Source organism: Armigeres subalbatus, chromosome 1, assembly GCF_024139115.2.
Source record: "Armigeres subalbatus isolate Guangzhou_Male chromosome 1, GZ_Asu_2, whole genome shotgun sequence".
NCBI lineage: Eukaryota > Metazoa > Arthropoda > Insecta > Diptera > Culicidae > Armigeres > Armigeres subalbatus.
Genome location: NC_085139.1, coordinates 63,687,347 through 63,829,939, shown reverse-complemented (window position 1 = coordinate 63,829,939; position 142,593 = coordinate 63,687,347). Strand labels below are relative to the sequence as shown.

The 142,593-nt window shown below is 41.8% G+C and overlaps 8 protein-coding genes and 1 long non-coding RNA gene across 13 annotated transcripts; 5 read left to right on the top strand and 4 right to left on the bottom strand.

Moving 5' to 3' along the window:
• Positions 1–84: 84 nt before the first annotated feature.
• LOC134207877 (uncharacterized) lies at positions 85–7,147 on the top strand. The gene is made up of 2 exons (XM_062683901.1): positions 85–358; positions 6,450–7,147. The coding sequence occupies exons 1-2, from the start codon at positions 142–144 to the stop codon at positions 6,911–6,913; spliced, it is 681 nt and encodes a 226-aa protein (XP_062539885.1). The 5' UTR covers positions 85–141; the 3' UTR covers positions 6,914–7,147.
• A 5,653-nt stretch (positions 7,148–12,800) lies between these two features.
• LOC134207802 (uncharacterized) lies at positions 12,801–14,210 on the top strand. The gene is made up of 3 exons (XM_062683770.1): positions 12,801–13,043; positions 13,166–13,283; positions 13,395–14,210. The coding sequence occupies exons 1-3, from the start codon at positions 12,948–12,950 to the stop codon at positions 14,027–14,029; spliced, it is 849 nt and encodes a 282-aa protein (XP_062539754.1). The 5' UTR covers positions 12,801–12,947; the 3' UTR covers positions 14,030–14,210.
• Positions 14,211–32,764: 18,554 nt separating this feature from the next.
• Positions 32,765–36,666, bottom strand: LOC134206209 (uncharacterized). Its single transcript, XM_062681898.1, has 2 exons — positions 34,948–36,666; positions 32,765–34,726 (listed from the first exon to the last, which is right to left on the bottom strand). The coding sequence occupies exons 1-2, from the start codon at positions 36,664–36,666 to the stop codon at positions 32,765–32,767; spliced, it is 3,681 nt and encodes a 1,226-aa protein (XP_062537882.1).
• Positions 36,667–37,612: 946 nt separating this feature from the next.
• LOC134207767 (uncharacterized) lies at positions 37,613–38,664 on the bottom strand. The gene is made up of 3 exons (XR_009978423.1): positions 38,612–38,664; positions 38,479–38,549; positions 37,613–38,413 (listed from the first exon to the last, which is right to left on the bottom strand). It is a non-coding gene; the product is annotated as an uncharacterized LOC134207767 (long non-coding RNA).
• A 10,158-nt stretch (positions 38,665–48,822) lies between these two features.
• On the top strand, positions 48,823–50,028 carry LOC134226372 (ADP-ribosylation factor-related protein 1). Its single transcript, XM_062707119.1, has 3 exons — positions 48,823–49,026; positions 49,095–49,519; positions 49,845–50,028. The coding sequence occupies exons 1-3, from the start codon at positions 48,934–48,936 to the stop codon at positions 49,930–49,932; spliced, it is 606 nt and encodes a 201-aa protein (XP_062563103.1). The 5' UTR covers positions 48,823–48,933; the 3' UTR covers positions 49,933–50,028.
• On the bottom strand, positions 49,963–100,602 carry LOC134226365 (translin-associated protein X). The gene is made up of 2 exons (XM_062707106.1): positions 100,186–100,602; positions 49,963–50,764 (listed from the first exon to the last, which is right to left on the bottom strand). Exons 1-2 carry the CDS (start codon positions 100,449–100,451, stop codon positions 50,053–50,055), a joined length of 978 nt encoding a protein of 325 aa, XP_062563090.1. The 5' UTR covers positions 100,452–100,602; the 3' UTR covers positions 49,963–50,052.
• LOC134226351 (calcium permeable stress-gated cation channel 1) lies at positions 70,250–85,861 on the top strand. Of its 3 annotated transcripts, none has more exons than XM_062707077.1 (3): positions 70,250–70,632; positions 82,735–83,730; positions 83,793–85,861. In XM_062707077.1, exons 2-3 carry the CDS (start codon positions 82,788–82,790, stop codon positions 85,079–85,081), a joined length of 2,232 nt encoding a protein of 743 aa, XP_062563061.1. In that variant the 5' UTR covers positions 70,250–70,632; positions 82,735–82,787; the 3' UTR covers positions 85,082–85,861. The 3 variants fall into 3 exon arrangements, with proteins under 3 accessions (XP_062563061.1, XP_062563079.1, XP_062563070.1); XM_062707095.1 differs by lacking the exon at positions 70,250–70,632 and adding an exon at positions 71,673–71,988; XM_062707086.1 differs by lacking the exon at positions 70,250–70,632 and adding an exon at positions 71,673–72,066.
• A 600-nt stretch (positions 100,603–101,202) lies between the features above and the next one.
• LOC134207659 (TBC1 domain family member 5 homolog A) lies at positions 101,203–104,299 on the bottom strand. Of its 2 annotated transcripts, none has more exons than XM_062683555.1 (7): positions 103,796–104,299; positions 103,198–103,728; positions 103,082–103,132; positions 102,614–103,020; positions 102,448–102,554; positions 102,082–102,384; positions 101,203–101,974 (listed from the first exon to the last, which is right to left on the bottom strand). In XM_062683555.1, the coding sequence occupies exons 1-7, from the start codon at positions 103,870–103,872 to the stop codon at positions 101,423–101,425; spliced, it is 2,028 nt and encodes a 675-aa protein (XP_062539539.1). In that variant the 5' UTR covers positions 103,873–104,299; the 3' UTR covers positions 101,203–101,422. The 2 variants fall into 2 exon arrangements, with proteins under 2 accessions (XP_062539539.1, XP_062539456.1); XM_062683472.1 differs by having other exon boundaries at positions 102,034–102,384; positions 103,796–104,298.
• An 8,922-nt stretch (positions 104,300–113,221) lies between these two features.
• LOC134207547 (protein tumorous imaginal discs, mitochondrial-like) lies at positions 113,222–114,682 on the top strand. 2 transcript variants are annotated; one of them, XM_062683278.1, is made up of 3 exons: positions 113,222–113,938; positions 114,130–114,399; positions 114,467–114,682. In XM_062683278.1, the coding sequence occupies exons 2-3, from the start codon at positions 114,163–114,165 to the stop codon at positions 114,536–114,538; spliced, it is 309 nt and encodes a 102-aa protein (XP_062539262.1). In that variant the 5' UTR covers positions 113,222–113,938; positions 114,130–114,162; the 3' UTR covers positions 114,539–114,682. The 2 variants fall into 2 exon arrangements, with proteins under 2 accessions (XP_062539262.1, XP_062539327.1); XM_062683343.1 differs by having other exon boundaries at positions 113,926–113,982.
• The last annotated feature ends 27,911 nt before the right edge of the window (positions 114,683–142,593 follow it).

Here is a 142,593-nt window from a genome sequence, read left to right as displayed (position 1 = left end):
TTGAAATAATGCCCAAGGAGACAGTGACGCCTTCGGACCTTGAAAAGTGCAACCACCAGGACGATCGTTTGCGTATAGTGAAAGAAAGAAAAAACACTATAAACGAAACACGATCATCTCGAAGGAATAACGAACGGTGCAATGAGCCTGAAAACGAGAGGAATTGTCTTTGCCACCTTTTTCGGTAGCTGTTTGATCGTGGGTTTGCTGGTGGCAGCACTAACGACCGACAACTGGGTGCAGGCTAATGCCAAACGGTACAATTCGAGTGAATCGCAAGGACGAATCAACTTTGGGTTGTTTAGCGGTCAGAAGCATTTGAACGTAGCGTATGGCTGGCGGAGACATGATGTAGATGGTATGTATTGTAAAATAGTATGTAATTAATTATCATGTTAGTTTCGCCGTTATTACACTTTAAAAGAGCTGTAAAAATATTAGGGACACACAATATACTGCCTAAAGAAGCAGCCCCTCTTCAAACACGAAAATAATCGCTTAGCCAGTGAAATTAAGAAATGGTATAGATATCTATAGCTCTACATTCCAACTGGAACTTGGCCTGCTTTTCAACTCAATATTGAAATTAACATTTCCACAGTTATTGATTGAAAACTTTCTATGTGGCGAGTACATGGATACATTATGCCTAGGGAGTGGAGTGGAGTTTCCACCCAAAAACATCCTAGACCGGATCGAGAATTGAATTCGCCATTTCCGGTCTGACAAACTTCCCAAGCAACCAGAAGTTCGGATAAGAAGGGCTATTTTGGCTTAATCAGCTCTCATTTTAAGTAATTTTTTGATGTAACGGAACTTTAAGGAACTTTAAAGTTCCGTTAAGGATGCTTGGAACTTGATGAACCATAGTGAACCAATTAGTTCGGTTAAGAGTAAATTTAAGTAAAATCTGAACTTCTGGTTGCTTGGGTTAAGTCTTTGCTCGCAAGGATAACTGGTTCCCATGCGCACTAAGGCTGACATTTAGAACCATTGTTGTGCTTTCTTTGAAATTCACTTTTTCTAGTGGAGTTCGTTTTTGACCGTGTACGCGTGTACCAGATGCATATGACAAAGAACTAACAATTTTAAGACGATTCTGTTATGTTACAAATATGCGATTATGGGTAGTATAGCAGATGTGTTTCTAGAATAAAGTGTTTGTATTGGGATCCACCTCCTGGATCTCAGGTTTTTAGAATTTGGATTAGCGTATTTCCTTACGCTTATGTTCACGTCAACAGTTCCCATCGGTGTTGGCCGCCCGGTCTGCTCTAAGGTTGCTCGTTTTCTGGGGAGGGCGCGATATAAGTTTCTGGACAAGAGACGAAATGAGTCGATTTTGTTTCCATAAGTAGGTATACGTGCGAAACACTCGCAGGGCCAGAGTTCTGGTAAAGATGGGGCACCAACATTTTTGGCGTAATTTGTTTATTTAAAATTTGGCGTCAGTAGTAACAATTATAATTGAAGGCGTTAATCAGTCAAGTCATAAATTAATTTAAAAAATGTCATGTAACGAAATTTTAATTGAAGAGGACACTAGGATTTTTTTGGAATATTTATCCAAAAACTTGCAATTTCTGTGTGATAATGTATAGGCTGTAATTACGATTTTCTAGCAAACAATTCTGCAGGAAATAGGGGAACGGTTCGGCACTTCATCCCATAGCTCATATTTCCATCCCATCAAAAACAAAGCAATGAAAAGGAATTTGGTTTGTTTCTTATTTTTGTGGTTTTTTTCACCAGTGAGCGTGTTAGCAAAAAGAAGCGACGAAATTGGTGCTGTATTTCTTTGTTTTGCGATGAGATGAATATATGTTCAGTGAGATGGAAAACGGAACAATTCCCCTACCAAGATTTCTCAAGAAAAAAAACAAGAGTACTTCAAGAAAATTTCTTCAGAAATTCCTGTAGGAATTCGTTTTTAATTAAAATTAAAATTCGGATATTCCTCCAGGAATTGTTAAAATGGTTTTAGGGATAGCTTCGAAAATTACTTTAGAAGAAATCATTCCGCAATTTCATTAGGAAATTCTTTGGAATTTCCTTTAGGAATTCTTTCAGAAGTTGATTTAGGAATTTATACGGGATATGTTTTAGGAAATCCTTTAGAAATTCCTTTCGAAGCGGAAATCATCTTAGTAAAAAAACGAATTATTCCAGAAATTTAGTTGGAAGATTTTTGCCGATGATTTATTGAAGAATGAAATAGGAAATACTAAATACGTTTCTAACGGAAATTTAAAAGGAACTTCCAGATGAAATTTCGGAAAGAATTCTTAAAGTAATTTCCAAATGATTCCTAAAAGAATTTTTGAAGTGATTTCCGATAAAAATCTTGACGGAAATCCGAAGGTTTCAGGGAATATCTAATTGAATTTACGGAGGAATGTCCGAAGAGATTCCTGGATGAATATTTGATTTCCAAGAATTGTGCCATCTTCCTAGAGGGACCTCTTAACGAATTACTGGAAGAATTTCTTTAAGAAATTCCTGAAATAATCGTTAAAACAGTTTCTTAAAAAAAGTTCGAAGGAACTCCTAAACTAATTTCCACAGGAAATTCTAAAGAAATTTCTAAAAAAAAACCGGAAGAATACTCCTAAGGGAATTTCGGGAGGTTTTCCTGATACAATTTCCGAAGGTAGAATTCCATAGGAATTCCGACCAAATTTCCAAAAGAGCCTCCGAAGAAATTCTTTAAGTAAAATCGTTAAGAAAATTTCGAAGGAATCTCTTTTTAAAGAAGATTTGCCTATAGAAATTTTTGGAGGAATTCTTTAGAGAAAATCTGAATGAATTCCTAGAATTCCTTCTTTGAAATTTGAATTTGAGAGAATATCTTGATGCTTTCCAAAAGAATTTCTGTATCTATCTCGGAAGGAATTTCCTGAGAATTTGCCGAAAGAATCCCTGGAAAAAAGGAATGGAATTCCTGGAGGAATCTACAGAGAAATTCAAGGAAATCAAGTTCCTTTGGAAATTTGTTTGGTAATTCCTGAAAGTAATACCGGCGGATTATTGAAGGAGTTCCTTGAGGAAATTCTGGAGGATTTTCCAAAAGAATTTTTAGACCCATATGGAAGATTTTTTTGGAAAAATTCCTAAAGGAATTCCAGACGGTGTTTCTAGATTTATTTGCTGCGGGTTTTTGAAGAAATTCTTGGAGGAATTTAGTAATGAACCACTGGAGGAATTACCTGAATCCATCGGTAATTAGATTACATAATTTAAGACAAAACAAATTTGATTCCTGGAGGAATTCTTGAAGGTATACATGAAATATCTTCTGGATGACTAATCAAATTAATTCCTAGGGGTATCTTTTTACGAAAAAATATCTGGCTTATATTCCGAACTGGCTTATATTGAGAATATCCGAAGAAGTATGATGATGGATTGACTGCAATCCCGAGATTTATGGGTTTATAGTAGTTTATTCAAAACAGGGTTTTGTTTTACTACTGTACGGATTTGCGCAAGAATTTCCAAAGGATATCCTTCAGATGTCCCTGGCGGAATTCATGTGAAATTTTGTGAAGCAATTTTCGAATGAATTCCTGTATTAATCTAGAAGTTTATATAAAAATTCTATGAAATCTCCATTGGATTTTTTTTTCGTGGATGCCTTTAATAGTTCTTTAATAAATTCTTTCAGAAATTCGGTAGGAAAATATTTTCGAAAATCTATTTGGGTAGGTTCTTCGTAAATTTATTCAAGAATGCATTCTGAAATTCCTCCTGAAATACATTTGGAAACTCCTGCCGGAATTTCATCCAAAATTTCTTCAGAAATTCTTCCGCGTTCTCCAACAGGAATAATTTATAAAATTCCCACAGTAGTTCATTTCAATATTCCTCCAGGGATTCTTCCGTAGAACCTCCCGAAAGGCCTTTATAAATTTCTCCAGAAATTCCTTTAGTAAAACAATGTAACTGTTATGTACGACCCCTGCACATTTGATATGAACGAAATGTCAGAAATCTCGCCTGCGATGTTTACTTTCGGGTACAAGCGAGGCATCGGACCATGTAACACGAATAAAGAATTATTAGTTCTGTAGACTCGTAATCGATCAGTCGTTTCTTGTCTGAACTCCCCGATATCACGATTAATAGCAAGATTCCAAGCCTAACTCTAAGTAATTCTCAAGGACATAAAAGTAACATTCTTTAAAAAAAAAAGTTTTTTCCGGAAAATAGAAAATTCTAAATGAGTTTTCGTAGGAGTTTCTAAAGGAAATTCGAAATAATTCTCTATATTATTCCCTAAAGAATTTGCGAATGAAATATCTCAAGCAGGCTTCGGAATTCTCACTCATATAAATAAAAACCTGCGATTAATCCATTAAGCGGAGTGTAATTTTTCATGGTCCCCCTGTGAGGAAGTATTCTCACACAACATTTTTATCCGGATAGAATGGCGGGTGATAAATTCGTGAGCGCCGGATCGCCGGATAATTTAATTTTAATCCACAAATTTTCCTTCTCGTCGCCTCACCAGATAAATTTTACAAGTATATTTACAAAAAATTAGGACCGCAACAGGATTCGAACCCAAAACAATTTTAAAACGTTCAGAGCGCCCACTAAAACCACACCTCCACATGAATTGATTGAAAGCGAGGGGAAAAACTGCTGTATTGAACCTTCTGCTTATCGGGGCGCATCGTCAGATTCAATCAGCTTGGAGAGGCAAAGTAAGCAGCATTTGATTTTCGCGAAACATGGGAAGAAGGATAACAATTTTTTGCACCATCGCTTGTGCCGTAATTTATCCGGATAAGATGCATGGTGGAGTGATCTGTTGTCGCGTGAGTGAGTGAGAAATCAGAACCCTGATCTCAAGGATTCCTAAAAGAATTTCTGAAGGATTCTATAAGAGATTCCCGAAAGAATTTCAACATGAATATCCGAGGATCTAAAGCAATCTTTAGAAGACTTGCTAGTTGAAGGAATGACCGAAGGAATTCATATAAAAAATTTCGAAAGAATTCCTGGAGATCTGGATAAATTCTGAAGGTATTCTAAAAATTTCTTCCTAGAGCTTCCAGAGGGATTTATTGAGAAAGTACTAGCGGAAATCCGAAAATATACTCCAAAGAAATTCCTAAATCAATTTTCGAAGAAATTCCTGAAGTAATTTCCCAAGGCATTTTCGAAGGTATTCCTAAAACAATTTGCGTAGGTCCTGAAGGAACTTCAGAAGGATTTTCCAAAATAATTTCTGATGAAATTCCTAGAAGAATTCGTAAGAGAATTTCCGAATAATTTTCGATATTTCTTTCAACTCCTTCTTTGAATGTTCTGAGAATTTTCAAAGGAATCTTCTAATTTATTTTCGGAAGTACAATTTATTGTTCAATGTATTTTGGGAAAAACCTTTCTATTTTTTTTTCGAAAATTCCGTCAGGAAATCCTTTGGAATTTCTTATAGGAATTCCTTCAAGAATTCCTTTACAAATTCTTCTAGGAATTTCTTCGGAAATTCATTTATATAGAAATTCCTTTGAAAAATCCTTTAGGAATACTTTTATGACATCGATTAGATTTTTATTTGGAATTCCTAGAGAAAACCCTTTAGAAATTTCTTTAAGGATATCTACGGAAATGAATCGCCTACTTTGAGCGGCACACTAGGAGTTAACTTTCGGAAATCAGTATAGCGAAAGGCATCTAAAGTTTAATTTCTCGAAAATAATTATTTAAATCGAAAAAATATTTGGTAGGCGTAGTAGCAGACAGTTTCCTACATAACTGGTGCCAAATAAATTTTCGTGAAAAGTTCCTGCTATTGAGAAAACCTGCGTTACATGTCTTTCGCCATACAAACTTCAGGTGGTTAACTCCATGCTGGCTATTTTTACATATACGTTAGCGCCTGGATACGGCAGTGGCGGGTAGGAAACCAACCACTGTATTTGATTCATTGTTTCAGGAAAACCTTCCTAATTTTTTGGAGGAGAATTCTTTTTATGAGTTTCTTTATGAATTCCTTTGTAAATTGCCTTAAGATTTCCTGCAAAAATTGAATTAGGAAATCCTTCAATTTTTTCCAAAGAAATTGCATCAACAATTATTGAAGGATGCTTTCAAATAAAAACATCCAGTAATTACTCAGAAAATCCCTGCCAAAACTTTAGTAATAAATTCTTGGAGTTCATTTGAAATTAAACTAAGCTTTCAGTGAATTTTTGGTAGGTCACGTGCCCCAGCTTAACTCCGCCAGTGGTGCCCAACAAACATTGAAAGCTGAAAAAGGGCTTATTTCGTTGAAAATAAGCTTCTTCGACTAAAAAACTTGCTTGTTCAGCTAAAATTGTTTGTAAGGAAAGGCCAACGGTGCGCATTACTCAGCAATTGATTACGATGAATCTGTATACACGTTGATTACTGTAGCTCGAATATTATAAACATAATCATTCTGTTTTGTCTTTTTTCAGTGCTTGCCGTGTTGCAGGAGGAACCGGATGTCATGAGCTACTGGTTGTGGCTTGGAACAGCCATCGGCACTGGACTAGGAGCGCTGGGTGGTGCGGTTGGTGCTGTAGCCTCCGTTCTCAAATCATCATCCGCATCGAAGAAAACCGGCACCATGGTGGTGCTATTCGCTGCCAATATCCTTTCCGGACTTTCGCAGGTTTTGTCGTTTGTTTGCTGGCTGCTCCAGTTCCTCCAATATCTCAAGCACAACGTTCTGGTAATGGAAGACCGCGACAACAACTGGTACAGCAACGGGCTAGCTTATCTGAGTACCAGCTTTTATTTCGTTGTGGCCGGCCTTGTTATTGTTGTGATCAACATTACTCTTCTGATTGTGGCCACTAGCATGGAGAAGCGGGAACGGACTCGGGTACTGGAAGTCCCAACAGACGAGAAAACTCAAGGAGCGATTATGCTTTATTGAACAAAAGGAATCTACCGTCCACAGGTCAGAACAATATACTCTGGTGAATAATTTTGGATTTGGAAACGAACTCAACGTAACTCAAGTTAGCCATATGTTGGAACTAAAGATGAAAATCATTTTTAATTTAGAATTTAGTGCGTAGTTAAGAAAAGTGCGTCAGAACTCGAACTTGTAATTTTATTTTTAAATAAAATCATCTTACAAACTGAAATAAAACATCTAAAACAATAATTATTGTTGTAAGTTTTCAAATAAGCGTTAGACGCTAGATAGACGAACGATTGCAGACTAGGCGTTGGCGATTGTGTTATCAGTGATATTATCGAAGGGCGTAAGTACGTTGTGAGTGGCCTCCGTTTTGAATGGGGTGCCCTTGAAAACACGAGTGCATTAATTTGGATTCCCGGAGGCTTGTGCTTAAGGGATATTTAAGGTTGTAACCTGTTGTAACGTTGGGAAATGTCACTTCCAACGTTACACTTTTGAAAAGATTAGTGTTATACTGAGATTCCCTGAATCAAATGGTCTCAGGATCGGCACGCTCGCCTCAAATAACTCGCGGAATGATAATCTTTGCACTTGAATAGTAGAAAAACTACAGTATTTCAACAGAACAGTACACTTTATTTGGCTTATTACTTCTTAATCTTTCCCTTCTATCACTTTCTAATCAGCGATTCCCCACTTCCTTATCTACTTATCTGTGCTGTTCCTTCGGGCCCCTTCTTTCTTCCACATCACGCTGCCTTCCGGGATGACTTGAATGTACGCCATAGCGTCAGAGAAACAGACGTCTCGCTTAGAATAAAATGCAATCAAAATCATCATCATGGATGCTTTATCGCCCAATGCTAAATACACTGTATGTGACCGGTGTGACCAAGCAGCAACCATATGGTGGTAGTGTGCAAACACAAGCAAATCCGATGGAAGCGCCGTCGGTGACCGATTAACTATCTACATAACATCGAATCTACCGTTTAAAAGGTAAACGACGAGTGAGACGTCTGTTTCTCTGTGTCGTAGCTTTCGGGATGAAAATGGTACACAACGGCTTTTGTAGGGACTCCAAATTCAAAACGGCTTTCTTCGGGACGGATTCAAAACGGCTTTCTAGCGGAACAGATTCATTCAATGGTTCCATTTTTCTAGCAGCATGTTTGGGATCGATTCTGAATGAGATGTAGATCCTATCCAGGGGGGAGTAAGCCTGTCATCAACGAACAAATCAAGCCTACCTAAGATGTATTATCTGGGCCACACCGCTCGGAAAAGGCGAACCACCTCGCTTTGCAAGTGTAACAGTGTTCGAATAGGAATCTTGTAGGATATTGGTTAAGCTACACTACTGCTGACTAACAAAAAATATGTGGGATTGTTTATTTACATTTGCTTCATACTACATGCAGAGGAGGCGCGATGCTCCGCATATTAACCCCCTGATCCTATCATCATTATTGATTGCAGAATCTATCTCCGTACAGACAAGTGACTCGAGTGTCGAGCCGGTAAATAAACATACATGTATTTACATAAAAACAGAAACCAGAAGGTAAAGATACGCATCGCTAATGAAGATGGTAGGTCATAGGTAGTAGAGTACGTAGATGTAAGCCACCATTCGCGCATTGCGCCGACTTCGTCTTCGGGTTGCAGAGGTGGTCCGACAGTTCCGGTGGTGGATAACGTCCGCACTGGCGGTGCCCTACATACCCGAAGCACTTCCTTCTTCTTTCTTCTTTCTTCAGCAGGTTGACGGTTCGAGTGCCAAGGTCGGTCCGACGATTCCGGTTGGCAGAAGACTTCCGGTTCGCTGGCGCCCCGACGACTCGAGACCCAACACTGCTCACTGTGCTGGATTTTGCTCCAAACCGACGCTTACTTGCTGGTCCCTTCTCCATCGACGCTGCAGCTCTGACATTATTTGTGTCACGACTCTGGTTACCGCATGCCACGTACCTTCATCGCGACACATTCGCTCTGCGATGTTGTCCGCCCTTATGGCAGGCATTCTCCTACGTGCCTCTGCAAACCTCGGGCAGTCGAATATCACGTGCTCTGGAGTCTCCTCTACGTCGATACACGCTGGGCAGAATGATGATGACGCATGGCCACACCGGTGCAAATATTGACGGAAACAATTGTGTCCGGACAGGAACTGTGTGAGGTAAAAGTTTACCTCACCATGCTCCCTGTTCACCCACGTCGACACATTGGGGATGAGCCGATGGGTCCACCTTCCATTATCCGCATTGTCCCACTCCTGCTGCCACTTCACCATAGAGTCCAGTTTCACCGCCTTCCTCACATTTCTGGTATCCCTCCGTTGGTAGCACTCGATGTCCTCTGCTAGGGTTATGCAGACTGGAATCATCCCTGCGATAACGCAAACTGCCTCCGACGAAATAGTTCGGTACGCACTCGCGACTCGAATGGCCATTAGACGAAACACGCTATTCAGCTTCCTCCGGTTACGTTTCGTCTTGAGCGCAGCTCCTCTGGAACTCCGTACCTTAGTATCGAGGATGATACTGACGCAAGAAGACGCCTACTGCTGCCTTTCGGACCGCCGACGTTCGGCATGATCCTTGCTAACGCACTGATCATTTGAGCCGCCTTTTCACAGGAATAGTCCACGTGGGTGTTGAAGTTCAACCGGTCATCAATCATCACACCTAGATGTCTCAGAGTCCGCACCGACGGGATGTCGTGCCCTCCGATGGTAAACTGCATCCGCTGGATTACTTTGCAGTTGCTGACCAGCATCACTTCCGTTTTGTGATGAGCCAGCTGCAGCTTGACTCCATTCATCCAGGTTTCTACTGCGTCGGTCGCTTCCGCCACCAGCATTTCCACCTCCTCCAGTGACTCACCGGTTATCGTTAGGACGACATCATCCGCGAATCCGTAAATCTTTACACCTTTGGGCAACTTCAGCATCAGCACCCCGTTGTACATTACATTCCATAACGTCGGGCCTAGTATGGACCCTTGTGGAACGCCCGCCGTAACCCTGATCGACTTCTGCCCCGAGTTCGTGTCGTAAACCAGAATCCGGTTCAGGAAGAAGCTCCTAAGGATCTTACACAGGAAGTCGGGGATTCGCATTCCATGCAGCGCTGCGGCGATGGCCTCCCAGCTGGCACTATTGAACGCGTTTTTGACGTCAATCGTCACTACCGCGCAGAACCGATTGCCGCTCCTCTTCTTCTTGGACGCCCTCTTTGCATCTTCAATGACTGTCCTGATTGCATCCACAGTCGATCTGCCTTTGCGGAATCCGAACTGTTTTTCCGATAAGCCAGTCTCACCCTCCGTGAACTGTGTAAGCCTATTAAGGATAACCCTTTCCAGAAGCTTCCCCAGTGTATCCAGCAGACATATGGGCCTATACGATGCTGGATTCCCCGGCGGTTTTCCTGGTTTCGGCAGCAGCACCAGTTTCTGGATCTTCCACGTGTCCGGAAAATTACCGTCTACTAAACACTTCTGCAGCACCATCCTGAACAGATCTGGGAACGCCAAAATCGCGGATTTGTGTGTGTGTGTGTGTGTGTGTGTGTGTGTGTGTGTGTGTGTGTGTGTGTGTGTGTGTGTGTGTGTGTGTGTGTGTGTGTGTGTGTGTGTGTGTGTGTGTGTGTGTGTGTGTGGGGCCCTAGTGTTGACCGAGCCGGTTTCTCAAATTCAGCATTGTTTATCTTCGTGCAAATATCCCGAAAAAAAAACAATCATCGCGTTATTAGCTAAAGGATGTTTTGCCTTTTTCAATGAGAGAAGAAGGAGAATGTGGGGTTTGAGTAAGTTACCTTCAGCGTGTGTTTATAGATTCACACCTCGGCGTGGTGTAGGTGAGCAGCAAGCCCTGACTCGGCCTCTTCTTGACAGAGTTCCGTGGCTTGTACACGCATCCGGGGAGAGCGGCTACCATCTTCTTCCGCTTCGGCCATTTTGGCGTCACACAAAGGAAGGAGTGGGTGCCAATTTTTTAGAGAATGACGAACGACAATCTTCGTGTTAGAACCACCAATAGTACGCATTAGATTAAATTAGAAGGTTTTGAAAGTAGTGTTATAAAAAAATGTGTATACGTCAATGTGTAGTGTCATCACATTTTATCTACTACAACGACTACTTCAGAAGCGAGCGAAAAATTTCGGTGCAAGAAAAGTTTTTGAGAGAGAAAGGAGGGAGATATGGAACCCTTCAGCTCCGAAATAAGCTTCCTCAACCACAGCCGTCGGAACAGCCAGGCCACGGGATCTGCTAAGCCTCGGGAATTGGCAAGCCGCGGGTACAGCCAAGCCACGTGTATCGGTAAGAAAGGCAAGCCTTGGGTGCATCCCACGCCATTGTAGTACAATCGCGCAATTTCCAGATTCACTAACACACCATTTCTGACCAACTATCCGTCGGCATTCCACTCATGCCTGAAGTCAAGATTATCCGTTCGGTACGATCATCCATCAAACATCGGTAATTAGCTACGACATCCGTGTCACGAGGACTTCCATGAAGATCCCGTTTATTGCCGTATAACGCAGCACGACGAACCAGGCGATCGCCAGATGGGCCATCCATCGTCAGTTCAGCCTTAGAAAACAGTTCGGCGATTCCGTCGATCACTCGAATTGGCCACCAGTCACCCAACAATATCATCTCGTCTGGTCCTGTTCTGGTATAGAAAATGACCCGAAATTTCACCGTAGGCAGCAGAAGCGGAGTCTGTCTACGAGCATTAGCGCAATCCGGGCGAGATTTGTATAGAAGTACGGCAATCAGCATTAGAGGGCCCTCCACAGCATGTCACCCAGCATCACCACTACCAGCGAGCTAACCAATGTGTTGTCGCAGCCTGAAAAAGCGCGTATACTTCTTCTCGTTTTGGTCGGATTTTGTACCCAAAAGGGGATATTAACACCTAGTGTTTCGTAGAAACCAAGAAGTATAAACGCTTCTGTGGTCTACTTGGACTGCAGTTTTCCACCGAGGAGAAGTGTGAAAAGCAATGATTGTTAGTTCTGTGTAGAGCTCGAGCCTTGTTTCGAGCTAATTTTGGTGTCCATTCAGCCACTTCAACCAACTTGAAGTAAGTTGTGTTGGTGTCCATTCAGCCGACTCCAACATATTTCGAGTCGCTTTAATCAGATTGGAAGCTGTAGTTCGAGCAACTCGAGGTAGCTCAGGATTTTGACTGTTGTCTAATGACGAACAAATATCAAAACAGAAGCCGTAACTCCGCGAAGGAAGTAAAGTTAGTTTTTTGCATTGATCCCAAGAAAGCTACTTCAAGTAAGTTCGAGTTAAGTCATGAGACAGTAGGGGAAACCGCCAAATGTTGAACGGCTAATTTTGTCGTCTATTGTTGAACTCCCATAATAAATGCACGTGCGTTCAACAATAGGCGAAGAAATTAGCCGTTCAACATTTGGCAAATTACCGTACTATTTATTTTCTTTTTCAATATATATTTTTCGTCAAGAACAAATGTGTGATTATTCCGTGAATAAAAGCAGTTCCGCCGATTTCATCCAAATTTCCATTCGCTGTATCGACTGGTTACTCTGCTATTCGGTTCCCCACCATAATCATTTTTGAATTATGTTCTTTCTTGTAGACTCGCGTACAAAATATCAAAGCTCTTGGCTTGTTGAACCACTATTCATCTTTTCAAAATCTCAGCTCTCCAAGAATATTAGAATTGGACGTTATATTTGAATCACTCGAACTCCCACACATTTCGGACCATACAATAATGATATCGAATTGATCACACCGATGTATGTATAAAGCCTAATCAATTAGTGATATCACAATTCTTATCGAACAGATAGGCAATGCGCCTCCCTTATTGACGACTTTATTGTTATCAAAACCACTTTTCAATTGCTGTCATGTTATCTATTTTCCACAGCGTATGACTCAACTAACAATAACGTTAGTCTGATCTCGAACTCCGTTAACTACGGAGCCCATTTGATATAGGACAGGTCCATTTATAATGTAACAAAGTATTCAAGTTTGAGTCTAAACTATGGCGAAAACCAAGTGGAATATCCTTTTCGCCGCATTTGTCCTGTCTTGTCTTTCGCTGGCAACTCTCATCGTGGCGTTCTGCACTCCATATTGGGTAACAATAAGAGAAATCTGTATTTCACCAGTGCTGATTTCGGTTTTCAATTATTGCCATGTAGTTAAATACTCTTGTCACGCAATGTGATAACTGCGGTTTATCTCATCCACTCTTGCTAGATTACCTCGGAAGCAAGCGAAAAGACTGCCTTCAAAAACAGTGAAATACAGTATGGCCTTTTTACTGGATCGCTCACTAGGAACGTACTGATCACCCCAGTACCATACGACCTCACAGGTACGTCAAAATGCAAACGTATGACATAAATATGATATCTTATCAATGCATCATCAAATAGCAAACGATCCGTCAATAGATAATTGTTCAAACATTTTGTCTTATCACCAGTTATCTGTTTGTACGAGCATAATGCTTGCATCTACAGCTGTCAAAATGAGGAGGAGAAACGTGAATCAGAATTATTGGCGCTCTTAGCGGGTGAGGAACCTGCAGAATGCCCCATATCGAACGTAAAGATTCAAGCCACAGCCGCGAGCACTGAGCAGAGGTATCACATTTCTGGAAGAGCTGTATCAAAGGACAGTTTCATCAATGCCGGTCTTTGGTTAACTGCGGTGATATTCCTTGGCGTTGCTACGGCATTCGCTGGTGCATCGGCCAGTTTTGCAATTATCAACGTTCTATTCAACCCTGTGGAACCCTTCTTCAGCGTGTTTGGGCTATACATTTGGAACGGAATCGTGATCGGGGCGACCGTGCTGACCATGATTATGTGGGGTGCCCTGTACGGATCGTACCTAAGCGAAAACATAGCTATTACGGATACATTGACACCAGAAGCCCCGTATAGTTCGACGAATCTGGCCTCGTTGGGAGCTAGCTATTGGGTATTATTTATTCCGATTTTGTTGCATAGTGCCAATATAGGACTTCTGTTGTGGAGGCAGTACGAAATTAATAAGGAACCCCCACCGACGACAATCGACGTTGATAGGTCGGATCTGACAATTATTATGTATTAGAGAGGAAAGCTTAGTAGAAGGGGCATCTCTAAATTAGTTATGAGTTCAGATTTGATACATATAAGGACTGTTTGAACCTTCGAAGAAACAATGTTACCTTGAAAGAATGGTGCAAAAATACTTTAAAGTACATAAGTTATGAACTTCGGAGTTCTGAATATTAAAAAAAACTAAAATTCAATCGAACGAACACATTGAAACTATGATAAAATTGTTATCCGAAACTAATTGAAGCAAGAACTCATCTAATATCTAGCAAACTTTCGACTTGGTGCGCAAATAAAAATCTACCCAAGAAAGCAGCATGAATTTAATGTTAAGGTGCCCCACCTCTGTTTCCATTAGTAGTGCTCCGATCTATCCAAATTTCCTGGGGGGAGTTAAAGTTGTACACGCTAACTTTCATCTACGCAGTGACTGAGTAAAATTGTATTGCTCTCTCTTTTCGTCCCACGGAAATTTAACACAATTTCCGTCAAAGCAGGACTACTCAATACTATGAGTGCGCTTAGTGGTGCCCCACCAAAAAACAATAGCTGGCTCCGCCAGTGGATCGGAGTAAAGTCTGACCGTCTATGGGCAAGTTGTACAACTGCTGGACAGTACTAAAGTCGCTTCAATTAAATATTACATTAAAATATAGTTCCATAACATCGTTCACTTTTGCTGTAACGTTACGTTAAGGCCTCTGACTCAAAAGATGGAAGGAATGCAACCTCCATAGTTCGGTCATCAGGCACCATGTACTGTACACGTACCAGCATTCTCTGTTCAACCAGCAGTCGCAGAGTGCAGTTGAGAAGTATTTTCAGGTGTTTCAAGTGCGCGTTCGTAGTAAGAAAAATATTGTTTAACATCAAGTTGGTGATTCTAAGGAACAGAGATTGGTTGTGTGTTTGAAATCGATGTTGTAAAACTTGTGAAGGCAGCACGGATCATTCATAGGTAAATTAAATATTCAAGATTCCGTTACAAGCCGCGGCCATCTTGGAGTTGATTTTTTCGGTTCGAATCACCTAACCACGAGGTGTTACCTCGCTGGATGTCTGTTGATGATGACGAGTACAGAAGGTCTTCAAGCCTTCTAATCGTTAATGATTGGGAACAAGATTCAGGAACAGGTTACGAATCGGCTAGTGAGGGGAATCATCCCCAGCGCAGGAAAATGAGCAGTGGAAGTGAAGATGAGGCGAAGAAGGATAAGAAGCGAAGAATAAAAAAAGACATAGAAAAACAAAATGGCGACAAAGACAGGACAAAGAGCAAGAAAGAAAAAACAAATGTTAGTGAAAAGTACAGGGAACGCGATGGTTTCATTGAAGATGATTAGAAGAAAAACAATACATACAAAACTTTTTCCATCGAACAGAAGATAGTAAACATATCCACGTAATGGAAATAGCCAGAACACTCCACAACACCAAGGTTACGAACTACACAGAACTCAGTATAGCATGAAGAAATATAAACAAAATTACATTTCCAAACCCAAAACATACCGAAAGTTTGATTAACTCCAAAATTGTCACAGAAACGTTTACGTTCCGAACATGTTCAAAGAATGCATCGGAGTTGTTGGGGACATCCCACCCAGCCCACGAGCGCGGGCAACAGGGACTATGTCCAAGGGCTTGACGACCTCTCCCCAGGCCATCTGCGAGTTGTGGCGCCTGCCTAGGTTGTGGTGGGGTTTGACAGTGGGCCCTCTATAAAAAGCTGCATGTATCCGCAAGTAGGCTTCGCCAAAGCGACCGTGTGCCGCTCAAAGTGAAAAAGCCCAAGTCCTGGTGTTAGGTGGGACGCTAAACAGCCCTGACACAACGGCCCTCCGACGAGACAGGAGGTTTGCACAGGCCCAATAATCCGCATTTAAAAACAACCATTACGAACGACATAGAAGATAATACGACTTGATACAATCAGCACCGACCTAGACGACGAACCACTCAGATTGCCTGCAGTTTGCAGAGAATCTGGCGTGTCGAGCAGCAACCGACAAGCAGTACTAACTTGTGATTGGTTAGTTATAGCGAAAAGTGACGGACGCGAAGAAGTGTGTGAATGGCCTGCCCATGCAGAGGTAATGGCGCAGCGGGTGGCAACCGGATCGTCACCTCGAAGCATGGCAGAAGTGTGAATGAATAGGTGTATGTATGGACTGCACACGCCGCGCTGGGAGTAGCGCAGGAATGTTGCTTCCTATGACTACTGATACCCCGCGGCGTGGCAGAGTATCCAAGTCAGTCTCACATGGTACGAAAGGAATGAGCATACAAATCAGTCTCACACGGTATGTTTGAGTTGAGCTAGTCTCATATGGTATGAGTGAGGTGAGCACCCAAGTCAGACTCACATGGCATGTCAGAAGCGGGAACCTAAGTAAAATGTCCCACAAGGGATGCCAGAGCGAGAGTTAGGTCGAATGACTAGAGTAGTATGTGTCAGCGCGAACTGAATGAAAGAGGTGAGCATCCAAGTCAGACTCACATGGCATGATAAAGGTGGGCATGCAAGTCAGACTCACATGGCATGAGAAGGGTGGGCACACAAGTCAGACCCACATGGCATGATAGAGGTGCAACAGAGCATGTAGGGTGTGTTAGAGGGTGCGATAGAGCGAGCACCCAAGTAAGACTCGCATGGGACGGGTGCCTGTGTGAGCGAGAATGAACGAGTACGTTAAGTACTGCCATCCCCCAGAAGTAGTATACTGGGAGGTAGTTCCTGGGGAAACGATGGCGGAGCCCAAGGGAGTTTAGTCGGTATTCCCGGTACGGTCGAGTCCGACACTCCAGCACACTTCCGTTTTGAAGTTTGGCAACTACAATGCACGTGTGCTGGGTTAGTGCGTAAATGCAACATGGAACTGCAAGTCGCTAGGCTTCACAGGTTGCGACAGGGTAATCTACGGTGAATTACATCCCCGGAATTTCGACATCGTAGCGCCGCAGGGAATCTGCTGGACAGGACAGAAGTTGTGGAAAAGCGGGCATTGAGCGGCTACCTTCTACCAAAGCTGTGGCACCACCAACGAGCTGGGAACCGGCTTCATAGTGCTGAGTAAGATGCGCCAACGTGTGATTGGGTGGCAGCCACCAAGCAGTATTGCCTGAAATGTTTAAGGTATGGTCACAAGGCGAGTAAGTCCAAACAAGATAGATGCTATCGCTATGTATGTGAACATGAGGGCAAAAGTTGTACATCAATGAGCATTCGATGTTTCCACTGTGCAGGTTAACACAAGGCGTTTGACATTAACTGTAGGGAAAGAATCAAAGAAAAGAAAAATATCAATAAGTCTACGGCAGCGTTGCCGTTAGAGGGTGAGCTCGATGGGGCCCCTCTTGAGGACTGCTGGAATACAGTCAAAGCAGCCATTAGATACGCAGCGGAGAACAACGGTGGGTATGTGGGAAGATGTCGACGGAACGATTGGTTCGACGAAGAGGGCAGACAGATTCTGGAGGAGAAGGACGCAGCCCGGGCGGTCGCACTGCAGCAAGGAACCCGGCAGAACGTGGAACGTTATAGACGGAAGCGGAGACAGCAGACACGCCTTTTTCAGGAGAAGAAACGCCGCATGGAAAAAGCGGAATGCGAGGAGATGGAACAGCTGTGCCATTCTCAAGAAAAACGCAAGTTGTATCAGAAGCTCAACGCATCCCACAAAGGCTTCGTGTCGCGAGTCGAAATGTGCAGGTTAAGGATGGGAGCATCTTGAAGGACGAACGTGTGGCGATCGAAAGGAGGAAGGAGCACTACGAGGAACCTTTGAATGGCGCTGAGAGTATAAGCAGTGAAAGTCAAGGCAGAGGAGGAAATGACTACGTCAGTTCACTGGACGATGGAAGCCCGCACCTTGATGGAAGTTAAGGATGCCATCCAACAGCTAAAGACCAATAAAGCAGCTGGTAAGGATGGTATCGGAGCTGAGCTCATCAAGATAGGCCCGGAAAAGCTAGCCACTTGCCTGCACAAACTTATAGTCAGAATCTGGGAAACTGAACAGCTACCGGAGGAGTGGAAGGAAGGGGTTAAATGCCCCATCTACAAGAAATGCGACAAGCTGGAGTTCTCCGTCGTCGACAACGGATCAAATCTTTACTGTACGGCAAATCCTTCAAAAGTGCCGTGAATACCAGGTCCCAACGCACCATCTGTTCATTGATTTCAAGGTGGCATACGACAGTATAGACCGCGTAGAGCTATGGAAAAATGTGGACGAGAACAGCTTCCCTGGGAAGCTTACCAGACTGATCAAAGCAATGGTGGATGGTGTGCAAAACTGTGTGAAGATTTCTGACGAACACTCCAGTTCGTTCGAATCGCGCCGCGGGGACTAAGACAAGATGAAGGACTTTCGTGCTTGTTGTTAAACATTGCGCTAGAAGGTGTCATGCGGAGAACCGGGTGTAACAGCCGGAGTACGATTTTCAACAGATCCCATTGTTGGCCGAACATTCGCAAAGGTGGCAGAGCTGTACACCCGCCTGAAACGTCAAGCGACAAAAGTTGGATGGTAAATGCGTCAAAGGCAAAGTACATGCTTGTGGGCGGAACCGAGCGCGACAGGGCCCGTCTGGGAAGCATTGTTACGATAGACGGGGATACCTTCGAGGTGATCGAGAAATTCGTCTACCTTGAATCTTTGCTAATGGCTAATAACAATCTTAGTCGTGAAATACGAAGGCGCGTCATCTGTGAAAGTCGGGCCTGCTACGGGCTCCAGAAGAGACTGCGGTTAAAAAAGATTCGCCACCGTACCAAATGTGTTCCAAGTATCCAAGTATCCAAGAGGTAGCTAAATCCGGAACGGTACGCTGGGCAGGACATGTTGCACTAAGTGTGTGTAGGTAATGTTTTTAGTCGACTGTTGTCTCATACGAATTACTAATTAGTGTTTTTTACCTTTCATATGCTTGACTTATTACATCTGTAACTTCCCTCGTGATAAACAACATATTTTCTGTTTTATTCATCTGGAGTACAACCGTTTTCGTGTCGAGAAGTTCATAAAATCAGCTGTATTTTTGCATCGTGAACCGCACTATACAACAAAAACAATGGCTACATCTGTTTGTTTCTCGTGCGCTGGTGAACTGGATACGGTGGATGAAATTGTTTGCAATGGTTTCTGCAAGTCGTCTTTCCACATCAACTGCGTGAATCAATCTGTAACCACCCGTGATGCTATCGCAAACTGCTCTCAACTCTTCTGGATGTGCTGTGCATGCACGAAAATGATGGCTAATGCCAATTTTCGCCAGGCAATATCATCCACTAACAATGCCTTTGAAGCCATTAGTGTTGAGCATAGCAAAGCACTAACCGAGCTAAGACTGGAGATGGAGCAAAACACAGCCAAAATAAACACCATTCTACAACAAATCCCAACCGCACTGCACGAACGACCTAGACGAAAAAGTAGCACTTCGACTTCGAACAATCGCAAACGTCCTCGAATTGAGGAAGAATCGACACTTGTTATGTCCAACCAAACCGTAGGTACAAAAGAACCAGAACCTGATGCTACAATACCACTGGCTAACAGGATTTTAAAGGAAGACATGCTTTGGTTGTACCTATCTGGCTTCGATCCCAACGCTTCGGAGGATGACATACGAGGCTTAGTGCAACGAAATCTGAACACCACCGAAACTATAGACGTTCGAAAGTTGGTTCCAAAAGGTAAAAATCTTGAAGACCTCTCTTTTGTATCGTTTAAAGTTGGAGTTGGTTTGCAGTTTAAGGACTTAGCCCTGCTGCCATCTACATGGCAAAAAGGAATCACTTTCCGCGAGTTCGAATTTCATCCCCGACCAACTTTTCAATTTCGACCGTTCCAATAATGAAGCACCGCGAAACACACTGTTCTTTCCGTCAAACTCTACTTCCTGTTTCCAATCGACACACAATTTAATTGAACCAACCGATCACAGCCTTTCTAATCGCGAATGTACGCACAACCGACCAAATCTTTCGATCACAGTGTACTACCAAAATGTAAGAGGGCTTCGAACCAAAACGAACGAACTGTTTACTGCCCTTTCTGCTTCCGATTACGATATAATCGCCCTCACAGAAACGTGGCTCAACGACACAGTGATGAATTCCGAACTAACCGATCAGTATGTGATCTATCGGTGCGATCGAAATCCTACTTCGAGTCAACATCTTCGTGGCGGAGGTGTTTTGATAGGAGTCAGAAAGCACATACAAAGCAGCATTCTTTTTGTTGGTGAGGCTGACTGTTTGGAACAGGTAGTCATCCGGGCAGCAATTGGAAACGCGTCTCTAGTTGTGTGTGCAATTTATTTGCCACCTAACACAGAGCTCGAACGGTATGAAAGACATGCAGCATGTATTAATGAAATCCAAAATAGACTCAACGAGCGGGATACGATATTAGTTGTTGGGGATTACAACTTGCCTCTTCTTCGATGGTGTTTCGATGACGACGTTGGATGCTTTATTCCAATAAATGCATCCTCCGAGCAAGAGCTATCATTACTCGAAAATATAGTTTCGTCTGGTTTGCAACAGAAAAACTACCTAACTAACGACAACGAAAGGCTACTGGACTTAGCATTTGTAAGCGGATCTGAAAGTTGCGAAATAATTCAACCCCCTCTGCCTCTTATGAATGTAGATCGTCATCACCAGCCGTTTGTGGCGGTCTTTGAAATTGTACACGCTACTTTCGATACTGACGATTCGAGTGTATCATATGATTTTACCCGATGCAATTATGAGGAATTGAATATTGAGATCTCGCAAGTGAATTGGCCCGAGATTTTGAGCTTAAATACTTTAGACGAAGCTGTAGATCGATTCTATAGTGAATTGAATTGTATTTTTCAACGACACGTGCCGATGAAGCGGCAAACGATGAGGCCGAAAAATAAACAACCTTGGTGGAACAGAGAGTTGCGAAATTTGCGGAATCGACTACGAAAGGCTCAATCGAAAGATGATGACCGTAGGGCATTGGTGCGAGATTGAGGATGTAAATTCAATTCATTGAGCGCATCACGCTTTCGCTCATGTATTTCTCGGCTGGAGAGTAACATGAAAGATGACCCGAAGCAGTTTTGGACATACTTGCGAAACCGGACATCAACTCGCGGGACTCCTCAAACAGTCAATTATCTTGGTGAAACATCTTCAACGCTGATCGAGTCAGCAAATCTATTCTCGTCATTCTTTCAAAGCGTGTTAAGTAATAACTCACCACCTTTGGTTGAAGCGTACCTGAACGGACTGCAGACCTACGATCTCAACCTAACTGCAACAACTTTCATGGAATTAGATGTCCGGAAGAAACTTCGTGATGTCGACGGCTCCAAAGGACCAGGTGAAGATGGCCTCCCACCATTATTCATCAAAGAGTGCTCCGATTCACTTGCTCTACCGGCTGCACTGCTTTTCAATCGCTCAATCGTAGAGAAAACCTTCCCTTCGACTTGGAAAAGATCTTCAATAACTCCCATTCATAAATCCGGAAATGTGCACGACGTTCAGAACTATAGGGGAATCTCTATTCTCAGCTGCCTCGCCAAAGTTTTCGAAAGTATGATGCTGGATTTTATCTACCCAGCAGTTCAACACATCATAGTTACCGAACAACATGGATTTATTAGGAAACGGTCGACTACTACGAATCTTATGAGTTATGTGTCTATGCTAATCGATAGTATAGAAAAGCGACAACAAATCGATTCTGTATATGTGGACTTTTCGAAGGCTTTCGATCGAGTTCCTCATCAACTTGCGGTGGAGAAACTCAGAAGAATCGGCTTCCCTGACTGGTTAGCCACTTGGATCGCTTCATACCTCGACAACCGTTATGCATCTGTGAAACTCGGGACAGTCAGATCGGTTCCTTTCCGTATTACGTCCGGAGTGCCGCAAGGAAGCCACCTTGGGCCCCTACTTTTTGTGAACGATTTATGCAGCGAATTAAAATCTTCAAAATTAATGTATGCCGACGACTTGAAAATGTTTCGAGCCGTAACGTCGCTGGTGGATTGTTGCGCGTTGCAAGCAGATGTTAATAGGCTTTTGGACTGGTGTAACAGTAATGGAATGGCAGCGAATGTGAACAAATATAACATCAACACGTTCACACGACAGCGCCCTCAAATAATTGTCGAATACACTATGCACGACCTAACTTTGAATCGAGTCTCGCTCGTCAAAGATCTAGGTGTTTCACTGGACAGTAAACTTCGTTTTAGTGAGCACATCTCAACCACAACAGCTAAAGCTTTTGCCATATTGGGACTTATGAAGCGCAACACCCGAGATTTCAGCGATATTTACTGCCTCAGGACGTTGTATACATCGCTGGTTCGCAGTATTCTGGAGTATGGCGTAGTCGTATGGGCACCGTATCACGCAACGCAAATAGCTAGAATCGAACATGTTCAGAAAGCTTTCATCAGATTTGCGCTACGAAGGCTTCCTTGGCGTAATAGACGTGAGCTGCCTCCATATGAGCACCGCTGTGAACTCGTGAGTCTTCCTACATTGAGGAGTAGGAGAATGCTTCTTCAGAGGCTCTTTGTATTCGACCTTCTGCAGAACAACATCGACTGTCCTTGGCGAAACTCCGTTTTAATGCCCCCGAAAGAACAGTAAGGAGAGCAGACTTTTTCCGACGCCCTGCACACCGTACATTGTATGGGCAAAAAAATCCGTTTGACGTTTGTTGTGAATGTTTTAATGTTATCAGTCATTTGTATGATTTTAATTTAAGTAAACGGATGTTCAAGTCGCGTATTAGTTCTTAAGTTTTTTAGTCTGTACGATGAACAACATAGTCGAAGACTGTAAATAAATAAATAAAATAAGAATGCCGGACAGCAATCCTGCAAATATGGTGTTCGCTTCCGATCCGGCAGGTACGAGACGGCGTAGAGCACAACGAGCAAGGTAGGCAGACCAGGTGCAAAACGACTTGGCGAAGGCATTCGAGGATGGAGAGATGCGGCCTCCAACCGTGTATTGTGGTGGCATCAAATTGTTGATTCAGTGTTATCAGCTTAGATGTAAACTAAATAAATGAAATGATGCATCATATCGTATGAATGTCAGTTAAGTTCTCCCGATGGAATTTTAGAGAAAAATATTTGTGTTAAGTAGCAACAATTTAATTATGTCTAGAGGGTCCATTATTGGTTAGGGGTCCACATTCAAAGTTGGAAGATTCAAGATTCAAAGTTGAAAGATTTATCTCAAAAATCGTTTTTTGAGATTTAAAAAAAAATAATCATGGTGGGGTAGAACGGACAAGCGTTCTGGTGTGGGTAATATGGACCATATGAAGTAGGGTAAAATGCCCAATAGTGGACCCCCTAGTAGCAGAATTGTGCTCTTCCTATCTTAAATAGTAGAAATTTTCAACATATTAATTCTGCTTGATATCTTATAACAAGTTCTGCATTCCCTCTTCACGATCCATACATAAAACACTTAAATACATGACGTTATTCGTTGAAATTAACATTTTGAAGTCTGACTGAATTCGCCATATAGTAGACCCCTGGGGGTCCATGGTTCCCTATAGTCGACACTTCATTTGATTTTCATGTTTCGTTTCGGGACGTTCTTCTTCCCTATTAAGGACCCCCCAAAATATTCCTATAATGGACACTCTCGTGTTTATTTTTTAAAGAATTTAAAAAAAGTCATCTAATTTTTCTTTCCACAGCATTTACAATGCATGTAATCAAATCATAGAACTGTAAGGTAGGTTCTCCTTATGGAATTTCATAGCAAAGTATTTACATTGTGCTGTAATAATGCAAAAAAGGCTGAAGGATCCACTATTGGTTGGGGGTCCACTATTGGGCACTTTACCCTACATACATTTTTTTCACCGAAATGTTATTTTGAAAAGTTTGTATTATTCTCCTCCGAAAACACCAAGCATTCAATACACTCAGAATAATCTGCACGTAATAAATATGTGTACACTAATAGATTGTGATCAGTTAACCACGCATAGGGACGTTCCGATACTTCAAAATATCGATATTTGATTCAATATGATAATCGAATCAAAGTATCGATATCTTCGATATATTGAAATGAAAATATCGATATATCGGAAAATCATATGATATTTCAGAAATGAGAATATTTAGAATATATTTGTTTTAGTTATTCAATTATTATCGTATTACCGTATAAACCCTTTGCAATAATGATTGGAAATGATGTTTTTTTTTCTATTACATAATCCAATCCGCTTCTACAGTGTGCCAGTTCAACAATCATCGGCGGCGGCGTTTGTCGTAAGTTTAACCGGTAATGGTGGCATCGACCGCACTATTTTCCGTTCGCTCGAAAAAATCAACTGGAGTTTTGAGAAAAATGGTGAAGTTCCACTGACAATTTTTCTGTATTTCTATTCGGGTTATTCTGACATTCTAACAGAGGATTCTCTCTTCAGTATTTCTACGTAAGATTTTTTTTTAAAAAAGAAAAGTCTCTCAAACTTTCAAGAGTAATTATATCTTTTTATTTCACATGAAATTCCCTGGAATTTCGGCAGGAAATTCTTTTCAATTTTTCCCGACATTCTTCAAAATTGACGCAAAAATTTTAATCAAATAAAATTCAAAATTTGCATCGTAGCTGTAATATTTTAAGAAAATTCTTTTTCTTTTGAATTTTTATTTGTTTTCCAATCCTTCTAAATTCTCAATTCCACAAATCTCTTCCTAATTTCTAAAGTTAATTTATCCAATTTATCACGTCAAATATTTAATTTAATTCTTGTAAGGATTCAAAGACCAGCGGCATGACAGATGTTGCACGAGGCACGTCAATCCTAAGTGTCGAGTTGCCAAAACTATTAGTGATGGCAGCGCACACCTCACACTACCCACGCTACCGAGAAAATTCATCTGAACCGTTAAAAATATGACATTTCAAATCCATTTTGGAAGTATTTAATTTCACAAAATACACAGCAATTGTTATTTTTGTGTTGCTTTCGTCTGATTCAATATATCGGTATCGAAATCAAAAATATCGATATGACCGATATATTAAAAGCAAAATATCGATACAAAAATATCGGATATCGAAACAAAAATATCGATATTCCGAAATATCGGAAGTATCGGAACGTCCCTAACCACGCATTTGTGATTCATTTGTACGGGTAATGAAAATTAGGGATGCCAGATACAATTTTTATAAGTCTGTATCAATCTCAGCAAAATATCTGTATTTGTCTGTATAGTTTAGAAGGTACAGGAATTAGAAAATTATTTTAAGAAACCCAGATTAATCCACCTAGCGGCCTAGCCTTTCTCGTGCATCGTAAAATGTACCGAAAAAATCACATACGAAAGGTCAAAAAAGCACTTTAGGGGAATAGATCGCATATTTTCTATCATTGTGCATGTTTTTGCATTAACCCGTTTCGGTCTGACCTAGAAATCAAAATTGAAATAACCCGTGTAAGCTCATTTTTCGTCCGATTGCCATGAAATTTTCAGGGAAGAAGCGTCATCATGTCTATTTTTTGGTACATGACTTGATTTGACCATGGTGCCAATCCGGCCGGATTTATTAAGGGGGGGTCCTGGGTCAGATGCAGTCAAAAACGGGTCATTTTTTTAAAACCATTGATAAATGAACGAAAGTGACCAGAATGCTGATGCAAACGTGGTCAATCATCATTGACCAGCATCAGAAGTTAGTTTTGATACATTTGAATCACCAGGACATGGTTCCGGATGTTCCGGGAACCTGGTTCCCTGGGGTATCCCTGGGGTGGTGGACACTTTTCAAGTGAACACAACCCAGTCTTGCGACATATCAAACTTCATGGTTTTGGAAGAAAATCCTAATACATGAGTTTTTGGGAGGTTTTGGACACATTGGCCACATCCGGAAGTGTTCCCGGGATCCTGGTTCCCTCAAGGAAGTGGACAAATTTCGATTAGCACCGAAACCCATCTTGCGACATATCAAACTCCATGATTTTGAAATACAAGCTCAATAGATGAGTTTTGAGAGGTTTTGGACACAGTGGCCACGTTCGGAAGTGTTCCCGGGAGCCTGGTTCCCTCAGAGAAGCGGACAAATTTCGATTAGCACCGAAACCCATCATGCGACATATCAAACTCCATGATTTTGAAATACAAGCCCAATAGATGAGTTTTTGACAGGTTTTGGACACATTGGCCACATCCGGAAGTGTTCCCGGGATCCTGGTTCCCACAAGGAAGTGGACAAATTTCGATTAGCACCGAAGCCCATCTTGCGACCCATCAAACTCCATGATTTTGAAAAACAAGCTCAATAGATGAAATTTTGAGAGGCTTTGAGCACATTGGCCACGTCTGGAAGTGTTCCCGGGATCCTGGTTCCCACAAGGAAGTGGACAAATTTCGATTAGCACCGAAACCCATCTTGCGACATATCAAACTCCATGATTTTGAAAGAAAAGCTCAATAGATGAGTTTTTGACAGGTTTTGGACACATTGGCCACATCCGGAAGTGTTCCCGGGATCCTGGTTCCCACAAGGAAGTGGACAAATTTCGATTAGCACCGAAACCCATCTTGCGACATATCAAACTCCATGATTTTGAAATACAAGCTCAATAGATGAGTTTTTGACAGGTTTTGGACACATTGGCCACATCCGGAAGTGTTCCCGGGATCCTGGTTCCCACAAGGAAGTGGACAAATTTCGATTAGCACCGAAACCCATCTTGCGACATATCAAACTCCATGATTTTGAAATACAAGCTCAATAGATGAGTTTTTGAGAGGTTTTGGACACAGTGGCCACGTTCGGAAGTGTTCCCGGGAGCCTGGTTCCCTCAGAGAAGCGGACAAATTTCGATTAGCACCGAAACCCATCATGCGACATATCAAACTCCATGATTTTGAAATACAAGCCCAATAGATGAGTTTTTGACAGGTTTTGGACACATTGGCCACATCCGGAAGTGTTCCCGGGATCCTGGTTCCCACAAGGAAGTGGACAAATTTCGATTAGCACCGAAACCCATCTTGCGACCCATCAAACTCCATGATTTTGAAAAACAAGCTCAATAGATGAAATTTTGAGAGGCTTTGAGCACATTGGCCACGTCCGGAAGTGTTCCCGGGATCCTGGTTCCCACAAGGAAGTGGACAAATTTCGATTAGCACCGAAACCCATCTTGCGACATATCAAACTCCATGATTTTGAAAGAAAAGCTCAATAGATGAGTTTTTGACAGGTTTTGGACACATTGGCCACATCCGGAAGTGTTCCCGGGATCCTGGTTCCCACAAGGAAGTGGACAAATTTCGATTAGCACCGAAACCCATCTTGCGACATATCAAACTCCATGATTTTGAAATACAAGCTCAATAAATGGGGTTTTGAGAGGTTTTGGACACAGTGGCCACGTTCGGAAGTGTTCCCGGGAGCCTGGTTCCCTCAGAGAAGCGGACAAATTTCGATTAGCACCGAAACCCATCTTGCGACATATCAAACTCCATGATTTTGAAATACAAGCCCAATAGATGAGTTTTTGACAGGTTTTGGACACATTGGCCACATCCGGAAGTGTTCCCGGGATCCTGGTTCCCACAAGGAAGTGGACAAATTTCGATTAGCACCGAAACCCATCTTGCGACCCATCAAACTCCATGATTTCGAAAAACAAGCTCAATAGATGAAATTTTGAGAGGCTTTGAGCACCTTGGCCACGTCCGGAAGTGTTCTTGGGCGTCTGATTCCTTCAGAGGACCGGACAAAGTGCGATTAGCACCGAAATCTTGCGGCATGTCAAACTCCATGATTTTAAAAGACAAGCAAAATATATGAATTTTTGAGAGATTTTGGACACATTGGCCTCGTCCGTTAGTGTTCCCGAGAGCCTGGTTCCCTCAAGGAAGCGGACAAATTTCGATTAGCACCGAAACCCATCTTGCGACATATCAAACTCCATGATTTTGAAAGACAAGCTCAATAGATAAGTTTTTGAGAGGTTTTGGACACATTGGACACGTTCGGAAGTGTTCCCGGGAACTTAGGAAGTGGACAAATCTCGATTAGCACCGAAACCCATCTTGCGACATATCAAACTCCATGATTTTAAAAGAAACGCACAACACATGATTTTTTGAGAGGTTTTGGACACATTGGCCTCGTCCGTAAGTGTTCCCGAGAACCTGGTTCCCTCAGGGAAGCGGAATATTTTCGATTAGCTCCTAAACCCATCTTGCGACATATCAAACTCCATGATTTTGAAAGAAACGCACAACACATGATTTTTTGAGAGGTTTTGGACACATTGGCCTCGTCCGTAAGTGTTTCCGGGACTTAGTTCCCTCAAGAAAGTGGACAAATCTCGATTAGCACCGAACCCCATCTCGCGACATATCAAACTCCATGATTTTGAAATACAAGCTCAATAGATGAGTTTTTGAGAGGTTTTGGACACAGTGGCCACGTTCGGAAGTGTTCCCGGGAGCCTGGTTACCTCAAGGAAGCGGACAAATTTCGATTAGCACCGAAACCCATCTTGCGACATATCAAACTCCATGATTTTGAAAGACACGCACAACACATGATTTTTTGAGTCGTCCGTAAGCGTTCCCGGGAGCCTGGTTCCCTCAAGGAAGCGGACAAATTTCGATTAGCACCGAAACCCATCTCGCGACATATCAAACTCCATGATTTTGAAAGACAAGCTCAATAGATGAGTTTTTGAGAGGTTTTGGACACATTGGCCACGTTCGGAAGTGTTCCCGGGAACTTAGAAAGTGGACAAATCTTGATTAGCACCGAAACCCATCTTGCGACATATCAAACTCCATGATTTTGGAAGAAACGCACAACACATGATTTTTTGAGAGGTTTTGGACACATTGGCCTTGTCCGTAAGTGTTCCCGAGAGCCTGGTTCCCTCAGGGAAGCGGAAAAATTTCGATTAGCACCTAAACCCATCTTGCGACATATCAAACTCCATGATTTTGAAAGAAACGCACAACACATGATTTTTTGAGAGGTTTTGGACACATTGGCCTCGTCCGTAAGTTATAACCCGCCAGACTGTCGAGCTTCCCGTTTTAAATGGGTGATTTAAGCGCCACTCCTGTAAGGAGACCACCCAGCAGTTTTCAGGTTTGCCCGGCCTGAGACCCTTCAGAAGGAGGGGTTGAGTTTCCCGAACTCGGGAGGGAAGCTGACTGACTACCAAGAAGTGTGGTTTGGGGTCAGGTACCGTCTATACCATCTAAACTTCGTAAGCTAATCCAGGGAAACGTTAGAACTTAGATCGCTAGGGAATTTATCATCATCGGTCCCAGTTGCTCCTCCCCATAAGCCCCTTGCTACAAATTAGAGAATGGTTGGAGATGGATATCGGGTCCAATTGCCCAGTAAAAAAACAATCTACATACGATCACGAACTACATGAAGAATTCCTCATAAGAATTAATAACAATCATCGTCGCATTGGTTTTTGCTTGGGAACCACTGTTCTGCTTATTTATTCGCCATAATACCGGTAGCCTACCCTTAGGCACTCCAAAGTAAAAGCTCCTCTAGCTCGACATAAAAAGTTTCTTTATTCGGCAATTACCTCCTTCTTCGCATGCTTTCCTAGGCCTACTTCCTTCCCAATTTCATAGACGCTCACGGCGTGTAACTTTATTTGCGTCTAGCGTACACTTTCTTTATCTCCCTACCTTTATGCTCTCCGGATACCCGCTCTTCGGCTACGACGAATTAGTTCTCTCTCCTGCGGTGACGGTTCATTGATGATTGCGTGTGTGTGGATGTGTGGGTGTGTAGTAACTAGGACGGTCTCATTGATGACGATCGAGACGGGTTTCTGTTGTGCCATTCAGGTCACATGCGCATGGACGACACAAACAGAAATACATGCATGTTCTCCTAGTACTTACGCGCTACCATGGGTTTACGGCGACTCGACGAGTGTGGGTGTATCGGCGGCGGTATCGAAGCGGTGGTCTTGCTTCGATCCAGGACCGATGGAATCTCCAATGCGATCGGTTTTCGATGATACCTCCCCACGGGAAACGCGGGCTTACGCGGGAACGCGGCACGTGCGTTCGATTGCCCTCGAACAAGATGGCTGTTACTCGATGGAACGAGATTGCGATGGTCTGCCTGTCTAGGGTGCGGGAAAAACTGAATGCAACCCTCTTCCGGCCACGTGTGCCCCGGGAACTCTCCGAAATCGCAATGTGGGGTCAAGAGCGGTTTATAACAATGGGTGCTGTGTCGGCGTTGACCCTTGCTGCCACGGATCCCTGTAGAAATAGGCCCAACACATCTTTTACACCAAGGACACACTCACTTTGGAAAACATTCTTACCCTGTTTCCTAGCAAATCACACAAATTACACTTAGGCCGCCGGCTAACTCGTATTTGACTAACGATAAGCACTAAGGGAAGGACACTTAGATTAGTTATATCTACTTATTTAGAATCCTCATGTACTAGTTTCATTAGAACATAACACGACACGAGACAAGTTTCCAACCACTCTTGCCTCTTCGACAATTCGATTCGAAATGGACGAGACTAGGAATTTTCCTCAGAAAAACCGCCAGTTCGTGATAATAAGTTCTGGGTTCGCGAAATTGGACGAAGTTCAATTTCGCGAGCGGTACAATCTCAGAATTGCGCATCCGAAAGTTTAGAAGGCATGCTGACCTCTCTTTCCAGCGGCTGTTTTAAAGCGTACAGTCAAATCTCTCCCAAGTTCGGTTGGAGTGGGCTAAGCCGAAAAGGAAAGGTCAACGGTTCCTGAATGGAAACCTGGCCAGGTCGATGCCCGCTAATAGCATCGCAAATTTGCATTTGACCGTGATCGAGCGATTTTTAATTTTCGGCGCTTGTAACTGAGTTGGGGACTCATTTAAGTTGGCGTATGCCAGTTGCAACATTAGGAAGCACGTGATTCCTGTGCGGTGTATACATTTGGGGTTTAAATGGGAAAAACGAATAAACATGCAGATACGTAAAATAACGAAAACCAATGAATATTTACAGTGAACGAAAACATTAAAAAAGCGTACTTGTTACATCATTCCCCACTAAAATTACGAAAATTTGATTGGCATTGAAATGGAGATTACAATAACCAATCAAATTTTCGTAGGCCAAACAAGTCGTCTCCGTATCAAAACTTTCAATTTTCGGGGTCATATATGATCATCGTTGACCTGAGTCAACTCCATATCTATTTACAGATCAGGTTCCATTACAGATCCTGTCTGCTACTGACCATCAACGACGTGAGTCTCCGGTCTCCAGCGAAAATTTACCCATAATTATACTTAAACGACTGTTTATTGAAGAACAAAAAATGTGGGAAGGCCAAAACTACTTAATGTCCAAAGCGAATAAAGGTTTTTGATTGAGAAAGTTTTTCCATTCAAATATCCGGAAGCTTGTTGACGACCTCATTCATTCACAAGAAATTGTCAAAACACAAACAGATAAACGGCTTAAACTCCAGAGTTGTCGACAATACTCTGAGCAAGCGCACACTAATAACGAAACATTGTCTTCATACACCAGGACATTGCCGATAATTGAAGACGATATTCACGAAAGTTTCCACCTAAGTGGACGAAACCGACAAGTTTGTTGGTTATCTCAAACCCAGCACGTAGCGAGCAACGCGAGAAACCACTCCCTTGTCTTACATAACTGCATCGTGTTCTAGTTCGCTGCCACGGAAGTCTATCCGCGATATATGCTTACTGAGAACGCGACACGAAAAGCTTCTTAAAAGAACTTTCTTACGCCTGGTCAAGCCGACTGCGAAAGCTCTTCAAGCAAAACACATACTCACAAAAAAACCATCCAATCATTCAAATCTTTCATACAACCTTTCACTACAGAATCCAGCTACAGCCGAACTCTGGCACGCTCACATACAAGTACTTTACCGGTCTACCATACATACAATGTCAACAACAAGAAACTATAGGTGTAAAGTGAAGTGAACGAGGATCGCGTGCGCGTGCGACGACGATACTGTGCAAAAAGCGTAATAAATCACGAAAATTAGTGCGAAAAACGACGTAGAGTGCAACAACGGACGTCCTGAAGGACGTCCCTATGAGTCTCAGGATAGTAGAACACTATGTTGTTCCAATTTCATCGGTGTAAGTTGTTTTTTTTTTGTTTATTTCGCAGGTGCATCGGCGATGGACAGATCCACGGAACAATAGGTCTGACGAAGGAACAACCCAAAAGGGAAATGCAAATAAGCTGGACACTAAATCGAACAAACTGAATGTGGATATGATGATGGATGTTTACGAAGGATGGGAATGGATAACGACGATAACGCAGGATCTATAACTAAACGGGATGGATTTGCACGAAATGGGGATGTAAACAACGACATAAAAATCTTATTGGAATTGGATGACTACGGATGGGAAACGATGAAAATACTGAGAAAGCGACGTATAATACGCAAAAACGAAATTGACAACAACGAACGATATATAAGGTAATTACTAATCCATGCTAATCGAAATTTACTAACAATTGAATAAATTATTAATCTATGAATTCCCTTTTTAGGATAATAAATATGTACAACTCCGACTGGTCGACGACTATGTACAAATGCTCCGTAAAGCAAGAAACTAAACTAGAAAACAAATAACGCAACAACAAACTGAAATAATTTAGTGAGTGATAAATAGTTTACTAATATTCTATACTAATACTAAATTAAGGGCTAGTGAGATCGTCAGTACGTCCACTTCTATCGACCGTGACAAGCAATCCGCTGTAATATTGCTTTTACCCTTACGGTACTCCAGATCGAAGTCGTAGGCTTGGATTCTCAAAGCCCACCGCATCAACTTCGCGTTTCCCGACTCCGTACCGATGTTGAATAACCACAACAGGCTCCGCGCGTCAGTTACGACTCGGAACTTGGTGCCCTCGATGTAGTGCCGAAAGTGTTGGATTGCTGACAAAACCCCCAGACACTCCTTTTCTACTGCCGAATATCGTCTTTGCGTTCGATTTAGCTTCTTACTGAAGTAGCTTATGACTTTTGTCACTCCCTCTTGCTCCTGCACTAGAGCCGCTCCTACTGCCCTATCTGAAGCATCGGACTCTATGGTAAAGACCTTGTTGAAGTCCGGGTTCCCCAAGATAGGTGCCGACGTCAGGATAGATTTGAGCTCACGGAATGCTTCTTCCGCTTCCTTGCTCCATGTGAACTTCCTATTTTCCTTAGTAAGGAGATCAGTTATTGGAGCCACCACTCTGCTGTATTCCTTGATAAAGCGTTGGTAAAAACCTGCCAAGCCTAGTAATCGACGGATGTCCTCTTGTGTCTTCGGTCTGGCATAATCCAAGATCGGCTGAATCCGGCCGCTGTCTATTGCTATGCCATGCTCATTGAGTAAATACCCCAAGTACATAACTTGTTTCCGGCAGAAGCGTGACTTTTCCAACGAGATCGTCAATCCTGCCAGTCGCAGTCGATTCCCTACTATTTCGAGCAGCCGTAAGTGCTCTTCCAGAGTCTCGGTGGCTATGACAATGTCATCGAGATAAACAAAGACTCGCGGTTCCAGGTCGAACCCCAGAGCCCTGTCCATTAGCCGCGACATCGTGAACGGTGCGTTGATGACCCCAAATGGCAGCACCTTGAAACGGAAGACCCCTTCCGAAGTTCTGAACGCCGTAAAATTTCGACTCTCTTCCTTTAACGGGATCTGGAAGTAGGCATCCTTCAGATCTATGACGGAGAAATACCTAGCTTTACCCAATCGGCGGAAGATATCCTGCATGTTTCGCATAGGATACGAATCCTTAACCGTCAACTTGTTGATTTTTCTGGAGTCCAAGCAAACCCGCACCTTTCCATTTTTCTTCGGCACCGGAACCAGAGGATTAGTCCACTCACTGTAGCATTCCTCGATTGCGTCTAGAGCCTTGAACCTTTCCACTTCTTTCTTTATCGCTTCCTGCATGTATGGCGAACCCTTGTACATCACCGGATTACGTGGTTTCGCCCCTTCTTTTAATATTATTTCGTGCTGGATCAAAGAAGTTCTTCCTAACTTCCCCGTTGAGGTCAGCTCGAAGCCCTTAATAACCGTCATTAATTGCTGTCTCTCCTCCGCGCTCAACTCATGCTCCGTTTCGATAGACTCTGGATCTGGCATCGTTTCCGTTGGCCCTTCGAACACCGGAATGTCTAAAGTCTCGTCTTCCTCCTCTTTTGCAGAATCCGGTACTTGACTGGTTGGTTCAAGAGTGAAACAGATTGATTCATTCGTTCCATGTGAAACCGTTTCCAAGGTTTCCGGTCCATTGCCTAAGTCTATCATCGGCTTGATTCCGAACGCCTCCCAAAAGTCTGCCCCCAATATGATTTTGCGCGAAATTTCAGGTACCACGATTGTTGGTATCACCTTCGTTACATCCTTGTATGTAAACGGAATGTTTACAAAACCCTGGCATGCGTAATTCGAACCGTCTGCCGTGGCCACTCGAATGGCTGCCGGCTGCAGTTTTAATCTAAACCTCTCAATTAACTCCATTGAATTGAGTATGCTAATACCAGCCCCTGAGTCCAACAATGCTTCTGTCTCATAATCGAGCACCTTAACCCTAATGTGAGGACATCTACTTATTCTAATCTTTATGTGGTAGACCTGTAGAAACGGGTCGAATGGTTGCTGGGGAACTGTTGGCGACGTAGGGATGCTCAATTCCCCTGACTCGCACCCCTTCTCTAGTTTCCCTGCCCTGCGCTTGCTTGCGCGACTCCCACTCTTGCGCAGCGCTCACACGATCTTATTGTTCGCCCAAGATTACCGCATCCGTAACAGAAAATGTTACGCGGCTTCGTGCATTGCCTCCATCCGTGACCTACTTCTAGGCAATTCCAGCAGCTAATTCTTCCCGGACCGAGTTCTACATTTTCTCTCTGGCGCGCAGGTAGCTCCTGCTGTGTCGCTTCATGAAAATTGCGACTCGCTACCGGTCTGCTCCTCGGCTGCTGTCCTCTGACGTGATTTACTGGCGCTTCCTGTTCATAATCGCTGTCGTCTTCTGTGGCTAATATCTGGTTGATCGGTCTGCGTACCATCGGGTCTGACGTCGATTGATGTAGTTGATGGTCCGCCGCGTCAATGCGATAATTAAGATCGATTAGTTGTTGCAGGTCTCTCACGCGTACAATAGAGATTTTTGACCTATAATGCTGCCGCATGTTGTCCCAAATAACCTCGAACTTTCTTCTCCGGGACAACGGCTTGGACAACATGCGATCTAGCTTCTCGATCTCAGACACGAAAGCTATGAACGACTCTCCACGTAACTGTTTCCGCTCTTGTATTTTTGACCGAATGCCTTGGTCCTTGTTCGGGTTGCCGAAACGGTAGGTTATTCCGTTCGTAAAGTCCTCCCACGTCACTAGATCGTCGACGTATGTAAAGAACCAATCCGATGCAGCCCCCTCTAGAAGCATGTGGATGTCCCTCAACAGAAGAGCTTTCGAAACTCCTTCCCGTTCTGCCAGTTTCGTCGCTTTGTAGATGAAATTCTCTACTGACATTCCTCGTGAATCGCCAGAGAATCTTAGCTTCCACTTCTCTACTCTGCCATGACCTCTCTCTTCGTATCGCTCTTGCCTGTGTCGACCGTGCCTGTTTCCTCTCGGATAGCCGGGCCTAATGGTCCCGCTATCATAGCTGTACATCGACTCCTCGTAACTACCGCGATCATTTCCATTCCCATTTATCCTGGTGTTTCGCCTGAATTGTTGAGGATCCTCGCCTTCCGAATCCGAGTCCGTAAGTTCATCAGCATAGCTCGTTGGTCGGCGTACTGTTCGTCGCGGTTCATTCATCCCATTAGCTTGCTGTCCTACCCGTTCGAGATTACCCGTGTTCCGAGTTCTGTCCTCCCGGTTCATCTCACCATGATGGTTTTTGTCTCTCGTTAACTCTGCTAACATTCGTTTCATATCCTCCCATTCCGAGCGCGATACCTCGATTGTCTCCTCCTGTCTTCTGTTTGAACCCTCCGGAATTAATGACGCCGGTGCATCTGGGGGATTAGGAAATTCCCATTCGCTTTGTCGTACCGGCTTAATCGTACTAGTTTTTGGTGTGGCTGAACTGTCCTGACCTGATAACCCTACAGCACCCTCCGATCTTTGGATGATTGTGTTAATCTGTTCCTTATACGGGGATAATGAAGGACCAAACTGGTAGAACTGCATTATCTTTTCGATCCTAAGACTGAGTTCTCTTCGCAGCTTTTTACCCTCCTCCGTTTCTGCCATGCACCTTTTAACCCGATAATAGTAATGAATTACCCTCGACTCATACTTGGCTTCAACTTTTTTGGAGAGAGCCTTTTCCAAATTGTCGATTCTCGCACTTATATGTTCAGCTTCAGCTTGAATACTAAGATTTGACCTATAGTTCTGTCCTTCCTTCTGGTCGGCTTTGAATAGTAATCTCAAATGCCTTTGCTTCCCTTGGACATCAAGTTTAAAAACATCTTCTGGTTGATTTCGTATAGATAGTTCGTAATCAATCTCTTCGAGATTGAGGTCCTCTGCCCTTGGCAGTGAACGGTTCATGTTGATTGATTTACTCAAACCTTTAAATCACTTCAACCAGAAGACAAAAATAACAAAAATTCAACCACCCAGGACAAAAATTGAAGAAACGAGTTGCAATAGTATAATTATCAACCAGAAAAACTATTTTGGTTAAATAGCTGAATAAATAATAAATAACATTTATCAATAATTCACAGAATAGATGTTTTTTTTAATAATTAGACAAATCGAAAAATTACACTTGAGTGATTTATTATTTAGGGAATATTTAATAATTAAGTCTAATGTACAATTACAAACAACGATGTTTATTGAAATAAACAAGGATAAATAAATAAATAAATGCCAAAAATATCAACTTATCCAAATATTGAGAAATATCCTAGAAGAAACAATAAATTAAACAAGTCTCGTCCCCTTAGACAAAAACCAAACTGAACAATTAAGAAATCCAAAAAGTTACTTTACAAAACCTCAGTTACATCAGAAAATAGAAAAAATGCCTTGTTTTGATGGGCGCCACTTATAACCCGCCAGACTGTCGAGCTTCCCGTTTTAAATGGGTGATTTAAGCGCCACTCCTGTAAGGAGACCACCCAGCAGTTTTCAGGTTTGCCCGGCCTGAGACCCTTCAGAAGGAGGGGTTGAGTTTCCCGAACTCGGGAGGGAAGCTGACTGACTACCAAGAAGTGTGGTTTGGGGTCAGGTACCGTCTATACCATCTAAACTTCGTAAGCTAATCCAGGGAAACGTTAGAACTTAGATCGCTAGGGGAATTTATCATCATCGGTCCCAGTTGCTCCTCCACATAAATCCCTTGCTACAAATTAGAGAATGGTTGGAGATGGATATCGGGTCCAATTGCCCAGTAAAACCACACTCTACACACGATCCCGCACTACATGACGAATTCCTCATAAGAATTAATAACAATCATCGTCGCATTGGTTTTTGCTTGGGAACCACTGTTCTGCTTATTTATTCGCCATAATACCGGTAGCCTACCCTTAGGCACTCCAAAGTAAAAGCTCCTCTAGCTCGACATAAAAAGTTTCTTTATTCGGCGATTACCTCCTTCTTCGCATGCTTTCCTAGGCCTACTTCCTTCCCAATTTCATAGACGCTCACGGCGTGTAACTTTATTTGCGTCTAGCGTACACTTTCTTTATCTCCCTACCTTTATGCTCTCCGGATACCCGCTCTTCGGCTACGACGAATTAGTTCTCTCTCCTGCGGTGACGGTTCATTGATGATTGCGTGTGTGTGGATGTGTGGGTGTGTAGTAACTAGGACGGTCTCATTGATGACGATCGAGACGGGTTTCTGTTGTGCCATTCAGGTCACATGCGCATGGACGACACAAACAGAAATACATGCATGTTCTCCTAGTACTTACGCGCTACCATGGGTTTACGGCGACTCGACGAGTGTGGGTGTATCGGCGGCGGTATCGAAGCGGTGGTCTTGCTTCGATCCAGGACCGATGGAATCTCCAATGCGATCGGTTTTCGATGATACCTCCCCACGGGAAACGCGGGCTTACGCGGGAACGCGGCACGTGCGTTCGATTGCCCTCGAACAAGATGGCTGTTACTCGATGGAACGAGATTGCGATGGTCTGCCTGTCTAGGGTGCGGGAAAAACTGAATGCAACCCTCTTCCGGCCACGTGTGCCCCGGGAACTCTCCGAAATCGCAATGTGGGGTCAAGAGCGGTTTATAACAATGGGTGCTGTGTCGGCGTTGACCCTTGCTGCCACGGATCCCTGTAGAAATAGGCCCAACACATCTTTTACACCAAGGACACACTCACTTTGGAAAACATTCTTACCCCGTTTCCTAGCAAATCACACAAATTACACTTAGGCCGCCGGCTAACTCGTATTTGACTAACGATAAGCACTAAAGGGAAGGACACTTAGATTAGTTATATCTACTTATTTAGAATCTTCATGTACTAGTACCTATTAAAACACAACACGACACGAGACAAGTTTCCAACCACTCTTGCCTCTTCCACAATTCGATTCGAAGTGGACGAGACTAGGAATTGTCCTCAGAAAAACCGCCAGTTCGTGATAATAAGTTCTGGGTTCGCGAAATTGGACGAAGTTCAATTTCGCGAGCGGTACAATCTCAGAATTGCGCATCCGAAAGTTTAGAAGGCATGCTGACCTCTCTTTCCAGCGGCTGTTTTAAAGCGTACAGTCAAATCTCTCCCAAGTTCGGTTGGAGTGGGCTAAGCCGAAAAGGAAAGGTCAACGGTTCCTGAATGGAAACCTGGCCAGGTCGATGCCCGCTAATAGCATCGCAAATTTGCATTCGATCGTGATCGAGCGATTTTATTTTTTCGGCGCTTGTAACTGAGTTGGGGACTCATTTAAGTTGGCGTATGCCAGTTGCAACATTAGGAAGCACGTGATTCCTGTGCGGTGTATACATTTGGGGTTTAAATGGGAAAAACGAATAAACATGCAGATACGTAAAATAACGAAAACCAATGAATATTTACAGTGAACGAAAACATTAAAAAAGCGTACTTGTTACAAAGTGTTCCCGGGAACTTAGTTCCCTCAAGAAAGTGGACAAATCTCGATTAGCACCGAAACCCATCTCGCGACATATCAAACTCCATGATTTTGAAATACAAGCTCAATAGATGAGTTTTGAGAGGTTTTGGACACAGTGGCCACGTTCGGAAGTGTTCCCGGAGCCTGGTTACCTCAAGGAAGCGGACAAATTTCGATTAGCACCGAAACCCATCTTGCGACATATCAAACTCCATGATTTTGAAAGACACGCACAACACATGAGTTTTTGAGTCGTCCGTGAGCGTTCCCGGAGCCTGGTTCCCTCAGGAAAGCGGACAAATTTCGATTAGCACCGAAACCCATCTTGCGACATATCAAACTCCATGATTTTGAAAGACAAGCTCAATAGATGAGTTTTTGAGAGGTTTTGGACACATTGGCCACATCCGGAAGTGTTCCCGGGAACCTGGTTCCCTCAGGGAAGCTAACAAATTTCGATAAGAACCGAAACCCATCTTGCGACATATCAAACTCCATGATTTTGAAAGACAACTTGAATACATTAATTTTTTTTTTGTTGAGATTTTGGACACATTGGCCACGACCGGAAGTGTTCTTGGGAACCTGGTTCTCTCGAAGAAGTAAACAAATCTAGATTGGTACCGAAACTCATCTTGTGACGTAACAAACTCCATGATTTTGAAAGTCAAGCAAAATAATGAAGTTTGATATGTCGTAATATAGGTTTTGGAGCCAATCGAAATTTGACCGCTTCGCTGAGAGAACCAGGCTGCCGGTAACACTCCCGGACGTGGCCAGTGTGTTCAAAATCTCTCAATAATTCATGTATTGTGCTTGTCTTTCAAAATCATGGAGTTGGACATGCCCCAAAATGGGTTTCAGTGCCAATCGAAATTTGTCCGGTCCCCTGAGGGAATCAGGCTCCCGGGAACACTTCCGGATGTGGCCAATGTGTCCAAAACCTCTCAAAAACTCATCTATTGAGCTTGTATTTCAAAATCATGGAGTTTGATATGTCGCAAAATGGGTTTCGGTGCTAAAAAAAATTTGTCCGCTTTCCTGAGGGAACCAGGCTCCTGGGAACACTTTCGGACGTGATCAACGTGTCCAAAATCTCTCAAAAAATCATGTATTGTGCTTGTTTTTCAAAATCATGGAGTTTGATGTATCGCAAGATGGGTTTTGGTGCTAGGCAAGATTTGTCCACTTTCTTGGGGGACTCAAATTCCCGGGAACACTTCCGAATGTGGCCAATGTGTCCAAAACCTCTCAAGAACTCATCTATTGAAATTGTCTTCCAAAATCATGGAGTTTGATATGTCGCAAGATGGGTTTCGGCGCTAATCGAAATTTGTCCACTTCCCTGAGGGAACCAGGCTCTCGGGAACACTTACGGACGAGGCCAATGTGTCCAAAACCTCTCAAAAAATCATGTGTTGTGCGTGTCTTTCAAAATCAAGGAGTTTGATATGTCGCAAGATGGGTTTCGGTGCTAATCGAAATTTGTCCACTTCCCTGAGGGAACCAGGCTCCCAGGAACACTTCCGAACGTGGCCACTGTGGCCAAAACCTCTCAAAAACTCATCTATTGAGCTTGTATTTCAAAATCATGGAGTTTGATATGTCGCAAGATAGGTTTCGGTGCTAATCGAGATTTGTCCACTTTCTTGAGGGAACTAAGATCCCGGGAACACTTACGGACGAAGCCAATGTGTCCAAAACCTCTCAAAAAATTATGTGTTGTGCGTTTCTTTCAAAATCATGGAGTTTGATATGTCGCAAGATGGGTTTCGGTGCTGATCGAAATTTGTCCACTTCCCTGAGTGAACCAGGCTCCCGGGAACACTTCCGAACGTGGCCAATGTGTCCAAAACCTCTCAAAAACTCATCTATTAGGATTCTCTTCCAAAACCATGAAGTTTGATATGTCGCAAGATGGGTTTCGGTGCTAATCGAAATTTGTCCACTTTCTTGAGGGAACCAGGATCCCAGGAACACTTCCGGATGTGGCCAATGTGTCCAAAACCTCCCAAAAACTCATCTATTAGGATTCTCTTCCAAAACCATGAAGTTTGATATGTCGCAAGACTGGATTGTAATCACTTGAAAAGTGTCCACCACCCAAGGGATACCCCAGGGAACCAGGTTCCCGGAACATCCGGAATCATGTCCTGGTGATTCAAATGTATCAAAACTAACTTCTGATGCTGGTCAATGATGATTGACCACGTTTGCATCAGCATTCTGGTCACTTTCGTTCATTTATCAATGGTTTTAAAAAAAATGGCCCGTTTTTGACTGCATCTGACCCAGGACCCCCCCTTAATAAATCCGGCCGGATTGGCACCATGGTCAAATCAAGTCATGTACCAAAAAATAGACATGATGACGCTTCTTCCCTGAAAATTTCATGGCAATCGGACGAAAAATGAGCCTACACGGGTTATTTCAATTTTGATTTCTAGGTCAGACCGAAACGGGTTAATGACTATGCATTATTGCCACCATTCTTGAAAACATTTTTTTTTTTCGATTTTGAATTTTTTTTCCAAGCGGGACCCTTGGGAAAAAACTATGATTTTTCAATGCAAATGTCCGATCGGGCCAATTTTCAATAGCAAACAATGGGATCGAATTCCCCCCCCCCCTTGTTGCGAGTAAATCGGATAATGCTAAGTTCAAAAAGTGTGTCTACAAAATTTGTACACATACACACACACATACACACACGGTGGTCGGTATGCCCTGTGGGCATATATGAGCAACCCGAAGAAAAAAAAACCCGAAGTTTGCTTCAAGTTCCTGGAACCAGGGCACAAGCAATGGGACTGCAAAGGCCCTGACAGAAGCAAGCTCTGTCGACGCTGCGGATTGGAGGGACATAAGGCACAATGCTGCACGAACCCTCCCAACTGTTTGATATGTTCCAGCAAAGCTGCGAACAGCAAGCACCCCATTTTTTTTTCTTGAGAAGGATAAACGGAAATCTGCAACCAGACATCTGAGGAAGTACTCAGGTAGTGTGGGGATGGGTATGTCATGTAACTCTTACCCGACCCACTAAAACCAAAACCCTTTCGCCAGTCCTTACCCCCGGCCCGCAATACACACAACATCGACTTCAAGGGTGGCTACCTCACCACCCGTCGATCGCAAGCTATGATAGTAACCTAGCGGTCCATATCATAATCTCACGTTGGAGACGAGCACCCCGACAACAACCACCGCGCGTGAACCGCAATGACCTCTATATCTACATACTGAGGTCCCCGCAGCCCACCCGTGACATGTTGGTTGTCGGGGTGAGCAAAGTGTTCACTGCATCACAGGTGCCCTTACTGCACTCGTTGGTTTTGTTCAAGACGCCACCACCGCGGCAGTTTCGACATAATCTGTTGAGATGCTGTGTTCACCGCATTCCATATAGCTTCCTCCCGGCACATCCTCTCGACGAGGTTGTCCGGGGTTGTATCCATACCACTAATAAGCAGCATGGCATTGCGTTCTACATCGAATCGCGGGGATGCGAACATCACATGCTCTGCTGATTCTACCTCACCTACACATTCAGGACACTCCGCAGAATCTGCGAAGCCAAACCTGTGTAAGAATTTCTTAAAGCAGCAATGTTCAGACAACACCTGTTGTTCCCGAAGGGAATCCAAAATTTCTGAAGCAGCACACTTTTTTTGTGGCGATGCTCAAAACTGTAATTATTTATTTTACTCAATACAAATTTACAGCTTAATCTAATCAATGACTTACAAGTAGTGGTTTCCTTCTACCCACTAGGTTCGACTATACTTCCAGGTGTCAACTATAGGTTCACCTACCCTACTTGGATCTCGCGAATTTGGTCGGACAGTTGGATTTACTCAACCGTTACAGCGATTCTACGGCGGTTTTCCAAAAACTTCCTAAGGTCGCACTATCCAATAATCACCGAATCTACAGGTAAGTATTTACAATATCAATATTCATTCTTTCTAATCATTTTCTTCTTTTTTTACAGGTCCTACTCACTTGGTTCTTTCGATACCACTAACCGACGATTTATCCGGATTATTTTGTAGTATTTTTCACTACCAAGCTAACAAATTCAATTTTGGAATAAAACTTTATTATCACCGAACTAAACACTCTCGACTTTACTTTTTGATCGCAAAATCTTTATTTACCTTTTTTGCCCTTGTTTGCGTCTTTTCTCTCTACTACTTCTACATCCTAAACTCACTCTCCCTCTATCTACCACTACTATTGCGCGCAAGCTGTCATGTTGCAGCTATGTTGCGCGTTAGGCCTGTTCACCGCTAGACCTGTTCAATGCGGCGTCGCAACACCTGTGTTAGGTGGAAGTTTACTTGACCATGCTTCCTATCAACCCAGTTGGACACATCTGGAATCAGTCTGTGGGTCCAACGACCTTTGACTGCGGTGTCCCATGCTCTTTGCCATTTAAGCAACGAAGCTGCTCTCTTGACACGTCGCACTTGCACCGAGTCCCTTTCGTTGTAGCACTCCACATCTTCCTCTAAGAGTATGTCGATCGGCATCATTCCAGCTATAACGCACACCGCCTCATATGATATGGTGCGATATGCGCTCGCGACACGTAGACACATCAGCCGGTGTACTCTGATCAATTTCTTTACATTGTACTCGGCTTTTAGTGCTACGGCCCATGCCGGCACGCCATAACGGATGATAGACAATACTACGCCAGCTATCAGCCTACGCACTTGACTATGCACCGCCGATCTGTTGGACATCATTCGTGATAAAGATTTTATCGCCAATGAAGCCCGCTGACATTCATAATCGACGTGGCTCGTAAAATTGAGCTTATCATCGATCATCACGCCCAGATGCTTGAGAGACCTCACGGAGTTAACTGTGCAGGTCCCTACTCTTATCCTAGCTTGCTGCAACCCATAGCAGTTATGCACCACCACGACTTCCGTCTTGTGGTGTGCAAGGGACAACCGTCTCGAGTTGAGCCATTCCTCCACTCTGCCAATCGCGTATGAAGCCTTCAGTCTGACTTCGTCGAGAGTGTCTCCTGTTACCTCTAGCATTACGTCATCCGCGAAGCCTTCAATCTTCACACCGGCCGGGAGACTTAAGCGTAATACTCCGTCGTACATAATATTCCACAGAACCGGTCCGCGCGAGGATCGATCCCTGTGGAACACCCGCGGACACTACGATCGACTGTTGACCAGCATCAGTGTCATATAACAGCACCCTATTCTGAAAATAGCTTTTCAGTATCCGGCACAGGTAATCCGGAACTCTCAATCGGTGCAGGGAGTCAGCAATTGCTGCCCAGCTAGCATTGTTAAACGCGTTTTTACATCAAGTGTAATCAACGCGCAGTACCTAATACCTCTTCTGTTTAAACCTCTCGCTATCTTGGCCGTATCCGTTGCCGCTCGAATTGCTTAGATGGTAGAACGGCCCTTACGGAAGTCATACTGGTTGCTGGATAAGCCACCAGCACACTCTGTATAAGCCGACAATCTATTCAGAATGACCCTCTCTAGCAGCATTCCAGCTGTGTCGAGTAGGCAATTTGGTCTGTATGCCGAAGGTTCCACCGGCTGTTTGCCAGGCTTCGGTAATAGCACCAATTTCTGCCGTTTCCATCGATCTGGGAAGTTTCCTTCGTCCATGCATCTCTGGCACTGTTCTTAATTTTGGTTTGGTGGTTTGACAAATCAAAGGATATTTTAGTTACCAGATAAAGATTGTCGTTCGGTTCCCCTTGTTCTGCTGTCCGAAACATGTGTGGTACTTAACTGTCAAATCGTATGTATTTTTCCTTCATTGACATTTAGATCCCCTATTCTCGACAGCAAAAGATGTTCCGGACAGCGACAATCTTTATCTAGTAATTAAAATATCTTTTGGCAAATCCCATTGTTTTCTTATGGGATTGGCCAAATTGGGACCACTAGTGCGACAACTGGTGCAAAGGACGTCAAAAATTAAGCAAAATCAATTTGTACAATATTATGCTTTTCTTGTTTTAGAGGAGATCAAAGGTTTTATCGTATCATATGAATCTGGGACGGGACTTGCAAAGAGGAAAAAATGTAACTTCATCTGCAACCAGCAAGCGCTGTCACGAATTGTCAGATGCAACCAGCACCTTTTTGTGTGAAAGTATTGGTATCCCTCAAAAAGTATTCCGAATGATTTTGTTTTACGAGTACTTTTTCACTTTGAAAAGTATTCTAGAATAGCCGGACAGCTTAATATTGCACAGTTATGAATACGTGTTTTATTCCCGATAGGAAAATCTCTTTAAAAATAAGATTATAAATCCGTAAATTGCAAACACTTTTATTGCGCTCAGAAGATTCTACCCGGGATTTAGGTGAAACACTCAAGGAAACAGTTGAGAATCGATGATCAACTGTGATGAAAAGAAGAACAAGTGTCAAAACAAAACAAGGAAAAAGCTGGGAAAAAGAAGCCGTCTTTGCAGGTCTCGTCTCAGATATGAATATGCTTTATCGATATGAACATGGTTTGTGGTGATTTGACTGGCCATTTGGCATATAAAGCACTAGTGCGATAACTGGTGCTATACCAACAACTGGTACATTTAGCCTATAAGCCATTTTATAGAAAGCTCAAATGACAGGAGACCAAATACTAATATTTACATTTTACAAGGAACATTTGCGAAAATGAAATGAAATGATGATGATGATGACGAAATGATGATGGTTTACATGCAAATTTACCAAAACAAAGACCGAGCCGTCCACTCAAAATTTCGATCAGCTGTTCGAATCTGCCTCATAAAATGGCTTATTTTAAAATCGATTTACTGAACTACCGTTCTACACATAATTGTCCCATGTTACCTTTGATGAAAAAATTCAAACTCGAGTCAATTTGTCCCACTAATTTCAGGATCGATTAGATCTTAAAATTTAACAAATATTTTTGGGATGTTATGAGCGTAGGCAGCACTTTTCCAGGACATGAAATAAATCACTACTTCAAGACAAAATTTTCAAAACGACTTATCTGCTTTTGTAAACAAAGATTCAAACGACGATTTGACGAATCTGATAGCACTCCCACGCAAACCAACACCACCAAAAGGTAGGTGAGCGTTTCCGCTACCTGTTGATGGCCTTGGTTTGCGTGGGAGAGTGGATTCGTCAAATCGTCGTTTGAATCTTTGTTTACAAAAGCAGATAAGTCGTTTTGAAAATTTTGTCTTGACTTATTCAAACGGTTTTCAGTCTTTATTACCATCAAACAACAGCTTCATTTTTTCAGTGGGACAAATTGACTCGAGTTTGAGATTTTTCATCAAAAGTTACATGGGACAATTATGCGTACACTGAAAACCAAAACTACCCAAAAGTGAGTTGTTTGCACTCAAAACCGTAGTTTGGGCCAATAACCCAAATTTGAGTAAAATGGCTTTTCTGGCACTCAGGGTTAGATGACTTTACCCATTAATGGGTACTATGTTATTGTTGATATTATTCCCACCGTGAAAAATTCAACCATTTTCTTTAAAAAGTGCCACTACCCATTAAAATGGGTAGTGGCACTTTTTCAAGAAAATGGGTGAATTTTTCACTGTGGGAATAATATCAACAATAACATAGTACCCATTAATGGGTAAAGTCATCTAACCGTGTAGGTAGTTTGCCTTTAATCCCACAAAAACAATTTACCCAAAGCTGAGTTTAATTTATCCAAAGCAGACCTTAATCAACCCAAATTAGAGAATATTGAATTTACTCAAATTTGGGTTATTGGGCTGAGCAACCTCGGTGAGGTGTTGGAGATCGCAGCAATCGACGGGCGCGGTTGGCTGCAATAGTTTTTCCTGTCACGAAATTTTATAATTCTCCTGAATTTAAAAAAAAATCAAAAGGCTCGCTTACAGTTCGATTAAGAAGAAAACTAAATAAATTTTATGCGAGTGGTGCGTTAGTGAGAATAAAACTTACTACTTAAAACAGGCCTCCGGTTGGCCAGATACCACCGGGCGGTTGTGTGTTTCAAAAGGAGAGTACGGATGGTGGACCGCTAGTGGGAAAATGCTTTGAGTGCTTGGACGGAGGAATAGTGAAATTCTCGCGAAGATCTTGTAGTGTGATGGAGGATGAATTCGAAAAATTTCTGCTCGCTTCATTTTTACTTACTTTATTTAATTTGTCTTCCGAAAATAAAATTCAACTTCAATGAAACCGAATGTCAATAGTGCTGTATTTATGAAGAATTGTAAAATCGTGGACAATGCCACGTCGCACACCACTGGTGCACCGCAAAGAAGTAGTTCTCCGCATCTAAAGCGCCCAAAGTTTGAACATCAGCGAATCCTGGCATCGGCACTTGGCAAATAGGATTGTGTGTTTTTCCTGAAATGGCGCAACAGTAATGGTGTTCAAGAATGAAGTATCTGATTCCCGGATTTGGTGAGATTGTTTCAAAATATTTTTTTATAGATTATATAAGGAATATTTATATTCCACATCATATTTTCGCTTATTTATAACATTTTCATATTCGTTAAATTTCATTTATAACCATTACTCGTTATCTTTACTCATCAAATAAATTTTCTACATGGCGACATTGCTAGGTCGACACGATACCAATTATACTTATTATGTTGACTGTATGTATAAATTTCATCTGTTAAAAATATTTATCGTTTTCATAACATTCCTCATATTCAAAATATTTGATAAATTCATTATAGGCGTATACATGTTTATCTAATTACACTATATTCTCTGCACACAATCAACCATTTCAACTTAGAATTTATTTGTTGATCAAAATCATTATCATACCAGGGGGGAAGGGGAATTTAATTTCTTTTTGCTCTTTTTTCGTTTCAGAGAGCGAGCAAAGGCGCTTAAACCTAGGCTATTAGCCAGGGCAAGGCTAATACCTTCGCCCCATCCGAGGAAAATCATCGGCGAGGATAATGGAGTGACATAAATTTCTTAGCAAAGTCACTCCCAACGTATTTCCACAAATTTTCTATCATTTGCTTATAATGATACTCCTAAACCACATACCCTACCCACCATCCAATTCCTTGACATCTATGAGGGCGTCGGTGAGTCGCTGGCCTCTCGTTAAGTAGATGTCATATCATCATTTCCTTCCCTTTCCTAGTAACGGAGAAGATGGGCGTGGCCGGCAATGATAGCTTTCATGTTTTATCATTTTGGACCCCCAATTGGATTTCCATTGAATCCCAAATGGAAATCCATAAGCAATTGGGGTAAGAAAGGTAAAGAATATACATGACAACTATCAGTATGCAACCTACGAAATACTCCGTTACAACGCAACGCAACGCAACGCAACGCAACGCAACCTCGGTGAGGTGTTTGCATCTTGCTCTAGTTTTGATAGCAATCATGGGAAAGAAAGGGAAAACTACCCAAATATGGAAAAAAAATTTCTGCGATATTCTCATCAGTGCGTATATTGAACTCAAAGTTTGGGTTGATTTATCTGTCCGTGTAGAACGGCAGTGAACAGAGGGCTAACGTTTTGTCATCATCGCAAAATCATCCAAAACATCATTTCGATCATTATCATTGACATACATCATTGTCTTGTCAATCCAAGTCAAAACAACCACTGTTTTGGAATATTGTTTGAGTTTATTTGCTTTTTCTGGTTTGTGCATAGAAAGTTAAATTTATAAATTAAATAAAAAAACAACCTTATTCAGCATGTACACACTTTTAAGTGGATTTTATAAATATCTCACACAAAAAGACGAATATTGCATATTAATCTTGGGGTTGGATAATGCTGGAAAGACGGTAAGGCGGTTCTCATATGCGTGGCACTAAAAGATTCTCAGTGAACATCCAATACGTTTTTATTGCAGACCTACCTGGAGGCAGCGAAAACCAAGTTCACCAAAAATTATCGCGGTATGAATCCAAGTAAGATTACTACCACAGTAGGACTAAATATTGGGCAGATCGATATTCAGGGAATTCGGATGAGCTTCTGGGATTTAGGAGGTCAACAGGAACTGCAATCATTGTGGGACAAATATTACTCCGAATCACATGCCGTTATTTACGTAGTGGATTCCAATGATCGCGATCGCATGCACGAATCGAAAGAAGTGTTCGACCGAATGATAGGAAACGAGTACCTTTCCAGCGTTCCTTTACTCGTGTTGGCCAATAAGCAGGATCTGCCAGACTGTATGGGCGTCCGAGAAATTAAGCCGGTTTTTCAGGAGGCGGGCCATTTGATTGGTCGAAGGGATTGTCTGGTGATGCCAGTTTCAGCCCTAACCGGGTGAGTAAAAATTAAAACCGAGCAGAAGCCACGTATTACAGTACATTTTTGCTTTTGGTCACATTTATTTCTATTTTTTTTTTTGTTATTGGACCATTTGAGCAGCACCCCTATTTTAGGGTACAAAAAATAAAGTCATTTGATTGGAATGCGATCGAGTAATAATAATTGGGGACGAGAATATGGGTTCTATTCAAATGGCCTTTGTACTTATGTATATGCGTATACGAAATGAAATAATCAAACGGACAAAACAATGTGGTTTATGCAATAGTTATGGAAATTTCTCATGTTCTCTATTAATCATTTGTTTTCATCTTTTTAGTGAAGGAGTTGACGAGGGCATCAAATGGCTAGTGGAATCAATAAAGCGCAATTCCTTTGCCCGTCCTCCAAAAACAGAGGACACATGATAAGTAAATCAATGGAAAACCGGTGTGCAATTCTGTTTAATCATTTTACCTTCACGTAATTTATTTTTTCTCAAGTATAACGTCATGAAAGACAAAGGTGGTGTTCAATACTTACCACTATTAAAAGAAAACTCCTTCGTCCTCATCCAAATAGCCCTTACCCATGGCAGCGTATCCGGCTTCGTCAGTACTACCCCACTTGGCAGCTTCACCACCACGAACCTTCACATTATAGCAAACGTTCTCGCTTTTCAACAAGCTTTGCCGCAAGGTGTACAATTTCTGCGAAAAATCACGATTCTTCGCATTGCTAACCGAGATGAATCCCTTGTACAATTCCTGCATGAACCGGCGATGATCGAAGCAGCTATCCACATCACCGGAACCGAGAGAATTAATGCATTTTCGCATAACTTCTCCGGTAAGATCTCCTATTCCGAGCACAAACTCCATTGGTGGTAACAGACAGACGATTTCGACTTCCTCTGATTTACTTTCCGGTGGCGTATCTGAAGCAGCATCCGATGTCGTATCTGAGGCAGCATCCAGTGTCGTCTCTTCGGACGAAACCGTCGATTGTTCGCGGTCGATCAGATCGAGCTTATACTTTAGCTGATCCTGGATCGCGCTCCAGTGAGAAATGTCGCTGGAGCTGACGTACTCACAGAAAGTGTAAGCCTCAACGAACTCCTGCAATCCGCCAGTATAGGCACGCAGATATTGATAAGGGTCTTGACCGTTCAGCTCCTTGGCAATTGTAGCAAACTGGTTTTGGCAAAGATTCTGTAAGCGATTTTTTGCTTCCTTGCATACTTTCGATTGATTGTTTTTCCTAGAAAAGATACAATTAAAAAAATTGAGAATTAAGGTAATTAGGTTGATTGTATGTATGTGTATTATAGCGGGTCATTTTTACTTCAAATCAATGGTTTTTGGAAACCATTCTGGGTCCCAAACAACTGTGCAGAATTTGGGCCCGATTGCACAGTTTTGCTATTTGCCGATTTCATGCACATTTTTAATAGCATCGTTTCTGTTGATTTTTTCGCTGCAGTTTGTTAGGAGAAGACGTTAGATATGAAAAGGGCCTTTTTTGAGAAAATCTGTAAAATGAATTATCCACCTAAAAGTGAGATAAAAATTTTGGCTAACCATCGAAACCAGATATTTGTCTTCAGGAAAGTTGTAGCGGATGGTATTTGAAGCCACTTTGCTATAAAGACACCCCATACCCATGACTTATATAGTACGAGATATGTGACATTTTCTGTGGAAGGTCCCTGAAATCAGTTTTTTGAGCATAACATTTTTTTCTATATTTCAGGCATTTTTACCACCTTCTACAAACTTGTTTGGCCAACAAAAATACACGGGTAAACGAAAATCTGCTAACAGACACCTGAGGAGGTTAACTCAGGTAGTGTGGGGATGGGATCAACCGACCCGCTAAAATCAAAACCCTTCCGCCAGTCCTCATCTCCCGGCCCGCGATTAAGCTATACATTACGGGAGGACTATTGAGAACGCTCACACCTACGCTAACGCACTCGACGTTATAACGCAACATCGACTTCAAGGGTGGTAACCTCACCACCATTGCAAGCTATGATAGTAACCTATCGGTCTGTATCATAAACTCGCGTAGGAGACGAGCACCCGTACAACAAACGCCACGCGTGAACCGCAATGACCTCTATATCTACATACGGAGGTCTCCACAGCCCACCCGCAAAGTTTTTGTTGTTGGGGTGAGCATGGTGTTCACTGCATCACAGTAGTCTCTACTGCAGCTGCTGGTTTTGTTCAAGACGCCACCAGCGCTGTGGTCTCGCCATAATCTGTTGAGATGCTGTGCTCACCGCATTCTATATAACCACTTCTCGACACATCCTCTCAACGAGGTTGTCCGGGGTTATATCCATGCCGCTGACAAGCAGCATGGCATGGCGTTCAACATCGAATCGTGGGCATGCAACATATCATGCTCTGCCGATTCTACCTCACCTAGACATTCCGGGAACTCCTCAGAATCTGCGAACCCAATCATATGCAGGAAATTTTTAAAGCAGCTATGTTCAGACAAGACCTGTGATAGGTGGAAGTTGACCTGACCAAAATTCCTCCTAATCCAATTCAATACCTCCGGAATCAGACTGTGGGTCTAACGACCTTTGACTGCAGTGTCCCATGCTTTTTGCCATTTGAGCAACGAAGCTGCTCTCTTGACACGTCGCAGTTGCACCGAGTCCCTGTCGTTGAAGCACTGCACATCTTCTTCCAGCAGTATGTCTATCGGCATCATCCCAGCGATGACGCACACCGCTTCATAAGATATGGTGCGGTATGCGCTTGCAATCCGCAGATACATCAGCCGGTGTACCCTGATTAATTTCTTAACATTGCACCCGGCCGCTAGTGCTTTGGACCATGTTGGTACGCCGTATCGGATAATATACAATGCTACACCCGCTATAAGCCTACGCACCTGACTTTGCACCGCTTACCCGTTGGACATAATTCGCGATAAAGATTTTATTGCCAATCTTGTCCAACGTTTCGGTCCGTTTGGGACCTTCCTCAGGGACTCAATTCTTACAGGTTTATCCTCAACTGTGGTTCTGCTGAACCATTGATTGTCACGAAGTCAGGATTTTCCCACATAAACGAGAACGGTTCGAGCACCGCGTTTATGGTAAAACCCTTTCCGTTTATCGTTCGTTGGAATTCTGTGCCTGGCACAAGATCGATCACGATTGCTATCATCCTATTCAAACCACGCGGTACTTAGCCGTTTCCGTTACCGATCGAATTGCTGCGATAGTAGAACGGCCTTTACAGAACCCATACTGGTTGCTTGATAAGCCACCAGCACACTCCGTATAGTCCGGCAATCTATTCAGGATCACCCTCTCTAACAACTTACCAGTTGTGTCGAGTAGGCAAATTGGTCTGTATGCCGAAGGCTCTCCCGGGGATTTCCCAGGCTTAGGCAATAGCATTAACTTCTGCCTTTTTGAAGTCACCTGCTACAACTAGAGGTTTAAGACCAGTTAGTCTCGCTACAAGATTATCTAACACCCTAGTATACTGCTCTATGCTCCATCTTGGAGGACAGTAGCAGCTACAAAAGTAAATTCCGTTTACCTTTGCTATAACAAAACCCTCATCACCAGGAGATGACACTATCTCCTGGATGGGGTACCTCCCGCAAGTTCAGATGGTCACTATTCTGGACTTTTCCGCAACCCAACTGCTATGTTTAGCAGGGATGCGGTACGGGTCGGATAGCAAGGCAACATCAGTCTTATTCTCGTGTACCGACTGTTGTAACAGCGATTGCGCTGCCTCGCAATGGTTGAGATTTAGCTGAGCTACTTGTATGAGCCGAGCCCGTCTGGAGGCCGGACAGGCCTACCCACCGAATGGGTGTTTGTTGTCTGTGCCAGGACCACTCATCAAACACCTCGGTGCGGCCTGGCAAGTGTGAGCCTTGTGACCTTCAGCTCCACACCTCCGGCAAAGCCGACTCCGATCAGGACCTTTGCAGTCATATGACTTATGTTCTTTTTAGAAGCACTTGAAGCAGGCCTGAAGTTGTTGGTTTCCCCTAGGCCAGTGAGCTTTTTATCGCCCCGCAAAGCCTTCAGAACGTCAGCATAGCTCTTACCATCAGCTTTGACGATAATTGCTTCGCCTCTGTCCTTCCTGCCATGACCATTGGAAGGTGTGCTCTTTCCTCTACGGGCACTCTCCTTCTTGGTCAATGGCGCCTTTGCCTCCTCTACCGCTGTTCGCTCCTTCTTCGCCTTTTTGGGATCTTAGTAGCCTTCTTCTCGTACAATACCGGCTTGGCGCTAGCTTCCTTTAGGTCTGTTGCCATACTGACCTTACTTAGCTTTGGATTTGCTCCAGTAACAGCCATGCGTCTTTCTGCCAGCTACTTTTCTTCCGAAAGGACTCGAATCTTTGAATCGGCTTCCTTTCTGGCCTTCACCGCTTGGCTCACTGCCAACTCTTTCTCCTCGGTAAGTTGGGAGATCTTTCGTTCGGCTTCCTTACTTGCCTGCAGCAAGGACTTCCACTCCTGGTTTGCCTCTACAATCATGTTGCAGAGGGTCAGCACGGACTTCTTAAGGTCCTTGCTGTACTTCCCGCCGTTGTCCAGAAAGGACATGATTACGTCCGTTATGTCTATAATCACCTCAATATAAGAAGGTGCTGGTGTAGTGAATTCAACCCTTCTTATACACCACATTGATCAAAATTCTTGGAACGGTGGGTGTAGTTGACCTACACAAACGTAAAATCAGAGACTAAGCCGCAGGCAAGCTGGCGGCCATTACCGCTCGCAAAAAACTGGATAAGAAGGTGCTGATGAAGCGAATTCAAGCCTTCTTATATCCAGTTTTCCGCGAGCGATAATGGCCGCCAGCCTGCCTGCGGGCTTGTCTCTAATTTGACACTTGTGGAGGTCAACTGCATCCACCGTTCCGAGCATTATGACCAATGTTGTAAATAAGAAGGTGCTGATGTAGTGGATTCACGCTTTCTTAACCTTCTTAACTAAGTACCACATTGATCAAAATGCGCGGGACGGAGGAAACTTTATTATTAGATGTTCCTGTAAAAAGTTCGTTTTCATTGTGATAGCCTTTCGGTACAACTTTGTTGTACAAGAAAGGCAAAAAGGGATTTCCAAAGGAACTCGTAAAGGAATTTTCAAACGTTTGAGACGGGCGCTGTTTACTAAAAATGAACACTTGCATGAACTTGATGAATGAAAAAGTATTCATTCTTAGTAAACAGCGCACCGCTCAAACGTCAATGATGAACTCGGTGCATTGGACCATACCCAACATCGTTTTTGGTACTTCAGTTCCACCCACTTTCTGGGTGGTATGCCCTAATCAAGCTGCTCAGTTTGGGTGCTTGGCTCATGTAATCAAGGATGTTTTCGATCATTTAGTAATTTGCGTTCGATCATTTAGTAGTGTGTCAATAAATCATTCAAAAATCATTTGGGGGCAGCAGGGACTATGTCCAAGGGCTTGACGATCCCTCCCCAGGCCATCTGCGAGTTGTGGCGCCTGCCTAGGATGTGGTGGGGTTTGACAGTGGGCCCTGTTAAACCTCTATAAAAAGCTGCATGAATCCGCAAGTAGGCTCCGTCAAAGCGACCGTGTGCCGCTCAAAGCGCACAAGCCCAAGTCCTGGTGTTAGGTGGGACGCTAAACAGCCCTGACACGACGGCCCTCCGACGAGACAGGAGGTTTGCGCAGGCCCAATAAGCCGCCTTTAAAAACAACTATTACGAACGACATAGAAGATAATACGACTCTATACAATCGGCAACGACCTAGGCTGGACAGGACAGAGTGTGGAAAAGCGGGCATCGAGCGGCTACCTTCTACCAAAGCTGTGGCACCACCAACGAGCTGGGAACCGGCTTCATAGTACTGGGAAAGATGCGCCAACGTGTGATTGGGTGGCAGCCAATCAACGCAAGGATGTGCAAGCTGAGGATAAAAGGCCGTTTCTTCAACTATAGCATCATCAACGTGCACTGCCCACACGAAGGGAGATCCGACGACGAGAAAGAAGCGTTCTATGCGCAGCTGGAGTAGACATACGATGGATGCCCACTGCTGGACGTCAAAACCGTCATCGGTGACATGAACGCTCAGGTAGGAAGGGAGGAAATGTATAGACCGGTCATCGGACCGGATAGTCTGCATACCGTATCGAATGACAATGGCCAACGATGCATTAACTTTGCAGCCTCCCGCGGAATGGTAGTCCGAAGCACTTTCTTCCCCCGCAAGAATATCCACAAGGCCACATGGAAATCACCTAATCAAGTAACGGAAAACCAAATCGACCACGTTCTAATCGACGGTAAATTCTTCTCTGACATCACGAACGTACGCACTTACCGCAGCGCGAATTTTGAATCCGACCACTACCTCGTTGCAGTATGTCTGCGCTCAAAACCCTCGACGGTGTACAACACGCGTCGGAGTCGTCCGCCGCGGCTAAACATTGGGCGACTACAAGACTGTAGACTAGCCCAAGATTACGCGCAGCAGCTGGAAGTAGCACTCCCAACGGAAGAGCAGCTAGGCGCAGCATCTCTTGAAGATGGCTGGAGAGATATTCGATACGCTATTGGAAGCACCGCAACCGCTGCATTAGGCACGGTGGCTCCGGATCAGAGGAACGACTGGTATGACGGCGAATGTGAGACAAAAATGGTTGCAGCAACTTAATTGTGACTGAATCCTGTCACATATAAGTTGCAGTAATCTTTGTGGAACATGTGTGCTGCTAGGGTGCTGCAACACCACACGAGGGCCAACGAGGCACGATACAAACGGGCGCGGAACAGACAAAACTCAATTTTCCGGAAGAAAAAGCGCCAGCAGGAAGATCGAGACCGTGAAGAGACGGAGGAACTGTGCCGCGCTAATAACGCACGATAGTTCTATGAGAAGTTGAACCGTTCACGTAAGGGCCACGTGCCACAGCCCGATATGTGTAAGGACATAAACCGGAACCTTCTTACAAACGAGCGTGAGGTGATCCAAAGGTGGCGGCAGCACTACGAAGAGCACCTGAATGGCGATATGGCAGACAACGGTGGCGGTATGGTAATGAACCTAGGAGCACGCGCGCAGGACATGCGACTTCCGGCTCCGAATCTCCAGGAAATCCAGGAGGAGATCGGCCGGCTGAAAACAACAAAGCCCCTGGAGTTGACCAACTACCAGGAGAGCTGTTTAAACACGGTGGTGAGGCACTGGCTAGAGCGCTGCACTGGGTGATTACCAAGGTTTGGGAGAATGAGGTTCTGCCGCAGGAGTGGATGGAAGGTGTCGTGTGTCCCATTTACAAAAAGGGCGATAAGCTGGATTGTAGCAACTACCGCGCAATCACATTGCTGAACGCCGCCTACAAGGTACTCTCCCAAATTTTATGCCGCCGACTAACACCAATTGCAAGAGAGTTCGTGGGGCAGTACCAGGCGGGATTTATGGGTGAACGCTCTACCACAGACCAGGTGTTCGCCATAAGTCAGGTATTGCAGAAATGCCGCGAATACAACGTGCCCACACATCATCTATTTATCGACTTCAAAGCCGCATATGATACAATCGATCGGGACCAGCTATGGCAGCTAATGCACGAAAACAGATTTCCGGATAAACTGGATCGGGTGATGTGCGTAGTTCGAGTTTCAGGGGCATTCTCGAGTCCCTTCGAAACGCGTAGAGGGTTACGGCAAGGTGATGGTCTTTCGTGTCTGCTATTCAACATCGATTTGGAGGGAGTAATACGAAGGGCAGGGATTGACACGAGTGGTACGATTTTCACGAAGTCCGTCCAGTTATTTGGTTTCGCCGACGACATTGATCAGACTGAAAAGGGAAGCTAAACGGATTGGACTAGTCATCAACACGTCGAAGACGAAGTACATGATAGGAAGAGGCTCAAGAGAGGTCAATGTCGAGGTGGTTGAAGAATTCGTGTACTTGGGCTCACTGGTGACCGCCGATAACGATACCAGCAGAGAAATTCGGAGGCGCATAGTGGCTGGAAATCGTACGTACTTTGGACTCCGTAAGACAGCTGATCGAATAGAGTTCGCCGCCGTACCAAACTGACTATCTACAAAACGCTTATAAGACCGGTAGTTCTCTACGGACACGAGACCTGGACGATGCTCCTGGAGGACCAACGCGCAATGGGAGTTTTTGAAAGGAAAGTGTTGCGTACCATCTATGGTGGAGTGCAGATGGCGGACGGTACGTGGAGGAGGCGAATGAACCACGAGTTGCATCAGCTGTTGGGAGAACCATCCCTCGTTCACACCGCGAAAATCGGAAGACTGCGGTGGGCCGGGCACGTAGCCAGAATGTCGGACAGTAATCCGGTGAAAATGGTGCTCGACAACAATCCGACGGGAACAAGAAGGTGAGATGCACAGCGGGCAAGGTGGATCGATCAGGTAGAGGACGATTTGCGGACCCTCCGCAGACTGCGTGGTTGGCGAAGTGCAGCCATGGACCGAGCTGAATGGAGAAGACTTTTATGTGCAGCACAGGCCACTCCGGCCTTAAGCCCCAAACGCAATACAACGGAACGGCGACGGAAACGGAAAATTTGACAGTTAGCCCATATATTTTCTGTCAAATTTGCCGTTTCCGTCGCCGTTCCGTTGTATTGCGTTTGAGGCTTTAGTCTGATAAAAAAAAATCTTCTGTCCCCTGACAAAGTTACATTATATCAAACATTTTTTTTAAATAAGGCTATCTGACGTTTATCATCTTTCTCTTGCACGTGCACAGGCGGGATAGGGTTTGTTTTCATATGGAAACGCTTCTGTCGCTGTTCGAACAAAATTAGTTCATCATAAAATCAATCACGCCGTTGCACCCAGCATTGCAACGCGTTGGTCTAAGCCATACCGATGTTGATGTCATATTAAGAAACTGTAAGTGATAAGTAGAGCGGAAAAAGGCATAACTAATTTACATAAGGACAGCTAGGAACGAATATCGCACACAGATTAGGCGATAAACACGCCCACGCGTAGGCGCATGTGGCAATAAACATTTTTCCTTTCTCTTTCGTCCTGCCAGAATGCAGTCCTTTGGCAGGAACGATACAAATGTTTTTCAATCCTAAGAAGCTAATGTTATGCAATCATAGAAGATAAGCCGCGCCTTAAATTGTGAGCCCTTCCGATCTGGCCGTAAGAGCAAGCGAAAGAGAATCGAATAAGGATAATTACCAGATCTGGATGGGCGTTAGTTAATAAGCTCAATACTATTATACAAGTGGTAGATCACCACACATTCAAGAGTTACATTAGGCGCAAAGTGGAAGATCACCACACATTGAAGAATAGTTGTAATGAGTGAAATAGAAAATATTCGTAGATTAATCACTAATGCCCAAAAGAGAGCAAAAATGTGACCCAAATATTTCTAAATTGTAAATCACTAATGTATCATGTAGAAGTAAGACCCTTACCCCTGTGAATGTTTCAAATAAAGTTAAGTTCGATGTTTTACTCCTGATTCTTTAATTAGAATTTCGAAACTCCGGTCTTCAACTTCCCTGCTTGACTCGAAAACGTCTCTCCGTAAAGGAGAAACAAGTAGTATCAAAAAGGACTTTTGGTTTGGTTCCTTGGATCGAAACAAGTTGCTCTGTAACAGGAGTAACAAGTAGTTCCTTGGGAAAGTAACCTCGCGGTGTGCATTTGCGAAGGACATCTCCCTAACCGGAGAAAGAAGTAGCTCCTGCACCCAGAAAATTAGTGACAGTCCAGCGAGGTCGTCATAACCCGGTTCCTTGGATCGAAAAGGTCTCTCCCTAACAGGAGAAACAAGTAGTTTCGAGGAATCACCAAGCCGGCGTGCATTTGCGAAAAACGTCTCCTCACACGGAGAAATAAGTAGCTCTTACACCCGAAACTCCAGTGACGACTGCGTCGACTTCGTCACATTTTGTCCTCTCTGGAGCCACCTTTGTGGCCTTTGTGCCACAAGAACGGTGTGTTGATCACCTAAAGAATCAACAACAAGTGAATAGCGGTGTGCTGATCACCTAAAAGAATCAGCCGTGAACCAAGTGACAGGCCTTTGTGCCAAGTGTCGGCTTCGTGCCTCGTGTAGGCATTAAGCCAAGTGAACCGCGGAAGGCCAGTTGGGCCAAGTGTAGGCAATAGGCCAAGTAGGCTTCGCGCCAACGGTGTACTGATCGCCATAAGAATCAGTCGTGTAGGCAGTAAGCCAAGTGAACCGCGGAAGGCCAGTTGGGCCAAGTGTAGGCAATAGGCCAAGTAGGCTTCGCGCCAACGGTGTACTGATCGCCATAAGAATCAGTCGTGTAGGCAGTAAGCCAAGTGAACCGCGGAAGGCCAGTTGGGCCAAGTGTAGGCAGTAAGCCAAGAGCTTCCAGTTAGTCGAAATCTAACTGAGAAACCGCGGAAGGCCAGTTGGGCCAAGTGTAGGCAATAGGCCAAGTAGGCGTCGCGCCAACGGTGTACTGATCGCCAGAAGAATCAGTTGTGTAGGCAGTAAGCCAAGAGCTTCCAGTTAGTCGAAATCTAACTGAGAAACCGCGGAAGGCCAGTTGGGCCAAGTGTAGGCAATAGGCCAAGTAGGCGTCGCGCCAACGGTGTACTGATCGCCATAAGAATCAGTCGTGAAGGCAGTAAGCCAAGTGAACCGCGGAGGGCCAGTTGGGCCAAGTGTAGGCAGTAAGCCAAGTGAACCGCGGAAGGCCAGTTGGGCCAAGTGTAGGCAATAGGCCAAGTAGGCTTCGCGCCAACGGTGTACTGATCGCCATAAGAATCAGTCGTGTAGGCAGTAAGCCAAGTGAACCGCGGAAGGCCAGTTGGGCCAAGTGTAGGCAGTAAGCCAAGAGCTTCCAGTTAGTCGAAATCTAACTGAGAAACCGCGGAAGGCCAGTTGGGCCAAGTGTAGGCAATAGGCCAAGTAGGCGTCGCGCCAACGGTGTACTGATCGCCAGAAGAATCAGTTGTGTAGGCAGTAAGCCAAGTGAACCGCGGAAGGCCAGTTGGGCCAAGTGTAGGCAGTAAGCCAAGAGCTTCCAGTTAGTCGAAATCTAACTGAGAAACCGCGGAAGGCCAGTTGGGCCAAGTGTAGGCATTAAGCCAAGTGAACCGCGGAAGGCCAGTTGGGCCAAGTGTAGGCAGTAAGCCAAGAGCTTCCAGTTAGTCGAAATCTAACTGAGAAACCGCGGAAGGCCAGTTGGGCCAAGTGTAGGCAATAGGCCAAGTAGGCTTCGCGCCAACGGTGTACTGATCGCCATAAGAATCAGTCGTGTAGGCAGTAAGCCAAGTGAACCGCGGAAGGCCAGTTGGGCCAAGTGTAGTCAATAAGCCAAGTAGGCTTCGCGCCAACGGTGTACTGATCGCCAGAAGAATCAGTTGTGTAGGCAGTAAGCCAAGTGAACCGTGGTAGGCCAGTTGGGCCAAGTGAATCAAGTGAACCGAGTAATGACCACGTTGGAAGACGAGGTTCGTTACATGATCGAATATTTCAACGAGATAGATCGTCAAGTGAGTCTTGTAAGACAAACTCCAGCGCACCAAAGGTGGATGCGGATACCGTTGTCAGCAGAAGTTCTGAGTGAGACAAGAACATACACCATTACATTGTGGCCCGGGACTACCGAAGAAAGGACACACCGGCAGAACATCACGAAGTATAAACCCCTTCGCTGGGCCAGAAGGTGAACAACAGTGCACTTGGAACAAAAGCACAGGAGGAGTACGCCTTCGGAATCCGTCGGAACCGCATCCTTAACGACACTTCAGGTGAAGGTCCGTCGTACGGTGCACGCAACATAGTAGCAGTAACGGGCTCCCGCCTCGGTGCAGGCCAGCCCGCTAGACGATAGTGGTTATCACATAGAAAGAAAAACCGCAACCGTGTAAGCTTCCGCCTCGGCGTTAGGCTAGCTATACGGGTGCGCACCTTAAACCATCGGATCAGCTCCCGCCTCGGAGCAGGCCAGCTGACCGGTGTGACCAGCTCATCAATACTGTCGACTAACCGCCCGACCGATAGGGCCTAGTCTGGGACGGTACAAGGAAGGAGCACGTCAGACCATCAAGTTCCAACCAAGAGGACATTCGTTAACCAGGAAAGGAGTCAAGTGAGTCAAATTAAAGAAAATTTATATACAAACGTTGGAATGGATTTCCAATTTGAGATTAACAAGAATGGCCATTGTGGCTTATGTCAGGGTAAGGATGATAAGGATGTAATGGTGGCCTGCGACGATTGTAGTCGCTGGTTTCACCTTATGTGCGTAAATTTAAAACATAGACCGTTAAAAGAAGAACCTTGGTCTTGTGCCAAATGTGCCAAAATAAAATTAGAAATCCAAACACTGAAGGATCAGATCCAACAGTTGAAAGGCATAAATAAAATAGAGCCACAAGTAGAAATTTTTGAAGCTCTAATCCGAAAGGTTAACGACATCAACATCCATGGGCAAACGGCTATCGAAAAGCATATTGCTAGACAGTCTATGATAGAGTTACCATATTTTGATGGTAACTACAAGACTTGGTCCAGATTTAAGAAGATTTTCTTAGAGACCACTAAACAGGGCAACTTCTCGGACTTAGACCCCGATAATGTGGGGGTCATAATCAATAAACTTGAAAACCGATTTGGGAATATAGAACTTATATACACAGGATTACTGCAGGATGTTCTTACGACAAGAAATCCTAGATTTGAAAATCCCCAAACTATGATTGATTTCATCTCCGCAGTGGGAAATTTGGTTGTCAACATGACTACATTAAATCGTACAGAATACTTGAACGATCAGCGGTTAATTAGAGACTTAGCAAATAAATTGCCTTCTAATTTGCATCAAAAGTGGTTGATGCACGTAAATGAAGAAAAAGAATTGTCTTCATTAATGAACCCATACGTTGCACTCACCCTTAATGATTTCTATGATTGGTTGAAACCACATGAAACATTAGCCACTATGTTGTTGGCGGAAAAGTTGAAGGGTAATGAGGAGTCAACAAACCGGGAAATCCGATCGTGTAAACTTCCATAAGTTACCGTCACGGAAATGTCCCAAATGTAACAAAAACCATAAATTGGTAGATTGTACCGATTTTAAGAAGATGCCTGTGAACAAGCGAAGGTTGTTCGCAGTGGAGAAGAAGCTTTGCTTCTCCTGTTGCAGCCCGAACCACAGAGTAATAGATTGCCGAAATAAAACCGTATGCAATATAGATGGATGTGCTGTTAGACACCATCGTTTGCTTCACGAAAACCCAGGGGGTAAAGATAAAGTCGAAACTGTGAAAGGAAATATAAATTATCACTCGAGGAGAACCCAAAAGGTATATTACCCTATACTTCCAGTTACATTATCTAATGGTGAGCATAAAATCAATACTCACATATTCTTTGATTCAGGCTCTTCTATTAGTCTAATTCATCAGGGAACAGCTGATGAATTAGAAGCGAAAGGTTCAAAACAGAAGATATCCTTGGCTTGGACTAACGGAGAAGTTCAAGAAGATGATAATAGTGAGATTATCAAGCTTAGAGTTAATGGATCAAACGGGAGGTATTTTACTTCGAAGGATCTTTGCACAGTAAGAAAACTTTCCCTGCCAAAGCAATCTCTAAATTATGAACAATTAAAGGGACGTTATCCTCATATTGAAGGATTAGACATAGAATCCTACGATAACGCAACTCCCACAATATTATTGGGGCTTCCACACGCTTATCTCTTTAGAAGCATCGAAGATAGAGTTGGTAAGTTCAACGAGCCACTGGCATCCAATACTAGACTCGGGTGGGTCTTGTACGGTTGCACAAATAATAATAATTTTTCGGCTCTCAACCATGTCTTTGTACTCAACGAGGTGGAGGAAGAGGAAAACTCCATGAAAGAAATAATGTCCGCATATTTCTCAACAGAGGCCTTTGGGGTAAAAGTACCATCGACGGAATTAGTTTCAAAGTCCGATGAGAGAGCCTTAAAAATTATGAACGACACTCTCACACGTACAGATAAAGGCTATGAAATAGGTTTACTGTGGAAGACTGATGATGTGAAACTTCCTAGTAGCTTTCAAACAGCTTTAAGTCGATTCTTACAGCAAGAAAAGAAACTTGAGCGTGATAATGATTTAAGAATCTGGTATCATGACAAAATTGAGGAATATATCAAAAGGGATATCTAAGAAAGTTGAGTCCAAAAGAGTACATGATTGAGAATAGTAAGACCTTCTATCTACCACACTTTATAACTATAAATAAGAACAAATCGAAACCGAGAATGGTGTTTGATGCAGCTGCCAAAGTCGACGGCGTATCATTAAATTCTCAGTTACTTTCTGGACCCGATATGACGGAATCATCTCTCAGGATAAAAATCAGATTTCGAGAAGGAAGCATTGCCGTCGCAGGGATATACAAGAAATGTTCCATCGCATTGGAATTAGACAAGAGGATCGAGGGTCCCAAAGAATTATCTCCAGGAAAAATCCAATGTTAGACTCGAATTCTACGAAATGCAAGTCATGTCATTTGGGGCTACATGTTCTCCTGCTTGCGCGCAATTCGTAAAGAATAATCATGCCCAAAAATATAAGGACGAATGTCCAAAAGCAGTGGACGCGATATTAAAGAATCACTATGTAGATGATTACTTAGACAGTTTCGATGATTTAAGTGAAGCTGTAAACATCGTGTCCGATGTTATTAGAATTCATGACGAAGGTAATTTCAGAATGAGAAATTTTATTTCTAATTCAAAATCATTGCTCGATCAATTACCAAGCGACAGAGTGTCGCCTTTGAAGGAGATTAAATTAGATGATGAAGAAGGCGACTACGATAAAATTCTAGGAATGTATTGGGACATTCGGAAAGATAACTTCTTGTTCAGAATAAACTTTCCTAGTGAACCCACTAATGAACCTACGAAGCGGCAAGTCTTATCATTTATAATGAGTGTGTACGACCCGTTGGGTTTGATAGCACATATAACAATCGAGTCGAAGATACTAATGCAAGATATCTGGCGACTCGGAATAGGGTGGGATGATAAAATCTCAAACGATTTATCCAAAAATGGAATATTTGGCTAAATAGACTATCTTCCATTACTAACATCAGAATTCCAAGATGCTACTCTCATTTTAAAAATCCCATCAGACGAGAACTTCATGTATTTTGCGATGCATCATTACACGCATTCGCAGCAGTTATTTACATGCGAACTATATGTCGCGACGATATTGATGTAACAATAGTCGTGGGTAAATCCAAGGTAGCTCCTACTAAGATTATGTCTGTACCACGTTTGGAGCTTCAAGCGGCTGTATTAGGAACAAGACTTCACAATACAGTTCTACAGGAAATAAGAGTAGAGATTAATAGTGTTACCCTTTGGTCAGACTCCAAAACTGTACTTAGCTGGATAAAATCAGAAACTCGCAAGTACAAGCAATTTGTACAATATCGGATAGGAGAGATACTAGAGAGTACGCTGGGATCTCAATGGAAGTACATAAAATCGAATTCTAATCCCGCAGATGAAGGTACCAAAATTACTAATGCGAAAACAACATGGATTAAAGGTCCTTCATTTCTAACGCTTAAGGAAGAAAATTGGGGACACGTGACTAAATACGATTTCTCGGACGATTTAAGCCATGAGGAATTACGTCCTGTTCTTGCAACAATGCAAACCTTTAAACCAGATCTGGATTGGATAAATATCCAATGGTGCTCTGATTGGACACGCTTAAAACGAGCCGTGAGTGGAGCACTCAAATATTTGGGAAAATTAAAGGCCAACATTAGAAAAGTCACCGTTGATATGATCATCTCAGCTGAAGACTTAGAGGAAGCTGAGATATTGCTTATACAAAAACTCAATGGGAAGCTTTCCCTAATGAAATGATGGATTTAAGCACCAAGCGAACAGTTGATAAATCGAGTCCGATTCGTACGCTCACACCATTCTTGGATAAGAATGGCACCATGAAATCGGAAACACGATACAAAAACGCAGAATGCATACCATATTCTGCCAGGTATCCGTACATCTTACCGGCTAAACATATTGTATCGGACCTCATATTGAAAAACAAGCATGAGGAATTCAAACACCAGAAAACAAAAACGGCAGTGGCAGCCATACAACAAAAGTACCATATAGTAAATATTGATTCTGGGATGAAAAGAATAAAAATAAATGCCAACATTGCAAAAACGAAAATGCCAAGATAAATATACCAAAGATGGCACCGTTACCAGAATGTCGGCTACAACCATATGTGAAACCCTTCACTCATACCGGAGTAGATTACTTCGGACCCTATAACGTATCTATTGGGAGACGTACTGAAAAGAGATGGGGAGTCTTGTTTACTTGCATGACTACGCGGGCGGTATATTTGGACCTTGCCCATAATCTAAGCGCGGATGCTTTTTTGCTAAGCCTGAATTCTATACAGAGTAGAAGGGGACGAATTAAATTCCTTTATAGCGATAATGGTACCAACTTTGTAGGAGCTAATAACGAGATGGCAAAAATCCAACATAGACTAGCATCAGGGGGAATAAGATGGCAATTTAATCCCCCAGCAGCACCACATTTTGGTGGAGCATGGGAAAGAATGGTAAAGGAAGTCAAGAGCCTCTTGCCTAATGAAACCATGTCAGAATACGCATTTAGAGCTTTGCTAACCGAAATTGAAGGTATCATAAACAGCAGACCTCTTACCGCTATATCATTGGATGCAACCGATGACGAACCACTCACTCCAAACCATTTTTTGATTGGATGTGCTGGTGGAGCGGAACCATCATTAAATGATACTTCTAAACCTGAAGCGAACCGACAGCAGTGGAAAAGGGTACAACATATGGCAAAGAATTATTGGGATCGGTGGTTGCACGAATACCTTCCCTCCCTGGCCAAAAGATCAAAGTGGGCTGAAGAAGTTAACAACATTAAGGTTGGCGACATCGTTATGATCGCTGACGACGATCAAAAGGCAAGATGGCGAAAGGGAATGATCATTAAAGTCCACCCATCGAAAGAAGGTCAAATTCGATCAGCGGTAGTTAAAACGGCAACGGGCGAATTTACTCGTCCGGTAGCCAAACTGGCGGTATTGGATGTACTACCACCAGATGACGTTACTACCTCCGAAGACAAGCCGAAAAGAAAAGGTCAAATAAGAGGAAAGCGCCCTCTGAAAATGTTTCTGAGTGCAATAAATTTGTCGGGGCAATTAACAAATTACCGGAAGGGTACGAGTACGGTAAAAGAAAATGCGTTGATATCGGAAGGGTCAAACAAATTGCTGCGGCTATCGCAAAACCAAAGCCCAAGATAAAAGAAAAGGATACGAGCCGTAAATTGGACAAGCATGATGGTTATATTGTACTTTGTATGTGCTCTTTTGGGAAGCGCGATATCCTTCGATGGATCTGGATTGATAGCCTTTGATTGCGGAAATCCGGAGGTCAATCTTACGAGCTACTCCCTGTTAGATGTAGCTTCATGTATACCACCCTCGAACAACTTGTCGACGAGCGAATTGCAAATACAAGTATTGCAGAGGAGTGTTAAAAGTGAAGTCAAGGCCTATCAATGTAAAGTAATAGCCAAGAGGGGGATTAAGCATTGCGGAATGCATTCTCACACTTCAGAATATGAACGCGGCTATGAATACATTGTGAAAGAGTTCACATCCGAAGAATGTCATTTATCACATCAGCTAGGCATAATTAAATTAGCTTACGATCATCAACTGCGCGAATTGAAACGCAATGCTACCACTCGCGGAGAGGCACTGATAGTGGGATCAGTTTGGGGAAGCCACTGTAAAGGAGGCACCTACCGAACTCCAAAATATACTTGGGAAGATGCCTTGGTTTATTACGAGTATGAGATCACATTGCGAGATTACATGGCAGTTGTAGATCATGAAAATGATGTTATACACTTGAGAAACGGTCTCACATGCAGATTTTCTCAAGGAAAATGTTTAGATTCGGAAGACGGATACATAACATGGGACGCCGTCTCCAACAACGGATGTGAAGAATCAGAATACGAGGTAATTTATGAGGGTTTGGTAAATCGAACCCAAAACGAAAAAAGGGATAAACATAACAAAATCTCAAACGCCGTCTATAGCACAATTTCAGACACACATCTGTTCTCTATTAGAGCTAGGGAAAAGACAAAAATTTGTGGGCACTTAGGTTTTATGACCGATCATCCTCGTATCGTTATTGTTGAAGTGGTAGGCTTCAACTCTCCTTTCAAAAGGAAATCTACGACGGGTAGAAACTTTGATTTATTTACATATTTCAATTCCAAAATAACCCTAGTAGAAAACTATATTGGGAAAAGCATGTCGGAACTTTACAGCACGGTTATGACCGAAATGTGTAAAGTAGACAAAACACTGATGGAAACCAAATTAACACTGGCACGTCTCAACCCTACAGAATTTGTAACCAGTATCATAAAACGATCTGGATACACCGCTGTGGTGGCAGGAGAAGTTTTGCACGTATTGGAATGCAAACCAGTTTATGTAACTCCCAGGTCTGACGAGAATTGTTATCAGGAAATACCTGTAACTTATAACAATCTTTCCATGTTTATAGCACCAGTAAGCCACGTACTGCAAAATAGAGGTACACAGATTGATTGTACACCTCTTCTTCCGGCCAAGTTTCAAATAGGTGGAAGATGGTACACCACCGACGGACGGATAAGAGAAACCACGTCGCCGTTAAAGCTAACTACAGATTTAATAACCACGTGGACTTATACTCATCTTCCAAACCTAATACAAAGTGGTGTTTATGACGCAGAAAGCGTGATCAAGATGAGAAACATGATCTATGAACAGGGTGATAAAAGAGCAGCATCTAATGTTTTACATAAAATTTTGGTCGGAGAGCGACCAGATTTTCAAGGATTCCGTTTTGGTGCTTTGATATCGGATCGAATGATTGAAAATGTTTTTGAAAAATATTGGTCTAAGTTACTCTCATGGTCAACCTGGTTGGAAACATAACTTCTACCTTTATTGGTATATACATGATAGGAAGAATAATTAAATTTACGATTGACACTATTATGCACGGGCGCATATTATATGACATATATGGTTTGGGATGGCAACTACTTGCATCATTTTGGGATTCTTTAACAAGTTTTCTTTCTCATAGAAATGCTATGAAAAGAACAGAAACACAAAATAATAAAATGAAAATCCACCGCAACACGAAGTAGAAGTCGTTCAAGAAAATTTTGACAAGCCCAGCGCTCCATTCTACCCAAATTTATTTTCGCGGATTAATGAGCAAATTTGAGTAAACCTAGCGTTTTACGGGCTCCGGAATGTCGCTGCGCGAACAAAATTAGTTCATCATAAAATCAATCACGCCGTTGCACCCAGCATTGCAACGCGTTGGTCTGCCATACCGATGTTGATGTCATATTAAGAAACTGTAAGTGATAAGTAGAGCGGAAAAAGGCATAACTAATTTACATAAGGACAGCTAGGAACGAATATCGCACACAGATTAGGCGATAAACACGCCCACGCGTAGGCGCATGTGGCAATAAACATTTTTCCTTTCTCTTTCGTCCTGCCAGAATGCAGTCCTTTGGCAGGAACGATACAAATGTTTTTCAATCCTAAGAAGCTAATGTTATGCAATCATAGAAGATAAGCCGCGCCTTAAATTGTGAGCCCTTCCCGATCTGGCCGTAAGAGCAAGCGAAAGAGAATCGAATAAGGATAATTACCAGATCTGGATGGGCGTTAGTTAATAAGCTCAATACTATTATACAAGTGGTAGATCACCACACATTCAAGAGTTACATTAGGCGCAAAGTGGAAGATCACCACACATTGAAGAATAGTTGTAATGAGTGAAATAGAAAATATTCGTAGATTAATCACTAATGCCCAAAAGAGAGCAAAAATGTGACCCAAATATTTCTAAATTGTAAATCACTAATGTATCATGTAGAAGTAAGACCCTTACCCCTGTGAATGTTTCAAATAAAGTTAAGTTCGATGTTTTACTCCTGATTCTTTAATTAGAATTTCGAAACTCCGGTCTTCAACTTCCCTGCTTGACTCGAAAACGTCTCTCCGTAAAGGAGAAACAAGTAGTATCAAAAAGGACTTTTTGGTTTGGTTCCTTGGATCGAAACAAGTTGCTCTGTAACAGGAGTAACAAGTAGTTCCTTGGGAAAGTAACCTCGCGGTGTGCATTTGCGAAGGACATCTCCCTAACCGGAGAAAGAAGTAGCTCCTGCACCCAGAAAATTAGTGACAGTCCAGCGAGGTCGTCATAACCCGGTTCCTTGGATCGAAAAGGTCTCTCCCTAACAGGAGAAACAAGTAGTTTCGAGGAATCACCAAGCCGGCGTGCATTTGCGAAAAACGTCTCCTCACACGGAGAAATAAGTAGCTCTTACACCCGAAACTCCAGTGACGACTGCGTCGACTTCGTCACAGCTTCCGAAGTATGAAAACAAACCCTATCCCGTCTGTGCGCGTGCAAGAGAAAGATGATAAACGTCAGATAGCCTTATGTGTATTGTCAATATTTTGCGATGTGTACAGGCCGTTTGACGGCTGGCTTGCGATTAAAAATAAAGCCACAACAGTGTTAGTAGAATGCATCGCGTACGTACACTCCCGCAAAGCGAATGTGTTGTGAAGTCATCATCGTCATCAGTAAACTTCAGTCCAACCTGAACCAATCAGATTGCACGGCCCATCGGAGGCTAGTGGGAAGTCTATTTTGTGGATTTTGCGACAACTTGCATCTTTATCACAAGATTGGAATCAACTTATCGAATTTAGATCGAGATTTTACCTTTATGTACCGTCGTCTGATACGTGAAACAAGGCTGCAGCTAAGGGAAATTAAAACTTCCCATCCCAGTGGTGCAATAGTGTGAACCGAAAAGGTTGAATAAATTGAACGTGGAAGTTTTGGAAAAGATTTTCTGCTCGATCGAACGTTTGCATCATTGTTATACTGAAGGGGGGATAGGATTCGTTTGGATCAGGACTAAAGTTAACTGATTCAATTATTGTGCTGTTGATTCACAAGGGTAAGTAGTTTTTACTTGGTTAAAATGTCTAGACGGGTTCCGTTGCCAATAATATCTGGGGTTACAATATCGAATCGATGTAATGGCACAGGATGTGATGATATAGGGGCACAGGGTGCAAGCGATGACGAATTGCTTCGGTGAAAAATCACCTGTAATTGAAGGCTTGCTTGTTCGTATTGCTAATTCGATAGTAGGACCATTGGAAAAGCCAATGTCTCAAAATTAGCCTTATCTCACATAACGTTGCGGTTCAAACTCAGCTATTATATACATATATTTTACTTTGTTGTATCAATAAGATGGAAAGTGAAGACTAGGAGGTATACATAAAAAATGTATCGCACCTGGTTGAATTTGCAATTCCGAACGTAGGGGCATAACGCTGTGATTACATCTTGATACAGGCTCGCGAACTGCGTCGTGTTAGTTGAGTGTTTCTTTTGCCATTATTATAAATTATAGGGTGTGCCAAAATGTAAAATTTATTCAAAATAGTTTCATGTATGTGGAAAACAGCTCTTAATTTTTTTCTATGAATCGGTTCTCACTAATCAAATACTTCGACGTGATACAAAGCAACTCATATTAATAGCTTAATATCATGTCCAATAGAATGAAAAATTACGTTTACAAACATCCCAATAAAAACTCGGCTGAGAACCGTACAGCATAAATCTCCGAGTGGATATCGTTTTTTTGGAATTTTGGTAAATTTTACGAAACCCTTGTCCAAATTTAGGTTTATCCTTCTCAAAATTCTAGAAATAAAAAGAAAAACTGGGCTAGATTGTATTTATTTTATATCGCCCTAATGACCAGAGGCAACGTAGAGAGCCTCGCTTGCGATGAGGTAACGCACATGTTGAGGTGGATGGCATTCCAAAAGGAGTAACACATTTTGATTCGATCAATTTTCAAAAACCGTCTACCACAACGTAAAGCCATAGCAGTCTTACACGGTGGTCGTCCCTTATCGCTTGAAAGGCTTCATTTCTCTGCGAGAATGTAAATATGTAGCATCAGGCTAAGATTGGCAAGACGCTTGCATTGGGACAAGGTGGAAAAGTCAAGAAGGCAGCAACGCGACTGATCAACCTTTCACATCTTTGTACTTCCACAACGAACTATCACTGGACCCGTTTCTTTGTTGTTCCCACACCGGTACGTAGCAGAAAAGGATCACCAGATCAAGATGAGAGTCAATTCAATTAAAGTTAAATCAGAGCGATGAAATTCAACCATATAACAACGATGTGTGGAGCAGCATTGATAACGAAGGAAGCGTGGTCGTCACTGTGTAGATCGGGACATCCACCAGTTGTCATCCGATAGAGTCAACGCTACAAAGTCTAGGTGTGTTTTGGGTTGAACTGTTGGAAGATTGTGAGTCATCCTATAACGGAGTAGAGTTATCGAGTCAGTAAGCAGGAGGTATGCACAAAGCGTGCGGAGAATGATATCGTGTTTACATACACTGTACGTTGCATACATAGTGGTATTCGTTCTGAAGCAGCTGAATCAGAAAGATGTTTTTTATGTCGTGTCGCGTTTGCTATCATTATTGGGTGATTTACTAAGCATATCGACATACTTCTTCGTTTCAATGGTAGTGGAAAGCGAGGATGATACGGAAGTGATGCATAATGCGGTAGTTTATAAGAACCTTGACCTAGAGTAGAATGGGTTTTTATGGATTGGATTTATACAATAAGCTGTGCCGTTTAGTCTGAAACGATGCAGATATGTAGCTGAACACATCCTAGCAAAGGAAAATTCCAGAGAAAAGCCACACGTCTCCAACGAGAGTGCGGGACCGTGGATAAATTATTTATTAGGGTAATTTGATTGAGTGCTATTATTTGGATCAACATGGGTGACCTAATCAAAATTGTTTGGCAGTCAAATTTGGAAATAAATCAGTAGTAGTCCGACCATCATCATAATGTACAACACGACAAGTAATTATTTGTTCAAAATGATGACTGGAACGTGAGGGAAGATCCATTAATTACGTAACGTAAAAATAGGGCATTTTCAACCCCTCCCCCTTTGTCACACTTTTTGTATGAAGCATCAGAAAATTTTGTATGGATCGTCACACTACGATCAATCCCCCCTCCCCCCTCAAAGCGTTACGTAATTTGTGGACGCTCCCTGACTTATAAGAAATCAGCATCTGAAAATATTGACCAATTACACATATTATATGCCTTGAAAGAATATTTTAGGGCCTGTTAAAATATTTACAGTTAAATGTTTGACCGTGCCTAATTAGATTTGAATGATTTATCTCAAATGGGGGAAAGATGAGAACCCCATTTTGAAACAATCAAATAATACACAAAATACTAAAACTCTTTTGCACAACCTACATGTATAATTTAATATGCGCTGAATGTGAAGAGTAACGTACATTATCAAATTTACTTAAATTTTCAACTGTTTATCCAATGTGATTTCGATGGTATCAATGAAAAACAATAACTTATCGATCCTAAGTTTCCATGTTGCCAGTGCGCATGAAAAGCAATTATTTGTTGTTAATATTGATGCTCTGATACCTACTTTTCAGTTGAAAAAAAAAAATAGTTGGATGTTCTTCTTGCCCCGTAGTATATTTGAATCAATCAAAAGTTAAGTTAAGTTTTAGTTAAGTGACATTTATCGGGATTATCGTTCTTTTTGAAATTCGTGTTCTAGTCTATATGTAAAATAAGATGTAACAAAAAAGAACGCTCCTGAGCTATCTTTCACCCTCTCCAGGAGTAACGAAAAATCATCAGATCCCGATGGGATTGGTTATCCCATGATCAAAAACCTCCCTCCTTGAGCAAAAATCCGGTTTCTGGAGTTGATCAACCAAGCATGGTCTGATCAAATCTTTCCGGACGAGTGGCGGAAAGTTTCATTGTACCCATCCCTAAGAACAACATTTCCTCTCGAGATGTCACAAAGCACCGGCAAATTTCACTAACCTCTTGTGTCTCCAAGAGGTTAGTGAATTATCGGGTCAGGGACAAATTAGAAGCCGATGGTCGGTTAGGCTTCCGGCAACACGCGTTCCGTCCGGGATACGGCACGGGAACATACTTCGCATACCTGGGGGATGTACTTCAGAACGCCTACAACGACGGCAAGCACGTGGATTTAGTTTCTTTGAATATTTCCAAGGCCTTCAACAGGACTTGGATCCCATATGTCCTCCAGCAGCTGAAATAGTGGGGATTTTCCGGCAACCTCCTTGCTCCTCCTCCGGAATTTTCTCACATTGGTAATCAAAGCTCAAGGACCTTTCCAGAGAAAACAAGAGTTCCACAGGGATCCGTTCTAGCCGTCACATTGTTACCTCCCAGCCAACATATATATATATCTATGTGTATGTCGACGACATTCTGCTGGTTGTCTTTGGGACACGCCGTCCTCCGTTGGACCAACTCGGTGGGCTTTACTATGACAGCCAGCGTCGACACGTCGGCAGGTGGAGACATCAGCTGTTAAGTTGGGGGACCAGCCCATCCTCAACAAAAAAAATGTGAAAGTTCTCGGAGTCTCCATTGACCGAAGCCTCTCGTTCCTACCGCACTTCCGCGAAGTTAAAGTAAGTTGTCGGACCAGAGTCAACCTGGTTCGGACCTTGTGTAAGCCTCATCGAACCAACAACAGGAGGCTCCGGTTAAAGATCGGGGAGGCTATCATTGATAGCCGCCTATTCTATGGCCTGGAACTGACCTGTATCGCCCACCGTAACCTTGTCGAAACTCTGTCACCGACTTTGAATTCCTACGTTCGTGCCGCCTTAGGACAGTTACCCTCAACACCAGCCGAGTCTGCCTGTACCGAGGCAGACATCTTGCCTTTTTGCCACCGTGCGCTGGCGGCCATCTGCCGATAAGCCACCTCTTTCGCCGCAGCCACCTCCTGAGAATATAGAATCCCTCTCCTCACTGAAGGGGACTGGATTCTGTGCACAATTGACGGCGTCTGTCTCTCCCCAGTGGCGCGAGTCCACTGGCATGGAGCGAGGAGCTGGCACTCTTCAACAGCCACTATAAATAGCAACTTCCGCCGGGGTGGCTTTTAGAAGGTCGGTGGCCGAGCCAACCACGGATACAGGTTTACGGGAGTCGGTTTCAGGCCGTGGAGTCGACATTGGGGTCACCGGGATTGGTTTCACTGTATCTAACAGCTTCCCGGATATGTGCAGCATTTTTTCGGCCGAAGCAGCGGCGGCACTAATTCGGCAATCACCATCACGGCCGATTTCCTTGCCGGAGTCGGATATCAGAGCCAGCGTTTTAGGTAAGCCATCTCTTTAGGTGACGTAGAAACCTGGATAAAGAAAGCCGTACTAAAAAACTGGGAAAGGTCCAGAATTGTCACAACTTCCGGATACGTTCGGAAAATTAAGGGGACCACATCGGCATGGACAGACCTACCTAACTTTAAAGAACAGCAAATAATCTCCCGGCTTAGGACCGGACACACGCGACGGGAGCAAAACTGCGACGGGAGCTCCTTTCATACAACCTACGACGTCTGCGATGTTCGCAACACCGTGGAAGATTATGTTTGTCGATGCCCCAAATATCAGGCTCTAAGGGATACCATTTAGCATTAGGAATGCGCCATCCGACGACGCTGCCAGCACCGCTGCCCTCATTTCTTTCTTAAAAGATGTGGGCCTATACAAACTAATTTCTAAAATTTCAACAACACGAGGCTTTCGGGCTTTCCTTGGTTACCCAAAGGCTATAAGTCCCCACCTCACCCCCCTTCAGTGACCGGGCAGCCTGGGAACCTCAACCTGGGTTCTAAGTTCCTCGCAACATAAAGCACCGATTCCAACAAGGTCAGGGGGGGGGGGCTCGCTCTTCCCTAATTCCAGTACTGTCGCTTCATCTGCATGGAAATTCCTTCAAATAAAATTCCTTCAAATAAAATTCCTTCGAGAAACTATTCTGAAGCATATTCGGAAATTTGTTTTAGAATCTTGTTGAATAATTCTTTGCTAATTATTTTTGGAATTGTTCGACAATACCTTTACGAATTCCTATCGAAATCCTTCACAAATTTCTTTTATTTTTTTCGAAAATCCCTTCAGTAATTCTTTTGAGAATTCGTCTTGGAAATTCTTCCAGGAATGCTTTAGAAATTACCCTAATAATTCCTATGGATACTCTTCTAGTGGTTTCTTTGTCCTCCGGAAATTTCTTTAAAATTTTATCCAGAAATTCCTTCATAAGTTCCTCCATGAATTAATTTAAAAATTCGTTAAATTAAATATTTCATACATTTTTAAGAAAATTCTCTCATTTTTAAGGAAATTACGAAGCAATTCTTCCAGAATAAATTCCTAGTTTTCTCCAGGAATTGCCCCGGGATTTTGCGGCAAACCGTGTTATGCGGCAAACCGGGTGTAACAGCATGGGTACGATTTTCAACAGACGTAGTCTATTTATTTGTTTGTTTTGTGAACATTGTTGGTCGAACATTTGATAATGTGACAGAATTGTACCGTCTGCAGGGCTGGTAGCGACCAATGCCGCTCAAAATAGTGACTTTAGTGACCAAAGCTGACGAAAAAAGGGACCAAATAGTGACTTTCAGTTGCAGAAAAAGTGACCAAATAGTGACTTTTAGTTTCAGTTGCAAGTTGTTACTAAGTAAAAATGTATAGGCCGCTCTTTTTTTATCCCACGGAAACTAAATATCAGTCAGTCAGTCAAAAGCAGGATTACTCAAAATTATTAGTAGTCCTGCTAGCAAATCACTATATAGCTAGGTTATCACTTATAAGACCTGTGTTTCTTTCCCGAAAATGATTTCTTGGCAAAAATGCGTGAAGGAATATTCTCTTCTCGTGAGAATGAGTGGAAATTACGATCATTGGATTAGCTGAACACCTACTTTAGAAAGATGTAGATTTGTCATATATGCCATGGAATTTTTTGGAATTGTTGGTGGAAAAGAAACAACAGTACAGATCGTTTTGGTAGAAAACGAAACAACGAGCCTGGCATTTAACGCTCGACCTCCTGCTTATAATGTAGGACCACAGAGAAACAGACGTCTCACTTAGAACAAAATGCAATCAAAATCATCGTCACGAAAACATTACCGCTCAATGCTAAAAGCACTGAGGTGGACAAGCGGCAACCAGGTGGCGGTAGTGAGCAAACGTCAAACACAAGCAAAATCGATTGAAGCGCCATCGGTGGCCGATCGACCACCTATAAAAAATTGAATCCACCGTTAAAAAGATGAACGGTGATACATGCGTAGAGTGAGACGTCTGTTTCTCTGTGGTAGGACCTTCGGGCTCGACTTATTCGAAAGTTATCAAAAGATAACAAATCTAACAAAATCTAAAAAAAAATCACAATTTTTCATATTTGAATCTTTTACATTTATGCCATTTAAAATGTATAAATTATCATCATAATATATTTTGGAAAATTCTAAAATATTGATCGAAGTGGATGTTGGGAGAAAAAACGGCTTTTTCTCATGTTCTTGCAGCAAAACTACTATGGGGATTCCTTACATATTTAATGTACCTCCCCTCAATTCGATTGCAGTACAATCATAGATGCAAATATCATTATTTAGATTTAAAAATAATTATTTTTATTCTACCAAAATATCACGCGCTGCTGTCAAAAGTCGAATTTGAAAATATTCGGAGGGTATTGTTCCTTCTCCAAGAACTTGCTCGGGCAACAATTAAAAATCCAAATATCCTGAAATTGTAATGGAATGTAGGAATTTTTATCAGTAAAAACAATTTAGCATACTGATGGCTTTGTGCTGTGAAAAAATGATAGCATTTGGTCATTGTTGGGAGGAGTTGTTAAAATTTTTCGTAGCCGCTAAAAAAATCTTCAGGAGGGACAAAACACAGTAAATAATAGAGTAAATAAAATTGTCAATCCAAAAAATAACTCGCCACATAACGATCATTTGTCTAGAGGATTTATTAGAAAAATACGCTAGTCTCCCAAGGGGCAAGTCTGTCAAGGAATCAAGTCTCCCCACCTTCCCTTTCTGTAGAAAGTCTGATAGTTAAAAACAACCAAATAGTCAGATCTCCTGTTTGCATTGCCTTATACCAATTCATGAATTCTGACGTAAAACACCTTCAATTAGCTACTGGTGTAATGCCAATAAGAGCAGCGAGTAAAATGGCTGGCGAAGTTTCAGAGCAATCAGAGTTTTCCCAAGATCCGTAATTTCATTTCCGCCATGAACAAAGCATCATCCGACGGATACATAAAGCTTCATTTATCAATCTTAGTCAATAGTTTCAAAATAGTCAAAATAGTGACTTTTTGCGAGAAAAAGTGACTTAAGGTCGAAAAAAGAGACTTTTTAGTGACTTGCCCGAAAAAAGTGACCAAGTCACTAAAAAGTGACCTGCTACCAGGCCTGGACCGTCTGAAACGTGAGTAAAAATGGTATCTTGGCTTAGAAACCTCGCAGTTAATAACTCAAGCTCTATCTGGTAAAAGGGCGAATGTCGCAAGAGAGAATTCTCTTCGTCGACTTGAGGGGTGAATAAAAGTGACAAGCAGAGGACTTCTTTGCAGTTTATCACCTCAGAATGCAAGTTCGCATTGTTTTCTATCGTTCTGAGGTGATAAACCACAAAGAAATCAGCTGCTTGTCACTTTTATTTAAAAGAGGGGAAGTTGACGAAGAGAATCCTCTCTTGCGACATTCGCCCTTATTCCAGATAGAGCTTGAACTGTGGAAGTGCTCAATGAACACGAAGCTGCGAGGCGGCTCTGTCCCAGTGTGGGGATGTAATGCCAATAAGAAGAAGAAGATAATGTTAGTCGTGAAATACGAAAGAGCGTCATCTATAGATCCCGTAATCCAGGAGAAACAGCGGCCAAAAAAGATCACTTCCGCACCAAATGTATAATGTACAGAACGCTTATAAGACCGGTGGTCGTTTACGGACATGAGATTTGGATCATGCTCGAGAGCTTGCAAGCGGTCAGAATAGTCGAGGGACGCGTCTTTAAAAGCATCTTTGACGGTGCACGTAAAAAAATAACCTTATATGTTATGGCAAAAAACCATTCGAAAATACTTATACTCTTCATTATGCCACCTAATGAATGATCCCATATCAAAAAGCTAATAACATTAATAAGTTAATGAAAAGTATAAGTTTCCGAATGTATGTGACTAATGCGATGTATAAGTTTTTTCTTATACATGTCATTAAGCGCCTGCTTAGGCAAAAAAGTATTAGAAATATTAATAATAAACAACATTATTTTTTTTTACGTGTGTGCAAAAGAACGGACTGTTTTTTTAGCAAGAGTATTAAACGGAAATCAGCAAACAGATACCTGCACGGAAGAAAAAAAATACTCAACGTTGAGTTTTTTTTAACTTACTTTTGAGTTATTTTTCTCTTCTCTTTCATCCACTCTTTCTTCAGTTGTCAAAAACAAAAAAGCGAAACAATCCAACGACGCCAATTGAATACGGGAAGCCAACTTTGAGTTTATTGCCTAAACTCAAAATTGAGTGAATTAAACCTCCAGCTGGGTAAATAAATTTTCCGTTGGGTACTTTTTCAACATGGGAGTAAAGGCAAACTACTTCGACCCCATTTATTCAATTTTGGCTTCCCGTACGACGGATGTTCGATTTTATCACGTTTTCGACCCGATTTTGTCACCCCAAAAAAATTTGAAAATTTTAGTCGTTCGTTTTATTTTTGTAAATAATACCGCAAACAACAATGATTTTCATGAAATAACTTTCACCCCCTGTGGTTTATTATAAAATTATTTCTTAGTACCTGTCAAAGATTTTTAAACCTTTTCGACAATAAATAATCACGTATTTAACCTTTTCAAGGCATAAACTGATTCATATTTTTGTGAAATAAATTAAATTGGGATATTACTGTATTGGGCAGTTCATTTCTTCCGTGTGAGAAGGTTTACTCAGGTAGTGTGGGGATGGGCTTACCCACCCGACTCGAACCAAAACGCCTTTGCCGTCCGTACCCCCGGCTGTTGAGAACGCAGGATGTCCATTCAACATCTATTTTCAGTTTCCCTTTTTTCCCGGTTGGAGGAACTGATACTAAAATATCATAAAAGCGGATCTAAGCAAGAAATCAGCTAATTTTTATGTATGTTTTTTTGGAGGGAGGACTAGGAAGCTCTTAGACCCATTCCATCAATCTCAGTTTGGTCACATGCGGAATAGAAAAAAAAATAGAATCCACAATACTTTGTTTGTGGATTCTAAGGCTCTGTCTCATTTCCCGAATCAAATTTAATTTTACTTAAAACTGACAGTTCGAAAATTTGAAATTCAGCCAGCCATAAGAATGGCTGCGTGCTACCCAGCAATTCCAATAAGACATCGATCAATAATGATTCGATATCTGTCAAAAGTAATCCTGCTCATCCAGCAGGGTTATTCGATAATTATTGAACTGTCACTTTTAAGTTTAATTTAAGTTTAATTATCCAATTGAGACAGACCCTAAGGGTGAAGCCAGAGTGAACGCAACGGCACGATGCGACGCTACACTCAGAAATAGAATAATCCTAGAAAACGGATTGGTTTTTATATTTTTGAAGTTTATTCTAAGCTTTGTTTAAATAGTATACCTTTCAGATTTACCATTTAATCTATTGCTGAATTCGGCACAACTATTCCACTGTAGTTTGTGATCTGTGATCATATTTTTCCCTACCAGCTCAAAAAAAAACTGTTATATATACGTATACGCGACAAGGCAATTTGACAGTTCATTGATAATAATTGTTAGTCCTTTGCGTCAGGCGCGTCGTGTCGCATCGCACGTCGCGTTTACTCTGGCAGGCACCTAATTCTAGAACAGAGAATCTCCAAAAATGAGCCAGCCTAGGGCTGCAAGTCTCTTTAATAAAGACAATCAATCAATTAATTCAAGAAATTCCTATATAATAAAAAAAGCAGAAAGGTAATTTCTTCTTGCAGTGACTGCTCAAAAAACACTTTATTAAATCGATCTTATCTAGGGCGATAAAATTTTGAATTTTCAGAATTATGTTTTTCTATATTGTTATTTTTCACCATATTTAAAGTTTGAACGTTTTCTCCCAATATTGCAATATTAGAATTTTCAAAGTTATACAACTTATTCTTAATTTGCCATGTAAAAAATCAGAGAAATTTCTGGCCCAAGGGAAAAAATAGATGTAATATAATCCATGGGATAGAGCAATATAATCCACCTAACCAAATCAAAAAACATCGACATGATATTTTACAAATAATACTTAGCTTAGAAAACGATCAAAACTTAAATTTCGGTCAAAAAAGTTCTTTTTAATTAACTCAATTAACTCACAGACACAATGAAATGTCCGTCCAAAATACGGTTGACCTTACAGGTCAGGAGGACTATTCTTGCTTGCCTTTTAGCTATCACTATTATTTTGAACTTAATTTGTAAAAAAAGTCACAGCCTTATAATTCAGAAACTTTTAGAAATGCAATGCGGAAATCGATTAGAGAGAATAGATTTTAAATGTAACTAACATAGCAATGAATCGTGTTGAGTCAGTAACAACTTCAGAAACCATAAAATACTCACGTTGCTTAAAAATCCTATATGTAATGACACAAAATGTATAAAATAGATTTTCCCAAAGTGGTGGGTAGCGACCCCCCGCCTGTGAAAATCTTATGGAAGGTGGTCGCGACCCCTAAATTTTGGAAAGCTATGGTATATAAAGTATGTATTACAGAAAGGTAATTTTTTTTTTGTTGCCAGACATATTATTTTTAAATGATAGTTATTTAAGACATTACAAGAGAAAAATAGTTCATAACTTTGGTAATGAATGTTTATGATTTGATCGATCAGTTGGCACGCAGACACCATTCTGGTCGGACGCGTTTTTCACTTCTTTCGTCTCATTTGCAGTCTGTTGAAAATGAATGATGTACGTAAAAACACACTTGTTATAGATTTTAGTGTACCAAATCGTTCTTCGCATCTTCGCATCTTCCATATGAAACTTCAAAAAAATCTAATAAATTGAACATCATCGTATCTTGCTGAAATTTTGCTAAATTGTTCATCATTCGATGGATTACCGTGAAGCGATTTAGTTTGATCGAAACATTGTTTAGTTTTGTGCATTCAGATCATGTAAATTCCGATGCTCAAAAGCGGTACTGACCCACCTTACCCTACGAGGCTCAACTACGAATACAAACGCTTAAATAAAACCTTTGATTACCAATACGAGCAGGGAATTAAATTTAGGCTCTGATCTAGAATCTGAAGCAACGCAAGGACAAAGGATTCCCTTTTTGTCTTATTGTTCTGTGTAATACGAAGCTATGGCCATCCGGAAGATGCTCCCTGACGAATCACAACTCGAGCACGACGCTACGCTACACCATACCGTTAATGACGTTCAATACCCGGATGAGCAGCTGTAATACCTCGAACCTAAATCCCAACCTAGTCCGTCCTGAAATTACGCAATCTAACCTTGAGTCGCCACGAGCATCTTGGTCTATACCCTTTCCCCTTAACTGTTGATAATAAAATGATATCGATTGTAAATATCATAAAGTCTCGGCTCCGTTAAGTTTCATGTACGCCTGAGCCTGTCAAATAAACGCAATTAAAAAAAAGGAGAAAGGATTATCTTTGTATTCTACGGATTATATACACGACATATACTACGACACAACACGATATCTATAGTCTGTTGTCTATCTAGTTTGCTAGCATTTCCTCAAACGAAGTGTTCTCTGCCGATCACACCTCACTTGCCGCAAATGTCTTCTACATAATGATATCATAAAACGCGTAGAGCTATGAAAAAATATTTACGAGATCTTCTCCGGGAAGACGCTTTGCAGTTTAAATGAAATACAAAGACGTATCATTTGTCAGTAACTGACCTCTGGTTGTTCTATGAGCAACCTGTTCATCATTTGATCCAGCTAGCGATGACATTTGACCGAAAGTGCTTACATATGATTCAAAATGTATTCTATGATTATTCCCAATCAAATAATAAAGTAATTACTTCATCTTATTTTCCTTTTTTTTTACAGAAAACTGTATGTTTTTATGATCTCATCTCACTCCGAGTAAAACCAACCAAACCATGGAAACCAACGAAACGTATTTTCCGTACTATGGCCCCGATCGGAATTCATGTTTGGTGTTGAACAAAACCAAAATTCTCCTGAATCTTTACGAAGGCATCCCGGAAACCCTGCTACTGAACGTCATTGCGTGGGCCTTTCTAATATTGCTTTTTACACTTTTGCGTCAGCAAGCATGGGACTATGGGCGCCTGGCGCTGGTCAACAGCCACGGGGAGAATAAACGATGGACCCAGGTGTTCTATGCCCATGGAAACATTAGTGGTCCCGGCGGGATGGAAGCAAGCAATCCCAGCATAAACATCGATCGAGGATTCTTCTCTTGGATCATAGCCACCTGGAGGCTAACCCGAGAGCAAATTCTCACCCATAGTGGACCGGACGCGGTGCATTATTTGTCCTTTCAGCGACATCTGATGACAGTGATGGCAATCATCACTTTCATCTCTATAACGATCATTCTGCCGATCAACTTCTCCGGAACGCTCAGTGGAGATAAGAACTCGTTCGGCCACACGACCATTTCCAATCTGGATCCCAATTCAGGTTCAATGTGGGCCCACGTTCTGTTTGCGATCGCATACGTTCCTATGGTGGTCCTGATTATGAGAAGAGCATCCGGCCGCAATGCCTTCAAAACGGCCCCAACCAGGACGCTGATGGTGATGAACATAGCACCGGCTGATTGTGAAAAACGCGATATCAAAACGTACCTGGAGCAGCTTTTTCCGGAAGTAAAGATTGATGATATTCAACTGGCTTACAATATCAGTAGTTTGATCAAGGCAGCCGAAGAGTACGAAAGAATAGCGGACGCAAGAATCTACTGTGAGGTGCACCGGAATCGGGATCGAGAACCAATAGAGGCCAGAACTTCCTGTTGTACCTGCAAAACTGTGGATGCACTGGAATACTACAAGGAAGAGGAAGCTCGACTGGCGGGTTTGTAGCATAAAATATAATTTTAAAAATCAATTCTTAACCTTTTTTTCGCACCTTTGCAGGTCAAGTTTCTCGACTAAGAGCTTCGGCTTTGAACGAACCACTAGGAATCGCTTTTGTCACGTTGAATTCGGCTCAAGAAGCGCAACACGTTATTCTTCACTTCAAACCGGGAACCTATCACAACTGGGATCTGGCGTACGCTCCAGCCCCGTCAGACATTTTTTGGGAGAACTTAAACATCGATACCGCCCAATGGTATTTCAAATGGATCGCCGTAAATCTGGTGCTTTTCCTGTTTCTGTTTTTCCTGACAACTCCAGTGATTATTGTAAACCAACTGGACACACTTTCATTGACTAAGAACACGACGTCTCAAATCAGTAAGATCAGTCCACTGGTGTCGGAATTTCTGCCCACGTTACTGCTGTGGTCCATGTCTGCGCTGATGCCCGTAATTGTGGCCTATTCCGACACGTGGCTTTCGCATTGGACCCGATCCAGGCAAAATTATGTGATCATGACTAAAACGTTCGGATACCTGTTGTTCATGATCCTGATCCTGCCCTCTCTCGGTCTAACCAGCGCCGAAGCGTTTCTTCAGTGGACCATCCACTACAACGAAACCTACAGATGGGAGTGCATCTTCTTGCCAGACAAAGGTGCGTTTTTCGTTAACTATATTATAACTGCGGCGTTTATCGGTACTGCTCTGGAGTTGATTCGATTCCCGGATTTGATATGCTACATCTGGAAACTGGCAACGGCTAAGTCCCGTGCTGAAACACCGTATATCAGGAAGTCTATTCTCATCACTTTCCCGTTCGGGATTCACTACGCCTGGATGGTGATGGTTTTCACAATGAGCACCGTCTACAGCCTGGCATGTCCACTGATCATGCCTTTCGCCATGGTCTACATCTTGCTGAAACACTTCGTAGACAAACATAATCTGTTTTTCGCATTCGCACCTTCGAATATGATCAGTCAGGGTAGTGGTGGGAAAATCCACAGCACTGCGGTTACAATGACGAAGGTTTCCGTGGTGCTGCTGCTGTCGATAATGGCAGCGTTGGCGTGGGTTCGATCAGGTGCCCTAGAAATGCGAGCACTGATTTTGGTGCTGGCTCTGTGTGTAACATTGGTCATGTTCACGTTCATGTCCCCGATCAAAAAGTGCACCACCAAGCCGTTGAGTATCGTAGAGACGGAGGGACCCGCCCCAGTCTACGTAGCTGATGTACTGATTAACCGAAGGATGGTATCCGACAGCCCGTCACATCTAAGTTACGGCTCCGATACGACGATGGATATAGTGATGAACGATGCCGGCAGGAGTGTGACGGCTTAGAAAGGTAGACCCCAGCTTAGTATACTCAACAAACGTTTGCTGCAACTAATTTACGGCTTGACCCAGTCAGTGCTTTCTATCGTTCGTCCATTGCTTGGACATCGCTTCGTCGAATACTTTGTGATTCTGTTAGAAATTGTATTTTACGAGAAGTAACATATTTTATTTAGTATTAATCGTAAATTATTTGTAATATTTTTATCACTATGTATACTGTTTGTTTCTGAACGTTTGATTAAACTGATGATAAGCAGGAGTGAGACGCTTCACCAAAAAATCGTTCTTGTTTTCAAGAAACCGCGTTATAAAGTTCAGTTGGTCCTTATCAATCGCAGTATTTAGAGACCAGAAGCCCTACAGAGAGCTAGTGATATTGTCCGTATCTTTTCTATTCAAAATAGTGAATTTAAATCACAAATAACATAGTCTGGAAAATAATCTTTCTAGAATCTAGCGGATTGGTGAAATACACCGCCTTAGCAGCGTAATATGATTAGTATCATCCGGTTAGAGTTCTTGAAATTTTGTATAAACCAATTTGCTGGTAAAACAAACGAGACATTATAGCTAATAATGAAGAGAATAATGAAATTAAAAAGCGACAATTCGTAAAGGCTAAAAATTTACTAACACAATGAACTGCACTTACTAATCCGTAAAAGACACGAAAGCAAACATTCACAAACAATTAAACACTTGAACCAAGGGACTGTGAAATTTACAGAATTATGTTGGAAATAATAATAGTAAATAAATATATATTTTTGGGTGAACAACACTATTTCTTTTAGTATATTAATTTAACAATAGAGCTCCGAAACCGCGAGGATGTGAGAACATTAGCACAACAGATTATAGGTTGAAGGTAAGTTCTGCTTTTTGGCAATGTAGATAACTCTCGATAAACATATATCGCTCGATAAACAAATTAGGGGAACTGTTCCATTTTCCATCTCACTGAACATATATTCATCTCATCGCAAAACAGAGAAATACAGCACCAATCATGCCATTTCTTTTTGCTAACATGTATGCTCTCTAGGCTGATTTACAGTTCGGAAAACGTTTCCCGGGATTTTGTCTCCTATGTAATTTAAATGGGTGCGGGATTTGCGTTTCCCGTGACAGGAGAAGGAGTACACGAAAAAATAATTTCTCGAAGTGTAAACCCATTCGCGGGAAAAGTGTATAGTTGAAAATCCCATGTGTAGAGATGCAATTCCCGCGGGGAAACGATTCCGTTTGAATTTATTCCGCACGGGAAATGCGTAATCTCGGGAACGGAAATTAATTACGGAAAGATCCTAGTGATAAGTGGGTAGTGAAAAATGATAAATGTGAGAAGTGTGAAGAGGAAACTGAGTAATGAGAAGCGAGAAATGAGAAGTGAACAGTGAGCAAGGAGTAGTGAGAAGTGAGCAGTGATAATAAGAAATAAGAAGTGTAAGCCCAAGTCCTGGTGTCAGGTGGGATACAAAACAGACGTGACACGATGGCCCTCCGACGAGACAGAAGGTTTGCGCAGGCCCAATAATCCGCCTGGAAAACCAATAATTACGAACAATATAAGAGATAATACGACTCGATATAATCGGCAAAGACCTTGGCGACGAATAAAGGATTACGATTGGAACATGGTTTCGCTAGGTTTTGCAGTTTGCGATAAGATGATCTACGATGAATTAAATCCCCGCAACTTCGACGTCGTGGCGCTGCAGGACAGAAAGTGTGGAAAAGCGGGCATCGAGCGGCTACCTTCTACCAACGAGCTGAGAACCGGCTTCATAGTGCTGGGTAAGATGCGCCAACGTGTGATTGGGTGGCAGCCAATCAACGCAAGGATGTGCAAGCTGAGGATAAAAGGCCGTTTCTTCAACTATAGCATCATCAACGTGCACTGCCCCCACAAAGGGAGACCCGACGACGAGAAAGAAGCGTTCTACGCACAGCTGGAGCAGACATACGATGGATGCCCACTGCGGGACGTCATTGGCGACATGAACACACAGGTAGGAAAGGAGGAAATGTATAGACCGGTCATCGGACCGGTTACAGGGTGTCGACTCAAATTTGAGTATAAAATTCCCTGACTTTCCCTGACTTTCCAGACCACTCCTCAAAAATTCCAGATATGAAAAATGATTTTTTTTAATTCCCAGAAACGTATGAAAATCTTTCAAATGTGAATCATTGAAGTCCATATGAGCTCCTGAGCTACTGGAAGCCTAATCACTTCTAGAAACAGAACATTAAGGATTTGTAGAATATAGTAGTAGAATATAGACATCCAAGACTACTGATGGACTTCTTCAAATCGTTGAAGTTTTCATTATCTTTCTGGAAATTTGTGTGAACTCTTGTATCTTTTGACACGACTTTTGAACTTCCAAACAGTCGGAGAAGAAATCCTTCTAATGCCATTAAAAAATTGTATGGATTAGGTATTTTCGAGAACATCGAGAAACCTCCATTGGCTCTCAAGTATGATTACGGAGTAAGCATTCTTATTCACTCTCTGTGGAGTTTATAGACTTCTAAAATTAGTTACAGATCAATCCCTACAAGCTCACATAAATCTATGCAGCACTTACAGTAAGCCCAGCAAAACATTCTAATCACTGCAATACTTTAAATAATTTGGTCTGAATTATTTATTTGAACACCGTCTTCAATTTATAGATTCCTTCACGAAGACTTCTTCTTCTTCTTATTGGCATTTCATCCCCACACTGGGGACAGACGCAGCTTAGTGTTCATTAAGCACTTCCACAGTTATTAACTGCGAGGTTTCTATTGGAGCATAAATAAATAAGCTGTGGTTTATCTATATCACTATCTGTGCTCACTTTATTGATGTTACTCTATTATTACTAAAGGCCGTTGAGCGTGTAAGAATATGTTTATGTTTTTACTGTACTGTACTTTTATCGAACAACTCAGTTACCAAATAAACAGTCAAACGAGATAGACACGTTTTTTCTTCTCTGCGCGTATGATTCTGCCCAACAGGTTATGGGCCTGTTCGAGAAAGTTTTTTCATAGCGAAAAGTTAGTTTTTCGGTCGTTTTTCGCGATAATCGAGTGGTAAAATGACGGACGGAAGTGGCAGCAGTGTTGTCCCCACCGGTAGCGTTCGTGGTACAGCTGCATCAGGAAGTGGAGTGGTTCACAGCATTTCCAGCCTTCCGGGAATCGCGCGGCTCACAGGACGGGAAAATTGGGCAACGTGGAAGTTTGCGGTGCAAACTTACCTGGAGCTTGAGGACCTGTGGAGCGCTGTCAAACCGGAGCAGAATGCGGACGGAACATACAAAGCTGTTAGTGCTGATGCCGATCGCCGAGCGAGGGCGAAAATCATATTGCTGCTGGAGCCGGAAAATTATATCCACGTGAAGGAAGCGAAATCCGCGAAAAAGGTTTGGGAGAAATTAGAAAGTGCATTCGAAGACACGGGATTGACACGGCGTGTCGGTCTTTTGCACAAGCTAGTGAAAACCGAGCTGAATGCCTGCACTTCGATGGACGATTACGTCAACCGGATAGTGTCCACTGCACACCAGCTGAACGGAATCAACTTCCCGATATCCGACGAGTGGGTGGGAACGTTGCTGCTGGCGGGACTTCCTGAGGAGTATCGGCCAATGATAATGGCCCTCGAAAATTCGGGAACATTAATCACCGGCGATGCTATTAAAACCAAGCTGCTGCAGGAGGTAAAATTTTCGGCGGAGGATTCGGCCTTGATGGCAAGTCGCCGAGCAAGCGGTGCTAAAGGAAAAGGTAAATATATACCGAAAAGTGAATCAAGAAGTGACCCCCCGAAAGGGCTGAAATGCCGCAAGTGCCACAAGTACGGCCATATTGCTCGAGAAATGTAGGAGTTCAAGAAAGGAGGATGCGTTCTGTACCGTGTTGTCGGCATTTTCGTCGACGAAGAAGAATGACTGGTACGTCGATCCCGGTGCGAGCGTGCACATGACCAGTCACCGGGAGTGTCTGGAGAATGCGATGCCTTTTAATGGAACCGTCGTCGCAGCGAACGGAAACAGTCTGAACGTCATCGGAAGTGGTTCGGCTGGTTTGAAGCCGGTCTGTCAGGAGAAAAACATTCCGTTCACGAAGTACAGCTGATTCCCGATCTGTCAGTGAACCTTCTTTCCGTAAACCAAATAGTCAGGAAAGGGTATACGGTCGTGTTTACGAATGCCGGGTGCAAAGTAATCAACGAAAGTGGTGATACTGTGGCTACGGGTAAGCATGAAAACGACTTGTTCAAACTGGATCAGCGACAACAAGATACGGATAGTGCTTTGGTCTGTCCATCTGCGATCAGTCTGAAGACGTGGCACCAGAGACTAGGTCATCTGAACTTTAAAAGCATCCGGCAGTTGGCAAATGGTTTGGCAGAAGGAATTTCGATCGTTGACACGAACGCTGGTGATTGTAAAGTGTGCCCAATGGGAAAACATTGCAGGCACCCATTCAACAAGAAAGGTTCACGCGCCGCAGATGTACTCGATGTGGTACACACCGACATTTGCGGGCCCATGGAGGTAAGATCACTCGGAGGTAGTAAATACTACATTGTATTCGTCGACGACAAATCAAGAAAGATGTGGGTATATTTCCTGAAAACCAAAGCAGAAGGAGAAGTCTTAAGAGCTTTTAAAGAGTTCCACGCGTCGGTTGAGCGACAGTCTGAACGGAAGATCAAGATACTTCGCAGCGACAACGGAATGGAATACCTTAACAAAGGATTCCAGAATTACCTGAAAGCCCACGGTATCCAGCACCAACGCACGAATGCCTATACCCCGCAGCAGAACGGGATGGCGGAACGCGCCAATCGTTCGATAGTCGAACGAGCTCGATGTCTACTTTTCGAAGCTGGAATGGCGAAAGTATTCTGGGCCGAAGCTGTGCATACCTCCGTTTATCTTCTCAATCGATCACCCACGCAAGGTCACAATGGCACACCAGAAGAGCTATGGACCGGAAGGAAGCCGAATCTCACTCATTTGCGAGTTTTTGGTACCAAAGCGATGGTACAAATACCGAAACAACGGCGGCAGAAATTGGATCCCAAGTCACGGGAGTGCGTTTTCGTTGGTTACGATGATAACACTAAAGGGTATCGGCTTTACGACCTGCAATCGCGGAAGGTGTTCACCAGTCGCGAGGTTTGCTTTATCGACGAAGGCACATCGAATCCACCTGATTGTACGAGGCGTCGAAACGTAATCGAATTGGAGTACGAGTTCGTCAGTGAAAATCAACAGCGAGCGGTGCTCGCGACCGCTTCTCGGAAAAGATAACGACGACGATGAAGACGAATTTTACTCGGACTGTGAAGACGACAGCATTGATCTGGAAGAAGACTTTCACGGTTTTAACAACAACGACAACGTGACTTCCGTGCTCCCACCGCGCAAAACTTCACATCCACCTCAGTCACAGGTGTCGAGGCCCAGCGGTCGGGAGCACAATTTACCAGGCAAGTATGATGATTTTGTAGTATCGATCAGAGGTTTGCCGCATTTAAAATCCTTACAGAAAGCCGACCATGTCACGAGCAATCAACCGGTTCATGATAACGCATCAGTGAGTTCCGACAGTCAGGAACAGTTCAGCGGAGTCGCAACCGCGGCGGATACAGCTGCAGCTAGAGTCTAATAATCGACAGCAATCCGGCCACGCACCAAGAAGCCTTGGCCAGTGAGGAGGCTGGATCTCTGGAAGCAGGCGATGCGCGACGAATACGACGCACTGATGACGAACGATACCTGGACGTTGACCGAGCTGCCAAACGGTCGGAAGCCGATCAAGTGCAAATGGGTTTTAAAACCAAACACGACGCGGATGGCAAAGTGGACAGATACAAAGCACGCCTAGTCGTGAAAGGGTTTTCGCAGCGAAAGGGGTGGATTATGACGAGACCTATTCACCCGTGGTACGTCATAGTTCGCTGCGCTACCTTTTTGCTTTGTCAGTCAAGAATGGACTTTCTATCGATCAGATGGACGCGACTACAGCGTTCCTTCAAGGAGAATTGACGGAGGAAATTTATATGGAACAGCCTCCCTGTTTCGTCAGTTCGGGTTCACAGAAGCTAGTATGTCGCCTTAATAAGGCGCTCTATGGACTTAAACAGTCTAGTCGCGTCTGGAACGCGAAACTCGACGCTGCGTTGCGCAGCTTCGGATTGACTCGCTCAAAGTATGACCCTTGTCTCTATTACCGGATCGATGGAAAACGAATCCTGTTCGTCGCGATCTACGTTGATGACGTAATCATCTACCATAACGAAGCGGCGCTCACGAAAGAGATCAAATCGAAACTGAGTGAAACATTCCGTATGAAGGACTTGGGAAAGGCAAGCAGCTGCCTTGGTATACGCATCACTCGTGAGAAGAGCGCCATTGCACTGGATCAGGAGGCGTACATTGAGTCGTTGCTGGTTCGATTCAATATGCAGAATTCCAAAGCTGTAGCGACCCCAATGAATTCAAGTGTGAAGCTGACCAAGGAAATGGCTCCGCAGACCGCGGACGAAGTGGAAAAGATGAAAACGGTACCGTATCAGGAAGCCGTGGGCGGTGTAATGTATCTTGCCCAGTGCACGCGTCCTGACATCCTTTTCGCTGTCAACCAACTGAGTCGTTTCAACTCCAATCCTGGGCCTGCACATTGGGACGCTGTAAAACATTTGCTTCGATATCTGAGAGGCACGACGAAACTGAAACTACGTTACAGGAAGCAAGGTGACCCAGAATTGAAAGGCTACTCGGATGCTAGTTGGGCTTCAGATTTAGATGACCGAAAGTCCACTAGTGGCTATATTTTCATGCTTCAAGGTGGTGCAGTGTCTTGGTGCTGCAAAAGACAACCGACGGTCGCTCTCTCAACTTGCGAAGCTGAATACATGGCCCTATCTGCTACGGTTCAAGAAGCAATGTGGTGGCGTGGTTTGATGTCACAATTCGGAATGAGGCAGCCTGTCGAACTTCGCTGCGACAACCAGAGCGCAATTTGTGTGGCCAAAAATGGAGGATACACGCCACGCACAAAACATATTGACATTCGTCACCACTTCATCCGTGATGCCCTAGATCAGAACGCAGTCAAACTCAACTACGTGAGCACCGATCAACAAGTTGCTGATGGTCTAACGAAACCGCTGGAACGCATCAAGCTGGATCGCAACCGAACGGCAATGGGAATAAACGCATCACCTTAAGGGGGTGTATTGGAGCATAAATAAATAAGCTGTGGTTTATCTATATCACTATCTGTGCTCACTTTATTGATGTTACTCTATTATTACTAAAGGCCGTTGAGCGTGTAAGAATATGTTTATGTTTTTACTGTACTGTACTTTTATCGAACAACTCAGTTACCAAATAAACAGTCAAACGAGATAGACACGTTTTTTCTTCTCTGCGCGTATGATTCTGCCCAACAGTTTCTAAGCCAAGTTACCATTTCTGCATTCGTATATCATTCGTATATCAGTATCAGGCTAACACGGTGATACTTGTATGCCCAGAAGAGTCGAGATAATTTCCAATCCGAAAATTGCCTAGACCGGCAACGGGAATCGAACCCAGCCACCCTTAGCATGGTCTTGCTTTGTAGCCGCGCGTCTTACCGAAGACATTCAATTCAAATTAGAGTAAATACCATACAATCTACCAAGTTTTTGGAGCATATCCTTTGAAAAAAAAATCTACTGAACATCTATCGAGGAGTTCCAGGATAAAAACTATCGAGACAACTTTTCAAAATCCCTTGGGATTTTTTACTTATCAGTGAGAATTCGGAGGTAATTTCTGGACAAAATTACCATAGATCAACCAGAATATTTCATGATTAAATAGTTTTATAAAAATCAGCAGTGAATGTTAAACTGAAACATTACCATTGATAACAACATTATCCTCCTCTTGAGTAACGTTTAATTGAGACCTTCGCCACCTACGTATATGAGGTAGACCATATGATGCTTTTATCCACTGTCATTCTCTCTACATGACCATTATTTTGACCACCTAAGGACGTGAGGATCGACCAATGACTGTATATATACCCATCATCAAATGGAAGTTCCCGAAATGTTTTTAAAACATTACCTACAGAATCTTGTTTAGAGATGATGCCGATGCTGTGGAGTGCCGTCACAGGTCCACAGAGATACTTTTCGTCGTTTTCTTTTAACAAGCTTCCTAATTGATTGTATGTTGAACGGTTTTGAACTATGGCCTATTTCATTCATTTGATTCAGTTTCGACTGCTTCAAACATTTGGGCGTTACATTTTCATCAGAAAGTAATGTGATATTAGGTTTTTAATTAGAGTTGGTTACTAGTCAGCAATTTGAATTCATCAGGATCAGAGCCGGATTAAGCCGGAAAGGGGCCTGAGCCAACAGTTTGTGGAGGCCCTAAAATGTCACGGCCACGGCCCCCTGACCCCCTACATCCGGCCCTGATCAGGATAGATCGCATTATATGAAATTTTCCTATATCATAAGAACATCAACATAATTTTATAAGGAATGACTCTCGCGATTGATATATTTGTAAGTATTTGAACAAATTTTCAGAATTTACTTTGCTTGATGGGAACATGACTCAAACGTTACTAATAAGGAAAATGCAAACAATGCAAAACGACTCCGATACAAAACCACTCAAACTAAATAATTTAAAATATTGAAGGGGACTTTAAAAAAATTGGATCAGGTGGTTGTCGAATATAACTGCCTGGGAGTATTGTTTATCGGTTATACAGTCTGATGACTAGGTAAAGCGCAATATTAATTCTGATCCGACGTTTTAGTACTTTTATTGGTCCCTTTTCAATGGATTAAAATAGGTTCAGAGTTTCATTGTCATAAGTGTCCTTAGTTTAGTATATTGCTCGAAATAAAAAAATCACTATACATTTTCAATATTGGGTTTGTGATTTTTTTTCCCTGATCTCAATCAAAATTCCCTAACTTTCCCTGACATTCCAGGTCCAAAATTAAATTCCCTGACTTTCCCTGACTTTCCAGGTTTTACCAGGTAGTCGACACCCTGGGTTAGTCTGCACACACCGTATCGAATGACAACGGCCAACGATGCTTAAACTTCACAGCCTCCCGTGGAATGGTAGTCCGAAGCAAATTCTTTCCCCGCAAAAACATCCACAAGGCCACATGGAGATCACCTAACCAAGAAACGGAAAGCCAAATCGACCACGTTCTAATCGACGGTAAATTCTTCTCCGACATCACGAACGTCCGCACCGCAGTGCGAATATTGAATCCGACCACTACCTCGTTGCAGTATGCCTGCGCTCAAAACTCTCGACGGTGTACAACACGCGTCGTAGTCGAACGCCGCGGTTTAACATTGGTCGGCTACAAGACGGTAGACTAGTCCAAGACTACGCGCAGCAGCTGGGAGTGGCACACCCAACGGAAGAGCAGCTAGGAACAGCGTCTCTTGAAGATGGCTGGAGAGATATTCGATCCGCCATTATTGGTAGCACCGCAACCGCTGCACTTGGCACGGTGCCCCCGGATCAGAGAAACGACTGGTATGACGGCGAATGTGAGCAGTTAGTAGAAGAGAAGAATGCAGCATGGGCGAGAGTGCTGCAACACCGCATGAGTGCGAACGAGGCACGATATAAACAGGCGCGGAACAGACAAAACTCGATTTTCCGAAGGAAAAAGCGCCAGCAGTAAGATCGAGACCATGAAGTGACGGAGCAACTGTACCGCGCTAATAACACACTAAAGTTCTATTCGGTTGAAGAACAACAAAGCCCCTGGGGTTGACCAACTACCAGGAGAGCTATTTAAACATGGTGGTGAGGCACTGGCTAGAGCGCTACACTGGGTCATTACCAAGATTTGGGAGGAGGAAGCTTTGCCGCAGGAGTGGATGGAAGGTGTCGTGTGTCCCATCTACAAAACCCAGATTAATCCACCTAGCGGTGATGGCGCCTTTCTCGCGCAAAAAGGTAATAAATGTAGCTTTTACGCTTACACCTCGATGATGTACAAGATAGGCAAAACCTGGGAGGCAAAACAGTTAACCGTCTAATGTTATGATAGAAAATTTACACTAGTAGACGACAGATGGCGCTGCCAAAAGTTTCTCGAATTTCCTATGTTCGAATTTTGACTTTCGGACAAATTCACAGTACTATGAAACTGAACGAGCCTCCTTAGCTGTGTGGTAAGATGCGCGGCTACAAAGCAAGACCATGCTGAGGGTGGCCGGGTTCGATTCCCGGTGCCGGTCTAGATAATTTTCGGCTTGGAAATTGTCTCGGCTTCCCTGGGCATATAGAAGTATCATCGTGCTAGCCTCATGATATACGATGCAGAAATGGTAACTTGGCTTAGAAACCTCGCGGTTAATAACTGTGGAAGTGCTTAATGAACACTAAGCTGCAAGGCGGCAATGTCCCAGTGGGGGATGTAATGCCAACGAAGAAGAAGAATGAAACTGAACGAAGAGCATACTTACGCCTAAATGCGTGCAACACGAGCATCTTTATAGTACGATGAAACTCTTGATGGGAGCAAGCCACGGATGAACTTTAAAAATATTCATAGATGCAAGGCATTTTTCATAACACATTATTGTTCTATGTGACTATGTCTCATCACTATTTTAATATTATCTATTTTTTGCAATTTGCAATTATTATGAAATTCAATAGTGATCAACAACGTTTTAGTCTCTGTCGGATGCAACTTGTTGCAAGAAAATCGGTTAAGAGTTTCTATGTGAAAATTTGGCTAATGTTTTTATGGTATTTTGTGCGCACACACGGACAGACAGACATTTGTTTAGCTCATCGAGCTGAGTCGAATGGTATATAACACTATGGGTCTCCGGACTTCTATCAAAAGTTCGAATTTGGAGTGAAATGATAGCCTTTCGGTACAACTTAGTTGTACGAGAAAGGCAAAAAGGGCGATAAGCTGGATTGTAGCAACTACCGCGCAATCACATTGCTGAACGCCGCCTACAAGGTACTCTCAGACTGAAGAGGGAAGCTAAGCGGATCGAACTAGTCATCAACACGTCGAAGACGAAGTACATGATAGGAAGAGGTTCAAGAGAAGACATCAGGAGCCACCCACCGCGAGTTTGCATCGGTGATGACGAAATCGAGGTGGTAGAAGAATTTGTGTACTTGGGCTCACTGGTGACTGCCGAAAATGACACCAGCAGAGAAATTCGGAGACGCATAGTGGCTGGAAATCGTACGTACTTTGGACTCGCAAGACGCTCCAGACAAGATCGAATAGAGTTCGCCGCCGTACCAAACTGACAATCTACAAAACGCTGATTAGACCGGTAGTCCTCTACGGACACGAGACCTGGACGATGCTCGTGGAGGACCAACGCGCACTTGGAGTTTTTGAAAGTGCTGCGTACCATCTATGGTGGGGTGCAGATGGCAAACGGTACGTGGAGGAGACGAATGGACCACGAGTTGTATCAGCTGTTGTTAGAACCATCCATCGTTCACACCACGAAAATCGGACGACTGCGGTGGGCCGGGCACGTAGCCAGGAATTTCGGACAGTAAACCGGTAAAAATGGTTCTCGACAACGATCCGACGGGCACAAGAAGGTGTGCAGCGGCCAAGGTGGATCGATCAGGTGGAAGATGACTTGCGGACCCTCCGTAGAATGCGTAGTTGGCGACGTGTAGCCATGGACCGAGCCGAATGGAGAAGACTCTTATATACCGCACAGGCGCTTCGGCCTTATAGTCTGAATAAATAAAATAAATAATAACAAAACTCCAAATTAACCGCTGGAATCGATGATAACCTGCAAACTTCCGTCGGATAAAGTTGCTTCATATATCAGGACACTAGTTCAATACAATTGTTATGCAGTGGGAAAGAGAAATTTATTTATATTAACTAGTTTGTAAATGTAAATACGCTAAAGGATGCATTACTAGCACACAAGGGGGGGGGGGGTCCATAATAGGTACAAGGAACGTGCACTCTAAAAAATCATCACGTCATATTCACGTGAAAAATCACGTAACTGATCTGTCTTGAGCAAACGACGATTGTTACGTGACGTTAGTAATGTTCACCTGAAATTCACGTAACTTGTACTAAAAATCAAGGTGAATATGTTTGTATGTACTCGTAAACAATTTAAGTGAGATTGTGTTCGTGTGATTGCAGCTTCTGTATTTGCGGAAAAACAGCATTACAAACAATCTTCACGTCAGATTTACCTGAAAACAAATATGGTTTTCATCCACCATACTTTTCACGTGAGATTGACTTGACACTTACGTACGAACGAATGACACATAACCTAAATATATTTTTGGCTTCGCAGAAGTAAGCGATATTTCAGGTGCAACTAGGCGGGATTTTGAAAAAATATCAACGGAAGTCGGATGAAATTTATAAGATTCGTAGTGGATATGGAAGAAGACGAAGCTACATGAAGGTAGAAATTACAGTTTTCGATAGCGTTAATTTGAAATGTTATTCCAGATTTTAGTCTTCCAAGGGTGGACTACTTTTTGAATGATTTTACAGCGGAAATAGCAGCAATTTCCGAGAAAGAAACTAGTAACATCATTTCTCAACAAATCTGATAAATTTTATTCGATATTCGTCAGTAACTTTGATTTGTTCTCCAACAGTGTTTTTATGATAATTTCTGAAGCGCAATGGCCGAATGACAGCATTCTCTGTCTAATGATAAAAACATCGTTCTGCATCAAATGCATTTCAACACATCAACATGCGAAGAGGTTCCGTTTTACGGCTGCGGGCGTCACTAACTTATTTTGTATTCATTAAAAAAACATTTTTGCAATATATTTCAAACCATGTTGTGGTTGCCTGATTTCATGTAGCTTTCACTAATAGTTCACGTAACCAGTGCGTAGAAATCACGTAAGGTTCATGGTTCATCTGATCAAACAAAAATGTAACTACTTTCAAATTTTACGTCATTAGTACTGGAAAATCCAGTCAGATTCACCTGATAAATCATGTAACTCAACGAGGCTAAATTTTGTTCAGGTTACATGCCATTCAGGTAACTTACATAAAGAGTATGGTGGATGAGAACCACATTTGTTTTCAGGTAAATATGACCTAAAGATTTTTCAGAGTGTGTGAGAATGGACAATGTAATTTAAATGGGTAGACCATAATACGTATAATATAATGGCGGTACCCCGTTTGGCATAATGCCATATGGCATAATGCCGTTTGGCATAACGCAGTTTGGCATAATGACCATTTGGCATAAGGGCCGTTTGGCATAATGGCCATTTGGCATAATATGTATGCGGTGTCAAATTGAAGGCTATTTTGGCATAAGGGCCGTTTGGCATAACGACCATTTGGTATAATTTGTATGCGGTGTCAAATTGAGGGCTGTTTGGCATAATATCCATTTGGCATAATTTACATACTGTTCCAAATTATTTGTTCAGGAATCTACACCATCATCGAAGGTGAATTACCTGATGATGCTAAGTAGACTTTAAAGCTCTAAAGATTATGCAACAATTTGCGGTACAAAATTCCGCGGTAATCCATTTATTGATGTACCATATTGCGAGCATTACCATTGCGCAATATTCCATTCTGCGTTTTGTATCATTCCGCATTTAAAATTATTTTGCAGTGAATCGTTTTGCTGCCAATACACGAGCAAATTCGAGTATTCAAAGAAGGCAAAATAACACATTTGGCCTTATACTGGCAAATGCGAGCAGTTATAGAAGGCAAAATAACACTTTTTCCTTATAACAGGCAAACACGTGCATCACGAAACGGTACACCATAAAATTGTTGATACAGTCAATCCTCCATGAGTCGATAATAAAGGGACCATCGGCTCAGGGAAATATCGAGAAGTGGGATATATAATCCTTGAAAAGCTTCCTGAGCAACAAAAGTCAGCCAAAATGGTGCAGCAATTGTTTGTGACCAAATCTGGTCACAGATGAATTGCAGTAATCTATGTGAAACTTGGGCTGCTAGGGTTTTTCAAAGGAAATACCGCAGAAATCCATAACATATTTTTATAATATGGCATAACTTGCTTCCCATGACTCGATATCGAGTCATAGAACATCGTCTCTTGAAGGGTTCACTGTATATCCCGGCTGAAGATTATTCACTTCAATACTTTTATCATTTTCATTTCCTATAATTCACCCTTCTTTGAAACGCGAGCAGTTCTTTGTTTATTTCAATGGAATTTTTGAACTGACCATTTCTTGAAAGCCTTGATAGCAAAACTTTTATTCACTTTTTTCTGTAATTTACCATCTTCTTTATTGCATATGAATTGCTGCAAACGGCAATTAATTTGGAACCGTATATAAATTATGCCAAATGGACTTTATGCCAAACGGCCCTCAATTTGACACCGCATACAAATTATGCCAAATGGTCCTTATGCCAAATGGCCTTCAATTTGACACCGCATACATATTATGCCAAATGGTCATTATGCCAAACGGCCCTTATGCCAAATGGCGTTATGTCAAACGGCATTATGCCAAACGGGGTACCGCCATCTGATGCTGCAGAACCACAATTTTCTACGAGGCTGACTCTAGGGAAGCGCTTGAAGTTAATGGGCCTTTTCATGAGACGTTTAAAATCAGATGATTTTATCGTCAATTGACAGTTCTATGAAAGTGACAGCTTCGGACTTGCACGGTCGTTCAGCGGTTGTAAACAAGTTCAGTCTCGGCAGTGTCACATGAAAAGGCCTATTTCAGTCGTGAAGGGATCCATTACTATAGCACTCAGTCCCTACATAAAGCAGCTGCTGGGCAAATGCATGATTCAGATTCATCTTTACACTGAATGCCCCGAACGATTTGAATCACTTCGTTTTCGGTCCATGTGGTTTGGTAACTACGATTCGCCACAATTTTGTTCTTTGACCCTCAAGCTCTATAAATTTGGCAAAAGATTTGACCACTAAAATTATTCTGCGTTGCGTAATTTTTCAATGTGCCCCTGAACAAAACAGATAGACATAGACCAATTCCACACCTAATCGAGCATAAACAAAACAACTTACTTGGAATCAACCGTGTGCAGCAAAAATATGATTCGCTTGCTCTCGATGGTAATGTCCCGGCTGCACTTGACGATGCGTTCGTAGCGATCATGCTTGGTATCAAGTTCCCGGGCGTACTCCCGGAAGCACTGCACAATCGGATTGTTTTCATCGACCGCCACATCCGAATTTTTAGCACCGCCCCATTTACCACCGCCGTGACGATTGCCGCCGCTGCCACCTTTGTGGAAATTACCACCACGACGATTGCCACCACGATTACTCATTGCACTCGGAAGTTACGGTGATTTTGCTTATTTTTCACGGAACTGACCAAAACTGGTGAATAAAACGGATTGAACAAGAACCACAAAAACGATATTCGCTTCACGCTGCACAACCGTATAACTGATGATGCCGCAACCGGATATGTAAACAAAAAACATTGGAAGTGAGTGACAGATCAGGGATTCCCAAACATTTTTGATGCGCTACTCATTGGTCTCTCATTGTGGCGCTTAGAATGAATTTCGAGAATAACGTATTTATCAAGTATTGTGGATCATAGTCTGACGTGCCGTGAAAACACTGTGAAAAACTGCGACAGCTGCACCTACATACAAAATACGAGCGAGGTGGCATTTGCAACTCAGCTAAAAAATTGATGCCTCAAATTTTCGGCAAAACGGGTCATACCGCGATATGGAATTCCACGAAATGGTCAGATTCCGCCCAATGTACATTTCGCAAAATGATTTCCCGGGATATGTGGCATTCCGCGGATTGTAATTCCACAGTTTGTCATACAACCTTTAAATATATATATATTTTTTAATATTTTTACTTCAATACAATGCAGCAGTGAGCATAATCATCCTATATTGATATGGATTCCATATGATTATGGGACAGTTTAGCTTTTATTTACAGTTGAAGAACATATACATACAGGCAAGAACACATAATGTAAGAATCCAAATTGTTTTTCCTGATCAATTTATTCAGCATGAACAATGCAACAAAAATACTACGACCAAGTTGAAAAACGTGTTTTATTGAATCAGATTTGGAACATGCTCACGCGGCTAAACAGGAAATATTCAGTAATAAAGAATGTGCCACTATTCCATATGTAGAAATTATTGTTTTCGTTCTAGGGACTATTTCCCCAAGCTATGTATCGATGATGTCGACGTAAGACATAGTGTTAACCATGGTTAATACTTGTGTAGGCCATCTAGTTCTGTTTCAGTATTCGTCAATCGGAGCTTCGGCGCCCTGTCCTGAGTGGATTAGCCGAAGGAAATTCCTTGTCGTCTATTCGTCGGGTGCGATCGGTGAAATCCTGCTGGAAAACGTGCATTTCAACTTCTTTGCGATTGGCAAGCTTTTTCGTCGCAATGCCACTGTAGCGGTCCTCGGGTATTTCGTACTGTGATACGCTAGCTGCACTGTTCCTCCTGCAGTCAAGGTCATAGTTATATGAGCGTTGTAAATTAAGGCTTGCTGGAGGGGTTTGCATCCGTTGAACGATTGGTGGTGCCGTCGTTGAGCGGTTTTCCTGGGAATGATCCTCATTGGCCTCGGTGGCTGCGTCAATTGGAGCTGGTGCTCGAAATACGGTATCGAAGCGGGGCTTGAGAAGCGAGCATATCTCCTCAATACCTTCGAGCGATTGCTGAACTCGGCCTGTAGGGTTGCCAGGATGCGTGTGCCGTCGAAGCACTTGAAGATATTGCAGAAGTTTTGCCCGACTGACCGACATGATATTGTAGGCTTCTTGTAACTCAATTTTTAAAAGTTCAGGGTCCTAAAATAAGAAATAATTCAACAATTTATATAGTTTCTGCTTCATTTATCACAACTTACATCTTCCAAGTATCCGTCACTGACGTTGGAATCTTTTAGAACATCTACCTGATTTGAGGCAGCCGCAGCCTTTTTAGCTGCCATTGTAGCCTTTTCTCTCAACTCAATTGCTGTTGGGTTCCTCATTGAGCTAGACCCAGAATTGCGAGGTAGCGAGGACGTGTGTGGTCGGTCATCCTTTCCGCTGAGGGGATGTTCAGAGGCTAGCTGTCGTTTCTGCACGTTTGGCAACGTCGAATATTTCAGATAATTAAGTTCAATATTTTTGGAACGCATTACTGGTTGCTGTAGAGGTTTTTTAGCCGGTGGAGAAGAAACATATATCATTGCACCTTGTGGACGTTCATAAACCTAGAAAAAAAGACGTTTTGATAGTATACAAGCTGCAAGGAAAGGGAATATGTGGCTCATTACCTTCGGTGACTTCATGTGTAAAGCATGCCGAATGATCAGTGAAACATCAGCATTTGACGGGTAACGCATTAAATACATGAGGCAAGTTGTGTAGTCGCTATAAATTACTGAAATGATTCCAAATATGATATAAAAGAACATTTACATAACATCAAAAGCTACTCACATTTATCCCTTATTCGTATTAGCATTGCAACAACGATAAAATTTATCAAACTTAATTCTTCTCCATCGCCAAAAATAGCGTCCCACAGCAGTAATAAGTCCTGCAGAGAGAATTCCCTTCCGAATAACAGCCTAAGCCAACGGATACCGAAAAGTGCCAATGGAATGTCAAGTTTCAAAAGATGATTGTGAAGGTGCAAATCTTCCTTGATGAGTATTTTATCTTTAATATAGTTTAACTGCTCAACTACTTCAATTTCAGGCTTTCGCTTTTGTCCGCTCGTTGTAGGATCAGGGCTTGCGGGCGAGGCTGGTGTTGCAACTGGGAAGTAACCAGTAGCCGTTGGTACCATATCGGTGATACGGTAGAACGACGCAATCTTGTCCATAATTTTGGAGAAAATCACGCTGAAATAATGACAAACGATTTATGATTTAATTCTCCTACTCCTAAGAATCAAAAACTTACAACGAATCTTTTTCTAGATGAATAGGATCCAGGACTGCTACGAGCGTTGGGCTAGATAAAATAAACACATTATGTTTGAATCTATCTTCAACTAATAAACTATGTTGCATACTCACTCGACTCCAGGATGCAGTTCTCGTATGTGTTCTAGAGCTTGCTGATCGCTATGTATCACAAAAATTAACGGTGCTAGAATTTCGTGCATACCTTGACGATAGCACATGGCCGGATACTTTCGCGCATAGCAAAACAGAATATTGATCATCATTTCCTGTATGTGCAGCTTTCGGAAAAAATCCACCCCGGGAAACGTACGAACGACGTCTTGTTTTATGACTGCACACAATTCCTGGTCACAAAAGTGTTGATTCCATACGCTTTGCTTCGATTGTGACAGCGGGTCATCGAAGCGTTCCGAAGTGCTGTGGGGATTCAGCATATATCTACACTTAAGGTCAGAATATTCTCTCCGGCTAGTTTCTCGTTGATTGACCCAATTGTTCGAAGGCGGTTCAAGCACCCCTAGAAACACAGCCCAATAAATACTACGGAATGAGGATGCTCTTAGATCTCCGCGCACTGCAGCATGTCGTAGATCGTACAAAGTCTCGTCATTGGAGATGTCCAAGATGTTTCGCCATTCCAATCTGATTTTTATAGTTATTTTAAGTATGTAATGCAAATGATTTATAAAAAAATAATTATCGTACTTACTCATATTTGTCAACCCCGGATAATCCCCGGCCCAACCGCCTACCGTTTTCGTCCGTTTGTAACGATAGATCGACCATTCCTTTACTTGAAATATCACAGAAACCAAGAAATCTTTAAACCAAAATTCAACGCAACCATCCGGCAGATAACGGAATAATGTCAAGCAAAACAGTAATACGGTTGTACAGCAGCTAAAATCGGAACAGGATTATTGATGCCTATATGCAGGTACCACTGCCTAAATATTGACATTGCCGATTATCATTCTTTCTTATCAGCGGGGCCGTGTTCCCTCATCTTTCTGACTCAGATTCCGCCTCAACACAATACCTATTACGCATCATTGCGAACTGATGTCAACAACACAAATTATTTTAAACTTTCTATTCAATGCCTTTCTTTTTGAGGTACCTAATCACAAAACAGAAGAAAATGACGAATGTAATGGCCAAAAACTACGCTGCTTCATGGTTGTAGACGACGCACGAGAGATAAATAAATAAAAACAAAAAACTTTCGAATGACATTTAAAATCGAACAGCTGATTGTCATCATTCCAGGATCTCGATTTGCTCGTGAGAGCTGTATTTTATTCTTTCGAGTTCTCAGTAGCGCATTACGCCTCGCGGGACCATACACGCGAAAGAAGAATACGCATGAACGAACACGTGCCCACAAATTGCGCGTATTGCGCGCGTGTACTCAATCAGTGGTTCACCAAAGAAAGGATTACCTCTAATGGTGCATTCCTGCAAATTTGTAAACTAGTTTGCGTTTTACCCATACTGGTTACGCAAAGTTTATTGTGGTTTTTTCTCCATATTAAAATATCTATATATTTAATGTCGTTTTCGTTTTCGCAACCTTTGCCACCGCAAATACGAACACCGCAACTTTTTGACTGCCAACCAGTGCTGGGAAAAACACAAAATCTTAAAACTCATGAACGGTTCGTTCAAATCACTCGTGAGTTGAAACGCACCTAACTTAGTAGGGGGAATGACGGCTTTGGCAGGTTTTATTGTTGTCAGGGGGGTTTTTTATGACTGATTATGCTCAAATTTGGCCTAAACATTCTTTGTATATCAAAGAATATTGTGACCAAATTTCATAAAATTTGGTCGACCAAAACCCCCCTGACAATAATAGAACAAAACTTGCCAAAGCTGTCTTCTCCCCTACCTAAAAAATAATGACTGATTTGAATCATTCATTTGAATCATCGTAGGCTTTCTTTTGTCCTCCTTCGTAAAATAACAGTAAACTAGTCGAGTCAAGACTGAAGACGACCTTACTGTTGAGGTCGAAATACGTATCTGTCAAGGTACAATCAAGTGGTGGAATTAAAAGGGATGGTACAAACTCATCTTATGACAAGTGAGTAAATTAACGTTCAACACATAGAACAATGGATACTCTTGCGTGTATAAACAATGAATTGCCCCAAAATTGATTATAAACATTTTTTTGAGCGAAATGATTTTTTGGGAAATGAGTGAAATGATTCGTTTTAGCATGAAAAACTCAGACGTGATATATTATTTTAAATTCGCAAACGAGTTAGTTCGCGCGGGAGCGCTCAATGATTGAGCTTTGCAAATGATTTTACCAACACTGATGCCAACCTGAGCCTAGGCAATATTCAACAATATTCCACAGAAATACGAATAAAAAACCCTTCATTCTGTGTTTCACATCATGGCACCTTCCTGGATACCAGGTTGGCTACAGCGTCGATACACTTGTGCTTAGCGTATTGTAGAGCTCCATAATCGTCGGTCTTGGGCGATGTTTCTCTAGTTTCCCCGAACGTTTAGGGTCCCTAGGTCCGATTCCACCGTGTGGAGTCAGCGTGTTCGTGGCCCACGAAGTCGCTGGCCTCTATCTGGTTCTCTGTTGAGTATTGAGTATTCTTTCTTCCGACATTCGCATTAAGTGACCAGCCAACTGAAGTCTGCCGTATTTTATACGATTCAGAATATTTTCTTGATACAGCTCATGATTCATGCGTCTGCGCCACTCACCATTTTCTAGTTTCCCTCCGAGTATTGTACGCAGCACTTATATTATACTGCCGTGAATAGCATATTTGTTCCATATGAATAGGAAACCCAGCAAAGATGGGACATATATGCGATTCACGGCAGTATATATGCTTTATGTCCATAAAGGGCCACTGGTAGAATCAGAGTTTTATGTTGAGCAAATTTCGTTTCCGTCTGCATGTTGCAGGGCCTAGGCTGTTTACGTAATCCATAGACGGTCCTTTTGCAGCAGCAATACGTCTTTTCACTTCACGGGAAACGTCATTGTGACATGTCCATGCATCGCCCTGCTTCAATCCGTCTAAGGTCACAATCGTGGTTGACACTTCGTCTGCCATCCGAATACTTGATTTCGAGCCATCCAGCGTTGCATGTACCAGTCTAATCCGTTTCGCCGGAAAACCATGTTCGGACATCATATGCCACAGCTCATTTCTTTCCACTGAATCGCACGCTGTTTTGAAATAAATGAACAGATGGTGAGACTGCAAGTTGTACTCCCGGAATTTATCAAGGATCATCCGCAGGCTAAACATCTGATCCGTCGTTGATCGGCCCTCATGAAAACCTGCCTGGTATTCGTCGACGAAGGACTCCTCAAACGGTCTCAGTCTGTTAAGCAAGATACGCGACACAATTTTGTACGCCGAGTTCAGAATGGTGATCCCTCTGTAATTGGCACACTCTAGTCTGTGCCCTTTCTTATAGATTGGGCATATGAGGCCATACAACCAGCCGGCAGGCAGTTCTTCAGGATTGATTGATGCAGCAGCTCACTTCCGTGTTTGAGAAGCTCAACCGGGATCTCGTCTTTCACAGCAGCTTTACTGGTTTTCAGCTCGTTAAGAGCCACCTTTACCTAGTCCAGCGTTGATGGTTCCACAGCTTGACCATCGTCGACTATGTCCATCCTGCCCTTAATACACCTTTATTTTCACCGTTCAACGAATCTTCGAGGTGCGCCTTCCACTTGACTGCCACCACAGTCTTGTCTGTCAGTAAATTCCCCTTTCGGTCATTGCTCATGGTAGGCACTTGCGCAGTCTTTGCCGCGCGCCATTGACAGTTGCGTTAAACTTCCGCACATCGTTTCTATACATGTTCTTCTGCACTTCAGCTATCATACTCTCTTCGTGTTGCTTTTTTATCTGCGGTGGATTCGTATCTCTTCTCCCCTTGCTACACTGTACTGCTCTCTGTTGGAACGGGTACGATCCACTAGCATTCGACTCCTAGCAACATGTTTCTCTTCCGTCACTCGCTGGCACTCCTCATCAAACCAATATTTTCGTTGGCGTTGGTGTGCAGTGCCTAACACTTCCTGCGCTGTTGTTGTCACAACTTCGTGGATATTTTCCCACAATCTGTTGACGTCGCCAGATCCGCCTGGTGGCATCTCCTATCTATCTGAAAGTTAATATTTAATTTAATCCAAGCTCAGGGTCAATCCGGGAGTTATTGAATGACGGAACGAACTTCCCACGTTTATGCACCGATCTGTCGTAACCGCCGACCGAAGAACCGGATTGAACGGACAAAGTGACGCCACCTTCTACTAGAAGGCGTTCTTCATGGCTGACCATGCTAACGTATGCGCCAGCCGAAACCATAGCAGCCGAATGTTCCTCCTGGTGCTCCATTTCGCGTCCGTCGCTGTTAGCTATGGTCAGTCTTTTGAGGATAACTAACAGCGACGGACGCGAAATGGAGCACCAGGAGGAACATTCGGCTGCTATGGTTTCGACTGGCGCATACGTTAGCATGGCCAGCCATGAAGAACGCCTTCTAGTAGAAGATGGCGTCATTTTGTCCGTTCAATCCGGTTCTTCGGTCGGCGGTTACGACACGATCGAACAATTTTTCAATATAAAGATGGCGGAAAAAAGGGATAATATGATCATAGAAAATAATAAATAATAAATTTTTATTTGAATAGAACTAGTAACTAAGAATGTACATTTTTATTTTTAACTTTAATTAAGGGAAATGGAATGGGAAAAATCAACACACCTTTTTGTTCGGGTAGCGGTCGTCTACATGTGCAGCAGCAATGAGAATAGATAGAAGGTGAGGAAGAAGACCAAATGCAAGTGTATTAGTGGATGATGGAAAATGTAAACAGCAAATGATGACGTACATATTTGCACGGCTTCTTATGGGAGCTCGTTCAAATGTAGTAGTGAAAGGTTTTTCGCCATACACGAAAGGCACACACACCGTATTTGGATTTTAGTATTTATTTTCATTGGTGCAGCAGTAAGCAGATTCCTGTTGGCGCAATTTCTGCTAGCGTTCATCGGAACGTTGAAATGGAGTGGGGGAGAAGAAAGCACGGTGACGTCCCTAAACTCGTGCGCGGGGTGACAACTCATCGGATATTGAGCTTCCTGCAAGCGGGGGTATTCCCGCCGGACCTTACAGGGGCTCTCCCCTCCTAGACAGCCGTTGCCACTCGCCCGCCACGTGTAATACGACGATAATGACGGAGGTCGTCGATCACCAGTCTAGGACTCGCCACCACCCACAATCTGGTTATGATCAGATGCTGTTTCGTATCGCCGTCTCTCGTTGGATGAACCAGCCCTCGTCGCGCCGCTCGGTGGATGAATCCGTCGGTTGCGGTGTTGGTATGGCGTCGTTCTTGGCTTCAGCAAGCTTCACCGGCAGAGTTCACCACCTACGCTTAGGTCGATTCCACCTACGTGGCACAATTGCTCGGAACAATGTTCACTGCAGACTCCAGTATGATAGATGCGCGGACGGAACTTTCACGACTATTTGCACTCCAGCTATCGGACCTCGACAATCGTCTTCGATGGATAATATAATTCTGTTACGAATAAGCTCCTGAACCTGGTTTCAGGTGGTTTTTATATCCGCTGGACCGCAGTTTACAAAACCGCCATGGCATAATGGGTATTGTTACCGACATGGTAGCATGGTAGCGGGTTACGGTCGTTGTTACAAACGATCGTTTGTTGTCAGCGGTTGCTTTGTGTCAGGGGGTAAGGGATAATGAATCGACTGCTTTGAGCGTGCTTACAGCGGCACACAAGGAGTTAACTTTCTGAAATCAGTATGGCGAAAGGCATCTAAGGTTCGATTTCTCAAAATTAAGCACTTTAATCGAAAAAATATTTGGTATGCGTAGTAGCGGACACCATCCCTCATAACCGGTACCAAATAGTTTTTCATGAAAAGTTCCTAATTTTGAGAAAACCAGCGTTAGATGTCTTTCGCCATACAAATTTCTGGCGGTTAACTCTTGCTGGCTATTTTGTGCATATACTATAGCGCCTGGATGTGGCTGCGGCGGGTAGAAAATCAGCCACTGCCAATAATTCATTCAAATTAAAATTTATAATAGGGTTGTAAAGGGCATCTGACACAGAAGGAAAGGAACTAGGATGGGATAACAAAACTTTAAATGTGTAACATTACTATCTTAATCTATTTATTTAATTCTAGGACCATAAATTATATATATATATATTTTTATTATGTACATTTTTTTATTGTTGATCGATGCTACGATAGGATTGTAACTGAGAGGTTACAAGCTTCTGGTGGTGATGTTCAGCAACTCCTTCAACGGACAAGCGTTGGATATTGAAACGCATCGTTCTGTTGTTTCGTGAATTCGTAACGCTGTGAAGTCGCGCCCGAATTTTTGCAACTACAAGATAGTGATCCGAGTCAATGTTTGGGCCTCTGAAGGACGAAGAGAAATGCCGTCAGTCGATCAGCAAGTGGTCTATCTGTGAACTAGTATCTCCACTCGGATGTTGCCAGGTGTGTTTGCGGATATTCTTACGTGCGAAGTAGGTACTGTTAATTGTCATCCCTCTAGCAGCAGCAAAGGTCACAAGTCGCAGACCATTATCGTTGGTAGCGCAATGAAGGCTTTCTCTACCAATTACAGGACGAAAGAAACTTTCTCTTACGATTTGCGCATTTGCATCCCCGATGACAATCTATACATGTGTTGGGCACTCTCCATAGAACTCATCTTTCACGTCATCAGGCTTATCGTTCGTTGGGCCATAAATGCTGATCAGGCTATTATTGAAGAATTTGCCCTTCATTCTCAACACGCAGATGCGGTCGCTTATCGGCTTCCAATGGATAAAACGCTTCATCTGCCCCCCGATCACCATGAAGCCAACTCCAGGTTCTGCTCTGTCTCCGCCGCTATAGTAGATTTTGCTACATTTGCGACTAGTATAAAAACCTATAAAAACTGAAGAACCAATCAATATTTATTAAGAAAACAACAATGCATTTATTTTCACTTTAAACTAAAATGTTAATTGAAACAAACATACAACAAACATATCTATCCAGCTTTCCACGCTTGGTAATGGCGGCTTGTCGGTATGTAAAAATCAATCGGTCACTGTACTGTTTGACACTAGCTGGAGGAAAGCTCACTGGCGTTCCTGGGTGAGGGGAAGGGAAAAAAGGCCTTTTCGCCAGTGAGTTTTCCTCCAGCTAGTGTCAAAAAGTACAGTGACCGATTGATTTTTATATACCGACAAGCCGCCATTACCAAGCGTGGAAAGCTGGATTTTTGAAACAAAATTAAAAATCTTTCAAAATCAACAAGATTATGTGAAAATTGAACCAAGCTAAGCTTCATGGAATAAAAGCTCAGTGGCGTAGCCCGGGGATGGGCGGGGGGTTAGCATAACCTGCCCCCCCCCCCAGAGACAATTTTTTTAGAAGAAATTTATTTTCGAACCCTCACAAATTAAAAAAAATATCCAGCTTTCCACGCTTGGTAATGGCGGCTTGTCGGTATGTAAAAATCAATCGGTCACTGTACTGTTTGACACTAGCTGGAGGAAAGCTCACTGGCGTTCCTGGGTGAGGGGAAGGGAAAAAAGGCCTTTTCGCCAGTGAGTTTTCCTCCAGCTAGTGTCAAAAAGTACAGTGACCGATTGATTTTTATATACCGACAAGCCGCCATTACCAAGCGTGGAAAGCTGGATTCAGAATACCCCCCCAGACCAATTAGGGTAACGACACCAATAGTGGAGGCATTAGTAGATCCACAAAAGAAAATATGTTTTAAAAATTGATAGTTATGGGAAATTTACAGCTTTAATATCTTAGTGAATAGATAAACTAATAAATTTGCTAACAAAAATGAGATAGATGTCATTTAACATCAACAATTACCAAATATTGCTTGCACCACTAATGGTACACTCTTCCTTTAGTGGCGGTAAAAATTAATTTTGGTTCCCATAGTGGTGCTATCCATTATGGTTCTTATGAGACTCGCCACTATTGGTATAGTTGCGCCACTATAGGTGCAAGGGAGTCGATTTTGTTAAGGAAAATCATTGTTTTTAATAGTTTTTCAAGCGAAATCTTGAGATAAGTTGCATTCAATAGGATATTTAAAGCACGACGTATCAACTGAAACCATCGTAATGTGTATAAATATGATAAATCTCATTAAAACCCCACTACCTCCACTATTGGTGCTACCTCCACTAAGGGTACGGTTACCCTATCTGGCTACGCCACTGTCAAAGCCTAAAAAGGTTTCGCTTCATCAACAATACTGGTTGTTGAAATAATAATAGGGAAGGAGGTTCGGTTGTGGGCACCCTTTTGTGTTTGGTCCATAACTTTGGCCCTGGTTGATCTTATGTCGACATTTGCATAGCAATCGAAAGCTGAACTTATAACCTTACTACTAGCGAAGACCACATTATCAATTGATAAAGTGGTCTTCGCTACTAGCAAAGAAATTAATATGATTTCATCGATTTAGAAAAAAATTTAGAAAATTTTACATTTTTGGACATTTTCATTTCGTGGTTCGGTTGTGGGCACCCTTGAAAACTTAGCTAAAAATAAAGAAGCATGAATAAAAACCACCCATATTTAAATACAATGAATAGTTTATTCATTCTAAAAGCCAGGAGACACTAAAAAAACTCAAATCAATTCACCTAGCAGTGATGATGCCTCCCTCGGTGCATTAAGGAGGATGTTGAAAAAAATCACATAAGAAAGGTCTAAAATAGCACTTTAGGTAAATGGGTTTTAATTTTTCATTGATTTACGTTTTATTGGTATGCATCACAGTCAAAAAAATCCTGATTAATCACCCTAGCGGCAATATTGCCTTTCTCGTTCATTTCAAAAAATAATATTTTGGCCATAAATTTTGATTCCATAGTCCGATCTGACCAATTTTCAATAGGAAACAATGGGAAAGCATTCCCCGTCGAATGCAACTTGTTGCAAGCAAATCGGTCAACGCTTTGTTCCAAAAAGTGTGTGTAAAATGACTAGACATGCCCAAAGAACAAAAGTATTAAATAAACTCATTATTTCGAACAATTATGTCAAACTAATTATAAAAACTGCCTTAAAACGTTATTGAAAACAAGTTAAGGGACAAGTAAAACGATATTGAATGATTTATCAATAAAATGAGGGTGCCCATAACCGAACCAATAAAGGTGCCCACAACCGAATTTCGCAGCCTTTTTGGAACGAGAAGAAAAAAAAATCGCGCTAAAATTTTGATGGCAATCGACATTGGGCCTCAAAATAGATAAAATTGACTGTGTAAATACGCATTAGAACTCACTTTTTGAATTAAAGCCTTTAATTTATGACACTTTGAAAAAGGCCAAAAAAAACTTTCGTGTTGTTTTTCTTGTACGAAAAATTTATTTGTTTCTATCACAGCAAAAATTATTGTAAAACACATCGACGTAATTTGCCCGATGTAGGAAAAAAGGCTATGTAACAACGAAATACAGATACAAAATTACAACAATTGTATGTGCATTTACATCGCCTGGAAATTACACAGGATAATGAAATCCATTTAACATCACGTTACTATCGTGTAATAAAGACATACAGGCAATGGTATTATTACACCGAAACGTATGCAACCATCTTATTCTAATATGCGTGTTTATTATTACACACATTTTATTTAATATTGCGTTGAATAAAAACGCAATATTAAATCTGGCTGCACTTCTCTAAAGGCTCCGTCAGACGTTGCAAGCAAATCACTCGTGCGAGCGAATGATTCCTGAGAGCACTCGCAATTGCAGTCACACGTAGCAGTTTTTTACTTTAAGCAAATGACAAATTTACTCTCATGCAAATATAAACAAAAACGAAAAACTTGTTTTTCGGCCACAAAATCTAATTTTATTCCTATTTTTGCAGTGCAACACTGCCACCTGAAAACGTTTTCACTTTTGCGAGCGAAAAATTTGCTAGTGCTGCACTAGCAAGCGCAATTTCGTTTCTGCGAGTTGAAGATTTTTAACGCTTAGCAGTCACACATTGCAAGCGAGCGTTTGCTTACGAGTTGTCATTTGTTTGCCACGCTCATTTGAATCTACTCAAAAGTGAGTCAAAATGACTCACTTTTGAATTTTAATGCTAATGTCAAAAAGTGAGTAACATTATATTTAGCAGGTGAGTAAATTTTCACTCACTTCCCATAATTTCAGCTTTTACTCACTTTTGCGTAATTGCCTCAACTGTCAAGCTGTTTGAAAATTTTTCTCGTGCTTTTATAAAGTGTATTTTGTGAAAACTGAAATGTTCCGGACGTGAATATTCGATATTTATGGACAGACATCGGCGCAGATGGGCAGAGCTGGTGGTGATGATCCGGCTGGACATGACCCGCAAGGATTCTCGCAGCACGATCGAGCGACGGAGGATTCTTCCAAATTCCATGATATCTCCGATTCTCGATATGGCCTTGAGGGTGTCTGGAACTTGAACTTGCCTTTGCCCTTGCCTGCGGTGTCAACAAAGACATGGATATTATTGTGGTGGATTCAAGACCCAAATGTTCCGGATCACGATATACGAACCGGGCACCAAGCCGGGCAAGTAACAGTCCCGCTACGAAACTGGAATGAAGACAATAAATATCTACCGGAAAATTTGTGATGCGTTCCATCTGTTGGTATTACAGTTCGGGTACGCGAAGCACATACTCGTGCCTGAAATATTATGCGCGTTAACGCCTTCAAAGAACTTGTAATCGTTCCAATGTCAGTCAGCGTTATCTGCGAAACGTTATCATTACATTCAAGTAAGTTTTTAAGTACTGAACTCATTAAGTGATATTTTTCAGATGTGAGCACGCATGTTAATAAAAGCAAGCGACAAATTGGTGTTATAACGAATTTGTAATCGTTCGATGGATAATGAAACAAATGCGTTGTACCCATTGTATCAATCAATGCGTTATGAAAATAAGTTTTTTTTTAATTTACATCGCAGATAAAAGTCTCTACTCCCGCCAAGACGGTGCCCATGTACACACAGATGGAAACATTTCCCCCTCTCAAGCGATCGTCGGTGGTACAGGAGGTGCAGTGCGTCTACGACGATCAGACAATCCAGGTGGTGCCAGTCCTTGTGTTGTGCCAGTCACATCTTCGCGCACCCGGCGAGGGTCTATCACGGGTCAACAGCGTCAGCTATTGTGACCATTACGTTCACGTGAAAAGACAGATCCCGAGTCCCAACAAGCACAAAGTGATGATGGAGGTTAGAATGTTTAGTTCCGATAAATGTTTTGAGTTTATTATAATTTCCCCTCGTTTCTTATTTTTAGGTGTACGCAGAATTGGAAGAAGATACCCCCGGTCAAATCATGGGCGTTTCATCGTCTATAGTTCCTTGGTGACGAAGAAAATGAATCTATCGAGAACAAAATCACTCAGTGCCCGAATGATGATGATTTTATCGACTACTTATGTATTTAAACTCTTATGTAAACTCTTAGCATTATGTATTGGTACATCCCACTAAAATTATATTAATAAATGATTTGAGCTAGGCGAAATACTATTCCGATTATTAAAATGAAATTCCATTCCATTGCCAAGCGCAAAACATTTTCAAAAGTGAGTAAGATCTACTCACTTTTAGCTGGAAAAAAGTGAGTAAGTCTTACTCTAATTTTGACATATTGCTGCATTACTCGTAAGTGAGTAAACATTCGGTTACTCAAAAGTGAGCTGTTCCACTTTTTTCCAAAGTGAGTCGAATTTGACTCACTTTTGAGTAGATTCAAATGAGCGTGTATGCATGCAATCACTTTCAGTGTAGTCAGACAGGCAAATTTTTGACAGTTGTCACTTTCTGCGAGCAAAATGCTCGTTGCGAGTGATTTGCTTGCAACGTCTGACGGCACCTTAACTCAGCTCCAGTTTGTCAAGGTGCCATCTTGAAATAGTTCGTGAAAATTCATGGAACTTGCAGGTTTAGATTTTGATTGTTGTGAATCTTTTTGTTTGTTTCAAGATTTTAATAATTGCATATTTGTAGCTTTATCAAATAGTAAATGTCCACATCATCCAGAACCGTATAAGATGTAAGTATATATTTTCCTTGCAATAATTAATAATAATTAATTTATTCGATTTCTGTTTCAGGATTATGTAGTTCTGTATTTCGAAACGGCTGAGAACTTTCAGAATGATCAGTCTGGAATCAGCTATAGTTCACGGGTCGATATACGGATAAATTACCGGAGAAGCCAAATCTTATCCGCGATGCCGTAGTTTCTTGAATGGATCGTGGAAAAGAGACCGATTCTCGGTGAAAGTGTCCGACTTCTGTGCGCCCATTACCAAGACCTGCTCCCAATATTTAGGCTATTTGGCATGGAAATAGGAAAGCGACGAGTCTGGGATGGAACTCACGACGGCAAAAGCGGTAGCAACAATACCACCGAGCTCGTCTTAACCCAATCATCGGTCTATGTGGCCGGCATAAAGTATGTAAACATAAGTTCTAAAACATATTCATACATAAACCAAACAGTGCCTTTAGCAAGCCCTATCCTATTATTGATATAAGGCTACTTTTACTTAGATAATTAAACAATCTTGTTGCCAAAACATCATCGAAAATGTCTTGGGGAAGAACCACAAAGTACGTCACGCAAAAATCTGCGATTTTCAACCCCTCTTCCCTCTGTCACACTTTGAATCATTACGCTGCTCGGAACCTCTCCTCCCCCTTAAAGCGTGACGTATCTTGTAGATGCCTCTTTGCCAATAATAAAACAAGTTTCCGCTTTTCGGATACGTAATTACTAGTTTGTTTAGGGAAATTACTAAATTTATTTTCCAATGTTTCAGGCTATCCCGCTTGTACAACTATCCTGACATGATGAAGTTATTTTGCCATAAAGCCCATTTCAGTATCGGGTCGGATGTGCTTAGAAATTTGGAGCAACGAAACAAGATGTGAGTAATGCTAAATAGTGATACCTTTATAGCATATTCAGATTACGCCATTTATCATATTAATTATCGTGTAGAATATGAGGCTTCAAATTACTCTTTATCATGATATTTATTATCATAAATGGCGTAAATCTAAATAGGATTTAATGGAGCTTCGGGAATATTTTATTTTTGGGGGGAAACCAGCAGATGTTCTACACCAAAGAGTTATTATTAACTTTATTTGGGAGATTTTCACCAGGGACTGGTTCATCTCCGCAGAGGAAAAGGGCGACAAGCCCCGGGGAGTAAAATAGTACAGGGATTTAAGTCAACTTATTATATTAAAGTATCATATATACATCTGTTGGTTCGTCTTGGTGTGGTTGCGAAGATGAGTGTTGTTATCCGAAACGTTCCATATTCGATGTCCACTATACACCAATTCATCTGTGGTATTGAAGCTAGTATTGAACTTATTCAACATGTTTGTTGGTTACAGAATTGGAACTTCATCAGTATGCTTCTACGCTTCCGCATGAAATATAATTGGCATTCGAAGGAACATGTTTTCCAACAGAACCTTTATTTTTTTAAAGTTTAATATAGGGAGATAGACGATTTGTGCAGCACCCCTTTTCCCAACGTGTATTGCTCGGCGTCATTAAATCTAAATAGCTTGTTTTTAGCACCGAAACTAACCAAATACTAAAAAAACGAGATATTGGTTTGCAATGGGTCTCCCCTATGTCTAGACAATTCGCTTCGTCGCTTCGTCAGGTCAGAACCGTAACAAACTAGCAGATAGTATTTAGCTTCTTAATGGCCCGTTTACATATGAGCTAGTTCTAGTGGACAATGCACTGTCCGACAATACTAGCACGGTATTAGCATCATGTAAACAGGAATTGTCCTCGCTAATAAGCGTTTACATTATGCAAATTTCGTGCTAATATTGTCGGATAGTGCATTGTCCGCTAGAACTAGCTCATATATAAACGGGCCATAAACAGGTACTAGTGTGATCATGTGCCATGTACCAATCATAATCAAATAGAAGAAATCAATATTGAACCAGTTTAACACTAATTGAATAAAGTAAAGTGAGTCTTGAGACAGAGTGAACCTCATAACTAAAGAGTAGACGCAAGGGGACATGACTTGATATTTCTCGAAAGACTATTGCTAATGTTATTACTATAAAACACAACACATTAACATTATAAAATAATTAATATTGAGCGTCTTAGGGGAAAATGTTACAAGGTTAAAATACTTCAAACTTCCATTCACTTCCGCTATATTCGGAATATAGCGGAAGTAAATGGAAATAAGTATTTTAACCTTGTAACATTAACATTAGAATAATATTTAATTCATTTATTTAGTCCACATCTAAACAGAAAATTTGATGCCCAATTTCGAGGCCACATCTATCCATCCTCGGTTACGCCCCACGCTCGCCAAGTCGTTCTGTACCTGGTCAGACCACCTCGCTTGCTGCGCTCCACGCATTCTTGTACTTGGGGGTCGTGAGCGAACACCATCTTTGCAGGGTTGCTATCCGACATTCTTGCAACATACCCTGCCCATCCTACCATTCCAGCATTAACTAGCCTGGATGTGCTGTAGAGTTTGGCCAGCTCTTGTTTCATCCCTCGTCGCCACACTTTGTCCTCTTGCACACCGTTGCAGATGGTCATAAGCACCCGTCTCTCGAATACTCGAGTGCTTGCAAGTCTTTCTCGAGCATGGACCAAGCTTCATTTGCGCAGGGGACCACCGTTCTTATGAGCGTTCTATACATGGTACATTTGGTACGGGCGTCAATCTTTTTTTACCGAAGTTTCTTCTAGAGCCCGTAATAGGCCCGTCTTCCCGACAAATGATGCGCCTTCGTATTTCACGACTAACATTATTATCAGCCGTTAGCTAGGATTCAAGGTAGACGAATTCACCGACGACTGGTTCCCAGGCGGGCTCTGTGGCGCTTGGTTCCGCCCACTAGCATGTACTTTGTATTCGATACGTTCACCAACAGTCCAAATTTTGTGGCTTCACGTTTCAAGCGGGTGTACAGTTCCGCCCAGGGATTGAACTTATCGTTTCATTATCATTTAGTATTCAGTCAATAACTAATTCTGTTGCAAATGTTCGTCCGACAATGTCCACATTATCCTCGAAACAAATACATTGACTAGGTCTGTTGAAAATTGTACCTCGGCTGTTACACCTGGCTCTCCGCATGACATCTTCTAGCGCTGCGTGGATGGTGACGTGCAGCCATGGACCGAGCTGAATGGAGAAGATTTTTATGTACTGCACAGGCCACTCCGGCCTTAGTCTGGTAATAAATAAAAAGTGTTGCGACCCGATATTCACTGTATTTTCGGAGGATTTGCAGTACAGTAAAGATCTGGTCCGTTATCGAGCGCCCTTCAACGAAGGGCTTGATAACTTTCCATGAACTCATTCACTATTGGTGACAGAAGACGGAAGACGATCTGGGAGAAATCACTTTGTAGGCGGCATTAAGGATGGGTATCGCTCAAAAGTTCTTACAATCCAACTTGTCGTTTTTCTGGTAGATGGTGCATATGATTCCTTCCAATTCTCCGGTAGCTGTTCAGTTTCCCAAATTCTGACTATCAGTTTGTGCAGACAAGTGGCCAGCTTTTCCTGACCCATCCTGATGAGCTCAACTCCGATATTAAACTTACCAGCTGCTCAATTGGTTTTTAGCTGTTGGATCGTTAACTTTCCCAACGGTGGGGGCTGATTGGCTTCGTCTGTTGAACTGACGTAGTTGTCTCCTCCGCTGCCTTGACCTTCTCTGCCTGTTCTCTAACCCCCTTCAGGTGTTTCTCGTAGTGCTGCTTCCACCTTTCGATCACTTCACCATATGTTCGTCCGCCAAGATGCTCCCATCCTTATCCCTGCCCATCTCGGCTCACGATAAGAAGCCTTTACGGGATGCGTAGAGTCCCTGATAGTACTTGCGTGTTTAAAGAGAAAGGCACAGCTGTTCCAACACCTCGCACTCTACTTCTTCAAGACGGCGTGTTTTCTGCTGAAAAGGCGGGTCTGCTGTTTTCGTTTCAGTCTATAGCGTTCCATGTTCTGCTGGGTTTCTTGCTGCAGCACGATCGCCCGTGTTATGTCCTTCTCTACAATCTGTCTGCACTCTTCGACGAATCAATTGTTCCGTAGACTTCGCCCCACATACCTGCCATTGCGTTGTTAATGGCTGCTTAATTGTACTCCAGCAGGCTTATGTACACTGAAGTTTTTTTTTACGCGGTTTCTTTTGCGCGGTTTTAACGACGTAAAAAAACCGCGCTATTTAAATAAAACGACGTAAAAAAAATCCAAAAGGTTAGACTTAGAAAATTTTATATGTTATATGCCTACTGGGGACTTTTTAAATTGGGACTTATAATGGCCCTACCCCGTCTTCCTATTTGTTCGCAAGGTGTTGTTTGTAGGTCATAGTACGCTAGTATGGATCGTGATATGGTACATGGTTTTGTGATATAAAACCAGGAATGTGTTCCGATCTATGCTCAAGCTCATCCAAGAATCTCCTGAAATAAGGCCTTGAGATCTTGTATAAAGATCTGTCCTCTTGTTTTAAATATGGTACATGCTCTGTGTGACTCATAGAATAGATTGTGTTCAAGGCCTAAGTTCTTGGTCATCCAAAAAAATCCCGAAGCAAGGCCTTTAGATCTACACGCGTAACCAAAGATCTGCCCGCCTGTTTCAAATATGGCACATGCTCTGTGTGACTCATAGAATAGATTATGTTCAAAGCCTAAGTTCTTGGTCATCAAAAAAAGTACCGAAGCAAGGCCATTAGATCTACATGCGTAACCAAAGATCTGTCCGCCTGTTTCAAATACGGCACATGCTTTGTGTGACTCATAGAAAAGATTGTGTTCAAAGCATAACTTCTTGGTCATCCAGAATACTTCCGAAGTAAGGCCTTGAGATCTACACGCGTAACCAAAGATTTTTCTGCCTGTTTCAAATATGGTGCATGCTCTGTGTGGATCATAGAATAGATTGTGTTCAGAGCATAAGTTCTTGGTCATCCAGAAAATTTGCGAAGTAGGGCCTTCAGATCTACACGTGTAACCAAAGATTTATCCACCTGTTTCAAATATACTACATGCTCTATGTGACTCATAGGATAGATTGTAATCAAAGCATAAGTTCTTGGTCATCCAAGAGATCCTTGAAGTAAGGCCTATAGATCTACACGCGTAACCAAAGATCTATCAGCCTGTTTTAAATATGGTACATGCTTTTCGTGGTTCATAGAATAGACTGTGTTCAAAGCATAAGTTATTGGCCATCCAATAAAGTACCGAAGTAAGGCCTTCACATCTACATGCGTAACCAAAGATCTATCAGCCTGTTTAATATATGATACATGCTCTTAGTGGTGTAGTATTAGCTTTATTATTAGCATTAGCATTAGTATTGAGCAATTCGGACAAATTCGTAGGTGGTACAAGCCTGGACTATTGTATAAGAGTAGCACTTTCACATTCATCCGTTACCACAGATATTGATTTGGGGCTAATCACTATCTCTTATATGGAAGCAATGCACTCTCCAATAGTCGAGTTCTGTCTTGGCCACGTCCTTGCGAATGCTGAAGAAGGGGAAAGATGGTATGTTAAACACCTAATTAAGAAAGATGCAGCGACGAACTCCCATGTGTGTCACTTAAGGTTTTTGGAATTGTTAATGTGGAAGATTATAACAGTAGGAATCGTTTTGGTAAAACGTGTAACACAGAAACAGCTAAGATAGAAATACAGTCGGAAACGAAAGAACCTAGAAATGAACCCATGATGTTATAATGAACCCATGACGCTTCTGCTTATAAGGCAGAACCGGTAGCCACTAGGCCACCCAACTAGTCTTTTTGTGGTTCACAAAGTATTGTATGTACACAAAATCCATATACTTACTACAACTTATGCTTTGAATACAATCTATTCTATGAGTCACGTAGAGCATGCACCATATTTGAAATAGGCAGACAGATCTTTGGTTACGCGCGTAGATCTAAAGGCCTTGTTTCGGAATTTTTTTGGATGACCAAGAACTTAGGTTTTGAACACAATCTTTTCTATGAGTCACTCAGAACATGTACCATATTTGAAACAGGCTGATTGATCTTTGGTTACGCGTATAGATCTATAGGCCTTACTTCGGATTTTTTTTGGATGACCCAGAACTTATGCTCTGAACACAATCTATTCTATGAGTCACACAGAGCATGTACCATATTTGCAACAGGCGGACAGATCTTTGGTTACGCGTGTAGATCTAAAGGCCTTACTTCGGGATTTTTTTGGATGGCCAAGAACTTATGCTTTGAACACAATCTATTTTATGAGTCACACAGAGCATGTACCATATTTGAAATAGGCAGACAGATCTTTGGTTACGCGTGTAGATCTAAAGGCCTTGTTTCGGATTTTTTTTGGATGACCAAGAACTTAGGCTTTGAACACAATCTTTTCTATGAGTCACTCAGAACATGTACCATATTTGAAACAGGCTGATTGATCTTTGGTTACGCGTATAGATCTATAGGCCTTACTTCGGATTTTTTTTGGATGACCTAGAACTTATGCTCTGAACACAATCTATTCTATGAGTCACACAGAGCATGTACCATATTTGAAACAGGCGGACAGATCTTTGGTTACGCGTGTAGATCTAAAGGCCTTACTTCGGGATTTTTTTTTGGATGGCCAAGAACTTAGGCTTTGAACACAATCTATTCTATGAGTCACACAGAGCATGTACCATATTTGAAACTAGAGGACAGATCTTTATAGATCTCAAGGCCTTATTTCATAAATCTCAAGGCCTTATTTCAGGAGATTCTTGGATGAGCTTGAGCATAGATCGGAACACATTTCTGGTTTCATATCACAAAAACCATGTACCATATCACGATCCATACTAGCGTACTATGACCTACAAACAACACCTAGCAAACAAATAGGAAGAAGCCCCGTCCATTATAAATCCCAATTTAAAATTTTCTAAGTCACCAGTAGGCACCGGCATAAAAAAATGTTCTAAGTCCCCAGTAGGCACCAACATATAAAATTTTCTAAGTCCCCCAAAAGGTTTTTTTATGTCGTTTTTTTTTAAATAGCGCGGTTTTTTTACGTCGTTTTTTTGAAATAACGCGTTTTTTTTACGCGGTACATGGAGCGACGTAAAAAAAACCTTAGTGTATATATACAAGGTATGTACAAAATAAAAATTTTGGGTATAATTCGATGTGTTGTAACCTCGGTTGTAACTACATATGTCAATTATTATCCGGTTTTAACAATTTAGGGATGCCTGAACTAGAAATTTAGTGCAGTTTCACGATATGTTCATGGAACCGACGGTGTCAGGCCATTAGGCCGAAGGCCGTTAGGCCGAAGTTTATTAGGCCGAACGGTCATTAGGCCGAATTAGCAAAAAGTGGAAAATGAGAAGTTCTTTCTTTACCTTACCCCTTCTTCCTTCTTTCTTCTTCTTTGTTCCTTCTTCCTCCTTCCTTCTTCCTTATTTCTCCTTCCTTCATCCTTCTTTCTTGTTTTTTCTTCCTTCTTTCTTCCTTTTTCCTTCTTCCTTCTTCCTTCTTCTTTCTTTCGTCATTATTCTTCATTTTTCCTTTTTCTTTCTTCCTACTTCCTTTTTCCTTTTTCCTTCTTTCTTTTTCCCTTTTCCTTCTTTCTTTTTCCTTTTTCCTTCTTCTTTCTTTTTTCTTCTATCTTCCTTCTTTCTTCTTCCCTCTTCTTTCTTTCTCCCGTCTTCTTTCTTCTTCCTTTTTCCATCTTCCTTTTTTTCTTCCTTCTTCTTTCTTTCTTCTTCTTTCTTCCTTCTCCTTTCTTCCTTCTTACTTCTTCCTTCTTACTTCTTCCTTCTTCCTTCTTCCTCCTTCTTTATTCCTTCTTCCTTCTTCTCTCTTCCTTTTTCCTTCTTCTTTCTTCGTTTTGCCTTCTTCCTTCTTCTTTCTTCCTTCTTCCTTCTTCCTTTTACCTTCTTCCTTCTTCCTTTTACCTTCTTCCTTTTTCCTTCTTCCTACTTTCTTTTACCTTCTTCTTTGTTTCATGTTTCCTCTTCCTTCTTTTTTCTTCCGTTGTCTTTCTTCTTTCTCCTGTCTTCCTTATTTTTTCTTTCTTACTTCTTCCTTCTTCCACCTTCCTTATTTCTTCTTCCTTCTTCCTTTTTCCATCTTCCTTTTTTTCTTCCTTCTTTCTTCTTCCTTTTTCCTTCTTCTTCTTCTTTCTGGCTTCTTACTTCCTTCTTCCTCCTTCCTTATTCCTTCTTCCTTCTTTCTTCTTCTTTCTTCCTTTTTCCTTCTTCTTTCTCCCTTTTTCCTTCTTCCTTCTTCCTTCTTCCCTCTTCCTTTTACCTTCTTCCTTCTTCCTTTTACCTTCTTCCTTTTCCTTCTTCTTTGTTTCATGTTTCCACTTCCTTCTTTTTTCTTCCGTTTTCTTTCTTCTTTCTTCTGTCTTCCTTATTTCTTCTTTCTTCTTCCTTCCTGCTTCTTCCTTCTTCATTCTTCTTTTATCCTTCTTTCTTCCTTCTTCCACTTTCCTTATTTCTTCTTCCTTCTTTCTTCTTCCTTCTCCCTTCTTCCTTTTGCCTTCTTCCTTCTTCTGTCTTCCTTCTTCCTTCTTCTGTCTTCCTTCTTTCTTCTTCCCCCTCCTTTCTACCTTCTTTATTCTTCCTTCGGCCTAATGGCCTTCGGCCTAATGACTCAGCATCGGAACCGACTATGGCCATAGGATACCGGAGATATTCCAGGTTTTTCGAAGGTAGATTCAGAACCATAAATTTGTGGTGGGTATTAGGATAAGCTGTGGTTAAAAGAAGAATAATATTAGTAACCACAAATAAAGTAGGACCCATATGTTGAAATTCGAAACCAGAACAGAATCAAGTGAGATATGGCCATTTGTTTAGAATCGGTGCCGTTCGATAGTTTTAAAAGGGACCACACCACAAGTTCATTTGAATCAAGCTTTTGGACCGATCTTCCATTATGATTACATTCCAGATTTCTTGTGATACGTCAAGAATGAAAAATCAACCAAAAAACGGTTCTGGACTCGCTGAGGTGCCCCCCGGGAACCTGTAGAAGGGATCATTTTAGTTTTAGCACCGAAACTAGTCATTCGATGGTTCGTTTTTCATGGTTTTTATCGGGAAGCGCGGCATGAAAATAAAATGGGCCTTTCACGATTTTGATTACTTCCGGGACCTACGGATTGTCCCCGGAGAACCTGTAGAAGGAAATTTCTATTTTAGCGCCAAAACTAGTTTTTCGTCTTTTTGGTTGGTATCAGACGCCTTCTGGAATGTAATCATAATGGAAGATCGGTCAAAAAGCTTGATTCAAATGAATTTGTGGCCTTCTTCTTCTTCAATGGCTCTACATTCCAACTGGAACTTGGCCTGCTTTTCAACTTAGCAATTCCGTAAATCCGCCGTACCAAACACAAACTGACTATCTACAAAACGCTCATTAGACCGGTAGTCCTTTACGAACACGAGACCTGGACGATGCTCGTGGAGAACTAACACGCACTTGGAGTTTCCGATAAGAAAGTGCTACGTACCATCTGTGGCAGATGGCGGACGGTATGTAGAGGAGGCGCATGAGCCACGAGTTGCGAGAGAACTCCTGGTCTAATGAGCGTTTTGTAGATATGTAGTCATTTTGGTACGGCGGCGAACTCTATCCGATCGGAGCGTTTTGCGGAGTCCAAAGTACGTACGATTTCCTGCCATGATGCGTCTCCGAATTTCCCTGCTGGTATCGTTATCGGAGGTCACCAGTGAGCATAAGTACACGAATTCTTCAACCACCTCGATTTCGTCATCACCAATACAAACTCGTGGTGGATGGCTTGTGTTGCGCTCTCTTGAGCCTCTTCCTATCATGTACTTCGTCTGCGACGTGTTGATACATAACTAGTCCAACCCGTTTAGCTTCGCTTTTCACAATATCAATGTCGTCGGCGAAACCAAATAACTGGACGGACTTCGTGAAAATCGTACTACTCGTGTCAATCCGTGCCCTTCGTATTACTCCATCCAAAGCGATGTCGAATAGCAGACACGAAAGACCATCACCTTGCCGTAACCCTCTGCGCGTTTCGAAGGGACTCGAGAATGCTACTGAAACTCGAACTACGCACATCACCCGATCCATTGTCGCCTTGATCAACCGTATCAGTTTATCCGCTTTCGTGCATTAGTTGCCATAACTGGTCCAGATCAATTGTATCATATGTGGCTTTGAAGTCGATAAATAGATGATGTTTGGGCGCGTTTTATTCGCGGCATTTCCGCAATATCTGACGTACGGCGAACACCTGGTGTGTGGTAGAGCGTTCACCCATAAGGGAAGATCCATTAATTACGTAACGCAAAAATTGGGCATTTTCAACCCCCCCTCCCCCCTATGTCACACTTTTTGTAAGAAACATCTGGAATTTTTGTATGGACCGTCACACTTCGCTCAACCCCCCCTCCCCCCTCTGAGCGTTACGTAATTTGTGGACGTTCCCCAAATGGAATGGACCCCGTGGATTCTCGAAGGAGTCTCTCCAAAATTCTCGAAGAAATCCCTACAGAATTACCAAAAGAATTCTTGAAAAGAAATCCTCCAGAATTCCCGAAGAATTCTCTAGAGTTCCCTAAGGAATCCCTCCATGATTCCCGAGTGAATCCCTCATAATTTCCCTCGAGAATTCTCGAAATTGTTCTTCCAGAACTCCAAAATGAATCACTCCAGAATTCCGGAAGGAATCCCTCCACGATTCTAGAAAATTTTTCTCGTGGGTTTCCGAAGCAATTTTTCCAGAATTCCCAAAGCAATTTCTTGAGAATTTCAGAAGAAATTGCTCCAGAATTACCGAAGGAATCCTTTGAGAATTGCCTAAAAAATCCAGAATTTTCAAAGAAATTCCTCCATAATTCTTTAATAAATCCTCCATAATTCCCGAATGAATCCCTCCTGAATTCCCTCCAGAATTCTGGGAAAATTCCTTCAGGATTCCCAAAAAATCCTGTGTGGATACTCGAAGGAATCCCTCCGGAACTCCCGAAGCAATCCCTTGAAAATTCCTTCCCGAAAAAACTACAAAATTCCCGAAGGAATCCCTCCATGATTTCCGCAGAAACCCAGAATTCTTGAAAAAAAAAATCCCTTCATAATTCCTGAAGAAATCCCCGTGGATTCTCGAAGGAGTCCCTCCAAAGTACCCGAAGGAATCCATAGAGAATTCCCAAAGGAATTCTTGAAAAAAAAAATCCTCCTGAATTCCCGAAGAATTCTCCTCTAGAGTTCCCTAAGGAATCCCTCCATGATTCCCTAACGAATCCCTCCTAATTTCCCTCGAGAATTCTCGACAGTTTTCTTACAGAACTCCAGAATGAATCGAAATCGATCAAAAATTACCGAAGGAATCGCTTGAGAATTCCCGATAAAACCTTCAGAAAGCACAAAGGAATCCGAAAAATTTTCTCGTGTATTCCAGAATGAATCCCTCCTGAATTTTCTTCAGATTTCCACAAAAAAATCGCTCCTGAATTCCAGAATAATTCCTTCCAGAATACCCGAATGAATTCCTTGAGTAATCCCAAAAAACCTCCAGAACTCCCGAAGGAATCCCTCCAAAAATCCTTCAGAATTGCCGATGAAACCACTCCAGAATCTCCAAAGGAATCTTTCCCGAATTCCCTAAAGAAAAAATCTCCAGAAGGAATCCCTCTATAATTCCCTAATGAATCCCTCCTGAATTCTCGATGAATTTCATCTAGAATTTCCTAAGGAATTGCTCCAGAAACAAAATAAATCCCTTCAGAATTCCTGAAGAAATCTTTCTAAAATTCCCGAACGAATCCCTCCATAATACCGAAATAATGCCTCCAGCAATTCCTGCTTGAAGGAATTTCCCCAGGATAGCCGAAGGTATCGCATATCATGGCTCTTTCCAGAATTCCAGAAAGACCCAAATCGGACGATTGCGGTGGGCCGGGCACGTATCCAGAATGTCGGACAGTAATCTGGTGAAAATGGGTTTAGACAACGATCCGACGGGCACAAGAAGACGAGGTGCGCAGCAAGCAAGGTGGATCGATCAGGTAGAGGATGATTTTTGGACCCTCCGTGGAGTGGTTGGCCACGTGGAACTAGGGTCCGAGCTGGATAGAGAAGAGATTTGGGTCTTGCTCAGAGTACGAGAACAGAAAAATTTGAAAATAAAATGCTTTATCTTGGATGAGTTTCATGAACTGACCACTTTTCCGAACGCTCCGGAACTCCCGGAGGGACACCGGACCGTGGAATAACCAGGAATTATGATGACCCATGGAAATAGACAGTAGCTACATTCTATTGTGATTATTGCCACAAAAATTGATGAAAATGACCATTTCCAAAATTACCCTTCGAAAGGCAAGGAATCACGCCAAAAATTATCCTAAGAATCTATGTTTCTTCAAAGCCGATTCCTGAGAATTAAAATGGCCAAATAGCAAAAATCAGTCCGTAACGACATCCATAGCTTTAATTTGGCTCAAAAAGATTAAAAGTTGATTCGAAAATGAACTTTTGGGAGCGACTTGATATTGGGGTCATTTTGAACCCGCTATGCATAATGTGTCACTTCTTTTGAATGCACTAGGAAGGTTAAAAAGGATATTTCTTTAGCAACCGCAGAAGAATTCTCAAAGAGATTACCATCGGAATCTTTTCTGCACCTTAGAAGGATTCCAGCCGAAAACTCAAAAGCAATTCAGTCGGAATGTTAACCTTCCGGGACTCACGTGGTACTGGATCTTTATTCCTCTAATTAACTCCCCTAATTAACGACAAGCGGGCTTTTTCGAAAGGTGTAGTAGTTTACAACGTTGCGTGCCCCGGAAGGTTAAAAGCATTCCTGTCGGAATGCTAGAAGGATTTCCGTCGGTAGAAGGATTCCTATCGAAATCTCAAAGGGGTTCCCTTCGGAGTCTCAAATGGATTCCCGTTTGAGTCCCCAAGGAATACACGTCAAGATCCTAAAAGGATTCCACTCACAATACTAATAGGATTCCCGTCGGAATCCTAAAAGAATTCCCATTGGAATCAAAGAGATAGTCATAATCCCAAAAGGATTCCCGTCGAAATTGGAAAAGGATTTTTGTCGGAATTACAGAAGGATTCCCGTCAGAATCCCAAAACGATTCGCATCATAATCCCAGAAAAATCCGTAGAATCACAAAAGGAATCTCAACAAAAAAATCCCGTTGAAATCTCAAGGAAATCTCGGAATTTCAAAAGGATTCTTGTCAGATTCACACAAGGATTGCGGTCGGAATTCCAAACGGATTTCCATCAGAATCCCAAAAGGATTGCCTTTAGAATCAAAACTCAAACGGATGCCCGTCGCAGTCCCAAACGGATTCCCAAAAGGATTTTCATAATACCCGTCGGAATCCTGAACGAATTCCAATCGGAGTCCTAGCAGGATTTCGTCGAAATCCCAGAAAGGATTCACGTCGGGATCCTAAAAGGATTCTCATCGGAATTCCAATAGTATTCCTATCGGGGTCCCAACAGGACTTCCGTTCGAATCCCAAAAAGGTTCCCTTCGTGGTCACAAATGGATTCTCGTCGAGAATCGGAATCTTAAAAAATTTCCTTCAGTATTTCAAAAACGATTCTCCGCGGATTCTCAAAAAGAATTCTTTATTTAAATCCCAAAAGAATTCTCGTCGGAATCCCAAAAGAACTCACGGCATGATCTCAAAAGGATTCCCGTCCGAATCGCAAAAGTAATCGTTTTGGAATCTAGATAGGATTCTCTTTGAAACCCCAAAAGGATTCCCTCCGGAAACCCAAAAAAAATCCTAGTGGAATACTTTTGAATTTCCGACGGGGAGCCTTCTGGAATTCAATCATTCCTAATCATTGCGTATTTCTATTTCCAGCGTATGACGTCGTCCAAAAACACTTTTCCTCGCCGCTATCCTGGGAATTTCGAATGAGATGCCGCTCATTTCTCGCCATGCCATATCACTGGCTCGGAAGTTTATGTCCAGGATGACTCGCTTTCCCTCGCTAGGTATGCTATGACCATTACAAGAGCTGCGGATGGACCGATCAGGACAATGAGGGCATCTTGGTGAGGGCTTCCATTCGACGAACAATCACCCTCGGTGTGAATAATGCTCATCCACAGTGAAATCAATTATTTATTAATTTGTTCACTACACCGCTTCTGCAGTAGAAAAACCCCGATTTCTGACCATAAAAATAATTTTCTTCATACAAATTGCTGTAATAGAATATACAAAATGAGAGCAATAAAATGTTATTTAGATGCAAATTCAATAAAAACATTTCAAAACCCGAAATTTCCGCCTTACCGAAATTAACATTCTGACCGGTTTTACATCTGATTCATTTACATCGTTTGGATTACATAATTTTATTGATTACATCTAATAAATTACATCGCTACTGTCCATTACACAGCAAGCTCTCGAGTACGTCGCACAGTGTAATATTCAGCAATCGATGGATTCGATGGGTTGCAGCGACTTCGATGTAATATTCAACAACTTTTTTTGCTGTGTAGTTCAAAGTAGAGAAGCCAAGGGGTGGGTCGCTGAGCACAATGTGCCAAGCACACATTTTACGGTGTATTGGAACAAAGTATTCACAAACTGTGGCACACTTTTGACATTAAATTTGCTGTATGTCAAAATTTGGCAACCCTGCAATTCTGCCCGCGTTTTTTTCTCAAACATAAATAACTTTTGTTAACATATTTTATTTCCGGATTTGTATACGGATTTTTCAGGACAAATCACTATTTGTGAATGAGGATTCAGCAAGGGATTAAGGCTCGGATTCAGGTGATAATTTGTCGAGTTGGCAAACCTACGCGAATAAAAACCTCGGATAATCATCTCCGAAATAAACTATCGACTAGATATCGGTGGCATAAATATAAACGTTAGCGTCTAGATTCGACGGGTAGGCGAGTATCTGTTAGCAAAAAATGAATGGATCGGCTTTAGAGGTTTATTGTGTTCCGGCGGTGGAAAATATAGAATAGTTTATGGCTTGGTTTATGGCAATGCAATATTAATAATTGCATGTAGAAAACGTTTTGTTTATCTTCATATTCTTCCGCTTCTGGTATGTTTCATATTCTTCAATGAAATTCTGCATATACAAACATTCAAAGGACCTGTAGCATCGCCCTACCTTCTGATCTGTTAATTGATTACAAAAATGAAGAAACTCGATGCTCATTGAGAGGTTAGAAGAGTTGTGACCTCGAATTCGTCAAGAATTTGATCAGCGAACTTCTAACCTAAGAGTAAAATCAGCAGTGATTCAAATCGTTCGGGGCTGTCAGTTTGAATATGAATCTGAAACATTGAATTTCCCAGCAGCTGTTCTAGATTCAGTTTTTATACCAGTCAACTGTCAAAAAAATAAAACTGGTATAACGTTCCGTTCTATTTTCTGCAGATTTGAACCACGATTGAATCACGAGATTCAAATATTTTTAATTGTTTTGGTGTATGGATGCGTCATTTTATCTACGGATCAATCCACTTTGCAATTCCGGCGCCTTTCTTGGCAGTAATATAATGATTTCAATTAATTGAAAATTTGAAAAACATGAATAAAACACTGCTGGGGGAACCAGCGAGTTTGTTCTATTTTGCTCCAGATGCAAACTAGAATAGTGGTCGAAAATTTAGAATCAAACTGAATCACTCCTGATTTCACCCTAATATTTGCAACCGGGTTAATATCAGTAGATGCACAACCGATGGAAGCGGAAAGAGGATCAATCAGGCTGCTGCTTGGGCTGCTGTCTATCAGCACAAACAGCACACGGAAGAAAAAAAGTACCCAAAATTGAGTACTTTTAAACTTACTTTTGAGTTATTTTTTCTCTTCGCTTTCATCCACTCTTTCTTTTGTTGTCAAAAACAAAAGAGCCAAACAATCCAACGACGCCAGTTCAATACGGGAAGCCAATTTTGAGTTTTATTACCTGAAGTCGAAATTGAGTGAATTAAACTTAAATTTGGGTCAATAAATTTTCCGTTGGGTACTATTTTAATATGGGAGTAAAGGCAAACTACTTCGACCCTACTTACTCAATTTTGGCTTCCCGTACGGATGTTCGAGGTTGGGTGAATTAAACTCACTATTGGGTAGTTTATTTCTTCCGTTCAGGGACTATTTTCGTTGAATTATATTTTTGGAGTTGTTCTGACCCGTTCAGAATGATGCGGAGCGGCGCAGGCTCAGTCTCCTGTGGTGGTTCCTGCTGAAATTCTGCTTTTCAAAGATTACTTCCAGTTGATGCGGCGGGAGAAATGAAAAGTATATTTCAAGCTCTATCTGGTAAAAGGGCGAATGTCGCAAGAGAGAATTCTCTTCGTCGACTTCCCCTCATTTGAATAAAAGTGACAAGCAGGGAATTTCTTTGCAGTTTATCACCTCAGAATGCAAGTTCGCATTGTTTAAACCACAAAGAAATCTGCGGCTTGTCACTTTTATTTAAAAGAGGGGAAGTCGACGAAGAGAATCCTCTCTTGCGACATTCGCCCTTATTCCAAATAGAGCTTGATTTTTCAGTTTTTCACATTTGACAGAAGTCCTTTTTTCTAATGTTTATGTTCGAACAGAGTTGCCAAATTTTATCATTTTGCCGCATGAGGCATTCCACGGGGGCATGTCAGTCGATCCTGAGCGACCATTTCGAAAATATTTGAAACTCTGCACAGTTTTTCAATTTCATCTAAATCGTCATTTTTCGATATCAAATCTTCATATTGAGTCACGACTAACTTTTCAAAAGGGTGTATGCGAAAATGGTTCAAAAATATTTAAAAAGCTGCACAGCAAAAACGGAATGTTCGATTGTTATGATTTTTTCAGCAAAGTTAGACAACTAAATGGTAATTCTTAAGAAAATGTGCAGAGTAAAAAAAAAATTTTTTTTGCCTTTAAAAATTTCATTTTTGTCACAAAAACTCAAATATCTCAAAACCCTATCTTTTTTCGAACGTAATTTTTTTAGGGAAAGCGGTCCATTATATTAGCTATCTACCATAAAAATTTGGTGATGGTAAACTAATAAACAAAATAGTTATGACATTTCAAACATTTCACAATTTTCACATTTAGTAAAAAAAAAATTTTTCTGTGTAAGTTATTTCGAGAATTGCAGTTTGATGCAGATTTTATTGTTAAGGGACGTGATTTAAACAAGTTGTTTTCATGATATTTTGATTTAATTATTCATAGCATCTATAAGAAACTTAGACACGATCCAGTGTTGTGATCAAAAGTATTGATAGTGTCATAATTTTCATTGCACGTGACTGGCGAAAAATTATTTTAATAGTGTTGAAACCTGTTGATAATAACGTTGATAGAAACATATCAGAAATGTTATTTTTAAGACAAAAGCTGCAAAATCAAAGATTTATATACACGTGTACGTCTATAGTTTACCTGCAAAAATATACCTCTTAGAGAATAGACTTTATGATCGGGAGGAAACGGGTATCTTCAACAACAACAAATGCATGATAGGTACATACCATGACAATGCTCACGAAAAAGCAAAAAATTACTACTACTAAGGTTGTTAAAGATCTTATAGTAATTTTTTTCTTCAGTCAAGCAAATGACACCAAACTAGTCAGTAAAAACTTAAAAGTGATTTTGTTTATTGAAATATTACGAACAACATGAGTAGCCGCTTTCTCAACTGTTGTAGGCCGTTTGATTTAAAAAAGTGTTCAAAAGAGTTACGAAATCTCACCGAAAGCACCATAGATAAACTGAAAGCGACTGGTTATGCTCCAATGTCCACATTGAATACAAATTTACGCATTTGCACGTCCTGCCGTCTAAACGTTGACAAAAGAGCAATCTGTATATCATCGGTTGAGCAGAGCGCAGGAAGTTCGAAAACGACAGCAACTGAGGAATTGCCAGATGTATCGACAACAACTGAGGAATTACCAGAAGTATTAAGTGCTGAGAGCCTTGCCACCGTACCATCAGCGAAATCTGTTTCAACAAATCAATCGGAAGATGAGTGTATCCAAAAGGTCAACATCGAACGCTTTAACGAGGGCATAGCTGGGATAAAAGTGACTCCGATTAAATGGAGTAAGATGGACTACGTTTATTACCCGGAGAAAAATACCGTGAAATAAACGAAGCTGTACGAAGAAACCTCTTCAAATTAGGACCTGATGATGTGGAAAATACAGACTACGATGAGGTAATTATAAATATGAAGGAAAGGTTCTCGAATGCAGCCACGACAAGGAAAGAAAAATTATTGATTTTGTCGATGCTGCCAAGTTCGTGGTCTATTCAGGATGCCATTGATGAGTTCAAAACCAATAGAAATACAGTAAAAGAGGCAAAACAATTGAAGAATAACTGTCTTTCAACCAAAAATACTAGGTCTAGTACTGCATTAACAGATGAGACAAAAGAAATAGTAGTTCAATATTTTGAAGATGATGAAGTAAGTCGAGCTATGCCTGGTCAAAAGATTATGTATCAGTAAAAAAGATGGAAAGCGTCAAGCAATCCAAAAACGATTAATGATGACGACTTTGAAAGAAGCGTACACACGCTTCAAGGAAATTCACGATAATATTAAAATAGGTTTTTCCTCATTTGCAAGCCTTCGGCCAAGGCAATGTAAGCTTCTTTCCAATTCAGGAACACATAATGTGTGTGTGTGCACAACCCATGAGAATATTAATCTTATTTTACATAGTTTGAAAGAATCAATTTAACAAAGGATATTAAAATGTTAACTGGTAGTCTTTTGTGTGAAAATACAACATCAAATTGCTATCTACGATCTTGTTCGGATTGTCCAGATTCTTCATCATTGGAAAATACTTTATTCGCTGAGTTTGAAGAAAAATATATTGATCAGTTATCATTTGAGCAATGGGTGACCACGGATAGGTGTGACATAGAAACTATTGTAAACCCTGTAGATGAGTTTGTGTCATATTTTGCTTGAAATTAGAAAGTTTAATCCCTCACGATTTCATTAAAACAGAACAATCCAGCTTTTAAAAATACAAAAATACATTACAAAATGGTGAATTTTTAGTCATTTGTGGTTTTTCTGAAAATTACAGCTTTGTATTGCAAGATGAAGTGCAGTCCCATCACTGGAACGTACAACAAGCTACAATTCATCCATTCGTTATTTATTTTAATGGAAGTACGCAAATTGAACACTTAAGTTTTATTATAATTTCCGAAGATTTAAGACACGATTCAGTATCCGTAAACTTGTTCATTGAAAAATGATTAACTTTTACGCGTTGATAAGCATAAAGAAGTCAAAAAGATATATTTCATGTCTGATGGAGCAGCGTCGCAGTACAAAAATCGTAAGAATTTTTCGAGCCTATGTCAATTTAAATCAATGTACGGAATTGATGCAGAATGGCATTTTTTGCTACATCACATGGCAAAGGTCCTTGTGATGCTATTGGAGGAACAATAAAGCGCATGGCCACAAGAGCAAGTTTAGCCAAAGAACGTGAGCATCCAATTAAAACTGCGAAAGAACTTTTGATTGGGCAAATCGTAGAAAAGAAAAGATTTAACCAAATTATCATTTTGTTTTACTACTACTGAAGAGTACGAAATAAAGGCTTCAGAGCTCAGCGAGCAATTTAATAACGCGAAAACGATCCAAGGAACCCAAAAATTTCACTGTTTCATTCCATTGTCGGAAAATAAAATTAAAGCAAAACTATACTCAAACTGTGCTGATAATAATTCAAAAGTGTTCGATATTTTAAAAATTTGAATAAAAATAAATAAAAAATAAGTATTAATAAACTGTTTTCATGATATCATAACCCATACCAAAATTCAAACCCAAGACTCTTAGAGTTTCTATAACAACATTGTGTAACTGCCACATTTAATTTAATACTTAGGATAATATTAATTCATTTTTATTTATTTATACATATAATATTTATACATATAATATACATAATATCGATGAATACATAAATATGGAATATCATACAAACAACTTGTTTAACTCACGCAAGGCCCTTAACAATAAAATCAGCATCAAACTGCGATTCTTGAAAAAAAAAATACACGGAAATTTTTTTTTGTTTACTATATGTGAAAATTGTGAAATGTTTGAAATATCATAACTTTTTTGTTTATTAGTTTACCATCACCAAATTTTTATGGTAGATAGCTAATATAATGGACCGTTTTCCCTAAAAAAATTACGTTCGAAAAAAGATAGGGTTTTGAGATATTTGAGTTTTGTGACAAAATGATATTTTTAAAGGCAAAAATTTTTTTTTACTGTGCACATTTTCTTAAGAATCACCATTTAGTTGTCTAACTTTGCTGAAAAATCATAACAATCGAACATTCCGTTTTTGCTGTGCAGCTTTTTAAATATTTTTGAACCATTTTCACATACACCCTTTTGAAAAGTTAGTCGTGACTCAATATGAAGATTTGATATCGAAAAATGACGATTTAGATGAAATTGAAAAACTGTGCAAAGTTTCAACTCAATAGAAAATCATGAATTAAAAATTTTCTTAAATTTTGATGCTGTTGCTTGGAATCGCTCAGTTGTGCGTTGCTTCCGTAGTGTTGTTCCCTTGAAAGCGCGAGTACTTCGAAATTTGGATTCCGTGATGAGTGTCCTTAATGGAACGTACTCACGGTCAAGCAGTTTGACCAACATTGACTCCACCTCTCGTTTGTTCAAACATCCATCAGATTTTACCAACACCGTCACGAACAATCAATTTATTCGACCAACAATATCACACACGAACGACCGAAGCGCCAACTTGAGCACCAACCATCAGAAAATATATGGGGGTTTGTGCAACTTCACTACAAATGCTCAAACATGTTCGGCGAACCTTGACTCCACCCCCGACAACTCAAACCAAAATCAAACCGTTTTATTTTTTTCCAACCGAGCCGGCAACTGTCAAATGGTTGCTCGAACAACTTCACACACGTTCAAACAAAGCAGCAACCGAATCGTTTTCGTGGGGGCGGAGTCAATGTTCGTCGAACTGCTTGACTGGTGTGTACGTTGCATAAGGAGTTGCAAAGGAGATTTTATTCGGGCTTAGGGGTGTTGGTGTTTCCTTAAATTTCAATCAATCCTTTCCGGTTTCTACAAAAGTTTTTCCCGTGGGTTTTTAATAATTCATTCAAACATGCTTGTTATAAAATACAGTTGAAAACTTTGTAAAATTTGAATTATTCTCGTTTTTAGATTGGATAACCTTGAGACAATTGCTTCTTGAAGTCTTCAATAACACTAGGGGAGATGGTTCGGTTGTGGGTACCGTTCAATTGTGGGAACCCCCACGTATCTATTGACAGAAAGCAGATATTGTTATTCTGACATCTGTCATTCATTTGTTATCGAAACACGATGTTTTGTGCCGAATACCAAACTAGAACTATGATCAAATAAAAATGTTTTTCTACATAAAAATCAACACAAAAATTTTCACTTGTCATAAGGCGAGTTTGTACAATCCCATTTAATTCCACCACTTAATTGTATCTTGACAGATACGTATTTCGACTTCAACAGTAAGGTCGTCTTCAGTGTCTCGTACTTGACTCGACGTCAAGTCGGCCAGTGGAGCCAGTGGAGATATATCAGCTTCCACACTGATTTTCTTCCCTCCCCCTTCATACGGGAGCTTGGCAGAAGGAAGGTCGTGCGATATGTGCCATCACAAATATTGCCCTCCGCTCGCTTTCAAATCGACTTCTATAACAACATTCTTCATGCCTGCCGTATCCTAATGGAACTATCAATTCTATACTTTCGCCTCTAATTTCTATCATGAACATGTACGTCTAAGTTTGGAAGATGATATTAGCATTTCCATATCATAATAAAATGTTTCAATTCGATGAAATCAAACCAATTTCTTCTCTAGCAGTAAGATTGTACGTCTAGCTTTCCATTGGTATAAAAATGTAGACATATAACTTAAAAGGGTGCCTATAACCGAACTTCCTTAAACAATCATACAAAAAAAATTTCAATGATTCATATAAAAAGTGTGGCATAGGGGGGAGGGGGGGTGTTTTCGAAAATGGTAAATTTTTGCGTTACGTTATTAAAGGATCTTCCCTATCAGAGTGGAAAAGATGATCTCCTGCACTTAATTTACACTGATTAGTAGTTTTATAGTGATGAAATTTCGATTTTACTAAATACCACTGAATCAACGATTTTACTATCACTGAATGTACACTCAGTAATCAGACGCATCAGACAGTAATGTAACTAAAATAATTACCTAGAATAGATTATATGGACATACAACAAATCATGGGTAGGACAATGCCTTGACTGTCCCACTCAGGAGCATTTATGCGTAGGACATGTCTTACTTGTCGTACCCACTCCCGGCGCCACTGGCCCAATGAGCTAGACTTTACTAAGGTGGCGCAGATCAGCGCTGTGTGCCACTAGTTATCTCTTTCACTCTCCTGCTATTCTCATGCAACGTAAATAGTGACGTCACTATTTGCGTTGCATAAGATCAGTGGAAGAGTAAAAGAGAGAACTAGTGGCAAGCAGCGCTGATCTGCGCCACCTTAGTAAAGTCTAGCTCCTTTCCACTGGCCTACTAGTCAACGAGGGTTGAAGAAATCAATACAATCAAACATGAACCTAATTGCATGTTGGTAAGTACATGTTTTTGGTTAACATGTCAAATACTGCGATCAAGAAATCATTAGAATCATGATTTCAAACAGCAGGTTCCCGGGCATCTTTTTAACGATTTTCACAATTCTTCCACGGTTGTCTTATCCACCTCATTTAGTTTCCTGTAGTTTGCTAGTTTGTTATATTTTAAGTGAACCTATTTTTTGTCAGCTGGAGTACGGATGCTCCAGAGATGCACTCTAATAATTAGAAAAATCACTTTAAAGTTAAAAAAACGGATGCTGTCATTTTAAATGTAGAAAAATTTGATTTACCAAATTCAATATGAGTAAAGTTTACCGATTTAGAATAAGTTCATACAGAAAATCAAAGTTTGAATAAAGGAAAATGAGGTTTGAATTTGGTAAATCGATATTTTCTGCATTTTGAATGACAGCATCCGTACCCAAACTAAGCTTTCAAAAAAAAGGTGGGTATCTCTTGAAACATAACAAACTAGAAAAAATCAGGAAACCAGCAGTTTTAAATCATGATTCTCATGATTTCCTAATTTAGCAGTATTCGACTTGTTAACCTAGAACATGAACTTCCCAACATGCAATTAGGTTCAAGTTTCTCTTAATACAAGTTCCATACAGATGCTGGCACACTTGTTAATTTATTTAATAGAACGCAAGTGATGCATTTGCATTAGAAGATTAGTCACCACAAGATAAATCATCGCACAAATGTACAATGCGTCTCCATATGCTTTTATAATTATCTGATGGTGAACAGTTTTCAAAATCCCTACCTATCGTTTTCCCTGCAGGACTTATTTTGGCTGGAAAACACTCATGGGGACATCCAGATATCGTGATAATTTAGATTATCGTAATAACTCAGTATTTTAACTTATATGAACATGCGATCATGCAAACATGCAAGCGACTTCGACGCCGTTAAAGCGAGAAGCTTTGTGATTCTAAAATAAATACGAGTTCCTGCCACAATTTGGCTCCGAATTTCCTACTGGTATGTTTCGTTTTTAGGGGTCTCCAGTGAGCCCAGCTATACGAACTCATTAACTACCAAATTTTATGACCACTTATGCCAACTAATGGTGGGTGGCTGACATTGTCTTCTCTTAAGCCTCTCCCTATCATGTACTTTGTCTCCAACGTGTTGATGACTAGTGCAATCAGCTTAGCTTCTCTCTTTAGTAGGCTCCCAACTTCTCAAAGTTACTCCAATCATAAAATTTTTTGCTAAGTTTATTGAAAAGATATGAATAGTTGAACAATGTTGTTTGGTACCTCAAGTTTATTGAGTTTCATAGGCATTGGGAAATTCCCAATATTCCCACTTTCCCACTTTTATAGCATTTTGTTATGCCAGAAAAAAGTTCTTTCCATATACATTCTCCATATGGTGCAAGGTACAAACAAGAGAGATCAAATATGTATCCACGTGTTTGGATATCCATTCCAGCGAAAGACAAAAAGTTCAAGTTCAAGCTCAAGCGCAGCAAAAACAGTCTATGTAAACATCCTAGCCGTCAGCAATGAGTGACGATATTAAGATTTTTATTAGTACTAATTGAATACGATGAGTCCCATTCGCCATAGCAAATTTACCATCAAGACTGAAAACATTCAGCAAACAAACGGATGGCAAACCGCTTTAGATGCACCTGTAGCTACTGTTGCATTTAACCTCTGCGAGTTGTCTCGTATTTGCACGAAATGGACGTTGAATGGTTTACCGCTTGTTACAAAGGGAAATTCTCAGAAAGGTATTGACCAGTGTTGCCACATGTACAGATTTATCTGGAAAGGTACAGATTTTTTGACAAATTTTGGTACAGATTCTGTACGGTACAGATTACAGATTTTCTGCAATAAGTACAGATTGGTACAGATTTTTTTACAAACCAAGCCTTAGAAAAGAATATTTAAATTCATTTTTCTTCAAATTGTTTCTTCTGCTATTGAAAATATTAAATTCATGGAAGTCGAAACAAAAAGTTCGTATTCTAATTCATTTTGCCGTTTCAATACTATCGTCCGGATAAACCTTTCGATAGTTAATTCGCGATAAATGAAATGTCAACTCATCGTTATTTATTCAGACGAACATCTGAATCCAAATTTGTTAATATTTACATTCCAACGACATTTCAGTATTTATTATTCGAAGGCTCGATTATCCGTGAAAAATACTTGACCATATCGCTTATATTATTACATTTTCAAAGTAACCATTTTAGATTCCTAAATATACATTTATATTCGATTGTATATGAGGGGATGACAATCAGAAAAAGATGCAAAATGAACATGTATTACTTAAAAAATTGTTTTTTTTTTGGCAATTCATTTTCCAAATTTCCAGATAATTGAGTCCGACTTGCATAATACTTTACTCATGTCAACCTTCGCTAATTCTTGTAGAGTATATTGTGGATTTACTCGACCAATGGATTCGAAGGTCGGTTCACTTGCCTATTTCAAACGTTCCCTTTTCCACCAAGGTTTGCCAAACTAAATAAATGTTTGGTAGATTACCTTGTTTTTTGCTCCTTGTCTATCAAAACAGATGTCAAAACATCGGATAAAGAAAGAGAAGTCCGAGGGAAATAGCAAAAAGCACGTGGCAGACTTGTCAGTTTTGACAGATTTTATTATGAAGACGGGTGTGAAGGTGAAAACGGCGATTTGAACGACCGTTCAAGGAGCGACTATTTCGAACGGTCGGGTCCAATAGGGAAATCCACGTACAATATTTGCTCCAAATAATTATTGTATTTTTATAATTGTGTTTATTGAAGAGACTTGCAGCCCTCGCCTGGCTCATCTTTAAAACAGTACTGCATTTTTACTTATCCTAAACTTGGAGATACTTTTTAAAAGTGAAGCTCCCATTAATAAATTGGGTTGCATTGCATATTTGTCTTATGATTTTTAGATATTTACTCACAAATTTTTTATACTGTCTGGTACAGATTATGGTACAGATTTTCGTAGATTTCGGTACAGATGAAAAAGATTTTTGAGCCCACGGTACAGATAAAAATGTGGCAACACTGGTATTGACATATACTGCTTCGCTGAAAACATAGATGACTGTGAATCCCTTTTCGATCGATAACTGCAAGATGTTGGGTATCTGCTCCATTATTGACCAAAACAATGCAACTGTTTTTTCACGCGTCTGGCGCATCACAGGCTTTGATCAGTTGAATGTCTTCACCTAACTAGTACTATTTCGCTACTTGATTGTAACTTTGAAGATACGTATTTCGGGTAATGCAATAATGGATTGTGCCAAACAAGGAAAATCCCAGTATCTCTTAGGACATCAAGTTGTATATAATATTATATTATAATATATGCTTATATGCATAACTTCCTTAGCCACATGCATTACCCCTAATTTACTATCAAGAGCTATTCGGAATTTTCCTAGAATGACAATCTCAATCATTGGAATTATTTTAATGGCCATAATGCTGTTCGCAGGAAGTCGGTTTAACTGCAATCAAAGCACATGGAACCTAGTATCTCAGTAATAAGATGAACAAGAAAAGCACAACGTTGTAGAATTTATGCTGTCATTTAAACTTGTACACTTTATTTCATAATGTATGATGTCCTATAATAGGTCTTGGAATGCGTTTATGTATTATTTATTCGAAATGTACTCACGCTCAGCATTTGTGCTTTCCATTAGACAAAGTTTTTTTCATCTGCACATCTGTAGTTTAGTGACGAGCTTGAAAAGTAAACAATTTTCTTTTTGCTCACTACACTCTCGACATTGTAGAAAATTGAATACAGGGTGATAACACTTAACCGATACACTCAAAATAAAATCTCTCCTACATTCGGTAGGGTAAGCAATGTTAATCATGTTGTAAATAATTTTTAACAAATTGATAACTTTTTCTTTCTTTTAAGTATTTCATGCTTTTTCTTGCTGGCGAAGGGATGTCCTTTGTTTTCAAAGGGATATCGAGGAAACGAGTAAAGCAGAGCCAGAGATCTAAAAAAGCCTTGAAGGCTATCACGCACTGTTTCCCAAGCCAACATGGTAAAATCGAAGGATGTATTCCCAAACGTTCAGCTCCTAGAGCCTTTCTCCAGGAAGAACAGCATTTTTTTTAATTCTTTATTTGGGTGTTTTTTTTTATTCTAGATTAAGTTCAACACCACGGAAGAACAGCACTTTCTGCCACTTCCGGGGACATCTAAAGCTCCTTATGTTACTACTTTTTTTTTCTCCGTCAGCTATAGTGCATCCCCTATACAGCACGTTCCAAGTCTTGGTTATTGCCTACTTTTAGGGTACTATCAATTATTGGGTGTATGAATGGGGTGGCCCATCTGCTAGACAGTTGGGTCCCTACTCCCTCACAGAGTTGAAGATGCTGCTAAAGCTGGGCAGTAGTGTCGGTGGGATGGTTCCTTCTCTTCTGTATAGAGTGGAATAATTGGTTCAGTGTACTATTTGGTTTTACGTAGTTTACGTCTTGTATACACCCCAAATTTTTTCTTTGTATATAATATGGCTAACACCCGATGTGGACCTTCATTTTCCAGAATTCAACATTATTCACCGAGATCGTGTAGACAGACATGGAGGGGTGCTGTTAGGGATCACTCCATCTATAATAGAGTCGATATCACATGTCAAAACCCGAAGCCGTA

Coding starts and splice junctions, on each gene's coding strand:
- LOC134207877 (XM_062683901.1), top strand. CDS start 142: ATGAGCCTGAAAACGAGAGGAATTGTCTTTGCCACCTTTTTCGGTAGC. Junction 359..6,449: donor GCGGAGACATGATGTAGATG/GTATGTATTGTA, acceptor GTCTTTTTTCAG/TGCTTGCCGTGTTGCAGGAG.
- LOC134207802 (XM_062683770.1), top strand. CDS start 12,948: ATGGCGAAAACCAAGTGGAATATCCTTTTCGCCGCATTTGTCCTGTCT. Junction 13,044..13,165: donor CGTTCTGCACTCCATATTGG/GTAACAATAAGA, acceptor CACTCTTGCTAG/ATTACCTCGGAAGCAAGCGA. Junction 13,284..13,394: donor AGTACCATACGACCTCACAG/GTACGTCAAAAT, acceptor TCTTATCACCAG/TTATCTGTTTGTACGAGCAT.
- LOC134206209 (XM_062681898.1), bottom strand. CDS start 36,666: ATGAACCGTTCACTGCCAAGGGCAGAGGACCTCAATCTCGAAGAGATT. Junction 34,727..34,947: donor GCTGCTGGAATTGCCTAGAA/GTAGGTCACGGA, acceptor CCGTTTCTACAG/GTCTACCACATAAAGATTAG.
- LOC134226372 (XM_062707119.1), top strand. CDS start 48,934: ATGTACACACTTTTAAGTGGATTTTATAAATATCTCACACAAAAAGAC. Junction 49,027..49,094: donor TGGATAATGCTGGAAAGACG/GTAAGGCGGTTC, acceptor TTTTTATTGCAG/ACCTACCTGGAGGCAGCGAA. Junction 49,520..49,844: donor CCAGTTTCAGCCCTAACCGG/GTGAGTAAAAAT, acceptor TCATCTTTTTAG/TGAAGGAGTTGACGAGGGCA.
- LOC134226351 (XM_062707077.1), top strand. CDS start 82,788: ATGGAAACCAACGAAACGTATTTTCCGTACTATGGCCCCGATCGGAAT. Junction 83,731..83,792: donor AGAGGAAGCTCGACTGGCGG/GTTTGTAGCATA, acceptor GCACCTTTGCAG/GTCAAGTTTCTCGACTAAGA.
- LOC134226365 (XM_062707106.1), bottom strand. CDS start 100,451: ATGAGTAATCGTGGTGGCAATCGTCGTGGTGGTAATTTCCACAAAGGT. Junction 50,765..100,185: donor CTGCACACGGTTGATTCCAA/GTAAGTTGTTTT, acceptor TATCTTTTCTAG/GAAAAACAATCAATCGAAAG.
- LOC134207659 (XM_062683472.1), bottom strand. CDS start 103,872: ATGGTCGATCTATCGTTACAAACGGACGAAAACGGTAGGCGGTTGGGC. Junction 103,133..103,197: donor GAACTGCATCCTGGAGTCGA/GTGAGTATGCAA, acceptor TATTTTATCTAG/CCCAACGCTCGTAGCAGTCC. Junction 102,555..102,613: donor AATACGAATAAGGGATAAAT/GTGAGTAGCTTT, acceptor GAATCATTTCAG/TAATTTATAGCGACTACACA.
- LOC134207547 (XM_062683278.1), top strand. CDS start 114,163: ATGTACACACAGATGGAAACATTTCCCCCTCTCAAGCGATCGTCGGTG. Junction 114,400..114,466: donor AGCACAAAGTGATGATGGAG/GTTAGAATGTTT, acceptor TCTTATTTTTAG/GTGTACGCAGAATTGGAAGA.